The sequence below is a fragment of the Crotalus tigris genome, unplaced genomic scaffold, assembly GCF_016545835.1.
Source record: "Crotalus tigris isolate CLP2741 ecotype Arizona unplaced genomic scaffold, ASM1654583v1 scf7180000017551.9496454, whole genome shotgun sequence".
NCBI classification, from domain to species: domain Eukaryota; kingdom Metazoa; phylum Chordata; class Lepidosauria; order Squamata; family Viperidae; genus Crotalus; species Crotalus tigris.
Window position 1 is genome coordinate 2,882,615 of NW_024096469.1, and position 144,179 is coordinate 3,026,793.

Genomic DNA, 144,179 nt, shown 5'->3' on the forward strand with positions numbered 1-144,179 from the left:
ATGGTTCTTTCTTTAGTTGAAGCAATTAGAGAGAATATATTGGCTCAACTCTGGAGGAGAGGTTGGGTGGGATGATCTGAAAGCAGAATGCTAGGGAACTGGAGCACATGGTTCATCAAGAAACAACCTGGAATTTGACTCTCTGCTTTGAAAGACAGGGGATTGAGCAGTTATTAGAATTTCGTAGATGGACTATTCCTGGTGTGGATGATGCCTGAGAAACTGGCTGATATATATCTGGCTACCTGGATCTAAAAAAAAAATAATCACTATTTCCAGTTTATTTCAAGTGTGTTGTTTTGTATCTTAATTACAGTTTCAAAGAAATGTATGGGATGGGTAGGTTCATTGGAAAATAAAGATTTGATTTGTTGAGGTTTGGATATACATGCACTCTGTGTGTTCCTGATTATTATTGCCACTGAGTAAATGATTAACTTATATGAGAACAGAGGCCCTTGTGTTTTCTTGTGGATTACTAATGTATTTATATTTTGTAAAGACTGGTATTGTTGGCAGAGTCTAGAAATTAGTAACTGTGAATGGTAGTAATGTTTTCTGTGTTTTATTGATACATATTAATAAATGTTATTCATAGAGTGAACATTATCAGCCCTTTTCTTTTGCAGCCAGCACAGCTATCCAATGCAACATCTGGAAATATTTGAATAAATTCAGTGCTGGTGGGAATGCAAATATGCTTCTCTGGTTGGAATGAAATGTTCAGGATGTTCATATATCCCAGATTATCTAACAAGATTGATTATTTCTATTAGCCCTTTTCTTTTCTTGTTTGCAGAAAAGGAAGTAGCATGATTTAAGGGATATCACGGATTTTCCAGCTCACTAGGCTAAAACATGTATGTCTTTCCATCTCAAGTTGCCCTCTTATATCAGTGGTGGCCACTCAATTTCTTTCTAGTGGAAAAATTCAAATGGTATTTGCTTTGATCCTGAACCAGGAAAAAACGTTACCATCTGCCTTTGCAATGCCTTAAAAACAACAACAAAAAAAACCCACAGATATTTGAGGGAGTATTGTTCCAGCAAGGTATAAATAAACAAATTATTGAGGCATTTTCAACTCTTGTGGAACTGAATTTGTTTCAAAAACCTCTCCCTTTGTTAGGGTTAATTGCATTTGCCCAAACTGGCAGTTTTCCAAGCTAAAATCTCAGTCAGATAAAGAGTGATGTTTCTAATCACTTAAGAAAGGAATAACTTCCCTTCATAGATGTTATGATACCTTCATTCATTCTCTCTTTTTACATTGTTGATAGATAAAAGGCCTACTAACAGCATACTGGGATTGGTTTCAGAACGCTACAGTTTGTTATTCCAGGTCAACATTCTTGATGAAGTTTTATTTATCCTTCTCACAAACCTGAATAAACCTGGTAAATTAATCCACTTGTGTGAAGTGCCCTTTACCTCACTTTCACACCTCACCAGGCACATTTTCATTTAACATTGTTGTTTGCTCTTGCTTCTTCTGATGTGCTATAAATGAGCACTGTACTATGCATACTAAGCAGCAATATAAATACTCTTTCTAAGGATTAAGTGGATGAAATGTTTTTTTGCCATCATTAGAAATTTAAAAATACCGTGTCCACTTACTAGCCTGCATTTGTGGTATCTTCAACCCATCAACAACTGACAAAAGTCAATTTGCCAAAATCAGAGAAAGGACTGAATGAAATTCAAAATATTGCACAAAGGGAATGCATAAGTAACATTATTTATCACTCTGATTTTATGCTATTGCTGTAATAGGGCACTGTTTGGTTAAACCAGGGGTGTCAAACTGCCAGGTTGTGGGCCAGATTCCTGAAACTGCACCCACCCCAGCTCCGGTAATGGGGAAAAAGTTGTCATATATCACGACACATAGCATGACGTTGCAAGTTTGACACCCCTGGGTTAAACAGTCAAAAACATATATGTGCAAAATGTAAGTATAAAAATTCAATGTTTCTTTTAGAAATTTAGTAGCCTGAATTATTATCTATGAACTAAATAGCATTATAATGACATAACCATGTCACTACTACTATATATAAGAAATTATAGCTTTTTATAAAAGAAATCTAGCTTTTTATATAAAAAGAAGCTATTTGATAATAAGAAAACAGTTAAAAAAACCACAAACAAACAAAATTAAACTCAAACTGTACTAAAGTACCTAGGGAGATTAAAAAGAAAATGAAAAAAACAAAACAAATGAAAATCACACTTCAATTAAACAAAACCTAGAAAATACAGTAAAGGGGGAAAAGAAAGCAAAATGCAACTAAAAAAACCCTTTAAAACTCTGTATTGTATCATAAATCATTATGCATTTATAAGTGTACATTTATTTACACTTTGTACACATATGAATAATGTGTGTACATTATAAGTGTACATTTATTTACACTTTGTACACATATGAATAATGTGTGAGTATATTGCACACACACATTTCACATATGTATAAAAAAGTGTGCATATATGTGCAAAATGTAAGTATAAAAATTCAATTTTTAAACAATGAATTAAAGCAAATCCATATAGACTCATATACCCTCCTTTGGTACAAAACTAATTCAGCAATAGAAAACTGACAAATTTTGTTTAGGCAACTTCTAGAATATGAAAGACAAGCATTCTTCCATAAGCACAGTATTACCTTTTTAATCACCTTTATATCAAGCATGATATAAGCAATGTTCCTCAGACACTGAAGGATACCATTTGGAAGATACAATTTAACAAAACATTAACAGCTTTAACCAGTGGTGGGATTCAGCCAGTTCGGCAGAACCGGTGGCTAATTTTTTGTTGCCCAGGCCCAGAATGGACTTCCAGAAGCGACATCCACACAGAGAACTGGTTGTTCACATATTTGAATCCCACCACTGGCTTTAATCCTTAATGGCCTTCTCAGAAGAACCTAGTTCACTATAATACCAATGGCTAATCACTATAATGATTAATTATAATCATCCTGAGGCCTCAGCCCACTAATTGGCTTTGAGCTGCTTGGAATGGCCAAAGAAGCAGTGGGTGAGCACCCGCAAGCGTGTTCTCATCCCCATTTGCATGAGCAGCGGGCAAGCTCTTGTGTGCAAGATCCATTTGTGCGAGAATGTGCATACCGACCACAGTGCATACCGACTTTCTGGCTTGGCAGCTCGGTGGGAAAGAGGGAATGGTTCCATATGAGTGCTAGGTGTTTGCTTGTGCATCTGCCAATTGCGCAAATAGAGCACCTGCTGTTCATACAAGTGGAGTATGCAGGCATGTGCTCACCTGCCAGTTGCATAAATGGAGCATGCAAGCATGGTCTAGTTGTGCAAGTGGGGCTGCATGTGCGTGCTTGCCCAATGCTAGCGCAGTCTGCTTCTGAACAGGCTGCAGCCAGGCAGAGGTCCATGGCCCGGTAGTAGGTTGGGGACCCATGGTCTAAGCTGCATAGTATCTATAGAGCTTAATCCAAGTAATTTTGCATTTTTGTTCTTCTTAAATCTTGGATTAAAGGCTGACTTTCTAGGATAACACTGAGACAGCTTTTTATTTCCCTCCTTTTATGCTTTATTTAACTGAAAGCTTTTATATTGTTTGAAACATTTTGGCTTCCAATTTTATTCCCTTAAGAGTTAACAGATGTTTTAATTTCAAGACAATCTATAGAATAATTCACACGTGAGCAGAAAAACAACAAAATCCACCCAAAGTATGCCTCTGGGTGTTTGAATGAAGCAAAGGGAGGAATCAAAATCCTTATACCTATGGAGCAGAATACTTTAAGAAATTAAAAAAAAATCCACAATACATAGTCCACAACTCAATATTTTTTTAAAAAGCCACTTAAACAATATGTGAGAATGGAAAGATTTGAAGGCTTAGTCAATCAATCACAAAGATATAAATTTCTGGATCAAACAAGTTAAACAATGATAGTTCTCTTTTTCACTGTAATCCAGTTTTCATTTCAAAACCATTGAGAAAGATCCCTTTGTAATTTGGCTGGCTTTAGAGAAATGATTTCTAAGACCCATCTGAGAGGCTGTAACTTGACCACATTGAAGGATTTTGAAACTAGTCTCCTTTAAATCATTTTCAAACTAGTAGGCACAAGGATTTGAAATAAAAAAAAAATGCAGGGGGAATCTATATAGTTTGGGCAGAAAGAGAGTTATGATAGCCATTATATTGTCTGGCGGTAGCGTTTGTAAAAACTTTATAAAATATACATTTTATACAAACTTCTTTATTTTATTTTTTTAAAAGCAAGGATATATGATTAAATTTAAATCCTTTAAATTTAAATAATTTAAAAAAAGCAAGAATGTGTAACTTTTTTGGCAGAACTTTATATTTATAGGCAAAGAACAGGACTCAGCATTTCCAGCCCTTTTCCCCCACCAAAGACTCCAATCACACTTCCCTTTGAGTTACATCTTTGATTTTAGTCATCGTAACATGGACACATTCACACAAGAGTGTCATCGCTGCTTTTCCCCATGATGTTATTTTCAGTTTAACCTTTAGTCCAGCTACTTCCTGGGAAACTGTCACCCAAGTACTTTCCAGTTCCAACTCTGCTTAGTTTTCAAGTTGAGGCAAGGTCAGCTAGTTCACTGACCCCCGACCCTAGGCTGAGAACCAATACCAGTCTGTGGCCTGTTAGGAACTAGGCTGCCTTGTTGTCATAAGTCTTGCCTATCTTTCAGTTTTCTGTCCTTGTCCAAAATATCTTACGACAACAAGGTATTGACTTAGCATGGTGGCCTTATTAGCAAATTCAAACAAGATATGAAAAAGATGTATAGACAATGGGATTCTATAAACAACAATAGAATATGATTAAATATTTTTAAAAACAGATGAAAACTTGATTAAGAAACTTTACAGATTTCTTCTAAATTTGAAGATGGAAGAAGAACAAGTAAAAGAAACGATGATAATATGGGCAAAAAACTTTGGATATTCTATAGATTTAGAAGACTGGCAAAGGTTATGGGATAGAAAAATTAAACTGACTAAAGCAGGTTTATATAAAGAAAATTTGTATAAAATGTTTTATACATAAAATGTTTTATAGATGGCACATGACACCAGTAAGACTAGCGAAAATGTTTAAAAATGTTTCGAACTGTTGGAAATGCAAACAAAAGCCAAGTACCTACTATCATTTCCAGTGGATATGCCCTAATGCGAAAAATTTTTGGCTTAAGATTCATACATGGTTGGAAAAGATGACTAAAATACAGATAGAATTTAAGCCAGAATTGTTTCTGTTAGGAATACTAGGACCCAAGTATGAGAAGGAGAATGAGTATTTAATATTGCATATATTGACAGCAGCGAGAATAGCATTTGCCCAATACTGGAAAAATGAAAATTTACCATCTGAAGAGATCATAATTAAGAAAATTTTAGAATGTGCAGAAATGGACAGATTAACCTTAAAGATTAAAGAGAAAGAAGACTCAGTTTTCTTTAAAACATGGGATAACTTTTACCAATGGTTAGCAAAACGAACTAGTGAGAAATGATTGTGATATTAAATGGCAAATATATTTTAATAAGATGAAGGATATCTATTGATTAACTGACACTGTTTATGATTATATTATATTAATTACTGCTATTGAACATATGTACCCAGAAGATAGTCTGTTTGCTAAAGCCTGAAAATGTTATTGGAGGGCAACCCCAATGTTGTTCCCAATCCTGTCCCCAGCCTAATCCTATCCCCTCCCAACTTATAAAACTCAATAAAAACTTTATTAAAAAAGCAGTGGGCAAGCAAGACTTCATCTGCACATGCGCAGGATCTAGGTTGCATGTGAAACCATCCACCTCCCCAGCCCATAGAAAAATGTCTTCCACAAGACCAGTCCCTGGTGCCAGAAAGGCTAGGGACTGCTGAACTAGATGTTGAAAATGAATGATAAACACAAGGGGTGTATCTGTTTGCTTAGGCTGCTTCTCTCCTATGTGTAAAGTGGCTGGAAATTATGTCAGCTTAAGACATCTCTTTCCAGATTTCAATCTCTTTCTCCACTTTCGTCATAGTGATGCCCTGATGTTCTGTTCAGACCAAGTTTATGATTGATGGATTCCTTTGCTTCTTTATTCCAAAGAAAGGAGAAGAAGGGAAGGGAAGCGAAGCGAAGCGAAGCGAAGCGAAGCGAAGCAAAGCAAAGCAAAGCAAAGCAAAGCAAAGCAGCCACTGGTTAACCATTGTTCCTGTCACTTAGCGTGGAAGAGGAATGTAGCAACTTCCAATGTCAATTTCATTTTTCCTTTAAAAAAAAAAGAAAGATTGATCCAACCTCTCACAGTTCCTCAGTGAATCTGGAAGGAAGGAAAGAAATAATTCATTTTTTCACTGTTTCACTTGTGAATCTGTAAAAAAGAATGGTGCTGGAGGATAGCAATAGGACCCAGAGTAGAATAGACATTCTTACCACAGGACATAGTAGCCAACTGGAATGGAGACTTTGCTTACAGTGAACAAAAACAAGTGATAACACTGCACAAGTCAAACAGGGCAGGAAATTACAAGCATACAGTAGATGCCATTTCCAGTGGGCAGAGCTTGGATCAAGGATGATGTCATGTATTTCTGCCCCAAGGAAATATATGGGTCGGGGTCAGCTGCCTGAAGCAAGCCCTAAATCAGGCCTAGGTCTTCCAGAGAGAAGCAAGAGTTTGCAGTCCTAACATTACCATTCTGATCTGGAGCTTTGTTTGTGTAAGCCTGATCTATGCTATCTGGGGTGATGATGATGACTTTAATATGCAAAAGGTTGTTTCCTGAATTAAATATAATTTCCTGCTTACTTTCTCAGCAAGGTTCCTATCTAATTACCTGTTTGTGCTGATTCCATTTCCAAAGTACTTATCTAAACATAAGAATATCTCTCTTGTACACACACACACACACACAGAGAGAGAGAGAGAGAGAGAGAGAGAGAGAGAGAGATCATTATTCAGTTTCCCCAGTTACAGTTTAAATTTATAAATGTCTATGCTGGCAAAACCTTCTAAATGCATAACCAGTTTCAGAAATTTTAGGACTGCTGTGCACACTTCAAAAACAATTTAGAAACACTCCAGATCTTGTGTGAACATAGTTTGTTTTTGCTGTTCATTAAAAAAACACTTTTTTTTTTTTAGCTTTCCACGCCAGTCTTGGAAAAACAATATTAGACTTGATATACTGTCCTCTGAAAGAACTCAGGACTCTTCCTTCCAAGCATAGCTGTAGTAGTGTTCTCCGTAACACTGAAAACAGAGAGTGTTGTGTCCTGAGCCTGCAAAAGCAGGCTCGGGACGTTACATTGGTCCCAGGCATTCCAAAAGCTTCCCAGGAGCAGACAGAGCAGCGCCAGCCTTGTGCACATGCGCAAGGCACGAAAACGCTCTGTTCCTATTGGTTGACACTGTCCGGGTTTCTGGCCATATAAAAAGGCCTGCATGCCTTTTTTATTTTGCCTGGTTGTTGGAGAAGGAGAATAAAGAGTAGTTAACAGTTACCATGTGTCTTCATCATTCGCATGCGAACGAATGATTTAACACTGGCAACGAAGGTGGGATCCTTTGCAAGCTGAAACAAAAGATTTAAGGACTCACCCAGGAAGTCCGATGAAGGGAAAAACGGCGTCTGAATCAGCGTCTCAGCCTGCTAGTACAGCATCACTGGAGGGTGAGCTCAGCTAAAGGACCCATTCCCAAACAACAGCTTGCAGAGGAAGCGATTGGTGAAGATCGTAAAGTTTACGATGTTGAAGATTGGCCACTTGTCTGATTTCGATGTCTCCCACCCAGAGAGATGGAATTCCTACATAGCACGGGTGGAGAACTACTTCAGAGTAAATCAGATAAGAGAAGATGGTCTGAAGGCAGCAACTCTTTTGTGTGCCTGTGGACAAGAAGCTTTTGACATCGCAGAAAATCTGGTGGCCCCTGCACCTCTAGAGTCAGTAACATACACTGACTTGAAAAAGACGTTGAAGGAGCACTTCCAGCCGAAGTTATCCATCATTGCTTGGAGGCACGCGTTTGAGCAGAGAGACCAGAGGCCGGGTGAATATACTGTGGACTTTATTGCTGCCTTAAGGCAAGCGGCCAGGCCTTGTGAGTTCAAGGATCTGGAAGAGAGGCTGCGAGATCACTTCATATGCAGTTTGAGGAGCAGAGACTTGCAACAGAAGATTTTTGCAAAAAAAAAGAGGCGCTACGAGAGGTGGCAGCTGAGGAAGCAGCAGGCGGGGCTGTGAAGGCCTTATGGATTGCCAGAAACCCTCCAGACACAGCTACCATCCATCAAGAGGATGCTCAGGAAGGATCAGAAGTGGACCCTGAAGAGGAGGTGGACAGACTTCACCAGCCAGCTGAAAGGAGGCAGAAGGGACGTCCGGACAAAGCCCCAGCATCTCTTCAATGCTTTGGGTGCGGAGGACGCCACAAGCGAGCTTATCTGCACTGATTTAAAGAATGCCTGATTACAGACAATTCTGAGCATGTACACACACATGCACACACACACACAAAAACACAGATAGAGTAGGTTCACTTCAATTCACTGAAAGATTTAAAAAATATATTAAGGCATTGAAAAGGCTTTTCTATATAAATTATCATAACATGAATGTATGCATGTTATAGGAACAGGAAAATACAAGGAATAATGATAAAACAATAAAGACAAATTTTTAAAAAAGAAGAAATTGGAAAATGGTAGGGAAATGATATATTCATGAATTCCACACTTTCCATTATACATTTTAAATATCCTTATACCACGTTATAACTCAAGATTGAGTAAGCAAAGTTTTATGGCCTTGCCAGCAGTTCTTTTGTGCCTCCCATAGACCATGAAAGTGACTGGGGTAAAATATTTCACCACATTTGCATTTATCCCATTTGTTTTGAAGAAGCTGAAGGCATCTATTTAAATGCACATCTAAAATAAATCAGGGCTGGAAATTACAGGCATACAGTAGGTACTCTGCATTAAGCAATAATGCATTAAGCAATAATACTTTTGAGGTGTCGCTGTTTCGCTGTCATTTTTGTCAACAGTTAGAAGGAAAACTACCTAAACTATCTCATAACAATTACTGTAGTTTGTTTAGAATTCTAAGAGATGCATTTGCATCTTTTGACAAGGGCTTGGCAATAAATCACAGATCTCTGGGCATTACACAGCTTAACTTGGCTTCTAGGCTAGGATTTAGCAGAAGTCTAATTGGCACAGCTGAACAAGAATTAAGCCAAATGAAACTGTTGATTGCACATTTGCATGGATGAAGAGTAAATTTCTTTACAACCATGGTGACCCATGGTTTTACATTCCCACCTTTTGCCCAGATTAATGGACTCTTTGCTCAGGGTTTATTAATTTATAAAATAGCAAGTGCTAAATGTTTATGTAATTGCCATCTCTGGTTAGCAAATTCCTGTCTTTCATCTTAACTCTCACAGAAACGAAGAAGGATTCTCTTCAAAATAAGTTGAATAAAATTTGGAGTTTGCTTATTGTTGGGATATCTTACAAATCATTGAGGAGTTGCTCTAACCTCAGAAATCTAGAGGGTTTATTTTATTTATTTATTTTTAATTTATTTAAGGGACCTTTCCTTAGCCTGGGGGTGAACAGAACAATGATTCAGAATTCCTAGGTTTTGGCTGTGGAGGTCTAATTTAAGGCATATAAATGAGTTGTAGAAATTGGATTAGTAAATAGTGCTAGCTTGAATTGTAAATCGTATTGATTTATATTTTTAACATTATTGATTTGTGCTAATTAATGCTATTCAAATCTTATTTTGGTTTAATGCCAATTTCTATAGAATACAATTTATACAATGAGTGAAATCCTAGGGCTATTTTCTATATTAGAAGCACGGATGTAAAAGGACAATGGATAACTTCAATGCCTGTTCCATTGTGTAAAGTTTGGATAGAAGAGTGATGGATTTAAACCCATCATCCATTAACTCAAATTAAAATGAAATGTTTTCCACACAGGGCACTGAACTTAAATGTCTGCTTTTTTCTTAAAAAAATATATTGTAAGATGTATCAAACCACCACTATTACAACAAAATATACTGGTGTGTGTACAAACCCATATATACATTACAGGGGCTGAAGTAAATTACACATCAAAGAAAAAAAGAAGAAACAGGCTGAGATTGTGTTTAATGTAGTGGCTAAAATGCTATGCTAGAACCTGTGAAATTCTGAGATCATTCTTCCTTAGGATAAAAGATGACTGGGTGACTTTGGGCTAGTCACTGTCTTTCAGCCCAACTCACACACAAACTTGCTGCAAGGAAAATAGGAAATAGGACATTAGATATGCAGGCTATCTTGAGTTGGTCAAAATAAAAATGAATAATAAATAACATAAAAGCAAAACCATATATCAATTTAAATCAATATAAAATGAATTAATTTCTACTCTGAATTGAACCTTGTGCATAATCCAAGCTCCAAATTCTAAATCCAATCTAGTTAGGAATAAGCTCTATTCACCTTAGTTGAGTTGAATTGTAAATATGTAGAATTTGCAGTAGTCCAATCTGCAGGGTTCAATTTTGAGCAAAAAAAAAAAAAAATGTTACTCTCATTGAATAATTCAATTAAATCTTTGTTTGATGATTGGTCACATTTACCTTTTAGGAAAAGGAAACCTGTACTGATACCATCCTGCTATGGATTAACAAATTTATCAAAGAACTCTAATATGGCAGTATTCCCATTGGGCAAACATCAACTATGGCAACGTACAACAAAACTGAACTGACCATTTTAATAATTTTTATTATTATTTAAAATAGGGGATGTAAAGAATATCCAGAACAAGTTCCTGAATATGTGAAGTATTCTTTCAATGTTTTATTCATTTTTTAATCTTCATGGAATGAGATGGAGTGAGGGATGCAGCATTTCTATTTCGGTGAAATATAATTTCCAGTATTGCTTCTATTGAATGCGAGGATCAAATAGATTTAGAGTATTCATTTGAACTATCTTAGGGTAGAGACATTGCATGTTTGTAGAGTGGGTGAGCAAACATTCAACATTATTTAATAATAGTTTGTCCATTATAGAAGCTTTGTTTACAGGAAAATGTCCTCCATGTTCAAACTTGTTCTGAATAATGCAGCAGAAGCTGCTTATACATATTGCTGCTTGGCTGGCATCTGTACATTTGTGGATTTGCCATATCAATAGATACTTCATTTAACTAAATAAAAACAAAATCAGTGTGCATTTGTGTAGATACGGTAAAGTCCTCTTGAGGTTAAGACACACTGTTACTGTTTTTTAACCTTCTGGTATTATGGCTGTCACTTATAACATAAAAATCAGAAGAAGGCTAAACCAACTCTTGGCAGAAAAGTCATCTGTCATAGGTCCTGCTGTTTAATGTTTAGCTAATACATATAGTCTTCATTTGTCTCCTAGAAGTTTATATAACAAATGCCAAATCTAGTTTCCACTAGCAAAGCAAAAATAGTGCAGCAGGATAAGCTTTCTCCTCATTAAGCATAAATTAGAGTAGTTATGTACAGTGTATGTCTCTCTGTGTGTATCTCCAGCTGTCCTGAAGAGAGAACACGCATGGCATCTGTCTGACCTACAAACAAACAAGAAACCACATCAAAAAGATGTTATGTCAAAGACAGAGCGGAAAAGACAAGTAGAAATGAGAAATCCCTTAAGGGTCTTATGCCCAGTCTTCAAAGAAAATCATCCTATCCATAAAATAACCAGAGAAAAAAACAACAGCAAACTCAAGAGAAAGGTCGATTTTTCAAAGAGCGGAGACAAGTGAACATTGGCTAAAAAGTACATGCCTTTGGTGTTTCTCTTTCTAAGTTATACAGTTGTCACCAAAGGTGGAATTATGAGGTCATAACAAACCCCGGATTTTTTTACATTTGTCTAAAGGCAAAACTAAATGTCCTATTTAAAAAGTGAAAAAAAATGTGATTAGTTACAAACTCAGTAATAAGGAAATGGGAAAAATGAAGGATAGTTATTTGGTTATTTAAGGCTATTGGTGCATGGCTGTGCTTTTCTGTAATCCAGTTACTGTAGTAATAGGTAAGGCAGTTTTAGGGGATGTCAGCAACCAAGTGGGCTTTTGGAGAGGGCTTCATGGGAGGTATCAGGTTTGCGAGTAGCGTAAGCATGGATTCCTGAGATGTGACCTATATCTTTAAGAACCCATCTGTTCAGAGACTCCTGAGATGTTGGGTTTCATTTCCCAACTTTCTTCTTCGTTGGCCATATCAATAAGTATGATGTCAATTGGAATTCAGCAATATATGGAGGGTCACGGATTGTTTTCCCCATATGGAATGCATAACTTTTGTTTTCTGAATGCTGGAAAATAATAATTGAACCATTTAAACCAAGATGACTGTCTTTAACTGAGGAGTTCAATTTGTGAGATTACATTTATAACCCAGAATATTTCTAGCCCAGAAAATGTTGCTATTATCTTGTAATACTATATATTTCAAAATGACAGAATGGAAATTGAAACTACTTCTCTAAAATATATGTAGAACATAGAAGAGCTGAGCTAGTGTACTGCAGAGTTCAGGAATCGATAAACTTATATTGGCTCGTGCTTAAGAAAAGAGACTATGTCTGATCAATTGTAGCAGTCACTTGGTGATAACACAAAAATTATAAAATATAGTAATACCTCCAAACAGCTGCCAATTGCAACGTTATGTTTGCATTTCAGTTGCATTAAGCTGAAGTGCTTCTGCAAAGGTTCTTTGTTTTCCTTTTAATGTTCTCAAACAACAATATTCATTTTCTTTTGCTACTCAGCATGCAGCTTGAAGTAGTACAGGGACAATTATGCACTTTTTCATTTTCTTTCATATGAATACGCATTTGTGTTAACTATAAAATAGTTTGGGAATTACCCCTAAACAGAAGATCATTTGGATGGCTCATTTTATATACTTAAGACTGGATATTATTTTTTTTTATATTAATGGGCACTCTTATTTCAAATGTTCTAGATGGGAAAACATGTTTTGGATTTTGCATGAGGATTGTTTCATTGTTTATTAAATCAGACTTTCTTGTTTCAAGCTTCTGTGAGCTTGAAAATACAGGGCAGCTGCCACAGGAATCATGCTAAGTTTAATTAATTGATTGCTGAAAGCATCTACTCCTTTCTTCAAGGTTGCCTAACTCATTGTTATTCTTTTTTGCTGTTCTATGGACTTGCTTTTTTAAAAAAATATATTCCAAAGGTAATAAAATGTTAAATGTTTATGATGACATATTTGTATGGTATTATTAGAATTCAAGTTCATCCATTTCTCCCCTCTCATTAATCAGCTAAACTTTCTTGGTTGGGATTATTACTTTTTCAAGGCTGACAATTAAGACCATAAACTTTCTTTCTTGAATATTGCCTGCAGCAAAAACATTACCCAGTTGTTGAACAGAAATCTTTGCAGATTGTAAATACTGCACAGTGCATAGGGTGGAGGTTCTCTACTGGTCTATTTAGTGAAAGATAGGGATCCAAATCAATCCTGATCTTTTTTTTTTCAAGGTATTACTGACTTATATTTAAAAGTATTTGATCTGACTTGCTATTTTGTACTTCCTCCATTTCTTTTTGCACATCCATATCAGAATTCTTCTTTGGTTTCTCCAAAGTATCAAATCCATGTCAAAAATAGTATGTGCGTACATCTACCCACACAAGCATACAGATATATACATACATTGTATATATGTGTGCATAAATCTCCTTGTCATCCCTTAGGAATCTTTGGGAAGTGAGCTTTTTGTTTTCATTAGGAATGTTCTTGACAGCAGCTGGCAGCATGCAAGGTCTAGCCCGGGTACATAGATTTATTTTCTGGACAAGATAATGATCACCTATGACAGCTTCTTCAATTTCAGCAGGTGAGGCAAAATGGGGTTTACAATGCTTAATAGTCGATGGGTCAACCTCATTCTCTTTTTGCATGCTTGCACAATCATATCCACCCATGATTTAGAATCATTCCAACTCAAATGTGCCACAACATAGAACAATTGCAATTTCTCCATGAAGCAGAATGAGGATTCTGCGTAAGAAGATGTGCATAAAACCTTATATTCAGTATAAGGTCAGATTAAAATGTACACTTCCTTGACTGTTCTTTGCAGCCTTCTCTCTCTCTCTGAGTGTGTATGTGCATGCATGTTTCTCTGTTTTTTTTAGAGCTGTCTGTACTTCTCAACTTTTCTCCTTTTCTTTTTGGGCTCTAACATTTTGTTGATGCTGTTTCCTCCTCCACATTTCACACTGTATGAAGTCTCCAACTGCAATACAAACATAACTTGGCAGATAGCTTTGGGATATAGTGATGCCCAAAACATATTGGAAAAATAGACAAAAGGAAAGTCCTAATAGGTGAAGACTTCACATGACTTCCTGGAAAAAATATATTTGATCTGGATAAAATGAAACAAAGCTTCTGTTTGATACATATTTGTATGCTTGCTTGCTTAATTTTGACTGGATATGGACATTAATCCAGAGAAAAATAATGTATATATTAAATGTTCTGTAAATAAAATCCTTTCATACGGTCCCAAATTCTATCTGCAATATCTGATGTGATAATTGCATGCATTTATTTATCATAGGGTGTAATGTACACGATACTTATAACAGGATCAGAAAATTCAGCATTAAAAGATTTAATGTTAGGAGAAAAGAGGAAACAATTCCTCTTCATGTTTCCATCCTCTTCAAGTCCCACTCCTGCCCACACTTGCTTAAAACTAGGGTGGGGATTATTTTTACTTTTGAGTAAACATATGTAAAATTACAGCAGTTGATTAAATTTTGCCATAGAAATGGATGAAGTTTATTTATTTATTTATTTATGAGACTTATATACCGCTTTAAGTGCAAGCACTCTCTACGCAGTGTACACCAGTAAGCAATGTATATATATATTTACATTGCCCCCAACAATCTGGGTCCTCATTTTACCTACCCCGGAAGGATGGAACCTTGAGCCGGTGAGATTTGAACCGTTGACCTGCTGAACACAGTCAGCTAAAGTGGCCTGCAGTACTGCACTCTAACTGCTGCGCCACCTCAGCTCAACTTAAAACATTCAGTTCAGAGGTTTTTATGTGCTATTTTAACAAATAAGGTTTTTTTTGTTAGTAATTTGCATCCATTCCTGATTATTAAATAGCTACAGGTTGCAAAAATCACTGCAGCTCTGGATCCTTAGTGTTAGACTTGGTTTAAATATAGTACACATCTGTGTTAAGGAATGGCACACCGTGGCCTAGATCAGCCTACACAACATTGGCCCATGGGCACATGTGACCCACCAAGCAGCCTTGTGTGCCTCCTCAGCATTTTTTTAAAATAATCAATTCACTGCCGAACGTTGCCACCACCAGCAGGAAGCCACTGTCACCTTGGTTTTACCAGCCACTTCTATTCCCAAAGACACATTGCTCAGAGTTTCCAATGTCTACAGGCCCCAAGGACACTGCCAGTTCCATTGCTGTCATCGTGCCACAAGCTGTGAAACAGCTGATTTCTTTGAGCTTGAGATAATTTTAAAGTCTTTAAGGTCTGGCCTTTTCCACCATACAAGATGTTTAGACCTGCTCTATATGGATGGCACTAATCTCCCTGATGCCCTGCAATCTGAAAAAAAAAAAAAAGCAGATGTGCTTTTGTTTTGTAGATTAACACAGAACCTGAATTTCTGAAGTCTGAAAATACGTTTGGACATTGCTCAACAAGACTTTCAGCTAATTGGTTGCTGGACTGAGATTGCTCTGTCTGCAGGAGTATAAATCTCTCCATTGCCCACCACCCAGTCAGAGCTGAAGAAGCTTCTTGGATGAGAAGCAAAATGTCTTCAAAGAAAAACAAGAAAGTCCAGTTGCTTTGTGGAAAAGTATCTTTGGGATCTGAAAGTGATGATGACAGAAGACATCCTGGCTGCCATAGGTAAGTTCCCAGTGAAAGGTCCACTAGCAACAGCTCCTTCTCAAATGATATTGAATATATGTGTACTCTGGACTAGCTAATCATTCAAGAGTCCTCCAAAGCTATGTAAGCAAGAAACTGCTTCTTCTTTACAATGAGCTTCTTTACTTTAGTGCATTATTTTTTTATGTAGCTAGAAAATATCTCATCAAAGTAAGAGAGCATCAAGGAGGGAATAATGCTAAGTGGGCCTTTATATATAAGAATAGCTAACAAGTGTTGAACAGCTGCAGAAGCTTTAACTTTTAGTGTCATGAGTTTTAGCCTCAACAAAGCTGAGGTATCAACATGAACACATATGCGAGTATAACTAAACATTTTCTTTCTTTCATTTTTCCAGCTTTCTCAGACTGCTGCAGAAAGACTATTTTTCTTTCTGTGAGCAACTTGCTTTTCTGCTGGAAAATTCCATTAGGTAAAGGGAGAAAATGTGGCAAAGCAGTATTCCTGCTTTTGAGAAGTAATCAGTTGAAGTACAGAGTTGTGAGAGATTGTGGGGAAACTATGAGGAATGTTTGACATAAACAACCAAGAGAGCCCAAAAATGGCAGCTCAGTCCAGCCTGTAAAAAGCCTTGAAAGAAGTATAAAAAGCTAGATCATATCAAGTGGTGGGATTCAGCTGGTTTGCACTGGTTCAGCAGAACTGGTAGGTAATATTTTGTTGACTTTGGCATACTGGCTGAAAACTTAGCCCTTTTTCACAAGGCCCAGAATAGACTACCGGAAGTGCATGGACATCACTTCTGGAAATCCATTCTGAGCCTCCTAAGCCTGGGGAAGGCCTCCCAGGCCCAGAATGGCCCACCAGAAATCCGTGGACGCCCCTTCCAGAAGTCTGTTCTGAGCCTTGGAGGCCTGGGGAATTCCTCCTAGACCCAGAATGGCCCACCGGAAGTGCATGGATGCCATTTCTGGAAATCCATTCTGGGCCCCAGAGGCTTCCCCCAGGATGGACTTCCGGAAGTGGCGTCCATGCAGAGAACTGGTTGTTCAAGTATTACAATCCCACCACTGATCATATCTATCAGTAACAACAAGCAAGGGCATCCTAATGCCTCTTTAGGACATTCAGAATCACTAGTGACTTTGTTTTAAAAGAAAACATCCTCCATTAAAAAGAAACAACTGGAAGCCACAAGGAAAGAAACAGGTGAATTTTACCTGATGCAAAACAGTTACTCTCCAAGTTGTAGTTCAATAAGAGGCTAGTTGTAAATTATATCCAAGTAAATTAGGGCTAGATCTCCATGAATTCAGAGATCAAAATGGACATTGCCAAGGATTTGTACATCATTAGTATGGTAAGGAGGGTGCTCACTTTTCAAGCTTTCCTTAACTCTGTTTCCTGGCAAAATACATGGGAAAGTCCCATTGCAGGAGAAACCCACTAAGGGTTAGATTAGGTTTCCATTAATTCAGAGATCAAAACTGACATTGCCAAGGGATTCATATGGCATTGGAATGCTTAGGAGGGCCACCATTCCCATTCCATCACTGCTCCTATAGAAGCCTGACAGGTAATTTCTAGATATTGTGCCTTGTTGTTTTCTATGGAAAAAAAGTCTTTTTTTTAAAAAAAAAAAGTTCCTGCTGGGTTTCAAACAAAAACATTCTTCATGATAACACCTGTGTTATAATCATTCTGATAGTGAGAAAAAAATCTCCTTGAGCAGTTTGAGAAAGCTGGGAAAATGTAAGAAAGAAAATACTTAGTTGTACTCACGTATGTGTTCAAGTTGATACTTCAACTTTGTTGATACTTCTGCTTTGTTGAGGGTAAAGTTCATAACCACTGCCAGGAGTTCAGTCCTGACTAGGGGCAATATGCTGACTTTGTAAACTGCTTAGAGAGTGCTGTAAAGAACTATGAAGTGGTAAATAAGTCTAAATGCTATTGCTATGTCGTTATTCCATGTAGGACTCCCTTCTCTCATAGACGTACAGGATAGAAAACTCTACCTGGTCCTTTTCAGAAATGCTAAGACCACCTTCATGTAAAATGTATATATTTATATAACCATTACCTTTTGCTTTACTCCTGTAAGAGTTTAATATAAAAATGTGGAGCACAAGCAGTTCTGGTTTTGAACTCAATAATTCATTCTCTAACGATGGTTGATGCAACAGAGATATTGTATGGAATAGAATACATGGAGCAGTTCTTCCAGTATAAACGGTACACAATCTTTATAAAAAAATAGAAATTGATATATAATTTAAAATAACAACCAATATGACATAGTTCACTTCTCCAGACCACCAATCTCAAAAAGGCAAATTTAGAGAATATGAATCATGAAAACCAAATTCATCGCAAAACAGCAGAGCTAGAATTTAGTAGAAGATTTAATAGTATCTTTTAGAATAGATTAAACAAAGACCATGTTTTCTTGTAAATTAACTCTAGGTAATACCTAATCTTTTCTCCAGCAACTTCTGAGTAATTCTCACTTTTTTTCACCTCATTATTTTACCGCTTTCTTTCCTTCCTCTTTTTATCTCAACAACAGCTATGTGTCCATGCATTATTTATAATATTTCTCTTTCAGAAGTTTGATTCATACATCTGAAGAAAGAAACTGTAAGCCAAGAAGGCTTATAGAGTAATACTTTAGTCAATCTTTTAGGTGCCTTAAGACTTTTTATACAGAACTGAAGGAAAGAGAAACGAGATTGAAAACATGGGTCAGGAAAAAGCATGTATCAATTACCTGATTCTACATGTTTCTTAATCCTTGCCGTGCTTCTCCTGGTGTGACAAGAAGGCTGTCTTTACACATAGCTATTCTACAAACAGAAATCTTAATCTGCCTCACTCTTTCTTGCAGCCTCTGATTATTACAAAGCTTGGTCCTGCCCACTCTTTCCAAGAATATCCTTCTCTGCCTCCTAGCCTACAATAGCTGGCTCCCTGCTGCTTTGACTGAAGGAATGATTGGCACACCAGCCAGCTGTGATAAGTTATGGTGGCACTTTTCTGGGATTTTTTAATAGGAACTCCCTCTCATCTTAAGTTTCTTAATTGAAAGAGGCACAGCAAGGATCATAGAACATCTGGGAGGGAAGAGAAGCAGCTGAATGACTGGGCAGGGGTCTGTAAGAGTCTGCTGCCATACATTTCTGGTTGACAAACTTACTTACTTTTGAAAAGTAAAGAGAGAGGAAGAAGGATTGGTGCACACCCTCACAGTGGCATCAAGACTATTTTTCATCAGCTTAGAATCAATACTATGATAAGTTGAACCAAGGTGAGCAACAATTATATTATAAAACTTTGGCATGGTCACATGCTCATTAAAAACTTTGGAGTGATCACATGCTCCTTGGGAGTAACATATTTATCTTCTCTGGTAAAATCCAAACCTTCCACAGTTTCAGGACATTAAGTACCTTACTATTAATGCTAAAATTGTTTGAACCCATAAGAAGTACAGCTTCCAGTTAACTCAGTGGTTCTCAACCTTTTTAATGCCGCGACCCCCAACCGGTCATAAGTCGAGGACTACTCAACCGGTCGTAAGTCGAGGACTACTCAACTGGCGCAGCACCATTTGCAGAATGGGACTTTTGGCGGGCTCAGCAGGGCAGAGACAGCCTGGACAATTCCTATTGGCTTTTGAAAGCCAATAGAATTAGACTCTATTCAAGGGAGTAGTACAGCTAAGGAAAAGGGGGAAAAAATGGCGGACTGCGTTGTTTGGCGACTCCCGTGAAATGATCGTTCGACTCCAAATGGGGTCCCGACCCACAGGTTGAGAATCACTGAGTTAACTAGAGTTAAGGCTAATATTTTGAAGTTGTTTCTTTAAATTTATCCCATGTATTAAACTAATGACTATAATATTATAGTTTATTGTATCCTATGCAGATGTCATGTCACATACTTCTGAATATCTATATCACTACTCACAAATTTGGGATCTGGAGCATGAATTAGAAGAGCTAGCTTCCAGCAAATTGATATTGTAGCCTTTAGTATGGTACTGAAAGAGAGAATGGGTAAACAATGACTTATTGAGGTACCTATGTATGCAATATGGTTCTTTCTTTCTCCATCAAATCTATTATATGGAGGATCTCCCAGAGTTAAGTTCATAAGAACTTCAGACCAGGATCATCTTAGTTGCAGGTGTTTGTTTCTTACAATGACCATTCACTGGCTCTGGGGTGCTCACAGTGAAAAGATGAAAGTATAACTCTCTGCTATTATTGTTTTTTTGCAAATGATACTTGGAGATATCTTCGTATAAACACAGAAATAACAATGAGTCTTGAAGACTGAAGATCTTCATAGGGCTTTTTAAAACTATTGAGGTAGATGATCATTGCCATACCTTCAAGTCTGCCCTCTGGGTAAGGCTACTTTCATAGCAGGTTAAATCTTCTGGCTATTTTTCTTTGAGTTTTCAAACATTATTATAATATGTATTGATTCAACTAGAGGAAATCCTTTCGTTCTGCAGAATATTGATTTTAACTTCTTGATTTGAAAAACAAATCACTATTTCAATATTCTCTTCAGCAAAAAACAGTTCTTTACCAGCAACCTTTTTCAGCTACAAGAAGTTCTGATGTACTCCCTCTTTCATGTATATATTTGATAAGAGGAACTGATATTGTACCAAGTAATTATCATTAGGTTCCACTGCAATCCCCTCCAACTTGTAATTTTCTGCTTCCCTAGATAGTCATTTTGTCCACTAGTATTGAAAAAAGAACTCTGGGTATATGTCTCACATTTGACGAGTCATTTTGAACAACTTTCTGAATGGGCTGCATCAGTACAAACAATGCACTTTGCATGGTTAAGGAAAGAGAAAGCTCCCCTTACCCAACAGATTTGATTGCATATTGGCCATACATAGCTCAACATTTGTTTCCTGGAATCCCTGAAAGAAAAAGTCAGATTGAGTAGTCATTTGCCACAACGTCCAACCCTTCCCTTCCTTAATTGCTGAATCAGAAGAGGGTTGACTGCCAATGCTTTCGGGATTAGAAGACATTAGTCACAAATAAAGCATGAGCATCCTGAATTTCAAAGGTCCCTATGTGCTTTAATTTACTTTGTGAAAAATTATTTTTTCACTTGCAAATTGTTTATAATCTTTAGCTTTATTCTGGATCAAAGGCTAAGCTTCCACTGCCCTTCTCCATAATTTTCCTCACCAATGCGGACATGATAGCAGTATTCCAATATCTCAGGGGCTGCCACAAAGAAGAGGGAGTCAAGCTATTTTCCAAGGCTGCTGAAGGCAGGACAAGAAGCAACGGATGGAAACTAACCAAAGAGAGAAGCAACCTAGAACTAAGGAGAAACTTCCTGACAGTTAGAACAATTAACCAGTGGAACAACCTATCTCCAGAAGTGGTGAATGCTCCAACACTGGAAGTTTTTAAGAAGAGACTGGACAGCCATTTGTCTGAAATGGTATAAGGTTTCCTGCCTGAGCAGGGGGTTGGACTAGATGACCTCCAAGGTCCCTTCTATTATTATTATTATTATTATTATTATTATTATTATTATTATTATTATTATCTCATCCACACATGAAACTCCTCAGGTGAGTGACATTCACTGGTCATCTCTTACTTTGAGGATGACTTTTGTTGTTGTTCGTTGTCACTAGCTGTGTACATCTTTTGCCTTATGACCATGATAGTGAGTAGTATAGTCAGGTTTACTTTCTTTGCTTTTCATTAGGCTTATATATGTCATAAGATTTCTTAAACAAGTGTACCTTGTTCAGGTTAGCAATGCCATCCATTGTAATGTTCTACTTTTCTCAGCTGAAGATTACCAAGGCATCTGTTGTTATTGAAGGTGGTCAGTCTAAAAGGGCTCTTTACTAGTAAAGATGCTTTTTTTTTGTCCAAAAATATTTCATGGACTTTGGGGGATGGTTTTCAAAGATCTGTAGTCATTCTTTTCTTTTTAACTTGAACATTCTGATTCCTTCATTTGTAAAAGTGATAGCAGAGCTATAAGACCCTTGGTGATGCATAAACAGGATATACATTTTCTCATAATAACAACTGATAAAGATTAAGCTGATTCTATTTCTAGAATTATACATCATATACTAAGGGTAAAACAAATCCCTACTTTCTATTGCATTTATAATTCTTAATTATTCTGGGCAACAATATTTTTCCTGTCAATTTTCAGAATTACCAGTATCAAACAAAATGTAACCAATGCTGATACTACTGCTGATCAGTTTCATGGGTGGAAGTGAAATGATTCACTTGGAATACTATGGAAAGAGTTAATCTCTAATCTCATGTTGTTAGTCTGGTTAATATGCTGTAGTTGTCATTTAAATATATATTGTATATGGAGGGAGAAAGAGAAAGAAATAATATATATTTTCTATGTAATTTGTAGCCTGTTTCATTTCTTTCTACAAATGACTGGTAGACATTAGTCTTTTCATGAATACTGAGGAGAAAATACAGCAAAAATATGAGAAACAAGGTTAACTTTCAAAATTTTTAAATAAGGCTGTTTCAAAACCAAACCAAACCAAAAACCCTCAAAATATTTTTAAATATAACCTGCATAAACCAGGATTTTCTGTTGGAAATTAAGGGCCTGGCAAGTGATTTGCTCATGGCAAAGAAAGAGCCTCTGAATGATTTGTCTCATCCTATAATATATCACAGCTAGTTAAAGTGAAAGCAAAAGGGGAAAAAAACTATCTAGAGAATCTAACCATTAATTGCAGTTAAGCAAGGTAGATTATTGAATAGCAGAAACATTAAGGTCCAATTGGGGAAAATAGTTTGTCAAGCACAGTCTTTTTCCAACTAAACTATATAGAAAATGTGCTTACCAGAAAAACACATGGATGCTTGTGGAGCTGACAAATTCTTTTTCAAGGGACATTAATCAGATGAAATTTAAAAGGCATTTGCTTCTGGCCTTAAATTCTTCAGTGTGGAACAAATTGCATTGGAAATCACTCAGATCACTCAGAAAGAAGCCTTGAATTGATAGCGAGTGTGTGTGAATACACATCTCCTTTACTGTTGGAATTGGTTTCAGTGTTTATGATTCAAAGCATCTAGATTAATCTAACTCCTCTTGGTTTTTCTTGTGAAAACTTATCAACCATTATAGGTTTTTACAAAACAACAAGAGATCAAAAATAGATTGTTATTGGTGTTTTCCCCCAAAATGGTTCTAACTCTTAAGGATCTTAAACGGCAAACTTTGTATCATAACTTTGCACAGCGCCATACATTTGCACCACACACCATCTTTGCCATACAAGTTTGTAAAACACTACACATTCAATGTATATGTGACCAAAACAGAACTGATCCACACAGTGAGGTATAGTTTCATAAATTAAAAGAATCCCCCTCTAAAAATAATATACCGTACTATAATGTGTCTACCAAATACTATAATTTTATTTATTGTTAGAATTATGATTATCCTGGGGAATGAAGAGCCAGTTCACTTATTTGATGATAAGGAGGAGAAGGAGGTGCTGATTTTCTTCTTTGTAAGAGATCCCAATTTTAGGCATCAAGGTAGTTAATGGTCAGACAATGGATTAAATGGGATATAATGTATAGAATCTTAGTCATAACCCATTGCTCTTTTAAATATGCTAGCTGAGATAGATAGACAGACAGACAGACAGACAGATGACATGAACTGCCCTGTCCTTTCCTATAGTATGAATGAGACATTCAATAAACCTATTCCCAGATTAATACGCATCATTGTCTCTGCTTTAAATTAGGTAGGCAATGCTTCTTCATGAAAAAAATGTCTCTTTTATGGATAAATGCAGGTAAGTGTGAGTCTCTCTGTGTGAGTGAAAGATGTTCAACAGTCAATGTTGGAAACTGATCATTACATGCCTGACATCATATATTAGAAAGAGAGAAAGGAGAGTTCTCAAGGCAACTCTACCATTTTATAACCTCTAGTGATTCAGTCTCATTTTCTTTTTTCCAGAGCCATACAGAAATAGGGGGAAAGGAACAAAAATATTAGCAGAGCATCAATTTCTATAATAAAAGAACACCCCTTTGTTTGAATGCTGGCTCCAAAATATGCAGAACATTTCCTCAATTGTTGCCTAGCAACTATTGTAATGATTCACTAAAATAATAAGTAGGTGGACACAGTGACCAGGAAGAAGGCACACAGTCAAGTATAATGCTATCAGAATAGATACAATTTAAAGGGTGATTTGGGTACAGTATATTTTGGATTCAAGTTCAGAACAATAACAACAACAACAACAAGAAGAAGAAGAACAGCTTCCAGATAATGTCTGTAATACCATCAATTCAAACATTCAGATCTGCCCATTCCAGGTTCTTGGTAAGGACTCGATAGGTAGACAAAAATGCCAAATCCAGTCTGAACATCTGGCTGATTGTGTGATGATTAGTAATAGTAATAATAATAATAATAATAATAATAATAATAATAATAATAATAATAATAATAGAGTTGGAAGGGACCTTGGAGGTCTTCTAGTCCAACCCCCAGTGTTGGAGCATTCACAACTTCTGGAGGCATGTTGTCCCACTGATTAATTGTTCTAACTAGCCAGAAATTTCTCCTTAGTTCTAGGTTGCTTCTCTCTTTGATTAGTTTCCATCCATTTCTTCTTGTCCTGCCTTCAGGTGCTTTGGAGAATAGTTTGACTCCCTCTTCTTTGTGACAACCCCTGAGATATTGGAACACTGCTATCATGTCACCCCTCGTTCTTCTCTTCATTAAACTAGACATACCCAATTCCAGCAACCATTCTTTATATGTTTTAGCCCTAATAATCTTTGTTGCTCTTTTCTGTATTCTTTCTAGAATCTCAATGTCTTTTTTACATTGTGATGACCAAAACTGGATACAGCTTTCCAACTGTGGCCTTACCAAGGTATTGTAAAGTGTTATTAACACTTCACATCATCTTGATTCTATCCATCTGTTAATGCAGCCTAGTACTCTGTTGGCTTTTTGGGCAGCTGCAGCACACTGCTGGCTCTTATTTAAGTGATTGTCCACTAGGACTCCAAGATCCTTCTCACAGTTACTACTGCTGAGCAAGCTACCCCCTATACTGTACCTGTGCATTTGGTTTTTCTTGCCTAAATGTAGAACCTTGCTTTTTTCACCATTGAATTTCATTTTGTTAGATAGCGCCCAATGTTCAAATCTGTCAAGATCCTCCTGTATTTTAAGCTTATCTTCTGGAGTGTTGGCTATTCCTGCCAGTTTGGTGTTATCTGCAAATTTATTCCCCATCTATCCCCTCGTCCAAATCATTGTTGAAGATGTTAAAGAGCACTGGACCCAGAACAGAGCCCTGGGGCACCCCACTACACACTTCCCTTCAAGTAGATGCAGTTCCATTAAGGATCACACACTGAGTATGGCCAGTCAGTCAGTTGTACTGCTAAAACACATGGTCAAAATGTAATCTTCTTACAATTAATAGAAATTTTGAATGATTATGGAAAAGTTAACAGAACACAATTTTAGAACATTAAATGTTTGTTGTGATCCTGATTGATACCAGGAAAAATTGATTAGATCATAGTTATTTGTAAAGAAATAAAGAATATTTCTTTACAAATATTGATTCTTCTTGGCTTCTGCTTTTCTAGTGTATCTTCTTAATCTGTTAGTCAGTGCTGTGAGCTTTTGTTTAATAGTCTTTGAGGTTCAAGCCCTTGAATTTTTTTAATAGTTGAGTCTTAGCCCTAATCTTCACACTCTTCTGTAATTCTACCAGTTGGCTAATCTCTCTCTGGGTGGCCTTAATCCTAGCCTCTAATCTCATTTTCCAGATGGTTGGAATATTCAGTGCTGTTCTTGTTGATCTGGTAGTTAAGTATCTCCAAGAGTACAGTGGCTGTAACATATAACAGTTCACTGTTTTGAGTAGGGATTGTTGGGAAGATGCTATTGGCATCTTCTACAATACTGTGTGATAGTACTTCTCCACTGAGCCTTGGTAAGTTTATCCATGATCTTATGCCTCATATCAACTGCTGTGACCTACAATGGAGAGGGTGGTAGTGACATTCCAGCTTGGCTGCTAATCAAATTGGTCTTCCAGGATGTAATTAACAGCTTCCTCTTCATCATGTTAAAGTGTGGGGTGTGTATATATTCCTGCTGTTATTATTTTATAAGTAACTCAAGGCAGAGAACATACCTAATACTTCTTCCTTCTATTTTCCCACAACAACAACTCTGTGCAGTGGGTTTGGCTGAGAAACTGTGACTGGCCCAATATACCATATTTTTCTGTCTATAAGATGCACCCTTGTATAAATTGCTCTGGCATACGGGTTTCTCTGCGCCAATCAGCTGTTCGTCAGAGCACTGAACAGCTGACCCGGCAAATCCAGAAGTTTGGGCAGCCGACGATCTTTCCACCTCTGGCCTCCTGTTAGTGGCAAGCCCACAGGGGCTTGACACCTGCACCAGGCAGCATTGCAACCCACACAGGCATGCCCTGGGCTGCAGAGGTTACCATTATTTTTCCATGTATAAGACGCTGATTTTTGAACAGGATGTTTGCAGAAAAAATAGCATCTTATACATGGAAAAATACGGTATATTCCTTTTAGGCACATGCAGTTTCTGCTCCACCATTGAACTGTGGTCATTCCAAATAATTGGACACAAACTGAGGTATAACAATTATTAGACTAAATTATGCATAAGAATTAGTCATGATTACTACACTCTTTGCCAGGGTATCAAAACATATTACATTTATTTCACTACATTATACTCACTACTGAAATCTTGCGAATGTCCCTATAAACCTGTGCATTACTGACAGAGAAAAGTTATTAGCTGAGGAAGCTTGATAAAATCTTACAGTATGGATCCACTTGCCATAAGCGGATACTTGAGTTCAGTGGTAATTGCTAATAGCTGTGTCATTTATTGAATATTTCTTTAGAAACATATATTTAGGGCTCATAACATTACTGACTGGAAATAAAGAGCAAAATGTGAATTACATTTTTTAAGGAATAGGGGTTTTTTAATTGCTTTCCCCCTCATGATTTTTTTTCAGTGTATTTTTAACTTGTTGTGAACTGTGTGTTTTATATTCTTAAGATAATGAATAGGAAATCAAAAGAAGATGAAGTTTCACCAAAGCATAATAAAATTGTATCATCCAAGAAAGCACCTTTTCAAGATACTTTGTCTATCTAAGAGATGTAGGGAGTAATTTGGCTCTCCTATGATACTAAGAAACAAAGAAAACTAAATTGTTTTAATTTTAGAGACTTAGCTATCTCTCCTCTCTATCTTTTTTATCAGACAAAACATATTTTTGGTCAATTTGATTGTCCCACCCCAACACTTTTATTTGAGCACTAGATAAAACACTTCTCACGAAATTAGGAAATTCAAAGCAATCATCCAAATGCACAGCCATCCAAAATGCTTGATTTTGTATTAGGAAGGGATAAATGCGATTTTCTTATTAAAAAGAAAAAGAAAAGTTATAACACCCAATTAAATGTTGAACAATTTTCTCTTGTCCCCATATTTGCATTCAAAATTTCATAGATCTAAGAAATGACTTGCTCTCTTGTCTCTTTGCAAACCTGAATGGTTTCATATGATAAAGGAGCTAAAGAATAAAAATAAGGCTATTCTTTGCATGAAGATTTCAAAATACTTCCTGAAAATATTACTTGACTCAATTAAAGAAGGCATGCTAATCAATATTTTATAGCACTGCAAAAAACATATGCCTTGTATTTATTTATATTCACAATATAGCCTTCCTATATTTGATGTAATTAAAACACGAACAACTACAATGGGCTTGATTTTGTTTGAATTTGGGATGGATTACCTCTTGAAATTCCCAATGGTTTATCAGACACCATATGGATTTTTGAGCAAAGAAAACTATATGTCCAAATTGACCCCCCAAAAAAACTACCATCTTCATTTAATTATTAAATAATATGTGTTATATATTTGATTAGAATGAAATCTGCATACATATCCTGATTGTGTGGAACAGTCAAAACAGAAATTTGATCAAACTCCCCCCTCCATTTACCAGATAAATTTCAGTTTTTACTTTATGCCTTCATGTATTGAACAACTTACTCATTAAAAGAAAGCCAATCAATAAAGTCAGAATATAATGCTTAGAAAAACTAGACTTAAATGACTGATATATCAATTATTTCAGTCATTCTTTATTCTTTTAAGGGTATATTGCAAACAGGACAAAAAGCTGGAGCATTTATCTGAGGATAAATACCACTAGTTTATTTCTTACACTGCTCAGAAAATAAAATTTTAAGTTGAACTTTAGAAGTTATAGGGCTGGTTTGCCAGTAAGTTTACTTTACAAAGGAAGCTGGTTTTCTTTTGCTTTTCCTATTAAAGAAAAACAATTTTCTTTGTATACTGCAAAGTTTCCCACTTATGGCTTAAGTTTAAAAATCAATAGAATGTGGCACAAGGACAATAAAATGTGTACTTAAAAATATCTTCTAAACCACTGCCATCAGAAAAGTCTGGATTTCTATGGTATGTTCTTAAAACAGCCTTTTAACTTTGCTGGTTAATTACATCCTTCATTAGATTAAGGAAACAATTCAAGCTCCATTCACATTCACAGTATTCATATTGAGTGGTATGGTAGCCTAGAGGTAAAGATGTTTGCCTCCCACTCAGAAGGTTAAGAGTTCAATCCTAGGTAGCGACAGATGAAAATTACTGCCAACTCCATGTAGGCGTTAGGAAGGTCATCTAGCCAGTAAATGCTCAGCTCCATTCAATTACCCTAACTCTACTTTGAATAAAGGTATGCAGGCTTATAAAAAGAGAAAAAAATACAGTATTTATATTGAGAATTCCTGAATCTCAAGGAGTCACTTTCTTATTTGCAACCACATTTAAAACAGGTTGGATGGACACACTTGATTTAATATCTAAGTGAGGGGGAACAAAGAAATCCAATCTGTATCACTAAGCTGTAACAGTATGTTTGATGTAATGTTTGAAAACAGGTCAAACATTTTATAGGTTAAAAATTGATTTTATTCTCATTTACTGCAAAATGGCAGATAAAGCAATAATAATAATAATAATAATAATAATAATAATAATAATAATAATAATAATAATAGCAGAAAGGAAACCGCCCCAATAGCAGAGGAACAAAAGATCAACTCCTAATAGACAAAATGATCTTGGAAAACTGCAAGAGAAGGAAGACCAACCTGAATGTGGCATGGATTGACTACAAAAAGGCATTTGACTCTCTGCCACATGACTGGATAATCAAGTGCCTAGAAATAACAGGAGTAAGTAGAAACATCAGAAAATTTGTGCAAAAATCGATGGCACAATGGAAGACACAGTTGCAGATCAATGGTGAAAAGCTGGGAGAGGTTAATATCAAGAGAGGAATATTTCAAGGAGATTCATTATCACCATTACTATTTGTTATTGCACTGTTTCCTCTGTCAACAATACTGAATAACTCAGGACATGGTTATCAAACATCAAAAACATCTGCTAGACTATCCCACCTCCTTTACATGGATGATCTGAAGCTGTATGGAAAAACATCATCTGAAATAGAATCGCTGCTCAACACTGTCCGTATATATAGCCAAGATATTGTAATGGAGTTTGGCTTGGACAAATGTGCCACACTTACTATCAAACAAGGAAAAATAGTGAAAACTGAAGGAATCAAGATGCCCCACGAAAATAACATTAAGAGTCTGGATGAGGAAGAGTACTACAAATACTTGGGTATCCTTCAAGCTGACAACATCAAGCACACTGAAGTCAAGAAAAAGATTAGAGGTGAATACATCAAGAGAGTGAAGAAGATCTTAAAATCCAAACTCAATGGAGGAAATACCATAAAGGCAATCAACACCTGGGCAATCCCAGTCATTAGGTACACAGCTGGAATAGTGGACTGGACTCAAGCAGAACTAAAAGCAATGGATAGGCAGACCAGAAAAATAATGACAATGAATCATGCCCTTCATCCACGCAGTGACATTGATAGACTTTATCTACCAAGGCAAATAGGTGGGCGTGGAATGCTACAAGTACATCAGATGGTTGAAGAAGAAAAAATGGCTTTGGAAGAATATCTGAAGAACAATGATGAAGATGCACTGAAATTAGTATATCAGGAAGGCTTACTAACTACTGGAGAGACCAAACTGGCCTACAAGAAAGACCAAATGAAGAACAGAATAGAGGCATGGGAAGACAAAGCACTACATGGCCAATACGTTAAAAAAATAGCTGGGAAAGCAGATAATAATAAAACCTGGCAATGGCTAAGAGCAGGAAAATTGAAGAAAGAGACCGAGGGACTAATTCTGGCTGCACAAGACCAAGCCTTAAGGACAAATGCATACAAAGTCAAAATTGAGAAGACAGCAACAGACAGTAAGTGCCGCCTATGCAAAGAAGCTGAAGAAACAGTGGACCACTTGGTAAGCTGTTGCAAGAAGATTGCACAGACTGATTACAAGCAGCGGCATGACAAAGTAGCAACAATGGTGCATTGGAAGATCTGCAAAAAATATCATTTGCCTGTAAGCAAAAACTGGTGGGATCATAAAATAGAGAAAGTCATAGAAAATGATAAAATTAAACTGCTCTGGGACTTCAGAATTCAAACAGACAAGCACCTGCAACATAACACCCCAGACTTAACAATTGTCGATAAGAAAGACAAAAAAGTCTGGATAGTGGACGTGGCAGTGCCTGGAGACAGCAGAATAGAAGAGAAAGAACTGGAGAAGATAACAAAATACAAAGACCTACAAATAGAAATAGAAAGACTGTGGCAAAAGCAAGCAAGGGTAGTACCAATAGTCATAGGCTCCTTGGGTGCAATCCCAAAACAACTGGAGCACCACTTGAACACCATTGGCATTGACAAATTCGCTATTAGTCAATTGCAAAAGGCGGCCTTACTAGGAACTGCTTCCATCCTGCGACGATACCTGTAATACCATCAAACATCCACATCTGCCTATCCCAGGTCCTGGGTAAGGACTCGATAGGTAGACAAAATGCCAAATCCAGTCTGAACATCTGGCTGACTGTGCGATGATTGACAATAATATCAAACAAGGAAAAGTAGTGAAAACTGAAGGAATCAAGATGTCCCACGAAAATAACATTAAGAGTCTGGATGAGGAAGATTACTACAAATACTTGGGTATCCTTCAAGCTGACAACATCAAGCACACTGAAGTCAACAAAAAAATTAGAGGTGAATACTTCAAGAGAGTGAAGAAGATTTTAAAGTCCAAACTCAATGGAGGAAATACCATAAAGGCAATCAACACCTGGGCAATTCCAGTTATTAGGTACACAGCTGGAATAGTGGACTGGACTCAAGCAGAACTAAAAGCAATGGATAGGAAGACCAGAAAAATAATGACAATGAATCATGCCCTTCATCCACGCAGTGACATTGACAGACTTTATCTACCAAGGCAAATAGGTGGGCGTGGAATGCTACAAGTACATCAGATGGTTGAAGAAGAAAAAATGGCTTTGGAAGAATATCTGAAGAACAATGATGAAGATGCACTGAAATTAGTATATCAGGAAGGCTTACTAACTACTGGAGAGACCAAACTGGCCTACAAGAAAGACCAAATGAAGAACAGAATAGAGGCATGGGAAGACAAAGCACTACATGGCCAATACATGAAAAAAATAGCTGGGAAAGCAGATAATAATAAAACCTGGCAATGGCTAAGAGCAGGAAAATTGAAGAAAGAGACCGAGGACTAATTCTGGCTGCACAAGACCAAGCCTTAAGGACAAATGCATACAAAGTCAAAATTGAGAAGACAGCAACAGACAGTAAGTGCCGCCTATGCAAAGAAGCTGAAGAAACAGTGGACCACTGGTAAGCTGTTGCAAGAAGATTGCACAGACTGACTACAAGCAGCGGCATGACAAAGTAGCAACAATGGTGCATTGGAAGATCTGCAAAAAATATCATTTGCCTGTAAGCAAAAACTGGTGGGATCATAAAATAGAGAAAGTCATAGAAAATGATAAAATTAAACTGCTCTGGGACTTCAGAATTCAAACAGACAAGCACCTGCAACATAACACCCCAGACTTAACAATTGTCGATAAGAAAGACAAAAAAGTCTGGATAGTGGATGTGGCAGTGCCTGGAGATAGCAGAATAGAAGAGAAAGAACTGGAGAAGATAACAAAATACAAAGACCTACAAATAGAAATAGAAAGACTGTGGCAAAAGCAAGCAAGGGTAGTACCAATAGTATAGGCTCCTTGGGTGCAATCCCAAAACAACTGGAGCACCACTTGAACACCATTGGCATTGACAAATTCGCTATTAGTCAATTGCAAAAGGCGGCCTTACTAGGAACTGCTTCCATCCTGCGACGATATCTGTAATACCATCAAACATCCACATCTGCCTATCCCAGGTCCTGGGTAAGGACTCGATAGGTAGACAAAATGCCAAATCCAGTCTGAACATCTGGCTGACTGTGCGATGATCGATAATAATAATAATTGGAAGGGACTTTGGAGGTCCAATATGGCTGAACCCCTAGTTCCCTTCTCTACTTTTTGGGAGACAAAGTTGTCTGCTAGGTTTATCAGGAATCTGTTTGATCTTCCACTTGGTGCAGAGTTTGTCTCCCAGTTGATGTCAGGGTAATTAAAGTCCCCCATTACTATTGTGATGTGCTTCCTACATACCTTAGTTAACTGATGAGCAAAAAGTTCATGTATTTCGTCTGTTTGATTGGGTGGCCTATAGTATACACCTATGGTAATGTCATTTCCCCCCCTTTTATATTGACCCAAATGCATTCAAGACAGTTTTCATCATTGTTGTGCTCTATTTCTGTAGAGATGTAGTTATTTCTTTTTTTATATATAATATTTTATTAGTTTTCTAATTTTACAATTAAACATTTAAAAAGCAATGTGGTGACTGGATAGTCAATAATTCAATAACATACATAAATCTTTAGCACAAATCTCAAGTTACAACATCAGATATTCCCTCTCTTTTCCCCTTAATATCTACTATTTCATATTGGATTAATATAGTTTTTATTGTTATCAACTAATCAAAACCATCTTTATTACATTTATCAATAATTTTTAGCTTATACATATCTTAATTGTGTTTGCATTCAGTCCTTATATACAATCAATGTCCTGTTATTGCTTTTTTCCCAGGCTTTAATTTCCCCTCAATATTCAATTTAACATTTGGTATATTATAATTTCCAAGCTTTAGGTGACCAGAGTTTCCCTTATCTCAACTTCTACATTTTTCCCTTTTTATAACAAAATCTAATATTCTAAATACACATATTATCTATTTGCATATAATCTTATTCTATTTCTAAAAGTTATCTATTTTCCACCATATTAAACCAAAAGTCTATTAATCTTATTACACGTCTTACCTATTCAATTATAATGTTACTTTATTTTCTAAAAATTATCTATTTTCCATCATATTCAACCCTCTAATCAGTAGTATAAAATCCTCTCTAATAAATCAAAACACTAGTTTCTTTTAGCCTTAGTTTGGCTTTTTTCCTTTGCCAACTAATCTTCCATGTCAGTACTTTTGAATTCTCAAATAGTTCTCTCTATATTTATATATGTATTATTTGAAATAAGAAAGACCATTTAATTATAGTTTTTTGGAAGAACTAGCCCATTAATTTAATCGCCTCCCTATTACTCCAATTTCCCACAATTGTCTTGATAAGTTTATCTTCCATTCAATCTGTTCTTCTTCCTTTTCCTCCAATTTCTTCTGATTTGTGTAAAAAGTCTTTTCCATTTTCAATGTTGTTACTCTCTTTTCTAATGTTCCTGTTGGCTAAATCTGTTGGTTAGTTGGCTCCTCTGTCTTAATATTTAGTTTTGCACTTCTCCTGTTACTTTCTGCATTGTTAGTTCTTTGGTTGTAGTCAAGATCTGCCATCTTGCTCCTTTTTGTTGCCTCTTATTTTGTTACACATTGAAAGAATGGTTTCATGTATTGATTTCAACATAAAAAGGATTTTTTTCCTGATCTTCATCCATATTCCCTTGATAATGTATTAAGTTAAAGACTTTAAAATCAAACGTTAAAAATAGTTTTTTTTTTAATAGCTAGGTATGGGACATCTATTTCATGTGTTGTAGGTAGTCTTTATAGTGGAAATTGTTTGCCAAGTAAGAATTTATAGTCCAAAGTATTCCATCATCTCATGTAATAACCGATACGTCTCATGTAAAGAAATAGGAAAACAATTTCCCACATTAACTCTGAAAATCAGTAAAGGTTTATCTTCTTAGTTCAAACAGGCCAGAATGTGCTACTCTGCAGTTCCTTCTTTACAGCTGAGTTTTTCACAGGTGGTATCTGTCAAAGTCAAGAGATTTTTTTCTAGATTCTGGGCTTCAAGCCAAGTCTTTTTTAGTCAATAAGAAGTTGTAATATCATACTTCACAACAAGATGTCACCAATGCCATTTAAAACTTTTTATTTTTTTCCAGTTTCAAGTTTTTTATTGATTTTACAATATTACATTTACATATTTGAAAAGTAGCATGGCGGCTGAGCACAGTAATTCCGTTACATTTGAATATCATCAGTACAAATCTCAAATTATTACAACAAACTAATTCCCTCTCTTTCCCCATGATATCTACTGTCATGTTCAAACCAGTACAGTTCTTATTCTATTAATCAAACAAAAAATATCTTTCTAATATTCATCAATAATCTTCAGTCTATACATATCTTAATTAATTTGACATTCCACCTTTTAGACAATAACCTAGTAAGTTTTTTTTAACTTTAATTTGCCACTGATATTTAAGTTTAATGTTTAATGTTTATCATTTCCAGGTTTTAAATGATCCCAATTTCTAAGTCTCCTATCTCACATTTAGAGCTAATATTTTTTTTTCTTCCTTCTACTTCCTTCCTTTCTTCCTTTCCAGAAAGAGAAAAAAATTAAAAATAAACCACCAACATTTATATCACAAATGCATATACAAATTTAATTATTAGTACTTATACTTTTAAGTTTTACTTAACCTTTGTCTCGACTCATAATAATATCTTAAATCCAAATCTTAATTATTTGTAGAATTCAGATTACATTTAATATTTAATTTTTCCAAATTTTTAATTAAACACAATTCCTTTATCCTGATTGCTCATACAATCTAATATTTTAAATACACACCTTATATATAAATTCTATCATCTACCTTACCCTTCTAATGACAATATAAAATTCTTATTTCAACATATTTCTAGATTTTATATGACCAAAATTTTCTTTATCTCAAATCGTTACAATGTCTTGTGTTCAGAATACATATTCTATCTATTCTAGCTTTTTTCCTCTGCCAGGTCATTTTTCATATTTTTGCCTTTAAATCATCAAAAAAAAATCTCCTTGTATTGTTGTGGCTATTGTTTGATGTTGATAAGAACATCCAGTTGATGTTTTTTTAACAGGACTTGTTGATTTAGCTGGTAGTCTCTTTATTTTTCCAGTTCGATGCAGTTGTCCCGAAGTATTTATCTTCTCTTTCATCTTTGTTTCTTGTTTATCTTCAAATTCCTTCTGGTTTATAAGAAACATCCTTTCCTTGTCCTCTATTATCAATTTCTTTTTTGTGTTTTCTATTGTCTGTATTTGTTGAGTATCTAAGTCTTCTGTCATAACATTTGGTTGTTTCACTTTCTCTATAGAATTCTGTATAGATAATTATTTGATTGAAGTTATAGTTTGAGTTTGTATATCCAGGGCTTGCATACATAGAGTTTGGATCATCACTTTTAACATACAAAGAATTTGTTCCTGTACTTCCTCTGTAGAAGAAACCCTTTCCTGTTCTCCTTCCATTGTAATATATTAAACTCAAGAAAAAGAAACTGACAGTCAGAAAGTCCACCAAATGGGGAGCTGAGCTGAATTTTGCAGATGGTGTTTCAAGGTTATTTTATATCTTATCTATTTTCAAAGCTGTCAACAAGTATTTTAGAGAATAGCAGGTTATGTCTTAGAGTTAGTTGGATCATTTTAAGGTTTTTTTCTGCTGTATTTTAAGGGGGAAAAACCCATATCTTCAATAGTAATTAGAATAAAAATCAAGGAAGAAATATATAGAGAGCAGAAAGTTGCAAATCTTATAATCCACCAATTTTAGGAAATAGGATTCCAATTAAGATCTCTGTATTTTCCAATGTTTTAAACTCCCAAGTGGTTGATAGCTGCTGTTTCTGGAGGAAGGGCTAGAATCCCCCTTCCCTCACCACAGGGGGGGAAAGTACTTTAGCAGCTTATGCAGGTAATTAAGTAGTTAGGATGTAAGAGAGGCAAACCTCACCCAGTCCTGTCCATGCTGCTTTGAAGTTGCCAGATGATGGCAACTTTGGTTGTTTGCAGCCTAGGGATGAGCCATATTTTTATGGCCAGTCCTTTTGTCCGCCAGTTTGGAGGAATCACCTGGTCTGACGAAAGAGTTGCTGCTCTCCTGGGATCCAGTGAAAGCCCCTCCTTGCTGGTCGCCTCTTCGGGGTGACTTTTGGCTCTTTTCAGGGGCCCCCCAGTGATGCAAAACTGAATGGAGGAGAGAGAGAGCAAGTCTCCCAACTGTCCATGGCAGCTGTGTGACAAACCGGAAATCGCCATTTAAAACTTTTTAAGTCCCGAGTTTTTATAATAGTTTTTCAAGGTTTATTTCTTTTCTTTTTAGATAAAAACCAATGTCTCCAATAAGAATAGGAAAACTTTTAGTCCCCAAATTTCAAAAGTATATGCATCCATTTAGATTAAAGTTGTTCTTATAATTGCTCTATTTCCTCTGGGTAGTCAGTTGCTGCTGTTCTTAGAGGGTGCGGTAAGAATTCCCTATCTCTTCACAAGTGAAAAAATACTTTGGGCAGTTTTTGCAGGAAAGATATTTAAAATCTTAAAGAGAAGAGCAGATTTCACCCAGTTTCATCTGTGTTGCTTTAAAGGTGTTTGGTAGTAATTTTGACTTCGACTGTCAGCAGCTTAATGACAAGCCATATTGCTATGGCTGGTCTTTCCCCTGCCGGTTTGGAGAGCTGCCACAGATCAAGCAGAAGGGCTGCAGCCCTCCCACAATCAAGCAGAGGTCCTCTCCTTGCTTGTTGCCCCTACAGGGCGATTTTCAACCCTTTCCAGGGTTCCCCAGCAGGATGAAATCAAACACAGAAGATAGAGCTCACCTTCATGCGTCCGCAGGTGCTGCAATAGCAAACTGGAAGTCAAGATGTAGTTATTTCTTATATAAAGAGCAACTCCATCTCCTCTATTTGGTCTGTTTCTTTTAAATAATTTAAATCCCTCTAACTGTGTGTTCCATTTATGGGTTTCATCCCACCAAGTTTCTGTAATGGCAACAATATCATATCTGCCCTTATTTACCTGAATTTCTAGTTCACCCTGTTTATTGCTCATAATCTGTACCTTGGTGTATAGACATTTGAATCCTTTATGACTGACCATGTGTTTACTTTCTACATAACCTGTGTGGTACCTGAGTTCCCTTATTTTCTTACCACCTGTTTGATTAGTGCACTTGGTGTGGCACTCACCAATAAAAGCTTGATTTTGCTTGACAGCCAGGTTAATATTCTTATCCATACACATATCTATGTTGCATGCATTGATAACCCTATAATTTTTAGATTGCTGGGGACAGGAATGTTCTTTATCAATTAACTCACTGAACTCGATGTTCAGTTTAAATATTTCTTCAGAAAATCTGTGAATTTATTGCCAAGTAACTCAGTCCCTTTCTTTGATAGATGCAAACCATCTCTTTTGTACACTTTTTCATTGGACCAGCTGCAGACATATAACCTTTACACCATTCCTTTAGCTACATATTGAATTCTGCTACATGCTGGCCTTTTCCATTTTGTTCCTTATATACTGGTAAAACCTCTGAAAAAGTAACCCTACAGCCTACCCTGCTAGGTTCCTGCCCCAAGCTCTGGAAATCATTCTGCACAGAGAGTACATCTTTTTGGGACAGATGTACAATAGCATCTACATTACAGTCCTTGCTGGCATTCTTGACTATCTTAAAAATACACTTCTTGTCCCTACTGGTAGTAGCACCTGGAAGACACCTGACCTCCTTTGAAACCTCTATATTCTTTCCTAAATGTACATCCCTTATAATGGAATCACCAACCAGAAGGTGGCTTCTCTTTTTGGATGCCTTGCTCTTCTTGCATGACTGATGTGTAATACTTGATTCACATTTTCCCCTGTCCAAAACAAGTTCTTCATCTCAGACCCCTGCTTGTTTGAGTTATCATCATCACAACTACCTTGATATGTCTCCTTAGGTCTCTATTAAGGTCAGCAAGGGCACTGTATCTGTTATGCAGGGACACAGTGAAAGCTTTGTGTTTATGGTTAATAGCTCTCACCCTGCCAGATCCCAAGATTGTCCAAACTGCCCTTCTCCTACAGGATCTTTGTAGTAGAAGGGGCTGATAATATGGTAGTTCAATGGAGCAGAAGGAACTGGACACCTCATTTCTGCCTGAAGAGCACAGATTACAGACCCTAAATAAGATCTGTCCTTGTAGAACTAGTGATTTGTTTACAGATAGGACAGTATCCAAGTTTGAAAAGAGTACTATGAAAGACAGTTGGAAAACAAGTGTTGCACTGAACTAAGCCAGACATTATGAAATAAAATGAAATCACAATCTCCGACGCACTTGCTTGAATGTACTACTGCTGTTTTAGATTGGGAGTGTACTGGGAATGTACACATGAATGGAAGAATGGAAAAGTAATTTATTACATAAATAAATAAATAACATAACATAACGAGTACAATACAGCTTTAGAATGTAAAAATAGAATAAATATAATTCTGACCACTTCAAGGATGATCATCAGCAATTTGTTTAAAATTTTCAGGCCCACATTTCTTCTCCCTAGCAAAACTATCCAAAAAGTTTTGATTTCAGTGGACATAAAATTGGAAGTATTTGATCATCCTATTTAATATGCCCAAACCTTAAAATTACATTTAATTTTGTGTCAATCTTCAATTTCAGAGATTTATAATAACCAGTCCAAGTGCCAGATGAAACTAGCAAACATAGACTGATACAAAATACTTGGGTTAGAATTAAATTCTGCACTAATGTATCAAAGATTTTGATGAAAAGAATCATGTTAGTATTACTCTAAGCCAATAATTTTTGGAATGGGGGATTCAGTAAGGCTAATTACAGTCTACACAGACTGTGTATAAAATGTAAGCATAAAGGAAAATGAATACCTTTCTTTTACATAAAACTTCTAATTTATGTAAAATATTTAGCATATACTTTGGCTGCTGTGTTAATAAAATTATTTACACCTTGTGTAAATGACCACTTAGATTAATAAGACTGAACAGTTTGTCCAAAATAAGTATCCAGTGTTTTGTGTTAAATTTGAATAGCACTGGTGGTTCATACTCTTCTCCAGAAACTTCTTTCATCAGTAAACAGCTAAAATTTATATTTCTTTAAGACAGAAATGGGGCCATGATTTGCAGCTTCATGAAGGGAGAAGTCAAATGGGTGTCTGGCCAATTAGTTGAACCAGAAAGTGGAAAGCTGAAGTTCTCAAATCTTTTCATAATTTCTGTCTCTTCATAACTTTGCTTTCAAATCTCTGGTTTAAGAAAGTGGCTTGGTAGTTCCTGCTGCCACTGATCTTTGAGAAGGTACCTTTCCTAATTTTGCAAAGTGATAAAGATGGAGTTTTCATACCCTGCACTGCCTTTCTGGTGGTTAAAAGGTAAAAATACAAAAAAGAAAAGAAAAAAGAAAAAAAAGAAAAAAATTTTTAGTCATGCTACACTTATTATTATTTCTTCTTTTATTTTAAGAATTATTTTATATAATCGTGTTTTTAAAGTGTTTTTTGGTGTTTTGTCTTTATTCTGTATTTTTAAAAATAGCAATATTTAAAAAAGGATACTATCATTTTTAAAAAAAGAAATAATTTCATTTGTACAATTGTTTGTTTTAAACCATAGATGCACAGTATCTAAAAGATTCAGCCATTCCTTCCCTCCTTAGCAAATAGAGCAATCTCATCAGAGATAAGAAAATCAAAATTCATTTAAAAACAACAACATGAAAACATTGAAATATTAAAGGAAATAATTATCAGCAGGTCAGCGGTTCAAATCTCACCGGCTCAAGGTTGACTCAGCCTTCCATCCTTCTGGGGTAGGTAAAATGAGGACCCAGATTGTTGGGGGCAATGTAAATATATATATATACATTGCTTACTGGTGTACACCGCTTAGAGAGTGCTTGCACTTAAAGCGGTATATAAGTCTCATAAATAAATAAATAAAGCAAGAACTAAGCATTTTTGTAAGTTATCTTTAATGCTAACCTAATATATTGTAAATACAGAAACTTGGAAAATGATATCAATACAGAATTTTGATCAAATGTTGTATCTGTTTCTATAAAAAGGGAAGATATCTGAATTAGATTGTCCTCTGCTTTATTGATATTTGAATGTCTATTTTTCCAGGAGTCCAAACATCCAAATCTTAAACAAAAACTTTGGGAAACTACGGTAATTCTGTCTAAATTCAAGTCATAGTCTATTGACCAACAGAGTTCTGTTTCTAGAGAACTGAGGATAGAACTTGGCATATCTGATTTTTAGATAAATGCAGCCATCTCTCCCTCATGGGATGTGACTGAGAGTCTGACATAAGAGGAGCAGTAGGCAGGGTGGTATTTTTATAGCAGTGTCAGTAAAATGCTTTACTCAATAGGTCAGTAAAGCTGTTTTGCCATTTATGTAAGCTATTCTTTTCTGGAATACTTAATTATCATTTTACAGCACTTTCTAGACCACAACAAAATTATCTTTGGAAACGTCATTCAAAAATTACTCAGCTGTTTAACTTTTATAAATAAGCTCAAACATGCCATCATCTCATGTGCCTTAATCAGTTTTAGAGAAGGATAGAGATGAGATAGAGACAGAGATAGGGATAAAGACAGATAGAGATAGAGATATTTATACTGGATGGATTCTGGAATGTGGAAATCATTAAGATGATATAAATTAAGTTTTAAAGTAAATACATGCAATAAAATACAAATTCCTCTCTACCACTGTCTGGCAAACCCAAGCTTTAAAGGCATCTGGAAACAGAAATGTCAATCTTCTAAAATACTGGACAGAATTCAGACTTTCATTCATTGGATTCTTCCACTTTGTTCAGGTGCAAGTGCTAGAGGTAAAGTCCTCAGGGACTGGGAAATGGATTTTGGCATAATCCCTCCTAGATAGGTTTGTTTCTACCTGGTACAATGATGTAATGCGAGGGTCTTCAAACTTGGCTCTTTTATGACTTGTGGACTTCAACTCCCAGAATTCCTCAGATAGTGTGCCTGGCTGAGGAATTCTGGGAGTTGAAATTCACAAATCATAAAAGGGCCAAGTTTGAAGACCCCTGATGTAATGTCTCAGTGCATGGTCCAGAAATTGCAATAAGATTGGTTCATGAGCAATATTTTTGCAACCACAATAGTAATTAAAATGTTCAGATAGCAGAATAAAGTTAAAACATCTCATTTATTAAAGAAATTATAACCTGAAGGACAAAAATTTGGTTCCATTTATTATAGACATTTCTACACATTTAAAAGCTATGATCTTTTCCCCGAGCTGGCCGCTTGTCACTTTAAAGATAAACTCTAACAATCCACAAAATGACACTTAGAAAGTATGTATCATTCAAAGGGCATTATCCATTCTATACCTTCAAAGGGTTTCAAATGTCTTGGTTTCATTGTGGTGTGCATTTTAGCACAGATATTGGAAACATTAGGAATAAGTGATGTCAAGTGAACTGAGAAGCCTTCTCTGTTGAAAAAGCATTAAAAGATCATTAACAGGACATTAAATAAATCCCACAGGTAACAACTCTGATCACCTTTTGGATGCATCCAATCTATGCACCGTGCAAAACAAGTTTGGCTTCACCTGGTCCTAACAACACATTATGGTTTAGATTCAATAACTTGCACATTAATATATTTATGTTAGCATGAGAGGCCATGCTTCTGCCTAATGGCCATCTGAAGACTGAAAGTACTTTCAATTTTCTGATTTTAAAATCTACCACTACAAATGTATATTTCATATCTATAGTTTTGAAATCAGACATAGGGACAAAATGCTAAATATATAACAAAAAGAGAAGCTTAAATAAATATGTCATAAATGTTCATTTGTACTGGTGGTTTTAAAATTACACAGGCACAGCATCAGTTCACCACTTTAAAAAGAATTCTGCTGTTTTTGCCTTGTAATGATGCTATGTTAAAAAAGTAAATAACATATCTATAAATGAACTTGTAGTTATCTACTTTCTCCTCCTCTCAAATACAATTCTATACAAATGCAATAATTCTATTTTACCAAATATTCCCTGAATTAACTTGCAGATTATTTTCAGAGATCTTAGATCAAAAAGCACCCTCCCTTTTCTTAACTTGAGTGGCCTCAAGAAGTGAAACAGGCAGTGGTGGCGAACCTATGGCACGCATGCCAGAGGTGGCACTCAGAGCCCTCTCTGTTGGCACACGTGCCACCGCTGCCAGCAGCAGGTCCATCAGGCCGCCACTGCTGCCCAGAGCAGGAGCCCCACCCAGCACAAAGTAGGTGAAGCAGCCGACTAGCAATCTCCAGTAACGGTGGTAGAGCAGAGGTCACCCACAATTGTCGATTGGTGGACTGGAAGAAAAGGGAGGGGGAAGCATTTTACATGTGTGCATGTGTGCATGGGACTGCAAGCACACATGTGCTGCAAATGGGGTGGGGCTAGTGCCTGCATGATACTCACTAGCCCTGCCCTGTTCTTGCATGTTGCAGCCTTGTATCTGCACCTGCAGTGCAGTGGTGGCCGTTTTTGCACCTTGCAGCATGGTGGCCCATTTTTGTGCACCTGGTTTTTGTGTGCCAGAGGGGGCACTCAGAGGCGCCTCCCTATCCCCCCTGAGGGCACCACAATGTTGATGTGGCCCTGGCACTTTGCGATAAATAAGTGGGTTTTGGGTTGCGGTTTGGGCACTCGGTCTCTAAAAGGTTCGTCATCACTGTCCTAGGGAATACCAGGACTATTGGAAAGCCTGAGAAATCAAAAAGGAAAAAAAAAAAGAAAGCTATCTCTATTATATTGAAGAAAATAATTGTAAACTTCTTGCATTACTGGACATATCCATGAAATTATTAAGAGTTAAACTTGTGAAAGTGACTTTCCTTTTTAATGTGGAGCAAATTGCTGATGACCTGAGAAGAAACCCTATTTATTTAATTAATTTAATTAATTTTCAGTGAATTTAAATCAAATTTAATTTATCCACCCATGTCTTTTTCCTGATTGAAGCAGTAGCATATAGAGAATACAGTGAAAAGAAACGGAGGGAAGGATCTTAAGAAACCTACAATTAGGCCTTGGCAGAGATATTTCACTTGCCTTCCCAACATTATTTTCATCTCAACAATTGAAATCTGCTGTTACCCACTGCCAACCTAATCTTATCATGTGACCAGCTCTTTTTGACTGCAATGGCAATGATGCTGCAATGAAAATAGCGAGATGCCCATTTAGTCCTTCTGCATTATTCAAAACCATTCAAGAATTCAGTGTTTTATGGATAAGCTACAGCCAGGCCTTCCTCAGTGGGAGCATCTGAGATAAAAAAAAGGATTTAGGACCATTTTAATCTCTTCTTATAACATCCCTGGGCTTAATTGTGGGGAAGTTTACTGCAACCGGATACTTTAGAAAATATTAATATTTCATGAAAAATGTTGCAGGGAAAAAACCCATAATGCTTAAAGTTAAATAAAGGAATAGACATTGACACCCTGTGGGTTAAATATTTACTTTTCCTTCTTTTAGTTAATAAACAGCTATTTGAAAACATGACAATTGCTACATTTTTAAGCATAAGTCAGAATATAAGTTATAGACTATATCTGTTATACATACATACATATACACACACACACACACACACACAAACACACACACATATATAAAATGAAGTCCTTCTTGATATTTTAGTAAAAGCAACAACCAGTTGACTTTCCTCTTAGTACATTAAGTACATATAAATTACCTTTTAACCTCTGTTTGTATGGTCCAAACTACTCTCTTTAAATTATTCTCATCTCTGGTTTCCCTACTCCAGTTCACTTATAAATATGTGATAAATTCATATTGCAAAAATGGCCTTTGTCCATATAAAACAAAAACTTCAGATATTTAGCTAGTCAATCTTAGGGACACTATATCCATGTTTGACTACTTTCAAGTGACTGGATGCTTATATCTGCTAAATGTTCAGGAAACTGTTAATCTTCTAGCTCCTTGTTAGAATCTAGGACTATATTGGGGATTCTATCCAGCACTACTAAAAACTATAACTTGGGGATGTAGCAGTGTGGAAATGCTGACATTGTCAAATTACTCACTGCTCAGATTAGCGTGCCTATCATGCAGTTAATATATTCAATAAATCATCCAAGTAATGACATTTTATGAAGGAAAAGCAATTAGAAATGTGTTTATGATCAGGTGGAACTTTTCTCCAAATATCTATCTATAATAGAAAATGAGAATGAAAGTTAATGAAAAAAAATTGGTGTCTTATGTCGGATGATTTACTGCTTTCATATTTATTTTGGAATGTTACATTATATAATATTCTCATTAAATTATCTCTATGTGTGGTAGAAAAGAATTTGAGATTATTTTATAATTTTCATCTCATACTTCCTTTCTGTATGTGTAGAGCAGCATTGTGTTTAAACACAGAGAACTGTTGACATAGCTAGTGAATAAATAAGCTCCAAAGATATTGCCAGTAAAACAATGATTAAGAGGAGATAGTGATTAAAATATATTGGAAAAATGGGAAGAGGAGTAAGATTGTACCAGAAATTGACAATGTGGTAGATGGATCAAAAGACCAGACCTTAAATCATATAGTGAGATAGATAAAATTATATTGCTTCAATTTTTGAAAACTATATGGCTTCTGTTCTTGCACACTTGGTGTTGTGGCTTAAAAACAGGAGCTTAGAAAGGCAATTTGGCCTTTTAAAATTAATGCAGAACAATATAAATAACAACATTTATTGTTTCAGACTATAAATCATCTCTCCAAAAGCTTATATCCTTCAATTACCCTAACATTCAAACACAGTCTCTCCTTTCTTTCAGAATGTTTCCTATGGTTTTAGCAGTAAACTCAATAAAATAATGTTTTACCTTTATCAGCTTTATGGAAAGCTGTCATTTCTTTTTTTTTCCTCATGAAAATTGTTACTTTCTGTATGGTAGGTTGTTTTCAACTAATTTACAGCCACTTTGCCTTGTGTAAAACACCAACGGATTTCACATGAAATTTCCTAATTTCACATCAATTCTACTTAACTTTCTTAACCTTTTTTTTGAGGTGCTAAATATGTGGCTAATTCAAGTTTTAAATGAAAAATTGACATCAATACTCCCCAAAAGAACATAGTAAAAAAGAGAAATGAAAGACTTCCATTTTACATTGTGATGACACTGTCACTTTGGGGAAAAAAAATTGAGGCGATGTAGTAGGCAAGTGATCAGAAATTGGCTGTATAAGATCAGATTCCATTTTTAAGCTGATTCTCTGGCATTTATATGTTTCTAACAAATAGATTGTTTTATAAAAACATGGAACATAGAAAATAGAAATATACTACTTTCCAGAGCTGAAATTTAAAACCTGATCTGAGATATTTTTTTTACTTCACTAATTATTTCTCTGATTCAATTTAGCTGGTCAACATTTTTTTAAGAGTTAACTGCTTAAGTAAAAATTACTTTCTAAATTGACAGTTTAAAGCAATACATAGAGATGCTAGATAAGTTATATAGAAATTAATTTATTCACCATTAGCCCAGGATAAAAAAAAATCAAAGATCAGCTATCATGCTAATGAATATCAAATTGTTTGATGAACACAGGTAGGTTTTGAAAAACAAACATGCTGCTTACAGGTTAATCACACTCCTACTTGGAAAATTACTTTCCAGCTCTTAACAATTTTCAAGTTAATTTAATAATGTGTTAACCAATGTTGTCAATTAAACTGAAATGCTCAAGGCCTCAGCAGAGCTGCCTTATGCCAGTAAATCATAATATTGCTCATATTTTACAGTTCCTTTTAATTGATCAATGGATATAAATATGAGTCAGTTGCCAAACATCTGAATTTTGGTCACTTGACCATGGGCATGTTGCAATGGTCGTAAATGTGAAAAATGGTCCTAAATCATTTTTTTCAGTGCCATTGCAACTTCAAATGTTCATTAAATAAACTATTGTAAATCAAGTCTACCTGTAAAAAAATTAAAGCATATGGAAAGCAAATAGGATTAAATCCCTCTATCTTTCTCCTATGGTACATTATCTAACAAAGTAGCCATCCAAAACCAGGCCTAAGGCCTAAACGAAATGCATAGAGGAAACTGGCCTAGATCACATTTCTTAAAATAGCAACTTGCCTTATGTCCTGCCTTTGTTTTCAGTCCCAAATTCCTAAAAAGAAATTCAATATTAATCTGCAGTCATATTTTCAACATCAAACTTACTGAGAACAAGAATCAAAGATTTTCACTGACTTGTGTCAGATCTTTGGAAAGAAATTTCATTCATTGCATTCCAGAAAAAGGGAAATAAAATAATATATCTGTTGAGTCCTTGGCGAAAAGCAGACACGAGAAGCAGTTGTAGTTCTCAGTTTTCTTTATTCTGTGTTCAGCTCACAGGTAGATGGCTTCAGCAGCTCCCAAAACCTCCCAGCTTCTTATATAGGCATTTCCCGGGTCAATGCGATACTTTTCCTGCGCCAGCACCCGCGCATGCGCACGGCGCTGGCGACAGCCTGTCTGGTCCCGGGCAGCTTTGCACCTGCCCGGGACTGCCTGCAAACGCCCGAGCCGTTTGCAAGGCTCGGGACATAACCCCCCTTTCCCCCGGGCTAAAACTACTACCAACATATAATCATTTATTTTATGCAGTGTTCTGCTTCTCAGTGCTCCTATCGTTACCTGGCTTTTGTTTAGCCAGCAATGTTATGTAATCCTCTAAGTATTTAGGAGACTTCCTTGCTTTCTGTGACCTTCTCAGCTCTGGGTTTCTGACAGGTGTTCCCTGATTGAGGGGTGACAAGAGCCTGTTCCCCTTATCATGCCTTGGTGCCTTCCAAGGACTTTGCCCCAATGCCTGGCCTGCTTGCTCGCCCACCGGGCTCGTCAGGCCAGGGCTTCTTTCACTTTGTGACCTGGTTGACCTGCCTAGCTGTAGGCCCTCAGGCCCCTTGAAGTGATAGCCATTGCTGGGCGTCTCTATAGAACCTCGTGCCCTTCCCTTTCCCCTATAGCAACTCGTGCCCTTCCCTTTGCTCCAAAGGGTCCCCCTCCCCCCTGGAAAAGACCCAGGAGTCTCAGCTGGAAGATGCCGCCTAGGGCGGAGTTGGTCGATGTGCCTGCGCAGGACACGACCGTTGTCCAGGGCTACCTCGTAGGATAGAGGACCCGTGACCCTGGAAACAGAAGCGGGGACCCATGTATGACCAGGCCCGTAATTGCGAGTCCAGACCGGGGCACCCTCAAGTAGTTGTCTAGGTGGCATGACGAATCATGTTAGCCTGTAAGAAAGCTTGGAATTCAGAGGAAGTGAATTGAGGGCCGTTGTCAGACACAATAACATCTGGAAGCCCGTGTGCAGCAAAAATCCCCCTCAGTACCTGAATAGTCTTTGCAGTGGTGGTGGATGAGACAGTTACAACCTCAAGCCATTTTGAATGGCTGTCAACGAGGACCAAGAAGAATTGGCCCTGAAAGGGCCCAGCGTAGTCAATGTGCACCCTAGACCATGGGGACTATGTTTCCTCCCATCTATGCACAGGAGCTTGGGGCATCTCTGGGCGAGATCGTTGGCACAGGTGGCATGCGTGTACCTTAGCCTCAATATCTTTATCTAAAGCAGGCCACCACAAGTGGCTGCGCGCAAGAGCCTTCATACGAACAATGCCAGGATGACCCTCGTGGAGGGATTCTAAGACCCTAGTCCTCATTGAGGTGGGAATGACAACTCTGTTTCCCCAAAACAGACAACCCTGAGAAAGGGACAGCTCGTTCATTTTGGACCAGAAACTCTGAAACTCAGGACTAGGGCAGTGCTCAGGCCAACCAGAAAAAACCTAGGAACGGACACATGAAAGTGTGTGATCTGTACCTGTTTCAGCGGCAACATCCCTGGCACTAAGAGGGAGCTCGGGCAAGGCTTGGATTGATAGAATGTTGACAGCTGGTGCAGGGTCAGCTTCTACTACTGGCAAAGGCAATCTACTGAGGCCATCAGCATGGCCCATTTCTTTCCCAGGCTTGTGGAGTAAAGAAAAATCATATGCGGACAAAAAAATAGACCACCTAAGCATTCTAGGGGAAATGATTTGGGGAGTCTGCTTACGTGTGGTAAACAGTCCCAGCAGAGGCTTATGGTCAGTGAAGACCATGAAATGCCTGCCATATAGAAAATCATGGAATTTTTTAATTCCAGCACCAACAGCCAGAGCCTCCCTGTCTATCTGAGCGTAGTTGCGCTCAGCAGAAGACAATGTTCTGGAGTAATATGCAACAGGAACCTGAGTTCCATCAGACCTGAGGTGGCTCAGGACAGCTCCTACCCCGTAAGGGGATGCATCACAAGCGATGCACACAGGAAGGGACTCGTTGAAATGTGCTTTATGTGGAAGGAAGGAATTGTAGAAATTCAGGAGGCCCAGGAAGGCCTGAAGTTCAGCCTTAGACTTTGGCCTAGGTGCTTCTAAAATAGCAGTTAGTTTGGATTCAGCAGGGTGAATCCCAGCAGCATCAATTTTGAACCCCAGAAATTCAGTAGAAGGCACCCCAATCTTGCATGTGTCTTTTTTGAGCTTGAGGCCTGTTTTCCTGAATCTTAACAGAACAGCCCTTAGCCTTTCAGCTAGAATGTGTGTGGAGTCTCCTGCAATCAAGACATCATCAAAGCAGGGGCAAACCCCTGGTATACCCCGTAGTGTGTTTTCCATTACGCTTTGGAAAATCCCAGGAGCGACATTCACTCCAAACTGTAGCCTTTTTACCTTGAAGGCCCCTCTGTGGGTCACAATAGTCTGAGCTATAGCAGCATCATCATCAACAGGCAGCTGTTGATATGCTTGAGCTAGGTCAAGCTTTGCAAAAACACGCCCCCCCTTGAGGGAGGCCAGGATATGACTGACCACAGGAATAGGATAGGCATGTTGCTGCAATGCCTTATTAAGAGTGCATTTGTAATCAGCACAAATGCGAATGTCCCCATTTGCCTTTAGAGGCGTGACAATGGGGGTCTCCCAAGGACTGGAATCAACAGGTTCTAGAATTCCCTGTTGGATCAGTTTGTCTAACTCAGTGTCAATTTTACTCTTTAAAGCAAAAGGGACCCTTCTTGCTTTAATTCTAATGTGAGTGACAGTGGGGTCTAGCTTTAAGGACACAGGGGGTCCTTTGAATGTGCCCAGCTGTGGGCTGAAAACATCTGCAAATTCTTTGCAGACTTCCTGTAGGTCGAGTGTTTGTAAGCTGTTGAGTCCTGTGACGTGTATCCCCAGGGCCTCAAACCAATCGAGTCCTATGAGACTCGTTCGTTCACCCCCTACTACTAATAAGTCTAGTGTACCTTCAAAACTCTTGTATTGCACGTTAAGGGTGGCCTCCCCCTTAACACACACTCTTGAATTTTGAAAATCTGTTAACACAATGTCAGAAGGCCTTAACTTGGCCTGAGTTCCACTACCGGAACAAATCTTCCTAAATGTATGCAAGGAGATGATTGAAAGGGCAGACCCTGTGTCTAGTTCCATATTTAATGGAACCCCTTGTAGCTTCACCTTGAGTGACAGCTTTTTCTTAATGGGCTTGTGTGTGCCTGTCCTGAGGATGCTTCTTCGCGAAGCGCAAAACCCTACCCTATTCTGGCTGGGGACCCGGGTACCTTTCAGGCACAGTTCTTCCTGAGGTTGTACCTTTCGTCGGCCCAGACACACAGCTGCAATGTGTCCTTGTTTGCCGCATGCCCGGCAGGTAGCGGAGCGGAACTTGCAGTCGGTTCTCCTGTGGCGACCTCCACAGCCGATGCACTTTAGTGGAGCTGAAGAGCTTCCCTTCTGATTTCCTTCCTTCGTGGGGTGGAGACGGTCGACTTCCTCGTCCGGATCCTCCTCGGAGTTTCCTTGGACGTCTTCCTGGTGCACGGATGCAACTTCTGGACTGTTTCTGATCGGCCGCACGTTTTTGACGGCGCCGCCTGCTGCTTCTTCTGCGGTGACCTCTCTTAAGGCATCTTGGAAGGATAGTTCTTCTGTGGCGAAAAGCCTCTGTTGTAGATCTCGATGTCTTAAGCCGCACACGAATCGGTCCCTCAGTCGTTCTTTGAGGTCCTTGAACTCGCAGTGCTTGGCGGCCTTCCTCAATGCGGCGATGTATTCTTTGGCCGACTCTCCAGATCGTTGATCCCTCTGCTCGAAGGTGTGGCGCCATGTGATGACGGACATCTTAGGCTGGAAGTGCTCCTTCAGTAGCTTCTTTAGATCTGCGTAGCTAACAGACTCTACTGGAACAGGTGCTGCAAGGTTTTCTGCGATTTCGAAGGCGTCTTGACCGCAAACACAAAGCAGGGTGGCAGCCTTCAAGCTCTCTTCCCTCACTTGGTTTGCCTTGAAGTAGTTCTCCACCGCTCTGAATGTGAGACGTTGAACTCCGAAAGCCTTCCAACCTTTGCCATCTTCAGGAGACGGGTCTATCAGCCAGCCTACCCCCGAATGCGCACTGGATTGGCGAGTAGCTGCCGAGTCAACGCCGTTCCGCCGCTCAGGACTCACTTGGGTAAGCTTACACCTCTTCCTTTCCAGGCGATGTAAGGCATCCCACCTTCGTCGCCAGTGTTGCGTCCTTGGCGAAAAGCAGACACGAGAAGCAGTTGTAGTTCTCAGTTTTCTTTATTCTGTGTTCAGCTCACAAGTAGATGGCTTCAGCAGCTCCCAAAACCTCCCAGCTTCTTATATAGACATTTCCCGGGTCAATGCGATACTTTTCCCGCGCCAGCCCCCGCGCATGCGCACGGCGCTGGCGACAGCCTGTCTGGTCCCGGGCAGCTTTGCACCTGCCCGGGACTGCCTGCAAACACCCCGAGCCGTTTGCAAGGCTCGGGACATAACAATATCCATCTACATTATGTCCTTGTTTCAAGTGATGTGAATTCAGAACCACTAAGATATCAGAGTTGCAATGCCATTAAGCTTTTTTTTTTCTAAATCTGAAATACATTCTAGGACAGCTGACTAAGAATAGATAATAGTGACCCAAATGGGAATTATTTCTGAGTAGAACTATACAAGTTTCATTTAAGCTTTCATTATATATTTTTATGAATGACATATAGCTAATAAATAAATATATGAAATAAGTCATTCATGCATATTAAATTTGTTTTTCTTGTATATATTTTACTGGATTCGGGTATTCTCATCTTATCTTTAGAGGAAACTCACATATTGGTGAGATGGGAGGATTATAAATTTAATGAATAAAACAAACAAACAAACAAACAAATAAATAAATAAATAAAAGCACTCTTGCATCCAACAAGACTATTTATGGTTAAATGAGAATTCGTACAACTTTCAAATTACATCACACCCAGTATTAAAAATATTTTGAAGATCAATTAACAGTTAATTAGTTAATCCATTTAATTATTTAACAGTATTTAAAGTTTAAAAACTACTATATTATAGCCATCTATTGCAGTGTACATCTAGAATAAATATACATATGTTATACACTTCTGAGGAGCAAAAGTGAAAGGATAATAGACTTGTCAAATGACTGAATATTATCAGATGTTCAAGGTTTGAAGGAAAAATTCATTTGTATTTATTTATTTGAAAAAGTAAACTACTTAGAACTTTTTCATTTCTTGTCTGATTACATTTCCTTTACATTTTTTACTTCTACTGGAACTGAAATCTATCAGAATTCAAATTAATCCATATGGGCAACCTCAGGAATATGCTGCTTTCGTTATGATACATATGTAAAAGGGGCAAGGTTGTGTTGTAAAGTCGTAACACTGCTTTTATCATTCTCTTTCCTTTTATTTTCCTGCAGATGGGGAGCAGCAGAAGTCCTGAAAGTCTGTGTATTTTTTTTAAAAAAAGGATTCAGTTATCCCTCTACATTTTCTGTAGAAAATTTTAATGAAAATGGCTTTAATTAGGAGTTCCTAATTAAGCAAAATTTATTACTAATTAAATTTAATTGGCAAAACTTCAAAAAATAGGTAGTTCAAAAAACGTGTTGGATTTTAAGTTTATTTTCTAAATTATGGTTTGGGAAATAATATTTGCAAAGTTTCAGAAGGATGGAGATACAATTTATGAGTGATAATTAATCAAATATAACTTTCTGAAGCTTTCAGGCCAGTTAACAGAATAACATTTTTAAATATTCATGTGTGGTTGAGTAGATCAAAGACACTTTAACAGCATTATATAATAGCGTAAAATGAAGATGATGTGCATACAGTTGAATGCAAAGGAAGATTTAAACTGCCCAGGAATACCAAACACAAGAAACATAGAGGCTATTTCAAATGCACAAATCCAGTTTATGAAACCTTTATACACAACTTAGATCTTTACCTAACTGACAAATTTAGAAAATTGAGGTTCCTCTCTACTAAGAAAAAAATAAGCCTGGGCAAACTTTTAGACAAATAATTTAAAAGTCAAACAGAAAGGGATCACTGGCTATCATTCAGTGATCTTCCTTTTTTCTTGGGTAGAGCTATTCACTAAGAATGTGCTCAACACAGTTTCAAGTATAAAAATGTGGATGCAGTATATTCGTTATTTTGTGCAAACCTACAAACTAGGCCAGTACATTTCAACTGGCCTATATTTAAAGCAACATAAGAGAAAACTACTTTAGTGTTATTTAAAGGCTCCTATTTGAAAAGTGCATAGTTTCTAAAAAGATTCTCTAACTTGAAACCCTGCAGCTGTAATTTCCATGCCACTCATTCTAAAACTATTGAAACCCAAAAAGCAGACAGATTCCTTTGCCAGCTGCCGCAGGTGTGGTAGCAAGAAAAATTGAGAAAGGCATCAATGGAAGATCAGAAATATTTTTTTTAAAAAAAAAAGAGGAAAAAAAAACTCATCATGTTTATAAATGGGATATTTGGGTTGTAATTATTGCACTAAGAAACAACTATCAGCCAGCAAAACAGATGGCAATCTCACTGCCCACTAGATTTAAAAATATCTCTGGGGATTTAAAACAACAAGCAGGCTTTCTGCAATTAATCTAACAACTAAGAATTGTATCTGGAGCACTAATTGAAAGCTTAGCTTTGAATAAATGTTTTCTCAAAGAGAAACCGAGGTTCCAAAACTTTTTCATTTTTTAATACTGAATCATATTAACAACTTCCCGGAGAAAGTGATGGATTTCTCTTTCTCTTTTCTTTTAAAACTAATCTTTCATGAATAATGCAACCATTTCCAAATTCCAACTCTTTAGGATTAAGCTAACAGCTCTAATCTTACTTATCAAACTTTTAAGCTTCCGCAACTCGGAGGTAGTGCATATGCCAGCCTTATAACCTATTGTTATTTCAACAAAAGTCACTGCAAGATAGCTAAGTGCTGCCACAATGACAATTCTGATTTGCCACTGTATTTAACATTTTATTTATTTATTTATTAGATCTACATGCCCCTTTAGATTCAAGAGCTCCCGTGGCAGGATATAAATACTACCCCTTATTTGTCTTGCCTCCTGTTTTTCCTCACAATGACCCTGTGAGGGTGCTTATCAGTTTGCTTCTTCTTGGGATTCCTCTGAACATTATACTGTATAAGCCTAACATGAATTAGAGACCACTAGGGAATCACACTGCTAGCAGCCAAAGTAGCCTAGAGGAGCTGGGTAAATTCCTGTCCTCACTGCATCAACCAATGAGACCTGGCAGATTTTAGCCATATGCTGAAAGAATAGAAGAACATTGTTTTAAAACTGGAATGGCTAAAGAAAACTTTAAGCTTCTTTTGGTACAGGATGGAGATGAGGCAAAGGCAAGACCAGGAGGTCACAGCAAGAGAAAAGTGGACAAATGGATGAAAGCAAGCATGGGAAGAAATGATGGGATTTGCTCAATGAAGCACTCAATGAAATCACTTTACCTGCTTTACCTCTCACTTACAAAAGGTATGGGAAATTTTGTGCATGTTCAGTGCATCTTTCTTCCTCTTGCAAGTCAAGATAGTGGGAGCAAGCAACACCAATCAATCTCTCTGCTTCATTCTTTAAAGTAAAGGGATCACATGGAGTTGTTTTGATTAAAGTATTTTTCTCAAGGACAGAGAAAAAGTGAGAGGACCATTTGTAGATCGTTGATTTTTTCTTGCTGTTGAAATACTTTCTTCAAGAACAGAGATCTGCATTTTGTGGAATGGAAATCAGTCTATTAAAGCAAAGACTTATACTGCTTATTACAAGCAACTGTTTTTACTGCTTTACAGCCCACTAGATATTTAAAAGTTAGGTAGTCTGTCATTATTATATTTTTTTCTTCCTATAAGATGATGCTACTATGATCTGGAAGAGGCAAACATTTGGTTCAATCAGGTTTTGGATTAGAACTACATTTTTTATAAAGAGACTTGAGATAATACATGAATAGAGATTTATGTTGAAAAAAAATGAAAGTGACAGATTTGCCCACCCAGGCATGCAATCAGTTTGATCACTTAGCTCTTAAAAATTGGGTTGTATTCCTATATATATTCAGCCAGGTTTCAGCACCATCTTCTTCTTTTCAAGCTGGCAGATCCATGTTATTTTGGGTCAGTATTCCTACTGAAATTAACCAGTAAAGGTACATAGAAATTCCAGTTTATTTTCAACCTATCAACATTTCACATAGTTTCAAAAGGTGAAAAGAATTTGAGTTTTTTCATATAAATGAAATGTAAAAAATGTGAAATAGTTTGTCCAATTTTATTTCATTTAGAACCAAGACAAAAAGATCTCAACTGGTAAGTGAAAAATGAGATTGGAATAAATCAAGTCTTCCAAGATATGATTTAATCTTTTCTAACAACTAATTATGTGTAGTTATTTGTTTGTGCCAATAATACACATTGTCATTGGACAATCATGCCTCAGAACTAAATAACCATCTTGAAGGTTTTTCAACCAGAAATGTGAGATATAAATTTGATAATAGAAATAAGAATAACAACAATGATAGTATGAATGGATGGATGGATGAGGAGGAGGGCGTTTATAGCCTGCCTTTCCTAATGCAGAAGTATATAATCAATATAAATATCATGGTGTCTTGTCTATCTATCCATGTTCTATTTATCTAAAATGCGATAATGTAAATCATGTTTACTAACTAGCATCCTTTTCATACTAATAATTGACTGTTTAATTAATTTAATAAATAACTCAGTAATGTTGATCTAATTGCTAAATTCTTTGCTTTGGCTGTTGAACTTTTCCCCTTGTGTTTTCCAAGAAAAATAGGCTGTCAGAATTCAGGACATGTACAAGATACATTGAATGGAATCACATAAATAACATTTTTTCAATAGCTACTCTAAATAATATTTTCTAGTAATGATCAGGAATTGTTTAATTTATAGCAGCATATGAAAATTAAGTAACATTCAATAGCTGTTGGAATCAATCATTAGAAAATACAAGGAATAATAATCACAACGTTGAGCTAGTGGACAGGAAGTAATTAACCACTGAGGTCTATGATTCAAATCAAATATTCAGATTGAATCAGAATTGTCAAACTGAATGCCTTTGAAATTTCTTTTCTGAATTGGGGCAGAAATCTTAATTTAACAGCAGTTTGAGTTGGATTTTCACATTCACTTTTCAGTCATAGATGACAGACTGAATCAGACTGCAAATCCAAATAAAACTGATTATTTAAATTAGATTTGGAGGAAAAATTTAACTTCTACATCCCATATCCACCCTGGATTTCTGTTTTGATAATAGTACTTCCTAGGGGACACAGATGAGAAAGTCTACATTGGCAAACCCCGATTCACATATACAATAAAGGTTAGGAAGTTTTAGTATGCATACTGAATACTGGTCACCACAATGTAAAAAAGGTGTTGAGATTCTAGAAAGAATGCAGAGAAGAGCAAGAAAGATAATTAGAGAACTGGAGGTTAAAACATATAAAGAATGGTTGATGGAATTGAGTATGTCTAGTTTAATGAAGAGGAGGACTATGGGTGACATGATAACAGTGTTTCAATATCTCAGGGGTGACCACAAAAAAGATGGAGTCAAGCTATTCTCCAAAGCATCTGAAGGCAGGACAAGAAGCAATGGATGGAAACTAATCAAAGAGAGAAGCAGCCTAGAATTGAGGAGAAATTTCCTGGTGGAAATTGTTAGAACAATTGTTAGAACAATTAGTCAGTGGAACAACTGATCCACAGAAGTTGTGAATGCTCCAACACTGGAAGTTTTTAAGAAGAGACTGGACAACGATTTGTCTGAAATGGTATAGGGCTTCCAGCCTGAGCAGGAAGGAACTAGAAGACCTTCAAGGTTCCTTCCAACTCTGTTATTCTGCATACTTGGGGTAGTGTATGGGGAATCTCTACATGAAGGGGAATCATAGCCAACATTGATTAACTACAATTTCTTAAAAGCAAACACATTTCTGTATATAAGGCCATCTCATAGTCACTAATCATGCCCTGATTGTTTCTGTGGGATATTAGGCACAAGCCCACATACCTGAGAAATTCCGCTGAATCCTCACATGGTAGTGATGTTACCAAAAATATTGGACATGTTTTGATTCTTTTTTAAAAGTTTTTTGTTTATAAAACAGTTAAAACGTGATGAAGTAGTGGACTATTATAAAAGAGGAGTGCTTCATTGTGGCTGAGGGGTTAGTTAGATGCAGTAGCTACAACAAACATGTCTCCTCTCTTTTTCACACACATCACCAAGATCACCAACATGTTACATTTGTAAGAACTTTGAAAGTGTCAAGAACTTTGGTTCTCTGATTTCACTAGCAGCTAATGGTGTCCTGCCACCATGAGGACAGATATGTATATCGCTTTCTCCCTATGTGTGTATTCTCATTTATTCCTGTCAAATGCCTGAAAATAGTCTTTGGCTTCCTGAATATATTTCAATTTAATTGCTATAATTGAACAGTTCTTCTTATATGTAGTTGGAAAAAGAAAGGGGAAAAGCAGGTGGGTGGAAAAATAAATAAATAAATAAATAGCACACTTTCTGTCACAAGAAACTTATTCTATAAAAATGTCAGTCTTAGTCACTGGTAGTCTGAAATAGCAAGTTTCATCAGGAAAGAAAGGCATCTATTTAAAGCAATGGTTCTCAACCTTTTTAATGCCGCGACCCCCAACCAGTTATAAGTTGAGGACTAAACCGGTCATAAGTTGAGGACTACCCAACCAGTTGTAAGTCGAGGACTTTCCCTGCCTGGGAGCGCCACGCATGCGTGGTGCCGCCCCCTGCACTGGCAGAGGCGTAGGTGGCAAGTGGCAGAGACAAAGCAGGCTGACCATCGGCTGGGCCACCAGCTGGCCCAGCCCTAAGGAGGTAAGGCACCCGCCGGAAAAGGGGAAAAAAATGGCAGACAGCCTTGCTTGGCGACCCCTATGAAATAGTCGATCGACCCCAAATGGGGTCGCGATCCATAAGTTGAGAACCGCTGATTTAAAGTCATTGGCTGAGAACATGTTTCCTATGTAGTGTGTTTTCTGATATAGAGATCATTACAACTGTGATAAGCAATTCAGGCCAACAACAGCAACAAAAAAGTTGGAACGTGACATTGGATAAATTGTCAAAAATGTATAAGGGAATTTCAAATATTTGTTGGAAATGTAAACATATTGAGAGAACATTTTTTTTCATTTCTATTGGACATCTAACTGGGCTAGAAAATATTGGGATTAAGGATCAGGTATATATTATAACGTTGGAGATTTAAAAGTGAATGTGCAATTTAAACCAGAGGCCTTTATTTTGGGCTTAATGGACAAATAAATAGGTACAAATGTTATTTCTACTTGGAAACCATTTTTGGACTTTTTGAAAGAAATGAAAAATTGATTCTGGTATTGGATGATTAGAATTATATGGGATTATGGAAATCATGTTGATAAATATTAATTTTAGAATAAGAATTTGATGGGTTTTTTTTTTTACTTATATTGATCGGAACAGGAGAGGGGGAGCTGTTTGAGTAATGTTTTCAGTAACCAGGAGTGTCTTTGATTAATGTTTCTAGTTTTTTGAAGTAACAAAGAAAGTTCTCAATCAGGAACATGGGATCTGATAAAACTGGTTCCAACCTGATAAATACCAGGATTGTACACAGATTTGAACTCTGGCCACTTGAGAATTCACTATGTATTATTACGGTATAATATAAAAACCACACCTACTAAAAATGAGGATGAGCATTAACAAGATCATACTAATAACAGGGATGCTATGAAATGTTATATGGTACACATAAAACTACTGAGCATGCATCTTTATCACAGATGTGCCAAATGATACAAACCAATGAAAGAACTCATTTCAAACTCAATATGTTTAAACTGGATATAAAGTCATTCTCTACATTTCTAAGGAACAACTCTCCTCTTTTCCATGAGATGCCTTTCTCCTTCTTTATGCATAAATAAAGATATATTGAACTATGTTTACGGATTGGATTCTATTTGGGCAAGACACACTGGGCTATCAAATCTTGCTGATATTTATGACTAACAATATCTATATCAGAGAAAGTTGGAAGGCAGTTATCCCCATTTTCCTCTTTCTTTCTTGCACTTTCACCTTTTTTCTTTCCTGAACTTCTTTGTTTTTCAATTTTATTTGTTTTATATAGTAACTTTGTATTTCTTTTGAAAATCAGTAAAGAGGATGAATATTTGAAAATTCTATGTGAATAACATAAAGAATAACTCGGTGTTATATAGACAACATACAGTATGTATGCAGGTTAATGTCTTGTTTCCTGTGCTCAGTTTCCACCAATGAAAGTTGCCAGCATTGATGCATTTAGCTGATAAAAGAAGCAGTCCTTGTACTAAGACAGGGCAGATTTTTTGACAAGGTGATTAAGTTTGATGAAGATTTGCTCAAATCAGCTCATGGAAGCTGATTCATGAATCAGAATGCAGCCTGCTTCAATTCAGCAAACCAATCAAGTGACTCTGAAAGGCTTCATAAAGTACTTCAGAGATCTAATAAATTTTGAAGAGTAGATTCTTCTTATGGACAATATAGAATAACAGATTTGGAAAGGTTCTAGTCCAACCCCCTGCTCAGCCAGAAAACTCTATATCATTTCAGATAAATGGTTGTCCAATCTCTTCTTAAAAACTTCCAGTGAATAGTATTAGAGTAAAAACAGTATATGCACTAAATAATATGAGAATATTTGTATGATCACCATGCTTAGATGGAATTCCGGTCGAGTCTTATAAAAATATGAGTGTTACTACAATGAATAATGTTGGATTCCTAGTAAGTAGTAGAATATGAAAGAAGGAAAATGTAAATAAGAAACAATGGGGCAATAAGGACAAATATTTCAAAGAAGAAAGAGGGGGGGGAAATGTAAAGAATAGAAGAGTACTGTTATAAACTGCTGTTAACAAAAAAGGATATATTATGTGTGTATGTGTGTAATGTTTGTTGTGTTTTGTTTTGTTGGTCTAAAACAATAATAATAATAAAAAACTTACAGTGTTGGAGCACCCACAACTTCTGGAGGGAAGTTGTTCCACTGATTAGTTGTTCTTGTTATGTCCTGGGCCTGCTGAATGACTCAGGAGGCTGTAGGAGGCCCAGGCAGATCATGTGGTTGCCTGGGACCAGACAGGCTGTCTCCAGCCTTGTGAGCATATGCAAGGTGAGAGATTAGCTTTGCATTGATAGACTGATGCTGTCCCTGCAAAAGGGAGTATAAAAGGGCCAGCGCCATTTTTTTTGCTGTTCTGTTCTGTTTGTGATCTCAATAAAGATGTTGTTTTTGTTACTCCTGCCTTGCTTCAATGTCTCTGATTCTAAAACAGAACATTGGCGATGAAGTTGGGATTGGCTGCAAGAAGAACAGGAGAAGCTAGGCTGACTTACCAGAGGATGCCTGAAGCGCTGGGAAGTTCGGCGTCCAGAGGAAGCGATTGCCTGCCAGTACGAGAATGCTGGAGGTGAGCTCGGCTTTGTGGGACCCCTTCTCATACCTTGCAGCAAGAGGCATTGAAGAGGCTTCAGGCTGTAACAATGTCAAAGCTAGGCTGTCTATCGGAATTTGATACTTCTCACCCTGAGCGCTGGAGCTCCTATGTGGCTTGAGTAGAGAATTACTTTTGAGTAAACAAGATCCAAGAAGATGGCCTTAAAGCTGCTACATTGCTGTGTGTCTGTGGGCAAGAGACTTTCGATATTGCAGAGAATCTTGTAGCCCCAGCACCACTGGAATCAATTGTGTATGCTGACTTAAAGAGGATGCTGCGAGAGCATTTCGAACCCAAGCTCTCAGTAATTGCATGGAGGCATGCCTTTGAGCAGAGGGATCAGAGGCATGGTGACTTTGTTGCTGCCTTAAAACAAGCAGCTAGGCCTTGTGCATTCAAGGATCTAGAAGAATTGTCTGAATCTCCCCTCAATGGTAGGGACGTGGCTGCAGAAATTGCCACGGACCACATGCTTACATGCATGCTGACATGGGTCAGGGTGGCCTGACATGTGTCCAGGATCAGAATTCCAGAGTTTCTGGCAGAGAAAACATGAGCTTTCCATTTTCAAGGGGTGTGTCCTGTGGGGAAGCAGGGTAGTCATCCCAGCCTCACTGAGGACTAGATTCTTGCAATCTTTACATGAAGGTCATCTTGGAATTGTCTGGATGAAGGTGCTTGTGCGTAGCCATCTATGGTGGCCTGGGCTCGATAAAGAGATCGAGACCCAGGTTCATGGGTGCCAGGTGTGCCAACAGTCAAGGCCTGAAATGCCTCAGGTCCCTGTACATAGGTGGGAGGAGACACATACTCCATGGTTGAGGGTACACATCGACTACGCTGGGCCCTTTAAGGGGCAATTCTTCCTTCTCCTCATGGACAGCCATTCCAAGTGGCTGGAGGTTGTTCCTGTCTCCTCCACTACTACTGCTAGGACCATCCAGGTGCTGAGAGAAATCTTCGCCTCACATGGTCTTCCAGATGTCCTTGTCTCCAACAATGGATCTGAATTCATGTCTTCTGAGCTTCAGGCTTTTCTTCAAGCCAACATGATCCAGCATGCCACATCTGTGCCATTCCATCCAGCTTCCAACAGCCAGGCTGAGCATATGGTGCATACTACCAAAGATGCTCTAAAAAGAATCACTCACGGCAACTGGCATCACAGGTTAGCTGACTTTCTTCTTTGCCATTGCACCACACCTTGTATTGCCATTGGGAAGAGCCCAGCTGAACTCCGCTGGGGTTGCAGACTCATTACCAAACTGAAGAGGTTGCACCCAAACCGGGTGGCTTCACAGGTGTCACAGTCGTGGGCACCTAGAAGACTACAGGTGGGCGATCCGATCTGGGCAAGGAACTATGGACCTGGACATCTCTGGGTGACCGCAGTGGTATGCAAGTTCTCTGGGCCACTGTCATATGAAGTGGCCTTGGACAATGGTCATGTGTTAAGGTGGCACATCAATCAACTTTGCTGGAGGCTTCCCAGCAATACTTCCACTCCTGGCTCTGCTCTCAGGGGGGAGGAAGACCATGATTATGATTGTGGACCACAGTCTCTGTGAAAGTGGGGGTACACTGGCTCCAGAAGGGGGTTCTGCTTATGAGGCGGCTCCTAACTCGGGCACTGGGTCTATGGATTTGGCCAGTCAACTGGCACTACAGGCTTCTCCATCTGCTGGACTTGGGCTCACAGGACAGTGCTCCCAAGAGGGGTCCATTGTGGACTTGGGGAATTCCACCTCACCAAGGAACTCTGGTCTGGGGTTACAGGCTCCGGCCAGTCAGTATGATGGAAGGTCGCCTGATTCAAGGGGGCATCTACTGTGCGTCCTGGTCTGCCAATCCTGGCAGGCAAGCTCACAGGCCAGGTGCCCACAACAGCTCTAAGAAGATCAGAGAGAGCAAGGGTTCCTCCCAAGCATTTACAAGACTATGTAAGGTTCTTGTCAATTCCAGGACAAGCCTAATAGTCTTGTGAAAAAATAGAATGTATGTAAGGGAGGCTTAATAGTTCTCTTGAACTAAGGCCACACTCAGAGTTGGGGTGTTTTGTTTGATAGTATTAAACAATATGTGGTATTTTTGTAAATATGAGAAATGTCATGACTGGGTCTGCCTGCTTGCAGGCATCACTGTATTAGAAATAACAACATGTTAATTGAACACATGTATATGTATGCTGCTATAAAAACAGTAAGTATTCACTTATTGTTTTATCCAAGGGGGAAGGGGTGTTATGTCCTGAGCCTGCTGAATGACTCAGCAGGCTCAGGAGGCTTTAGGAGGCCCGGGCAGACCATGTGGTTGCCTGGGACCAGACAGGCTGTCTCCAGCCTTGTGAACATGTGCAAGGTAGGAGACTAGCCTTGCATTGATAGGCTGATGCTGTCCCTGCAAAGGGGAGTATAAAAGGGCCAGTGCCATTTTGTTTGCTGTTCTGTTCTGTTTGTGATCTCAATAAAGAGGTTGTGTTTGTTACTCCTGCCTTGCTTCGATGTCTCTAATTCTAAAACATAACAGTTCTAACAGTCAGGATATTTCTCCTTAGTTCTCAGTTGCTTCTCTCCTTGATATAGAAAGTTGCAACTTAGTTTCCAAATGAACAGAGTGATATGATGGCATTGAAATAAATAACCAGCCAATGAATTTTATCACCTCCTTAAGCCTGTCTATAAGAGCACTTTGGGGATGAAAAAACTATAATTGCCTGGGGCTTCATTCACTTCCTCAGCTTCCTTAATGTGGCCAGCCAACATCCTTAACTTTGCTTTCTCTTGTGTTAGTGGGATTTTACACTTTAAGCACTGATCCTGTCAACACATCTGGCAGTTCAGATCATCTCTCAACACTTTAATATACACTCACACTGGCTAATCATGGTAGCATTCATAGGTCAGAATTGATTCTGCATGATGGGAGTGGGTTTAAATTTCCTGACAATGAGTGAATTGTTATTAGGCTAACCCTAATAGGTATGGACCAGGCATTTTCTTACTTTTAAAGAAGAGCGGAAGGTAAGGTTCTGAATTTATTTTTGTGTTATTATTTCTATGACATTGTGTCTAGCTTGTGGTACTGGTTCTACTTCCTAAATGATGACTAAGATAGCACATTTCCAGAAGCCACAAATGTAACACAATCTACAATCAGTGATACATGATTCTTCCGAAAGAAACCATCTTTCTTTTTAAACTGTTAATATAAACAGTTTATTGCTAAATATATTCTAGCAATAGTATTAAAATGTCTTTGGGTTAAGTAATTATGTGTGCAATATTATCAGCAAAAAATTCACTTTATACAAAGAAGGATTTTTGAATAGGAACTGTTAGTCAAAGGGTTGATTATATCAATCATAGCAACTGTATGATCAGTGCTTCAGAAATTATTTTTATTAGTAGATTAACAAAAATATAGTGGATTAACTGATGGCTATATTTAAATAATAATCCTAGCTAATATCATCGCTATATTTGAGAATTAGGTGTGTGTATTCAGAAGTAATACTTACACACACATTAAATGTCAGTATTTTTTTCATTATTTGAACCAAATCAATCTATTAGGTGAGAAGGCCTGATTGGTATCAAAATCTTGCATCTCATGAGACCTTTTGGGAAAACTAAGAATATTCTTCAACAGCGTCTGTAAGGTGGAACTCTGAAAATCAGTAATCTATAAGCTGACTATAGAGAAACTGACTGTAGAGAAACACATTTAAATTTGAATTCTCTACAAAAGGAAGAACCTCTCTTCCCAGATAGACTTTAAATAAAATGAAGATGTTGATTAAGAGTCTCGGATAGTCCTTTTTTATTCTTGGATCAGTAAAGCTCAGATCTAACCACCTACTACATATTTTGCAATCCAATTTCTCCTCTTCCACCAAATTACCTAGAAAGAGAATTGCAGTCCCAGGCACACACCCTGAGTTCTGTTTTTATCAGTCATGAAGTTAAAATGGCCTTCCCAATACAGTCCATATTATCCATCCAAAGCTTTCTTCAAGGACAGGGCAAAAAAAAAATATACCTTCAGAAGCTCTAACTGTCCAGAATGCAGCAACACATGCAGTTTTGGCTTACCAGAATCTGCCAATATAATACTATTGTTTTGCAATATGCATTGGCTTGCAGCAGGCTTCTAGTAGCAATTTAAGGTACTGGTTATCATTTATAAAACTCAACATTGTGCGGGGCCAGGTTATTTGTTGGACTGCCCGACTCCAATGGTTTCTGCTCATCCCACAAGATCAGCAGGGAAGAGATATTTTGGACCCATTCTGTGAAAAAAATATTGTCAAGTGGTGATCAGGAGATGAGCCATCCGTATTGCAATGCAGTGAAGGCCATATTGAACTACATGTTCCACAGTTTCAGGTGAACTTTGTTAATTTCCCCTCTCTGACCTTGATCGGAGATGTCAATTGAGCTGAGTGTGTAAAGTTGGATTGGGTTGAAGGGAGGTTTCAGATGGTGTATTAGGAGTATAGATTCCACTGTTTTGTTCATGTGTGTTGTATTATATTATTGACATGTTTGTATATATAACTAGTAACCCATGATCCCTTGGTCATTTCAGAGATCTTACTTTACCTAGACAGAGAAACAGAATGATCATGGGTAGGCAAAAAAGCAGTGGGAGTTGGAGCAACTTTTGACCTCCTGCCAGCTTTATTACTGAGTTTTGTAGAAACTGTCATAGAGCATCTGAAACCTACCAACCTGCCTGCAGCATATGGCAGCACTAAACACCAGCAATGCAGTGGCATTAAAGTAGCAACACCTTTCCCATATTTCATTTCCACAGGAGTCATTGGTTCTGGCAAATAGACTTGAGAGTTTTAGTAATATATAGATTTGTTGTCTAAAATCACTATGTCGAGATAAGATTTCCCTCTTGTGAATTTGAAGGTCTTTGTGTTCAGAGAAGAGTCTGCATGGAAACACATTTTAACTATTATATTTTCTGTCACCAGCTGCAATAAACAAGTCCTTTATACATAAATGCAAGAAGCAAACAGATGTTTTAGCTCTGAAAATTAGGCAGCAGGAAGCTCTGATCAGAATGCAGTGAAAGAGAGCAGAGCAAACAAAAAAATAGAGAGGAAAGGACAATCAATTTTACTGTGATAGGAGCCAGTCAAATGAGATGGCTAAACAGAGGGCAGTAGAAAAAAAATATAAATTGCACCAAAAGCTTACTTAAAAGATGTTCTGCTAATTGTAGAGCAATAATATAGCACTAATATCTGATAGCAGTGTTCTAATATCTCAGAGGTTGCCACAAAAAAAGAGGGAGCTGAAGGCAAGACAAGAAGAAACGGATGGAAACTAACCAGGGAGAGAAGCAACCTAGAACTAAGGAGAAATTTCCTGACAGTTAGAACAATTAATCAGTGGAACAGCCTGCCTCCAGAAGCTGTAAATGCTCCAACACTGGAAGTTTTTAAGAAGAGACTGGATAGCCATTTGTCTGAAATGGTATAGGGTTTCCTGCCTGAGCAGGGGGTTGGACTAGATGACCTCCAAGGTACCTTCCAACTATAACAACAACAACAACAACAACAATAATGAATAGTGGAGTCGGGATAGTGAACATGGCAGTGCCTGGAGGCAGCAGAATAGAAGAGAAAGAGCTGGAGAAGATAACAAAATAGAAATAGAAATAGAAAGACTGTGGCAAAAACAAGCAAGACTAGTACCAATAGTAATAGGCGCCTTGGGTGCAATCCTAAAACAACTGGAACACCACTTGAACACCATTGGCATTGACAAATTCGCCATTAGTCAATTGCAAAATGTGACTTTACTAGGAACCTCCATCCTGTGACGATATCTGTAATAACATCAAACATCCACATCTGCCTATCCCAGGTCCTTGGTAAGGACTCAATAGGTAGACAAAATGCGAAATCCAGTCTGAACATCTGGCTGAATGTGCAATGATCCATAATAATAATAATAATAATAATAATAATAATAATAATAATAATAATAATAATAATAATATTAATAATACCTGCAACATAACACTCCAGACTTAACTATTGTCGATAAGAAAGACAAAAAAGTCTGGATAGTGGATGTGGCAGTGCCTGGAGACAGCAGAATAGAAGAGAAAGAACTGGAGAAGATAACAAAATACAAAGACCTACTAATAGAAATAGAAAGACTGTGGCAAAAGCAAGCAAGGGTAGTACCAATAGTCATAGGCTCCTTGGGTGCAATCCCAAAACAACTGGAGCATCACTTGAACACCATTGGAATTGACAAATTCGCTATTAGTCAATTGCAAAAGGTGGCCTTACGAGGAACTGCTTCCATCCTGCAACGATATCTGTAATACCATCAAACATCCACATCTGCCTATCCCAGGTCCTGGGTAAGGACTCGATAGGTAGACAAAATGTCAAATCCAGTTGTCTGCTAGGTTTGTCAGGAATCTGTTTGATCTTCCACTTGGTGCAGAGTTTGTCTCCCAGTTGATGTCAGGGTAGTTAAAGTCCCCCATTATTATTGTGATGTCCTTCCTACATACCTTAGTTAGCTGACTAGCAAAAAGTTCATGTATTTCGTGTGTTTGATTGGGTGGCCTATAGTATACACCTATGGTAATGTCATTTCCCCCCCCCCTTTTATATTGACCCATATGCATTCAGGACAGTTTTCATCATTGATGTGCTCTATTTCTGTAGAAATGTAGTTATTTCTTATATAGAGAGCAACTCTACCTCCTCTTTTATTTAATCTGTTTCTTTTAAATAATTTAAATTCCTCTAGCTGTGTGTTCCATTTGTGGGTTTCATCCCACCATGTTTCCGTTATGGCAATAATATCATATCTGCCCTCATTAACCTGAATTTCTAGTTCACCCTGTTTGCTGTTCATACTCTGTGCATTTGTGTATAGACATTTGAGTCCTTTATGATTGACCCTGTGTTTACTTCCTACATAACCTATGTGGTGCCTGAGTTCCTCTAATGTCTTAGCACCTATCTGGTTAGTGCACTTTGTGTGGCACTCGATATATATATATATATATATATATATATATATATATATATATTTGTTTTCTGAGGTTTTCGCGGGTATGTGTATATAGGTCTTTGGTTGTTCGGGTTTTCTCCCGCGTAAAATTGGAAGTGTCTTGGCAACGTTTCGACGAAGTCACATTCGTCATCTTCAGGCTGGTGTTTTTAGCTTCTTGCTTTGAGCAGCAATGTGTGGTTTTAGCTGTTTCTTCCTTTTAACTGCCAGTGAGGGTATGAACTGATTGGATGGGAGCTTGGCTGTGTTCTGATTGGGTGGAGGTGTGTTCTGAATGGTTAGGGGCTTGGCTGTGCTCTGATTGGCTGGGGGAGTGTTCTGTTTGGTTGTGCTCAGGTTAGTCTGAGTTGCAGAGGGGTTTAAGATTTTGGGGTTAGGGAGTCGTTTGTCAATAAGGGCAGGTTTCCAAATGGCTGGTAGGCGGGAGGTATCATCTCGCTTGTTCATGCTGTGTGGGCGTTTTTCTATCTCGATGGCTTCTCTGATTATTCTGTTATTAAAATGTTCACTTTTGGCAATGGTTCTGGTATTTTTAAAGTCAATTTCGTGTCCTGTGGCTTTAAGGTGTTGGACCAGGGAAGATGTTGGTTCCTCTTTTTTGACTGAGTTCTTATGTTCTTCAATGCGTGCACTTATTCTTCTGTTGGTTTGTCCGATAGATATTCTCTTGGTGATCATTATTATTTGGACAATATGAATATTCCCAAGAGTCGCATTTTTGTTTTTATTTCTAATATATATATATATATATATATATATATATATATATATATATATATATATATAGGTCTTTTGGTTGTTCGGGTTTTCTCCCGCGTAAAATTGGAAGTGTCTTGGCGACGTTTCGACGAAGTCCCATTCGTCATCTTCAGGCTGGTGTTTTCAGCTTCGTGCTTTGAGCAGCAATGTGTGGTCTTAGCTGTTTCTTCCTTTTAACTGCCAGTGGGGGTATGAACTGATTGGGTGGGAGCTTGGCTGTGTTCTGATTGGGTGGAGGTGTGTTCTGAATGGTTAGGGGCTTGGCTGTGCTCTGATTGGCTGGGGGAGTGTTCTGTTTGGTTGTGCTCAGGTTAGTCTGAGTTGCAGAGGGGTTTAAGATTTTGGGGTTAGGGAGTCGTTTGTCAATAAGGGCGGGTTTCCAAATGGCTGGTAGGCGGGAGGTATCATCTCGCTTGTTCATGCTGTGTGGGCATTTTTCTATCTCGATGGCTTCTCTGATTATTCTGTTATTAAAATGTTCACTTTTGGCAATGGTTCTGGTATTTTTAATTTTAATAAATTTTAAGCAAGAAGCTAAAAACACCAGCCTGAAGATGACGAATGTGACTTCGTCGAAACGTTGCCAAGACCCTTCCAATTTTACGCGGGAGAAAACCCGAACAACCAAAGACCTATATATATATATATATATATATATATATATATATATATATATATATATATCCAAATTTCTTTTTCTGACAAAGAATTAAAAAATTAAATTGGGAGACTAAGATGGCCATTTCGAGCTCATTCTGCTCTCGTCAGTTAGCCACACCGTTTATGGGATTCGAACCTGGGCAGTTTACATACTAGGCAGTGATCTAACCACCAAGCCACAGGCTATCCTCCCTCTTTGCCAGCTGAGTCGAGGGAGTATATGCAGGAAGTTTTTTCAGACAGATGTCTAATTGAAATTTGGATTTGTAATGTTTCGCAGTTGCGACTTGAGCCTGCTTAACGCCCCTAGCTGGGGGCTGCAAGGCAAAAGAGATTGTAAAAAGTAAAACTGCAGTATAGCAGTTAAAAAAATGTCAAGGTGTAATCAATTAGACATCTGTCTGAAAAAAATTCCTGCATATATATATATATATATATATATATATATATATATGTAGTCAATCAGATAAAAATAAAGAGCTCTGGGATGTAAGATAAAAGGCTTTTTTATTAATCGTTGAGCTTTTGTTAACAACCTGTTAACATCATCAGAGCAAAGGGCTAAATGAGAAGGGGGAGCATGTGCATAAATTTACATAACAATTAAAAAAAAACAAAATGGTTGAAGTGAGGCATGTGCACCCAATGTGCCCAAGAAGCTCTTAAAGGCATAGAGCAGTCAGTCTCAAGACCATTTTAAAAGTCCCGCTTGTCAGCTGTTTGGCGCGTAGGTCCAGCATGCCTTTTAGCCAGCCTCTTGGATTGTATAGTTTGTTTGGTGTAGGGTTGTTGTGTGTGTGTGTTTTGTTGGGTACGGTTATTTGGAATGTTTGTGTTTGTGTATTAGGCATTAATATATTTGTTTTATCAGAAAAAGTTATATTGTTCTAAGCTTAACTCTGTTATACAGCATGTTACAAACATAATCACAGTATTTCATGAACTAAGTGGAGCACAGACTCATTTCTTAAGTTCAGTATACAAGATATAATTGCTATAATTGGTAACATCATTTAATTCAACTGTCCCAATGTAATTTCTTCCCAATGTCTTCAGCCTTCATACTGTTTGAAATTATGGTAATTAAAATTATGAGAAGCCAAACCAATCCATAAACTATTAAGCATGGGCATATGTAATTAATTTCTTCCAAATAATTTCCTCTTTGTGTGGGAACATACACTAGTTATAAGGACTCTGAGAGCAATGCTGATAGATGCTGATGACTTCTTGGTAGAATCATCCCTGCAGGTAATATTGAAATAGAGAAGCCGAGGATAGTCCATAGGGAGAGCAGGTAGCCAATCAGCTTAAGAAAATTAGGTATTTTAATTTATATAGATAGGTAGATGATAAATGATAATCATATATTGAAGAAATACAAGAACCTGGAAATACAGAATATGATTCAAAGGTAATGGCAAACCATTTTCAACAATCTTGCAATATTGCCAAGAAAATTGCAGCAACTAGTTTAAGCAGTTGCCAAGTATCAACACTGTCTTGAATACACCAGAAAAAAGTCATGAGGAGGGATGGCTGGATTAGCCAAAGGTAAAGGAAGTTGAAGGGAAAGACAATGGATGTAGGTGAATTGTATTGGGGTTTACCCTAGAAGAGCTTTGATTGTCCTTTGAACAGGTTGACATAGAAGACATTTGTGCCTACAATTCATGAATCAAGTCCAAATTGACAGCACATAACAAATTCACAGTTAATGGTCTGATATACCAAGAGCAGTTTGTTTATTTTATATTAGCTATAATTAAGCATATCCAACATTGGATGTTTCCAAACATGATTGCAATTACCTACCAAAAACAATATCATGTTCTAGATATAATAAGAGAGAGAAAAGAAAATATTGCCTGGAGTTTGATTTCAGATGAACTTTTTGTCACTTATTTTGCAATCAAGGCATTATTAAGAGAACAATTACAACCTGCAAAAAAAGAGATAAAACATTCTTTTCTACTTGCCTTGTGAGATGTAAATCTCGTTCATTTCAGTGGGATTACTCTCTGTTAAATAGACTTTAAGAGTACAGTCTAATGTTGGAATGTACGTCAGCTCAAATGTATGGGTACATAAACTAGCATTTTGGCATTATTAAAGTCTTATGCTAAGCAAACATTTTGACAGACTGAACAAAACTGAGATAAAAACATCCTAATTCTTCCCCCCCATCCACAAATATTTTTCTAAATAATACACAGTTTATTCTTCACTACTGTAGAGCCAAAAAGTGCCTTGAAGCATCTAACTTCCAACTGTCAAATGGTGAAGCCAACCCTGACATCCCTGCCTGAAAAAAAAAAATAATAATCCTTAACTCTTGATATGGTAATAGACTTGGCAGCAGGAAGCTATTCCAGAATAAGCTCATCCACAATTTAGCAGAGACATGGTAATGAGGGAGAGCTACCCACTTTTCACCTCCGTTGTTCAGAAAGGTACATATCAGTGAGATGATTAAAGCAGTTTGAAACAACTCCAGAGCTTCAAAGTGGGTTTTATCATTCATTCTGGGGCCTGGATGAGGCAGTGCAGGAAACAGATAGCTGATAGAGTTCTGTTCATGCCATACTCTTTAAAACTACTTAAATATAGTTCATTTTATTTTTGTCCCCACATATTAGATCCTTAAATGTAGCCATATTAGCAGTATTCTTCTTCAAACATTAACCTCAAACTTTCATCCATCACTGCATCTGAATTTTCAATTGTGGCACCACAATTTTTGATATATTGGGACTTGTCTTCTGAGAATTTAAAGTTTAAGGTAAAGTTCCCACTGGCATTATATTGCTTGGTACTAAAGTGTAAGGTTTAGTGTGGCTAGAAAGAAATATTGAAATATAAACAAATGTACCAATTATATTTAGTGCACATTAAACTCAATTTATATTAACAATGCTACTACATTGAATCTATGTGTCCAATTCTGGGCACCATACTTTAAGAATAATTCAGGAAAAGGGGACCAGGTGTAAAAAAGGTCAACAAGACTGATCAGAAAACTTATAGTTAAGTTATCTAGGGAGATAAAAAGAAAAAGAAAAGAAAACCTGGGCACGTTTAGACCATTAAGATAGAATATGTTAATATGCTTCTACAAATACTGCCTGACTATAACATAGAAGATGATCAAGACGTATTTTCTATTATCAAAGTGGCTACTCTTAAGTTACATGAGGGCACTTTCACCTGCTTTATGCACTTTTCAAGTCCCAGCTTGCCATTCAAAGACCAAGAATCAGCATTGACCTGAAAACAAGTTTTGGGCCAAAGTGGATTATTTTCCCAAAGCTTTATTCCACCGCAACCCCAGGAAAATGTCTTTATCAGATCAACTGTAGTGTAGTGATCATAAGTCTGTTTCTAAAACATTGAATATTTGTTCTGAAACATTTCTCAGTCTGCATAATACACTATGCAGAGAAAGTTTGTATAACTAATAAGTGTAAGCTTCCTAATAAGTTTGCTTCTGAAAATGGAATTTTAGACAATGAGTGTTAGTTTCATTTAAAGGTAGCAGACATACTTGAAATATTATTGTGAGAACATTATGTTTCATTCTTGATCTCTTCCAAATGGCTTGTTAGATCTGCTGCTGAGGCCAAAAGCTTGTTTTTCACTCAGAACTAGTCTAAAGCTTTCCTGTCTCTGGTGTTAAATTAAGTCCTGTAGATGAACAATATCCTGAGAGGTGGAACGTCTCAGCTGGATGCTCATTAACACCCTATGATTAGAAAATGTACTTATCCATTTCACTTTCATTGTAGCTATAGCAAGAATTGAGTGATACAAACATTAACATAGCACAGAGAATATTTTTAGCCCCTTGTTCTCACACTGCACAAGAACCATTCTAATAAGTAGCACCTACATTGCCATTCTTATTAGGAAAACAGTTTCCATTAATTCTGTTACATTTATCAAGACATTGGTTCCAACAATAGTACTGAATATAAGAGAAAGAAGTTGGGCAAAAAGGCAAACATTTGTTTATAAATAAAATTTGAATTGTTCCTTATTCTAAAGTCATCAAACTACTGTGGATACTGTTGTATTCTTATAGCAATCCAAGAAGGAAGGCCAGAATAAGAGATATTTCAAAGCTCAGCACATCCTGAACCATATTTTGGATTTAAACCGAAATTTTTCCACCTATGTTATATCATGACTTTGCAGTATATACATCTTGTTAATGTCTCTTTTACCCCAAAGTGTGCATAGCTAAACTTCATATATTTTTGATGTCAGTGGAAGGTCAGAAAAGAATATGACTTATTCATGCTCACAAAAATGTAGTTGGCTATTAGGCAAGTGTTCAGATCAGGATAAGCCTAGGGGGAAAATGTATTTATTATAGTAGTTCATAGGTGGCTTATTTCATCTGGTCATTGTTCAGTTGATCTCCCTTGCTATTGCAACTAGATCCTGGTTGAAAACACAGAGGACTTCTCCTGATTCAGGTGCTATGAAAATACATAATGAGGCTCAATATCATGGGTACAGTGATGACATTTGGCCCTACACTCCTGAAGAATGCTTCCAGTAGATTCAGACAGATACAGTACTAAAAAAGCGATAGAGACAAACTAGTGCCACAAGACAGCTGCCAGAATATATGGGCACAGTTCCCCAAGATCATTTTCTGATACCTTCCTTGCAAGTAGAAATAGCACTGATGCCCTAGAAAACTTGTGTTTGGCAATATTATCAAAAGCCACTGAGAGATCAAACAGGATCAACACAGTCATACCACTTCTGCCTCTCTCCATCAAGAAGTCACTATAACAATGAACCTGGGTGATCCTTTTCCAAAAACCAGCAAGGGAGCAGACAAACAAGGGTCAAAAGAATCAGATTTTTCAAAAATGGTTGCATAGATGTTTGGTAATTACATTGCTTGGAAAATGACAGCAGTATTTGGCAAAATCCCCAGGGTAGGCTTCCTTCTAAAGATGGCAAAATGCACTGAATCCAGCAATAGAAAAACCACTGCCTCCTCCAAGGTCTATGTGACCATTTCATCATGGAAGAATATATTTATCATTCATATAATTGAATCAGGTATAAACCAAGATGAGTAGGCCAATTCAGCCTCAATGGAGTACAAACAGGACGGCAGTCAAAGATGTAGAGGTATAATATAAACTGCTTGTTAAATCATAAACTAAATTCCAGAAGAAGCTTTTTGAACTGAAAAAGCATCCTACAATTGACCTTGACCACATGAATGGGAATTACCTAGGAATATAAGAACTGCAATCTAGAGAGGGAAATAACAATGCCAACAAAAATTAGAAGGCAGTTGTTAATAATATCTATATTATTGTCAGAACAATTATAGTAATAGGTTTATGAAATCACAAGAGCCAAGTTCAAGTTGAAAGAGGAATTAACATTGTCATTTTCTTTATTTCTTTATTTTCTAGTTCAGGAAAGCATTACATTTCAACTTTTAACAAGCAGTATCACATGAGATCAATTTCTCTGCTAAAAATATTTTCATAATAGTACTTTGAGAGATAAACATTTGAAAGTCACAGATTTGCTTCATTGTAAATTTACAAAGAATAAAATAGTGCCTTTTAGAGAAATGTACGTGTCATTATACCTCCGAATATTTGGGAGCAAAGATATAATACTTCCCATGTTTATTATAGCTATGTATCCAGTTTAAAAATGCATTTGTCATATACACATAAAGAATTTTTAAAAAATTCTTCAACATTTTACCTCCCTCCCCAGTATTTTCTTAAATAATAAGACCTCTTTGAGGTGCCTGAAACAAAGTAGAAATGATATTATGATTTCCACAGCACTCTTTTACAAATATGTTTTTTCCACATATCTTTTTTTGGGGGGGGGTAAGATAGTTGCAATTAAAGGAGAAAAAATAGTTGCCTCAGCTGGCAACAAATAGCAAAAAGCAAACTTAGCTCAAAGAATACAGCTGGATTATTAAACTTGCATAGTAAACATCTCTATCGAACACCATCATCATTTTAACCATTGTCTATCCACTGAAGGATGAAGGCCTTTTCTGCTTGTTTCCAACCAAAACAGTCCTGAGGTTTCTTTTGCCAATTGGGCCCGCAATACTTGCTGATGTTGTCGACCCATCTTGTTTTAGGTTTCTTTCACGGATGTTTTTTATCAAGTGGAATTCATTGTGTGACTGCCTTGATACACCTGTAATCAGTTCTTTTTGCTATGTGGTCAGCCCATTTCCATTTCAATTCTTTTACTCTCTGGATGATATTGTATACATTAATTTGTTCTCTAATCCATATCCTTACCAATATGTGCCTGCAATATTCAACTATTTCAATCCTTTGGCTTGTCAACATGCCAATCCACATAAACATGACCATGTGAGGATTGCTTTCTCCAATTGGACAGACTTTTCACATATCCCACAATAATCAGCAAGATATATGAAGGCATGCCTTTGTTCATTAATGGCATTCTTCAGTTTAATTGATTTCAGTGAAATAATTCTAGCATCAAGGTCAAGTCTGTTTCTCTGGAGAAGCACTGAACAGCATACTGAAAATCAGCTATCTCAGAGACAGAGCATGCGGCTATGTTATGCCTGAATGAGGAGCTGAATATTTCTGTTTACTTTGTTATGTTTTCATATAGTTTGTTTGGTAAAGCTTGGCAAAGCTTGGCATGCATTTCTTGTTAGGAAATTATCTTCAATGACCATGAAGAAGCTTTCGATTTTCCTTTATTTAAAACTTTCAACAATTGGCATCCAACTTGGAAGCAAATTGTACAATCATTAGTGGAATTTATTTCTGAGTAATTATGAAGAGGAATTTAGTACAGTAGAAAAGAATATATTTAGTTGCAGATACAAATATTCAGCTACATAGTTTTTCCCCTAGAAATCATAACTGCTAAGTAATAACCTTGTACAATTTAGCCAAAATACATTAACTTTTATTGGCAAATTTTAAATTACTTATTTTAACTTTGCAAATTAATTTTTTTACAATATATCTCTTATTTTATTCTTTAAATATAATTGTTAATCATAAGAACAAGAGAAAATTACTATGGTGAAATCAATGTGCAATTGAATAAATATTGATATGTCAAGCAAACTTAAATGATGGTTTTAATTATTGGATGGGATTTTTACCTCAGATTCCATTTCACTTTTGTTTTCAATAGAATGAACCCATCAATTATTTCCTAACGAGACCTCAAAATAAAATGCTAAAATTGAAGTGATTGTGGTTCAGACAAGTCTCTCATTCTGTCTTGATTTGCACCACAGAAACTACCCAGACATAATATTTCCAAATGTCTAAGGGCAAAAAATTAGTGCATGTCTTGTAGTTTCATGAAAGAAGAAAAGTAGAAAGTAAATTCTATACTATAAGAATCTTATTCTGTTACTAGCATTGTTTTTTTGTTTTTACCCTTTTTCTATTACATCTATTATTCCTCAAACTAGTGCTTTCTAATGGTACAATGGTAAAAGTCTCCGAATATTCAAACAATATGCTAGCAAGGACTTTAGAGATTATAGTACCAACATCTATAGAGATTGTTGTGTTGGGGAAAAAAAGCTGCTTTTCAAAATTTACTATTCTGAGGCAGAACAGAAGCAAATGCAACTTCTGATATTTCCCAGTGAGATATGAATTCAAATTTTAGCTTTAATATAAAAACTGAGATTTAGACATTTAGCACCAGGGTAGAAGTTGCCACAGAGGCAGAAGTATGAGAAAGATTTTTAGGAAAACCTATATGGAGGCGAGGGCAAGGGCCTAGCTTTCCGTGGTTTCCTTTAAATGGGAAAACTGGCCATTGATCCTATGTAAGAGATGTCAATAACCTGACAATTTGAAGAAAGTGGAATTCAGTATCATATAGAAGATCCCACTTTTTTTCACAACTGGTTTGTGCCATGCAATGGGGTGATCTCCTGTTACTTGCCCCAGCTCCTGCCCACCTAGCAGTTCAAAAGGATGCAAATGTGAATAGATAAACAGGTACCACTTCGGTGGGAAGGTAACAGCGTTCTATGTCCCTTTGGCATACAGTCATGCTGGCCACATAAGCATGGAAGTGTCTTCGGACAATACTGGCTCCCTCGGCCAAGAAACAGAGATGAGCACTACCCTTAAAGTTAGACATAAATGGACAGGGGAAACCTTTACCTTTATTTTTCTATTTTACAGAATCTCATTATGTGGATGGACAGATCAATGCTGTCTGTGTTTCCCATAGAATCAGCTTTTCTTCTATCCGCCAAAGACAGAAGGGAAGCTGAGTTCCCAAGCAGCAATTTTTCCTTCTCTTTACATAATATTTTGAGTTCTAAACTTAATAGCTAAGTGCTACCAGTTCCCCATGCATATAAACACATATTCAAATCATGAGTTTCAAATTTGGCTGGTCACGATAATTTTTTGTTATTGCATATCAGTTCCTGACGGGATGCAAAGCTTATATAGAATAAGATAGTGAAGCAGTTTAAAGCTCTGGTCAAGTGGAGAAAGCTCCTGATTGAAATCTTTGCATTTGTTGTCTATTTGGCTTTTTTTTTTTTTCAATTTTTCATTACATTCATAAAAAGTACTTCAGATAAAGAATAAAGTAAATTTATACACACAACTTTCGGTATTGCTCACCCATTTTCCCCCAAACCACATCCACCCTCTAACCTCTTCTCTCACTTCCCTCTTTCCCTCTTCTTCCTCACTCTCCCCCTCTCCTCCTTCTCCTCAACCTTCCTACTTGCTTCTCCCCTTCCTCCTATCTTCTCACTCCAGATGCAGTCCAGGGGAAATGTATTTGGCTTTATAGACATTGCAAAGGGCAGGGGGAAAAACAGTGTGGGGCACAAAAGTATTCTGTCTTTATATACATGAGGCAGAACTGGCAAACTGATGTTGCCTGATGACCCTGACAGAAACGGAAACAGATATCAAATGGCAGATTATTTTCTATTCTGTATTGTGACAGGAATCAATATATGAATACAATAAAAGACATAGTTTATGTCAGAAGGCTCTACTATTGGTAGAAGGAGCAGGCCTGGAGTCTCTTTTGAAGAGCAGAATGTAGAAGTGCCAAGTTAGAACATAGTAAGGTTACCCCATATCCTGCGTAAAGGTCATGATATAATTTACACTGCTCTTGGAAGTCCAATATATATCATTTTCAGGGGATGTGTAGTTTGGAGCTTTTCTCATTCCTTTTTTCAATAAATACAGTGAAGTAGATACCAATAAAAGATACTTTATTGCATCTGTCTACAAAGTACTTAGTTCATAATTTTAGTAGGCATTTTTTCACTAGAACCTGATGTAGTCAGCAGAGTTGGAAACTCAACAGCTGGGGTAGTTGTTGTGCCCCTACCACTTTTGCCATAAGAAAGGGGAATAATAGCTTTTTGTTTCAAATGACATAGGAAACAGGCAGCTAACTTGACACTTCCCAAATCTTATCTAGATTTGTCTCAGATGTGAAGAGATTTTTTTCAAATTTTTTTTTTAACCATTACAGTATATTCAAGTCTTTTCTTCTTCAGTGCGTACTCACTTTTTTCAGCATTTTATTTAAAAAATAAAAAATAAAACAGGCAGCTAACTTGACACTTCCCAAATCTTATCTAGATTTGTCTCGGATGTGAAGACATTTTTTTCAAATTTATTTTTTTAATCAGGAATTTGAATTCTTGTACTATAATTCAGAGACTAGAAAAAGATCCTGAGGCAGAAGAATCTTTCCTGGACATTTAAGAAAAGCTGTCTGAAGCAAAAGTCTATATTAATAAAATGTAAATCCTGAACATTTTTACATGAAACTACAGATTCAATTAGACTGTATTGGTCCCTATGTAAATCCAGTAGCTGGACTTTGTGGTGTTCTCTAGGTGATTTTGACTATAAATCCTATAATTCCTAATCATCTTCCATATTGTATGAAGCTTAAAGATATGATCTGCAGACACAATTTTTTCTCCTTATGGAGGCTAATAAAAGATGCAGAGTGTGGAACAATAATGAAGAATGGAAGGTACAGCTACTTGACCTGAACTGAAAGGAAGATCACTTTGGTTTTACTTCAGTGAATACAACCTAGACTCTCTCAAATAGCAGCTTAAAGCTGATCAAACAAGAACAAAACTCTTCCCTGGCCCTGCTAATATTCTTCTTATAACAATCTATTTATCAAGCATGATTGCTTCTTATGAGGTTCTTAATAACTCCATTTTATCATCACCCCTCTTTATCCCATGCAGTTCTTTAGAACCCTCCAGCTGTGTTTCTTATTGTAAGGGGCCATTGATTTGAATGCTAAACCTTGCTCTCTGGTTGCCATTGAAGCCTCTGGATGATTTTCTTTTGTCACAAACAGTTCTAGAGGTAAGTTATATTTGAAAACCAAACCACATTTGGAAAGTCATAAATCAGTGTGAAATGGGGCAGAGTCTACCTTTTTTATGAAAGGTAATTTGAATGCTATACATAAAGGGCAAAGAAAGGATAATTTGTATTCCCTAGGCAGAAATGTGTATGGCACTAATTTTGAAGCCAAATGACCTCAAGTAGCTATCTCTAATTTATCTGTAGTGGCAATTAATACTGCAGGAATGAAATATCCTAAATTAATTTAAGTTGTGTTGATTACTCGGAAGACTGATGCTTAAGGATAAGGGAATATAAAACAGGTGGAGAAGATACTTTTTAGTATTCCTTTTTAGCAGCCTGCATACTTGAGGATTAAAAACATCGTTTCATTTTCACTTTGAAATAAAGCAAACTGAATAAAGCAAACAAACTCGTGCAAAAGATATTTTCTTGTCTCCATTTTTCTATGTATTTATTGAAATTCACTATCTTTCCAATCCATAATGAAGTGTTTAAGAAAGCTTATTACAATGCAGTTTAAAATAACAAATAACAGATAACAAATAACAGATAACAAATAACAGATAACAAATAACAAATAACAGATAACAAATAAAACCTACAAACCTGAATTGTAGATATTTTTTTTATATCAAGATGGGTACATTGTATTTACATGCAATGTAAATAATCAGTACTGAGGTTTACAAACAAGGTAATATATAAAACAAATTTTAGCCTGAGCATTGTTATCATAATGAATTAGTTAGTCTACATGAATCAATACATACTACAAATATGCAATCTTTACAATCACTAAAGTTTGCTTAACCATGACTTACTGGTTAAATATTATGACTGGTTTACGCAATGCTAAGCCATAAACTTTGGTTTTGAAGAGTTAGCATAGAACATACAAAAGGTGATGCACATGACAAGCTTGCTCCAGTGTAAGTAAATGCCACTGACAATTTCTAGACAGGAAGAACACACAATAGGTGATAGATTCTTGAGAATACATCTGTATAGAGTTCCATCCCATAAAAGGCAACCTTCACTCATCTTTTCCTGCTGTTCATTAAAAGCAGTGTTTTTTGTCTTGTATCAGTCTAATTTCTCCTGCTGTGCTTCATATCATTGTTGACAAATGTCTTTATTCCAATTTGATACTGTGCACTTTGGCAGGAATGTCAGATCTCTGCCTGCCACTGGTTGCTGTCCTCCACATCCCTTTCCTTTACTGATTCTTTTGCTGCTTGCCATATATCTATAGATACTCCATCAATTTCCTCTGTCTTGTAAAGACCAGATTACTAATCTAACTTAATATTCAAATACAACAGGCTCTTGTACATAGAATATCTTGAATGTTAAAAACTCTACTATAAGAATTACATTATATTTCTTCCTTCTATTCATTTTACTTTATGTTTGATTTTCCTGTTGTTTTTTAATTATCCATAAGCTTAATTTTTTTTAAAGTTGATCTGTTTCACTCTATCAGGCTTTAGAACTAACAAATATAGGAATTTAACATAATAGTATCTTGATTTAAAATGAAGCATAAGTTCAAACCTTCTCTTCCACCAAATATGTTAGAAGAGGTTCAAGCCTGAATACAATAGCAGAAGAGACAGCGCATCACCTTGGTATATGCTGCACTTGATGGCCACTTTTATGTGAACTATGTTGAGTTGACTTCCAGTATCCTCTTCCACAGTCCTATAGAGTTGTTGAGGAGGATCCTTATTATCCAGTTTTGTCTAATGCCAGATATTCACAGATCCATGTGTGGCATTGAGTCAAATCTGTCTCTCTGTCCCCCCTCTCTCTAATCTATCTATCTATCTATCTATCTATCTATCTATCTATCTATCTATCTATCTATCTATCTATCATTATCTGTCTGTCTATTCATCTATCATCTATTACCTATCTATCATCTATCATCTGTCTACTTGACTTTGTACTACAATGCTCAGAATAAATAAAGAAAATTTTGTAAGCAATATGTCACTTCTAATTTATGAATGTATTTATATCAGTCTGCTTTGTCAGTCCTTGCATTTGTTTTTCCAGATATTGTCATAAAAGACAAACTGTTATATCTCTCTTCTTTTAAACCTGTTTCCTCTTTGGACAAAGCAACTTCAAGAAGAGTAGTTATTTTTAAATTCTACACTTTTTATTGTCACAGAAGTAGTTATAATACCAGTTAGGTAAGCCTAGAAAATAAAATATAGTATCAACCATCCAGGTGGCAAATTCAATATTGAAGAAACTCTACAGTCTTGAAGTGATATAATCTTTATTGAATACACATGCCGGCACCAAAGAAGCAAAATCAACTCTAGGTTTGCTGTGCAAAAATCTGGTTAATTAACAATAACTTTTCATAATCCCACCAAGTGTTCACGTTGTCCAATCACATACCTTCGGTTTGCTATGGGAATCATGCACTTCTCCATCAGACACCTGCTTTTTGATGACCTTGGGTCTCATGATCCATGGACGGTTTCTTGAAACTCCTGTTTCTTTCTTTCTCAGGCTCTCCCTCCCCTGTTTCTATGGCAAGTTGAGTAGCGAGAGAAGTTACCAAACATTTTAGCAATTCAACCTTGACCTATTGATGATACAATAAAGTTATCCAATGAAATTATATTATTTATTAACCTTTGCTTTTGAGGGATTTCTCACTGTAGCTCCTTTTTCTTCATTTCCATCTTTTTCCTTAGTATAAAAACTGCAATAGCTGTATAAACTTCAACATTTTCTACAAAGACTAAAATGAGATGATGAAGATGGAATGAACGGCTTGATTTGAAAGACACCCCAAAAGCAAAGTGGGGTGAGAAGACATTGGGGTCTTCTCTTTAAGGGATATATTTGCCCTTTACTTTTTTGCTGTTTCTCACCTATAACATTTTATTCTTGTTTTCTTGGCATGACATAGCGAGCCACAAAGTAACCAACATCTCCACCTGCCATGTTTTATGAGGTCAACTCCTATGATCAATTTAATGTGAATCCAGAAGATGATTTGACAAAACAAGGTTCAGTGGATAATGGATAGGTGTGCCAACAGCTTCTGAAATCTATTCTACTTGGACTTTCCATTTACTTCAGAAAAAGCAAGATTGAGGAGAAGGAAAGAAAAAAAGACAGGGAAAAATGGGCATCTCTTTTATCTTTTTACTTTTATCCTGAACATATCTCTGTGTAAGAGGCAAGCATAAGACTGAAAATTACAGAACAGTAAATGACTTATTGCAGTTGAAATACAACAATCCTAGCAACAGAAGTTTGAACTGTGAATATATTGAACACTCTTAGCCAACATAGATTTTGCATTCAAATTATAAACCTTTTTAAACAAGAGCAACTTGAAGTCTAGAGAAGATACATGTCCTTATAATATGACATATAAGACCCAGGATGAAATTTTGAAACTTGGTCTTTGGATTTCTTGGAGAGATCATACATTGATAACATTGATGAAATGAATGGAAAAGTTGGTGAAGGTGATGAAACCCTTTCAAGTGGCTCAAATATCAGAAGCTAATGTATTTTTCCTTCCTTCCTTCCTTCCTTCCTTCCTTCCTTCCTTCCTTCCTTCCTTCCTTCCTTCCTTCCTTCCCTTCTTTCCTTCCTTCCTTCCTCCCTCCCTCCCCCCTCCCTCCCTTCTTTCTTTCTTTCTTTCCTCCCTCCCTCCCTCCCTCCCTCCCTCCCTCTCTGTGACGTATTCATCATCATCATCTAATGTTATTAATCTATCTCTTATTATTATTATTATTATTCTAGCGCTAATGGCCCTGAAAATGGGCCAAACTGAAAAGTTCAACATCACCCAGGAAGCATCATTGCCCAGCAGGTATCAGAATTCAAGTCTATTTAGTGGAAGCTTACTGCTGTAGCCATCACTATAGTAATTAATCAAGTTGTAATAGACAGTTTCTTTGAGTGTTTTTTTTAAACAAACTAACTTGATATGACTGATATGAAGATAGAAAGAAAAATATTAGAAAAAAATATTGATGCTTAATATTTGTATTTGAACATTTCATTTTTCAGACCTTCTTGAAACTCGAAGATGCATTTTAGGGATAAATAGTTGATAATGATGGTGATGATTTTGCCATTACTTATTGAGCCAAATCATTTTTAATTAGATTTGAATGTTAAAAAAATAATGGCTGTTCATGGATTTGGACAAAATACATTTGTCATTTGTTATTGGAAATTTCCTGCTGTGAAATTAGCATGTTTTTTTTTCAGTCTCCTGACATTCATGTGGATTCTGATGTGAGCACTTTACTTAAGTCCCTTGCCATATTGCTTTCAGATAATTTAAAATGATTATGGCAAAGGCTTCTCTTCTGCTTATTCTGAATTTCTGATCTCTTGAATCATGCAAGGAGAATTGGGTTAGGTTATTATTATGGCTGTTTCGGAACTGAAAACTAGAAAGACAACATGGGAGTTGTAAAAACTAAATTGACACACTGTTGGCCTCCTGGTAAGCCACTATGTGTTAGTTTAGTTTAATTTACCTTAATTTCTCCAACAGTAGGAACAATTAACCACTAGAATGTCTTGCCTTTAGAAGTTGTGGGTGCTCCATCACTGGAGACTTTTAAGAAGAGACTGGATAGCTACTTGCCTGGAATGGTATACTGTAGGGTCTCCTGTCTGAGCAGGGGGTTGGACTAGAAGACTTCCAAGGTCCCTTCCAACTCTCTTATTATGACTTCTGATTTCTGGTATGCCAGCTTTTTTTTAATTCAAAATGTTTGTTGTTGTTGCGGTTGTTGTTGCTGCTGCTGCTGAATGATGGCTATGAATCAAAGGAGTAAGATTTTGAAGTCTTTTATATGTAGGCAAATGCTAGATATGCAGCTTGATATGCTGATGGGATTCAAATACCTGAACAATCGGTTCTCTTATTGGATGCAGGCCTGGGCCTCCGAGGCCTAGAACAGACTTCCAGAAGTGGCATCTGTGCACTTTCAGTGGACCATTCTAGTAAGGTGACTAACTTTTTTACAATGAAAAGGAGGACACAAATAAATTGAAGAAAAAAATATCGTAAAAGCTGGCCCAGCCCATTGAAGATGAACCGCCCGCTGTGCCCCCGCCCATAGCCACCCTGCCAGCACTGCTGCCCCGTGTAGAGCAGGCCCCATGGCTCTCAAAACACCAGCCACGCTGGCTCCAGGGGGCAGGCCCGCTGTCGACACACCCCGCTTGCAGCCGCCCTGCCAGCACCACCACCCACCCTGCGCAGCGCCTTGTAGAGAGGGCCCTGCAGCTCCCACAGCACAGGGGCAGCCAGCTGCTGCTGCCCCTCACACCCCCACCTGTAGCACCCCCGCTGCCCCTGCCTCTTGTGCCAGCAGCCATTATTGCTCTAGCAGAGCCGAAGATCAAGAGAAACTTACCACTCCAGTCTCCTCCAGGTATCTTCGGAACTAACTAGGAGATGGTATAGTTGGGTAGCAGGGAGGGGTGCAAAGTTCCTGCCAGTTCACCTTTGCTGCAGACAACTTGCATGTGCAGTTTGCTGGCCAGGTGTTTTGGCGCACTCAGCAGCAATTCCTATTGGCTTTCAAAAGCCAATAAGGAAAGTAGCACCGCTCATGCAAAAGTTGAAAAAAAACCATCAAAGAAAGGTGCTGGAACACTGTTCTGAGTGTTCTATGAGGAAAAAAAGCCCTGCAGATTAGTCTTCAAATATCAAAAAGGAGTACATGTAAGAGGACACTTTTTGAGGGAGGACAGAACTTACAAAAGGAGGACTGTCCTCCCTAAAGGAGGATGGTTGGTCACCTTAATTCTAGGCTTGAGAGGCCTCCTGCAGGCCTCTGAGGCCTAGAAGTGGCATCCAGGCACTTCCGGTGGGCCATTCTAGGCCTGGGAGGCCTACTACAGGTCTCCCAGGCCTAGATTGGACTTCTGGAAGCAGTGCATTCAGCCGGTTCTCTGAACTTAGCAAAATTTAGTTACCGGTTCTGCTAAAATGGGTTTTTCAAGGAATGATCCCAACCCTTTTTCCATTTGGGGGAAAGACAAAAAAATCTTATTGTCTCTGAATCACTTGCTCCCACCATGAGATCTTGGTAAAGTCCCAATCCCCTAGCCAGGAGGTAGCTCTGTCAGTAGGATATCATTTTGACCATATTAGCAAGTAAGAACCAATGAGGATGTTGGTGGAATCCTTGCACTCAGAGGGAATTTAATTAGACTTTTCCATCAGTAAAAGAAAAATGTAGGTAGAATATGAATAATATAAGTAAAATGTCTTGTAAATATTGATATATAAATATAGATTATTAAAGAAAGAAAGAAAGAAAGAAAGAAAGAAAGAAAGAAAGAAAGAAAGAAAGAAAGAAAGAAAGAAAGAAAGAAAGAAAGAAAGACGAAATGAATAAAGAATTTTCTTTCCAAAGTTTCTGGGAAATATTTTTCAGTCAATTATTTTGAATTTTTCTCTTCCTGTATCAAATAAGGCTTATCATTTCAGTGTTCATTGCATAGCTGGTCCACAGAGAGAAAAGAACAAAATAATACTTTTGTAATCTACAGTATTGCCTATTTAAGAAAGAAAATTGTTTGCAAGATATCCATTGATTTCTGTCAGTGTTATGTTTTTAGTTCTATGTTATTGCTTTCTATTACAATTATGTTATCTTATCTTTTTCATAATTTTTTTACATTCCCTTTCTGAGGACAATACTTTGTTCATTACATCTTCCTCCTCTACCAATCTCTTTCTTCTATCTGGTTGCTATTAGCTACATAAAAGGATTGGTTAAGATTAGAATAAGCAAAGGCCATTCTCAGCCTCTCTTTGAGACTCTCTGTGCTACTTCTCACAGTATTCTTTCCAGTAACTCCAGAACATTCTGTGAGATACAAATGATTAGAGATGGAGATATACAATACATAGTTGATGTTTAGTTCTGTGCCAGTTTATCTCTTGCTTATTGTTCATATCTTTCCCTGCTTTTGCTTGCGTCTTATCTTGTTTTTATCAGTTAAATATTGATGTTTTTTAATACATAAAAACACCACATTATATTTTTAATAACTTAATTGAATGATCCAGCTAAATGCTGTGATCTGAATATAGGGATTGGCTGTAAACTGAACGGAACACTTCAGACATTAATAAATATGACTATGAGCAAAACATGAGCCTGTAGAAGTAAGATGTGAGAGCAATGCAGTCGATCTGTTCAGATTTGTTGCTTTGCCTTGGAGAAGCCTATCACTCTATCACAGACATGTCAAACTCATGATGTCATGTGACGTCGCGCAATGTATCGGAGTGGTTTTCCCATTGCCAGCAATGGGATGGGTGCGGCTTCTGGATGATGCGTCCAGCCTGCGGGCCGGCAGTTTGACAACCCTATTCTAACAAAATCTCTTTTAGAAACAGAAATAGCTATTTCTTTCTCTTCCTAGTGCTTTGGTGTTTTGCACAGTTGTTCCACATGGTCATTTTATTCCACTTTTGAGGCAATGAGGAGCCCTTTTGAACATTTTCACAACATATGTCATTTATGAAGATATTGAAGATTACTTGGCCTAAGACGGAACCTTGTGGTACCCCACTGCTTTTTCTCTCCATATGGATGTAGTGCCATTGAGGGCTACTTGTTGAGTATGTTTTGCCAGCCAGCTACAGATCCATCTGGTGGTGATGTTGTCTATTCCACCTTTTTCTAGCTTACGAAGGAGTAGGTTGTGGTCTACTTTATGAAATGCCTTACTGAAATCTAAGTATACTACGTCCACAGCTTTTTGCTGGTCTACTAGTTTAGTCACTTTATCAAAAAATGAAATAAAATTGGTTTGGCATAATCTGTTTTTAACAAACCCATGCTGGCTACTGGTTATCACTTAGTTTGCTTCTAGTTGTTTGCAGATCTGTTTTTTGATTATCTTTTCTAGGATCTTCCCAGATATTGATGTTAAACTGATTGGTCTATAGTTTCTTGGGTTCATTTTTCCCCCCTTTCTTGAAGATGGGAACCACATCAGTCCTTTTCCAATCGTCAGGTACTTCCCCAGTGCTCCAAGATTATTGAAAGATGTGGTGCAATGTTTTTTTTTTTTTTTTGTATGTTGGGCTATAGTTTCTTTTTGTGTGAAGACTGATGCAAAGTATAGGTTAAGCAGCTCTGCTTTCTCTCTGTTGCCTGTTATTTCCTTGTCATATTCTCTCTTTAGTGGGCCTACAGTTTCCTTGACCTTTTTCTTGTTGTTGATATGTTGGAAGAAACTTTTTTTATTATCCTTGATTTCTGTTGCAAGTCATTGTTCGTTCTTATCCTTTCCTTTCCTGACTTCATCTTTGCATGTTCTGGCTGTCTGCTGATAATCGGCCTTAGTTATGTGTCCCTCTTTCCATTTTTTGTATTTGTCTTTTTTGTCTTTCAGTTTGTCAGAGAGATCTTTGTGCAGCCATTCTTGAATTTCTTGTTTTTCTTTCTCAGTGGTATGTGGTGGTCTGGACTTTTATGATCACATTTTGTAGGGTTTCCCACGCTTTTGGGGTTGTTTTCGCCATGGGATTTTCATACATGGGATCTTTCCTAGGTTCTCTCTGAGTTTGTTAAAGTCAGCTCTATTGAAGTTTAAGACACTGGTTGGATTGTTTTCTATTGCTAGCATTTGCATTATATTAAATTCCAGTATGACGTGGTCACTTTCACCCAAGGTTCTGGAACTTCAACTCCCTCTATCACTTTTTCTCTGTTTGTAAGGATTAAGTCCAGTATAGCTTTACATCTAGTTCCTTCCTCCACATTTTGGGTGACAAAGTTGTCGGCTAGGTTTGTTAGGAATCTGTTTGATCTCCCTGCTCATTGCAGAGTTTGTTACCCAGTTGATATCTGGATAGTTGAAGTCTCCTATTACTAATGTGGCATGCTTCCTACATACGTTTGTTAGCTAGTTGGCAAAGAGTTGATCTATTTCTTCTGATTGGCTGGGTGGCCTGTAATATACACCTATGGAGAGATTTTATCTTTGATCATGTGCACTTCTGTAGCTATGTAGTGTTTTCTTACACATAGTGCAACTCCCCCTCCTCTTTTTGTAGACCTGTTTCTTTTGAACAAATTGTATCCATCCATCAGTCCATTCCATTCATGGGTTTCATCCCACCAGGTTTCTGTTGTGCCAATTATGTCATACCCTTCCTTGTGTACTATTGCTTCTAGTTCGCCCTATTTGTTCCCCAAGCTTTGAGCATTTGTATATAAACATTTAAGACTTTTATGCTTGTCTATGGGTATGTTTCCTGCATCTCCTGATTTTTGTTTGAGTTTTTCTTTTTTCTCATCACTGCCTGCCTCTTTGTTTAATTTGTTTTCTTGGGATTTGTGATTGGTTTGGGTTCTAGAGATTCTAGAGATTGGTCACCTTTCCCCCTCAGTTTTAGCTTAAATCTCTCAGAGCAGTATTGCTCAATGCAAGGAGGTGGGAGAAACTGGCACGACACATCTTCGTTAATTATTGCAAACTGACATTTCTACATGACTGCATTCGGGAAGACCTCCCTCCCAAGTCATTGAGAAAGAAACCAATCATTGACTCCATGGAGTGCCAACTGGCCATCCGCCAGTTCCAACACCGTACTATATGTGCTTTAATTAACGACCAGCACAGACGGATAGACGCCTTGAAGATATGGGCCCAGGACTACCATGAGCACTGCAACATGGAGTTAACACACCAGCATTTCTGGGCATTAGATTACCACATTCACCAAGCCACCAAGAGGGCAAGCTGATAAACGGCTACAATGCTCCAACGCAAAACGGACAATCTACGGAGGCAGCTATACTGATAGACTGGTTCACAACCTATCCTCCAAGGTATTGACTTGACCACAGCTTACCCTGTTACAACGAGACACAGGGTACAACCTGATGGATGCACGGATGTTAGATTTTGTAGCAGCACTGGAACCTGCCTTACATTGCATTGAAGTAGGAGATGAAGTTAAGAACTCCATGAGGCAATGGGTCACGGGGCTACTGATAAATCACAAACACTGCCAGATACAGTCCAGAGAGGAAAGGGAAGCCTCAGAACAGCTCAGAAAGGACAGCTCTATTGTCATACTACCGGCAGATAAGGGGAGGGTGATGGTAATTATGGACAGGGCACACTATACGGATAAAGCATTGGCGCTGCTCAGAGATGAGGCAGCATATAAAGCCATCAGTAAGGACCCCATGACTGCACTTAAAAACCACATTAACAAGCTGTTTAACAACTTCAAACGTGGCAAGAAGGTAGATGAGGACACCCTGAGGAAGATACGCCTGGGTGATTCAGCGATGGCTAGGTTTTATGGCCTACCAAATATCCATAAGAAAGGTGTTCCCCTCCACCCTGTTGTCTCATTCAGAGGCACACCGACCTCTGATGGCTGAGCAACTGGATCAGCCATCTTGTAGATGGTGGTTTCACAACCACCATAAGGTCAGCAAAAGAGTTCCTTGAGAGAATTAGACCCCTAAGAGTGGAGGATGATGAAGTGATGGTGTCATTTGATGTCACCTCACTCTTCACCTCCATCCCACAAGATCTGGCAGTCACAGTTCTAAGAGACCACCTGAATGAAGAGGGCAAAGAACAACACCAGGACTCCTTACAAACCGAGGACTTGGTGAAATTGATAGAGGCGTGTTTAAAAACGTACTTCACCTTCCAAGGAACCACGTATGAACAGGTTAAAGGGACACCAATGGGATCCCCTATCTCAAGCATAATAGCAGAGGCAGTCCTCTAACAGCTGGAGCTCATAGCGATGACCAAACACCAACCTAAATTTTGAGTCCATTACGTGGATGACACATTCGTCATTATCAAAAGACGCCAAAAAACAAGGTTTATGGACACACTGAATTCGGTATACCTGGATATCAAGTTTACAGCAGAGGATGTGAATCAGGGTTCCTTGGCCTTCCTGGATGTGCTAATCAGCTGTCAGCCAGATGGAACCCTACATACAAGGGTATACCAAAAACCAACACACACTAATAGAACCCTCCATTATAAGAGCAACTACCTGGTGGCCCATAAAGCAAGCTACGTCAGAACGCTGTTTAAACATATAGACTCACACTGTAGCACAGCCAAAGCAAAAGCAGAAGAAAAGAACCGTCTTTTCCGCGTCTGCAAATATAATGGCTATCCAGTAGGGTTCATTAAACATCACAACACACCACCCAAATCCCAGGAAAACTCATAGACCAGCAGGACATCAACACAGGTGGTACGTGTCCCCCTCCCATTCATCAATAATGTGTCTGAAGCAACATCTAGGTTACTAGCCCCCTATAACATAAAGGTAGCCCATAAACCAGACCAGACGCTGTGCTCCAGGATCATGCGCCCCAAAGATCCACTCCCCAATGTACAGGATTAACTGTAAGAACTGCTCCTGCAATTATGTTGGGGAGACCTCTAAAAGACTGAAGACCCGGGTGCACGAGCACAAGCTGGCCATTAAAAGGTGTGAACAGCACTCACAGGTATGGACACATATGACTAATTTTGGTCATCAGTTCGACCTTACCGATGTACGAACCCTATCCAGTGACACTACTAAAGGAGGCCACCTACTTAAAGAGGCTTGGCTCTCCGATAAAAACTCGATAAATCAGCACATAGAACTCTGCCTGGCACATCAGGCATTGAGAACATGGGATAAACAACATCATGAATCCCAACAAAGACAATCTACTTGCTTGCCACAAGACCAGAGAGATAGGACAACTAGGGAGAGTGAAAGGAACACAACAATCCATGGACAATCATGTCAGTGAACAACCGGCAGAAGACCTTTCCCTGGGGGTTTGCACACGTTCACAAAGAGCATGAGAGCTGTCAAGCAGGGGAACGGAATCCAACAGGCAATCCACTGATGCTTCAGTAACACGGAAGCAAGGATCAGGAGGAAGGGTGATCAGGTTGAACAACAAGCAGGAGGCCTCCCGGATCCTTTAGAGTACCCATAGGGTGTAATAATACCCCCCAATGAAAGAGTGAAGGAAAGAATACACCGGTCAAAAGCCCCCACACCAGATACCCAAATATGCTTGACGGACGACATCAAGATTGGCTGGGGGCCCACCATCTTAAACCCCCCTGCAACTCAGACTAACCTGAGCACAACAAAGCCCCCACCCAAACAGAACACTCCCCAGCCAATCAGAGCACAGCCAACCCCCCCCAGCCAATCAGAGCACAGCCAACCCCCCAGCCAATCAGAGCACAGCCAAGCCCCTAACCAATCAGAACACACCTCCACCCAATCAGAACACAGCCAAGCTCCCACCCAATCAGTTCATACCCCCACTGGCAGTTAAAAGGAAGAAACAGCTAAGACCACACATTGCTGCTCGAAGCACGAAGCTGAAAACACCAGCCTGAAGATGACGAATGGGACTTCATCGAAACGTCGCCAAGACACTTCCAATTTTACGCGGGAGAAAACCTGAATAACCAAAGACCTACATAAAAACACCCGCGAAAACCTCAGAATATATGTGTGTGTGTGTGTGTTTTCTGAGGTTTTTGCGGGTGTTTGTATGTAGGTCTTTGGACTCAATAGGTAGACAATAGGTAGACAAAATGCCAAATACAGTTTGAACATCTGGCTGACTGTGCAATGATACATAATAATAATAATAATAATAATAATAATAATAATAATAATAATAATAATAATAATAATAACCTACAAATAGAAATAGAAAGACTGTGGCAAAAGCAAGCAAGGGTAGTACCAATAGTCATAGGCGCCTTGGGTGCAATCCCAAAACAACTGGAGCACCACTTGAATACCATTGGCATTAACAAATTTGCCATTAGTCAATTGCAAAAGGCGGCCTTACTAGGAACTGCTTCCATCCTGCGACAATACCTGTAATACCATCAAACATCCACATCTGCCTATCCCAGGTCCTGGGTAAGGACTCGATAGGTAGACATAATGCCAAATCCAGTCTGAACATCTGGCTGAATGTGCGATGATCCATAATAATAGTAATAATAATAATAATAATAATAATAATAATAATAATAATAATAATAATAATAATATAAGCAGCGACATGACAAAGTAGCAACAATGGTGCATTGGAAGATCTGCAAAAAATATCATTTGCCTGTAAGCAAAAACTGGTGGGATCATAAAATAGAGAAAGTCATAGAAAATGATAAATTAAACTGCTCTGGGACTTCAGAATTCAAACAGACAAGCACCTGCAACATAACACCCCAGACTTAACAATTGTCGATAAGAAAGACAAAAAAGTCTGGATAGTGGACGTGGCAGTGCCTGGAGATAGCAGAATAAAAGAGAAAGAACTGGAGAAGATAACAAAATACAAAGACCTACAAATAAAAATAGAAAGACTGTGGCAAAAGCAAGCAAGGGTAGTACCAATAGTCATAGGCTCCTTGGGCGCAATCCCAAAACAACTGGAGCACCACTTGAACACCATTGGCATTGACAAATTTGCTATTAGTCAATTGCACAAGGCGGCCTTATTAGGAACTGCTTCCATCCTGCGACGATACCTATAATACCATCAAACATCTACTTCTGCCTATCCCAGGTCCTGGGTAAGGACTCGATAGGTAGACAAAATGCCAAATCCAGTCTGAACATCTGGCTGACTGTGCGATGATTGATAATAATAATAATAATAATAATAATAGAGGCATGGGAAGACAAAGCACTACATGGCCAATACATTAAAAAAATAGCTGGTAAAGCAGATAATAATAAAACCTGGCAATGGCTAAGAGCAGGAAAATTGAAGAAAGAGACCGAGGGACTAATTCTGGCTGCACAAGACCAAGCCTTAAGGACAAATGCATATAAAGTCAAAATTGAGAAGACCGCAACAGACAGTAAGTGCCGCCTATGCAAAGAAGCTGAAGAACCAGTGGACCACCTGGTAAGCTGTTGCAAGAAGATTGCACAGACTGACTACAAGCAGCGGCATGACAAAGTAGCAACAATGGTGCATTGGAAGATCTGCAAAAAATATCATTTGCCTGTAAGCAAAAACTGGTGGGATCATAAAATAGAGAAAGTCATAGAAAATGATAAAATTAAACTGCTCTGGGACTTCAGATTCAAACAGACAAGCACCTGCAACATAATACCCCAGACTTAACAATTGTCGATAAGAAAGACAAAAAAGTCTGGATAGTGGACTTGGCAGTGCCTGGAGACAGCAGAATAGACGAGAAAGAACTGGAGAAGATAACAAAATACAAAGACCTACAAATAGAAATAGAAAGATTGTGGCAAAAGCAAGCAAGGGTAGTACCAATAGTAATAGGCGCCTTGGGTGCAATCCCAAAACAACTGGAGCACCACTTGAACACCATTGGCATTGACAAATTTGCTATTAGTCAATTGCAAAAGGCGCCTTACTAGGAACTGCTTTCATCCTGCAACAGTATCTGTAATACCATCAAACATCCACATCTGCCTATCCCAGGTCCTGGGTAAGGACTCGATAGGTAGACAAAATGCCAAACGCAGTCTGAACATCTGGCTGACTGTGCAATGATCAATAATAATAATAATAACAATAACAATAATAATAATAATAATAATAGCACACTGAAGTCAAGAAAAAGATTAGAGATGAATACATCAAGAGAGTGAAGAAGATCTTAAAGTCCAAACTTAATGGAGGAAATACCATAAAGGCAATCAACACCTGGGCAATTCCAGTCATTAGGTACACAGTTGGAATAGTGGACTGCACTCAAGCAGAACTAAAAGCAATGGATAGGAAGACCAGAAAAATAATGACAATGAATCATGCCCTTCATCCACGCAGTGACATTGATAGACTTTATCTACCAAGGCAAATAGATGGGCGTGGAATGCTACGAGTACATCAGATGCTTGAAGAAGAAAAAATGGCTTTGGAAGAATATCTGAAGAACAATGATGAAGATGCACTGAAATTACTATATCAGGAAGGCTTAGTGACTACTGGAGAGACCAAACTGGCCTACAAGAAAGACCAAATGAAGAACAGAGTAGAGGCATGGGAAGACTAAGCACTACATAGCCAATACATTAAAAAAATAGCTGGGAAAGCAGATAATAAGACCTGGCAATAGCTAAGAGCAGGAAAATGGAAGAAAGAGACCGAGGGACTAATTCTGGCTGCACAAGACCAAGCCTTAAGGACAAATGCATACAAAGTCAAAATTGAGAAGACAGCAACAGACAGTAAGTGCCGCCTATGCAAAGAAGCTGAAGAAACAGTGGACCACTTGGTAAGCTGTTGCAAGAAGATTGCACAGACTGACTATAAGCAGCAGCATGACAAAGTAGCAAAAATGGTGCATTGGAAGATCTGCAACAAATATAATTTGCCTGTAAGCAAAAACTGGTGGGATCATAAAATAGAGAAAGTCATAGAAAATGATAAAATTAAACTGCTCTGGGACTTCAGAATTCAAACAGACAAGCACCTGCAACATAACACCCCAGACTTAACAATTGTCAATAAGAAAGACAAAAAAGTCTGTATAGTGGACTTGGCAGTGCCTGGAGACAGCAGAATAGACGAGAAAGAACTGGAGAAGATAACAAATTACAAAGACCTACAAATAGAAATAGAAAGATTGTGGCAAAAGCAAGCAAGGGTAGTACCAATAGTAATAGGCTCCTTGGGTGCAATCCGAAAACAACTGGAGCACCACTTGAACACCATTGACATTGACAAATTTGCTATTAGTCAATTGCAAAAGGTGGCCTTACTAGGAACTACTTCCATCCTGCAACGATATCTGTAATACCATCAAACATCCACATCTGCCTATCCCAGGTCCTGGGTAAGGACTCGATAGGTAGACAAAATGCCAAATCCAGTCTGAACATCTGGCTGACTGTGATCCATAATAATAATAATAATAATAATAATAATAATAATAATAATAATAATAATAATAATAATAATAGAGTTGGAAGGGACCTTGAAGGTCCTCTAGTCTAACCCCCTTCTCAGGCAGGAAATCCTATACCATTTCAGACCAATGGTTGTCCAACCTGTTCTTAAAAACTTCCAGTGTTGGAGCATTCACAACTTCTGGAGGTAGATTTGTCCACTGATTAATTGTTCTGTCAGGAAGTTTTTCTTTAGTTTTAGGTTGCTTGACTTTTAAGAAATTGTAGTTAATCAATGTTGGCTATGATTCCCCTTCATGTAGAGATTCCCCATACACTACCCCAAGTATGCAGAATAACAGAGTTGGAAGGAACCTTGAAGGTCTTCTAGTTCCTTCCTGCTCAGGCTGGAAGCCCTATACCATTTCAGACAAATCGTTGTCCAGTCTCTTCTTAAAAACTTCCAGTGTTGGAGCATTCACAACTTCTGTGGATCAGTTGTTCCACTGACTAATTGTTCTAACAATTGTTCTAACAATTTCCACCAGGAAATTTCTCCTCAATTCTAGGCTGCTTCTCTCTTTGATTAGTTTCCATCCATTGCTTCTTGTCCTGCCTTCAGGTGCTTTGAAGAATAGCTTGACTCCCTCTTCTTTGTGACAACCCCTGTTATCATATCATCCCTCGTCATTATCTTCATTAAACTAGACATAACCAATTCCAGCAACCATTGTTTATATGTTTTAGCCCCCAGTCTGCTGATCATCTTTGTTGCTCTTCTCTTTACTCTTTCTAGAGTGCTCAACAGCTTTTTTACATTGTGGTGAGAAAAACTAGATGCAGTATCCCAAGTGTGGCCTTACCAAGGCATTGTAAAGTGGTATTAACACTTCATATGATCTTGATCTTGATTCTATCCCTTGATTCTATATCTATGTTTTTACTTCTTAAGATCCAATATTCTTTTGAGGGTTTTTCATTTTTGATCTCTGGTTTATTTTTTTATTTTTTTCATTTTTGTCTTGATGTCTTCTTTCAGTAACTAATAAAAGGGTGAGATACTAGGAATAACACATTATGATAATTGTAGTCTGCTTTGATTATAGTAATACATGGATATGGTAATACATACCAGAAAATTATTATGCACTTTTGTTGTACTGTGTAGGTTACTTTTGTAATCATTTATCATATGAAATTTTCCCATGAAACAAGAAAATGTTGAGAGGTTTCATCTGCCTCTCTTCAACCCCAAAGTTGGAAATTAATCTCTTTACCAACAATCAATCTTTATGAGCATTAAAAATATAGCTTTCTTTCCTAGAGTGAAATAATGTTTTCTATTAATGGAACATAGTGCTAAAAAAAATCAATAACAAGCTAAACTGGTTGGAATGGTGTAATTTTTTTTTCTTAATTTCCTTAATTCTTGTTATTCAATATTCAGACATAATTCTGAAAATGATTTGCTTTTGTTCTTGTTTTCTCCCCATAGGGAAGATTTATTTGTTTTTTGCATCTTAGTCTTCCTTATATTTTCTTTTCAGAAAACCTGTCCTACATCCTCATTACTTTGATAAGTAAATGAATAAATAGGTAAAAGAAAGATAAGTTTCTTTCTTTGCCAGGAACAAGCCTTGAAAACAGTTTCCAGTAACTATAAGGTTTTATTAAGCTAGAAAACCTGTAAGTGAGAGAGATCTTTGTATAGTCAAATATTGATGAAGCTAAAGAAATATTTGACAAGAGTGCTTTTTTAATGTCACTAAATTTGGATGTACTGTAGCAAGTATGTACCATTTTGCTTATAAAAAATCTTTTAAAAAGCTTTCATTTATTCACCACCCAGAGCAGATGGACAACCATAAAAATATGTTAAATAAATAAATAAATCTTGTTTGAAAGCACCATGTTTTAAAATGAAACAAACTAAGTTCATCAAATTTTTAAAGGAAACTTTCCATTACACAGCTACATACAAGTTTGAAAGAATGTATTTCTATATGAAACCAGGACATTTTAACTTTAAAGTTATGATTCAGACTTGGAAATTGAAATAAATGACAATGGATATCCGGAATGCATTTTTGGTGCATTTGATGAAAATCGGAATGTATGTATCTCCTCAAGGATGAACAACAGTTGAATCATATTTGATTTATGCTTATATATTATATTTCCTCAATATCTCTGACATCATTAATTAGCATTTCATTAAGTACCCCAAATAACTACCAAAGCAGTGGACAACATCTGAATTTCTGAAATAACAATTTGGCTATTACAGCAATGTAACAAAAGCATTAATCTCTCATCTTTTTAAAAAACTTTCTACAAAGGTAATATACAAAAGGAATGATTTAGAAATTAAATTTATATTAAAAGCTTGGAATTCCATGATATAATTTTGAATAATTTTTGACAATAGAATTTATGTGACAATCTAGTGATAATCAAGCCTGAGCAACAGAGTAAACTGCAGACTAGTGTTGATCCACAGTGAGTATAATCATACTGCAAACAATTGAAGAAACATCAATATGAGCATTGCTCTTAATTTCAACATGTACAATTCTGTTGTGACTTCTAGAAGACAACCTTACTGAATATAATTAAATACAGAAACAGCAAAAGAAGCAGTTGGAGTTTTCCCTCAAAGGAGTAAGGTTAATGATTAAGGAATATAGTTTAGTAGAAGATTATTAAAGAAAAATATAATTGTATAGAATAAATTAACATAAAGATGATCCTTTGCCTTTTTAATATTTCCTTTCGTCTGACTTCTTTCCTCCCTCTCTTTTAGAATAGCAGACTCGAAGAAATGAATTGGTAGGCACTGCAGGACAAATGAAAGAAAATGCACCACTGAAATAATGGAAGATATTACCCAGGTATTATTTTATCCCTAGGTAACCTTTAAAAGAATTAAACATTTAAGGGTCATCCATAATTAAATGTAATCTCCATGCTCAGAAGAACTGCATCTTTGTGCAACAGTTGCAGGGATGAACAAAGAAAATATCTTCATCATCTCCATTATTCAGCATCTTCCTCTATTTGAGGGACTAGGCCACTTGAGGTCCTTCATTGTTACAGGTTTCCTTACTATTCTACATTTCTCCTCTGTTTATGATTCTTTAAACAAGGAAGTAACATTAATGTTGCACCAGGTATAAACTGAAAATTACCTCTCATTGGTTTTCTGTAACAGTTCTGTAGTAATTTACAGAAGTAACCATATAAATGTTTACTTTGCAGTTTGTTTGTTTTAAAAAAGGGAAGCACAGTATTGTATTAATTGTAAAACTCAGATAAGAAATTTGAGAGGATTCATACATAAGTATCATGAATATTTACATATATAGTGAGCATGTGTGAGTGATTTTCAGGAAAAATACAAAGATTTTAGACTTCCATATTTAATATTTCTACTCAGAACAACTTTTGTGTAGAGAAATGAAGTCTATTAAAAATACATTGTTAATAGAGGTAATAAATGACGGTGAATGGATTTGAATAAATGTATCCTTCATTGTAGGTTTTTCCCAAAGCATTTAATTATTTTTACATCTTTCACTGGATCAGTGGTATTTAATGGGAAATTGCTCTGTCTGAAAAGCACTATACCAGCATTCTGAAATTTCACCCATTCATATTCATTAATAAGACTTTCAAAGAAGACTCGTCTCTTCTAAGGATTTAATTTTCTGTTGAAAAGAAATGAATAATATATTTATAAAGTAGCTAGTCCAGACTTTAAAAGACAACAATGATTGCAATTAATCTCTTGACAGCTGCATAGTTAATTCCACATTTTAAGTGATAAAACTGTCTTGGCCATATGACACAACTTATTTCTGTATCACTGCCTCCCTGTTTCGTTGCATGGCTTCAGCACATAAAAATCACTGCCCCTGAAGCCTGTTATCTACAATACACACTCCCACAAAAATCTCATTGCATTCTCTTTCTGCTATTGCTGCGCTTATCACTGAGTCACTGATAAATTGTATCAAGTTAAATTGAGTTTTTATCATATTTAATTTGATTTGGGGATAATTCCTTTTATGACAAACTCCACTTTATCTTGATAGCACATTTCTTTATCAAGTGGAACAAAACAAATGTAGCCTTCAGTTAATCTAGCTACCCCAAATTTCAAAGGCCCTTGGGTAGTTAAAACTGTGATGGTGAAACTTTTACCCTGCCATAGCACTGACTTAGATTTTATTGGATATGCAGCTGCTGAAAACAATGTCGGAAAGATAAATGTAAAATGTTGGAGATTTGATGATTTTTAAAACTTATTCTTGCATGCCATAAATTATCACTACAATTTAACATTGTAAATATGGACATTGAGGGCCACTAAAAAGAACACAATATACAATCATTGCCCAGATGGCTTGTATTAATTTACATAAATAATATTTTAAAGAACAAGATTAAGGTATTAAATTAACAGCTTGTTTGCACGTTGTACATAGATACCATAGCAGTGCTCATCACAGGAACTTGAAAGACCACTGTTAAATTTTATATAAAAATATTTTAATTTTCTCTTTCTTCTTCTTCAGAATTGTTATCAGCGAAATACAGTTGTATGACTTTTTTATCGTGCAGTGACAATATTTACTATTGAATCCTGAAAATCTCCCCTGGATATTTTCCCCAATTCAAATTATGGAAAACAATATAACTTGCATCCCATTAAATGGGCTTTAGAAATTAAAAAAACTCAGAAAAATTGATAAATATTCTTTGGCTGCCTGTTGTACTTCAGAGGTTTCATATCTCAGATCTTCTGAATCCTTGGACTTGGTTCAAAATCTATTAAACACTAGCAAGTTTCAGTACCCTCTTTCTTTTGCCCAATAAAAGAGAGGAGGATTTGAAAGCAGCTCCCATAATTCTCATTTGTGTATGGGGGGGAGGGAGGATTGAAAAAGAATTCTGTGGCCTAAATGGTATGCATTAGGACCTATAAAAGCTGTGATAGCTTATGAATCTGCACTATTTTCCAATATTTTTCACAATTGCTACACCATACTTTTCTCTCTGTATCTTGCCATGCGTATCTGGCTTCTCCAAATCCTAAATTTCAACATGATGCCTGCCTCTGTTCCTTTCGGTCTCTTGTGTAGACACACTTAGATTTTGTCCCCAACCTGTTTTTTGATATACAGCTTGATCCTAGAATCTGATTCTGCTTACCGATAGTCAGAAATGCACAAAATGCTTCTCCAACAAATCTTAAGCCTGATCCCTAGCTCCCATCCCAATGCTGCTGTTAAATTATAATGAAGCAGAAGGAGGAGATTAAATAGCCACAATGGTATGTATTATATGAATGTTACATTTAAACAAATTAAGATTAAAAGTTTAATTTTTTTTTCTTTGCCCATTTCTTGGTTCTGGACAATATTTGGGATGCTGATCTCAGCATATTACTTCATGCCTAAGTATAACTAAATAAATATACAGGTATATAAAAGAGGTCGGGAGGTGTTGAATTAAGAAAAAGGACTTTTGGGATTATTTTTATTTATATTTCAGCCAATATTAAACTCCAGACAAATTTGTATGCCAAAGTAGGGTTATAAATTCTGGTATTGCTGATAAACTGATATATTTGTTGAGAGAAGCATTTTTTTTTTAACCCAGGGCTTGCATATTTTCATTTTTTGTGTTCTCAGAATTACAAAATCTCTATGTGAAAAACATTTAAACAAAAACAAATTTCTCCTTCCCTCCTTCCTTCCTTCCTTCCTTCCTTCCTTCCTTCCTTCCTTCCTTCCTTCCTTCCTTCCTTCCCTTTTTCCTTTCTTACTTCCTTTTCTTGAATTTGTATTTTATCTTTACTGGAGCAAGAGGAGGTGGAGGAGGTGGTGAAGGAGAAGGAGAAGGAGAAGGGGAAGAGGAGGAGGAGGAAGAAGAAAAGAAGAAGAAAAGAAGAAGAAGAAGAAGAAGAAGAAGAAGAAGAAGAAGAAGAAGAAGAAGAAGAAGAAGAAGAAGAAGAAGAAGAAGAAGAAGAAGAAGAGGAGGAGGAGGAGGAGGAGGTGGAGGAGAGGAAGAAAGCCCTTTGTTCAAAAAGAATAGTGAGGACTAGCAATTCTTCACCAGCAAACTGTCCTTCCATTCTCCTATAAGCTTTTTAAGTTATGATAAGAAAACTTTTCTTGAGGTAGATTATCTAGTTTTTCTCGAAAACATGGACTTCAAATCAAACAATGATCCTATAGGCATCTAGTTTCTTGCTGCCAAGCTGCTGAAGGAAAATATTTTCAGCCTGTAAAAAATTGCCCACAATCTTTGAAGAGTGATAAGAAGGGATGTATACAGCCAGTTTATTGATTCTAGTTCTCTCTCAGGGAATTTGCCATTTGTATTTAACCATGATGCAAACATTTTCTAGCAACTTTTTCTATGCTGTGTCCTATATTGTTCCCTTCATATCAGTTATCATGAAACAGCTTTAAATAGTATTTCCTTATACTAGTATTTAAGTTGTTTCCCCTCTTATTCAAATACGATCAAGAACTACCCCACAGTTATAAAATCTTTTAGACTTTGATGCTGATTACCTTGCATGGAGGTTAGCTGACTTCAAACAGAGCAATAAGAAATAGCACATTTCATCAAATGCATCATTCTGCTAATTCAAGGATACTTTGTACAAGGGCAGCAGTAAATGTGTAGAGACTAACTAAACTGAATTAAATATCCTTTTTCTGATATCACATATCAGAATTAATTATGAGAGAGTGACACTATTTTCTAACCCATGTAACTAAAAACCATATGCTATTTTGGTTTACTAGGAAAGCAAACATGCTATTTTAAGATGGCACTTTACTTTTGTTAATGATATAAATAAAATATTGATGTGATCATTTGCAGACTAAAAGGATGCCAAAAATTCCATTAATAATTGCCTTTAAGGTCTAATTTTCAGTTCAGTGTACCATGTCATTCATTAAGGAATAATCTAACAACAGAATGAGATTTGACAGATTGATTGAATTTTTAAGCACCAATCTTTACTGAATAATTTGCTAAGTGGATACTGAAAATTATTAACCATATGGCCATCCAAATTATGTATTACAATGCAAAAAAGAAATACTGGCAATAGTTTTGAGGAAATAAAAGGGAGAATTTATTAACATCATCCAGGAGTGAGGATAGGGTAGGATAGGATAGGACAGAGTAGGGAAGATAGAGTAGAACTGAATAGTATAATAAACTATATTATTACCATCAATCAATAAAAAAGAATCATGGAAAATGTTAAAATTTATCTATCACTTTTCTACTGTTTTTTTTTTATTATTCCAGAAATGCTTTTTTCTTGAAAATTTAAGGGTATGTGACGGAATTATTTTTAATTGCCTTCCAGTGCAACCATCATGGAGGACACTAACTGGATCCCTAATGGTAAACTATCCCAATGAATGCAAAAAACAGTGAAGAACATGGTTGCCTTCCTCCCTGCCTGAATTTCCTGTATCAGTACGTGTGTGTGTGTGTGTGTGTGTGTGTGTGTGTGTGTGTGTGTGTGTGTCTGTCTGTCTGTGTGTTTGCCTCAATATCCCAGTTAAGATGAATAAACTGAATGGAGCACTTTGATTTGAAAGAACAGTCTGAATAGCAAGTCTTAAAAAGATTTATAGATCAATTCAAAGCACTTTGAATTGCTCTCAGATGCCTCTCAGAAACTAATGCAGTGCCCATCATGCTTATATTATGCAATTATTATTATAGGAATATATCACATCACTTAGAAATCTTTTGGGAAAGGAAGAAACCATTCATTCATTTCTATCATAACAACAGCCACATTGACTAGGATTCTGGAATTTTTTATTGGTTCATTCACTGTGGTCATAAACTGTAACCATCTCTTTCAGAAGAGCTCAGTAATGAAAATGTACTACTATAATTTTAATTAGGCATGTATAAGTACATGTCTGAATGAACACATAACACACTAAATAGAGCCAACCACTAGTTATGGCTTCATATTAACATCATTTTCAGAGTAACATTTTTAAAACCCTGTAAAAATAAAGATAAAATATATCTGTGATAAAATCAACAATGGGAGTTCTTATTAGTGTGACAATAGATCAAGGAACTGTTCTGAGGTCTCTTTATGGATATGATATGCTTATTAGCAAGAAGGAAAGAAAACGAGAAAGCCACAAGGCTGCTATTGTTGGTTTAACAATTATGCATGGTTCATCATGCTAAACCAAAGCCAAACTTCATGCCAGCTTAGCATAAAGTGCAAACCATTTTATCCATGAGAGCCATTTGCTTTGCTTTATATTTCTGTTGGCATTCACCTTCCATGTAAAAGCATCTATTTTGCTTTGAAAATGTCAGCACAAATAGGAATGTGATGGTTTCCAAAATGAGCACATGTCCCAACTGATTGCATGGTAAGACTGCATGCTCATTATTGATTACATTTAAAGGAGTTGTCCTCTTGGAAGTTCCAGTTATTAAGGCTGTATGGTACTTGGAGAAATATTCAATGCACTCATGGAATGACTACTTTGTCTTGAGTTAAATAGCTATCTCTTATCTTATGAGTATTTTACTGTAATCAATCAACTTTTTTGTTTCAAGTATTGGCTGGCTGTATTTCTTATTTGATGTACAGAATTATGGGTTTGAAATCAATCAGCAGTTAATAATTTCAATCAGAAATTTGCCTTTTTTGTTTAAAGAAATGATGGAGCAATTTCCTTTTATTTTCAGTATCTTGATTTTTAGTTGAATTTGTCCATAAATGTAATATTTGTACTATTGCTATATCATATTATGCCCCATGAACACTGTGAATTCTTACAAATAGTTACCCCAGTAAGTACATCAATATAGTAGTGGGATTTGCACCACTTCAGCAGAACTGGTAGCTAATATTTTGTTGCCCAGATCCAGAATGGACTTCCAGGAAGCGGCATCTACACTGGTTGTTCACATATTTGAATCCCACCTCTGCATCAATATTAAAGTGTCTACCTTTCTAAAACCGATGTAAAAAGTTCTTGAAATCCCGTATTCCCTTAGAAATAGACAGGCTGTGAATTTAGTAGTTGCCTTTTAAAAAGTAAACAAGGAAAGAAATCTTGAAAATAAAGAAGGGGAACTACCTAATTCTTTTCCCCGTTTTCTCCCCTTTTGTCTACCCTGAAAGATAAACAAACTCACAGTTTTAGTAATATATAGAGTAGAACTATTAGCCCACATTTGCAGTCATTCTAGGCATAACAGAGAGTGGAACAGAGCCTAAACTATTATGATAAGCTGATGACATGTTATCAAAATACAAAATACATAATTGATAATTATGTATTTTCTATACTGAAACTTACTGCAATTATGCAGCAGTCATTAATAATTTCTCATATTCCTTGATTAAGTTCCATAGACGCTAATGTGACAAAGGAAATTTAGAGTAATTGGATTTTAATTGTTTATCGAATTATTTTAAATGTTTATAAATATTTAGATTATTATCAATAATTACCTCAAGAAATATTATGTAATGTTTTCAATTCAATGGCAAGAGTTAAGCTTTGTTTTTTACCATAGCTACGTGAAGTTTCCTATATTAGAGACTGCAAAGTACATTCTGAAGAAGTTTAAATAGGAGCATAATTTTGATTCTTGTTCATGTGATAAATTTATATCACATGATATATAAAGCCTTGATTAAAATATCAACTATTTTTTTACAATTTTTTATTTTATTCATAAAATTAAAATACAAAATACAAAAGAAAAAAAATCACAGAGACAAAACAAACCTAGACAAGAACATAAAAAAAAATTGTGAACTAAAAAGAACAAGACAAAAGACATATTATATTATGTTTTTTGGTCTTTTGAAAATATTAACTATTTTCCCCCCTTTGGGGAAGACATGGACAATTAAGATTATTTGTACTTTAGATCAATTGATTGTGAATAAAGTTTCCAAGCCATAGGATTTGTTGCAAGTGGAGGCTGGATCACCTAAGCAAAAGAATTAATTAATATACATTACATAAACCAAAACCCACAATAAGGAACAATTAAAGGACATCACTAAGACAAATATATCTTTATTTGCAGAAATTTTGAAATAAGTTGCTGGAATACTGATTATTAATGAATCAATGGCAAGGATTCTTAAAAATTATTGCATATTTCTTATGAAATTATTTTGCACTTTATTTCACTTGCTGGAGAATAGTTGAAAGTGACTAATTTCATTATAGTGGAAGTGTAAAATTGATGAGGGGGCATTTACTTATATGATAGGGGCTTGTTCTATTAAAGTTTCATTTTGATTTAATAGTTATATAATGGCTAATATGATGACACAAAGATCATTAGAGTATAAGTTTATGAATGTGTTGTTTAATTATATATGAAGTACATGAGAAATATAGATTTATTGAACTCAGGGCTAGGAAATAAAATCACTGAACAATGCTAGAAAGCTCAGTCTTAAAATCTTGAATTACAGATATGTGTTTACTATTCATTTATGAGTAGGCTTTTTATTGATTTAATGACAGGATGGATTAATAATATTTATTTTTGCAGACAAAGTATAATGACAAAATGTAAAATGGGCTGAAATGTATGCAATATAATTTTTATGTCTTGTTGTTTTTCAAATTTTTGTTTTTCTGTAGGTTAAGAATATAGTGCTGTTTCCATAATATACTCCAGTTTGAAGTTTGACTGAAATGGTCCCTCAAGGTCCAAATAACCCATTTCCTCTTAATCCTCTGACCATTTTTGACATAATCTTTCATGTGAAGGTAAGATTGGAAACTGGCTGATAAATTTTGCAGTATGGAGGGGTCTAATTATGGACTATTGAGGAGAAGATATAGCACCAGCTCCTTCAAGCTGGAGGGACAATCCTGTCCTTGAAAGGGAAGATATTGCTGCATGAGCATGTCCCTTAATCACTTCCTGGAGCGCCTTATCAACTCAGGGGAGCCAGTATCTACAGACAGGTATCTGAATTGGCAGATTAAAAAACTTGTCTTCTTCTTTGGTAGTGACAGAATCAAAAGTTCAGATAACCTCATAAGATTGTATCCCATATTACTCACTTTGAACTGTCCAGTCATTCCCAATACCAACTGAACCTAAATGATTTTAGCTGCCAAAGAACATAGATTCCAACTGATATTCAGTCAAATTTGTGGATGACACCAAGCTGGCAGGAATAGCCAACACTCCAGAAGACAGGCTTAAGATACAGGAGGACCTGGACAGAATTGAATACTGGGCACTATCTATCAAAATGAAATTCAGTGGTGAAAAAAGTAAGGTTCTACATTTAGGCAAGAAAAACCAAATGTAAACGTACCTTGCTCAATAGTAGTACCTTGCTCAATAGTAGTAACTGTTATGTCCCGAGCCTTGCAAACGGGCTCGGGGTGTTTGCAGGCAGTCCCGGGCAGGTGCAAGCTTCCCGGGACCAGACAGGCTGTCGCCAGTGCCTGTGCGCATGCGCGGGTGCTGGCGCGGGAAAAGTAACACATTGACCCGGGAATTGCCTATATAAGAAGCTGGGAGCTTTTGGGCATTGCTGAAGCCTTCACCTGTAAGCTGAACACAGAATAAAAGAAAACCTGAGAACTACAACTGCTTCTCGTGTCTGCTTTTCGCCAAGAACCCAACACTGGCGACGAAGGTGGGATGCCTTACATCTCCTGGAAAGGAAGAGGTGTAAGCTTACCCAAGTGAGTCCTGAGCGGCGGAACGACGGAACGGCGTTGACTCGGCAGCTACCCGCCAATCCAGTGCACATTCGGGGGTAGGCTGGCTGATAGACCCGTCTCCTGAAATGGCAAAGGTTGGAAGGCTTTCGGAGTTCGACGTCTCACATCCAGAGCGGTGGGAGTCCTACGTAGCCAGGGTGGAAAATTACCTCAAGGTGAACCAAGTGAGGGAAGATAGCTTGAAGGCTGCCACCCTGCTTTGTGTCTGCGGTCAAGATGCCTTCAAAATCGCAGAGAACCTTGCAGCACCTGTCCCGTTAGAGTCTGTCAGCTACACAGATCTAAAGAAGCTATTGAAGGAGCACTTCCAGCCCAAGATGTCCGTCATCGCATGGCGCCACACCTTCGAGCAGAGGGATCAACGATCCGGAGAGTCGGCCAAAGAATACATCGCCGCATTGAGGAAGGCCGCCAAGCACTGCGAGTTCAAGGACCTCGAAGAACGACTGAGGGACCGATTCATGTGCGGCTTAAGGCATCGAGATCTACAACAGAGGCTTTTCGCCAAAGAAGAATTGTCCTTCCAAGATGCCTTAAGAGAGGTCACCGCAGAAGAAGCAGCAGGCGGCGCTGTCAAAAACATGCGGCCGATCAGGAACAGTCCAGATGTTGCATCCGTGCACCAAGAGGACGTCCAAGGGAACTCCGAGGAGGATCCGGACGAGGAAGTCGACCGTCTACACCCCATGAAGGAAGGGAATCAGAAAGGAAGCTCTGCAGTTCCCCTCAAGTGCATCAGCTGTGGAGGTCGCCACAGGAGAACCGACTGCAAATTCCGCTCCGCTATCTGCCGGGCGTGCGGGAAACAAGGACATATTGCAGCTGTGTGTCTGGGCCGACGAAAGGTACAACCTCAGGAAGAACTGCGCCTGAAAGGTACCGGGGTCCCCAGCCAGAATAGGGTAGGTTTTTGCGCTTCGCGAAGAAGCATCTTCAGGACAGGCACACACAAGCCCATCAAGAAAAAGCTGTCACTCAAGGTGAAGCTACAAGGGGTTCCATTAACTATGGAACTAGACACGGGGTCTGCCCTTTCAATCATATCCTTACATACATTTAGGAAGATTTGTTCCGGCAGTGGAACTCAGGCTAAATTAAGGCCTTCTGACATTGTGTTAACAGACTTTCAAAATTCGAGAGTGTGTGTTAAGGGGGAGGCCACCCTTAACGTACAGTATAAGAATTTTGAAGGTCCACTAGACATATTAGTAGTAGGGGGTGAACGAACGAATCTCATAGGACTCGATTGGTTTGAAGCCTTGGGGATACACGTCACGGGGCTCAACAGCTTACAAACACTCGACCTACAGGAAGTCTGCAAAGAATTTGCAGATGTCTTCAGCCCCCAGCTGGGCACATTCAAGGGACCTCCTGTGTCCTTAAAACTAGACCCCACTGTCACACCCATTAGAATTAAAGCAAGAAGGGTCCCTTTTGCTTTAAAGAGTAAAATTGACACTGAGTTAGACAAACTGATCCAACAGGGAATCCTAGAACCTGTTGATTCCAGCCCTTGGGAGACCCCCATTGTCACGCCTCTAAAGGCAAATGGGGACATTCGCATTTGTGCTGACTACAAATGCACTCTTAATAAGGCATTGCAGCAACATGCCTATCCTGTTCCTGTGGTCAGTCATATTCTGGCCTCCCTCAAGGGGGGGCGCGTTTTTGCAAAGCTTGACCTAGCTCAAGCGTATCAACAGCTGCCTGTTGATGATGATGCTGCTATAGCTCAGACTATTGTGACCCACAGGGGAGCCTTTAAGGTAAAAAGGCTGCAGTTTGGAGTGAATGTCGCTCCTGGGATTTTCCAAAGCGTAATGGAAAACACACTACGGGGCATACCGGGGGTTTGCCCCTACTTTGATGATGTATTAATTGCAGGAGACTCCACACACATTCTAGCTGAAAGGCTAAGGGCTGTTCTGTTAAGATTCAGGAAAACAGGCCTCAGGCTCAAAAGAGACAAATGCAAAATTGGGGTGCCTTCTACTGAATTTCTGGAATTCAAAATTGATGCTGCTGGGATTCACCCTGCTGAATCCAAACTAACTGCCATTTTAGAAGCACCTAGGCCAAAGTCTAAGGCCGAACTTCAGGCCTTTCTGGGCCTCCTGAATTTCTACAATTCCTTTCTTCCACATAAAGCTAGTGTAGCTGAGCCTCTTCACAGGCTATTAGACAAACAAGCAGTGTGGCAGTGGTCACAAACACATGAGGCTAGCTTCAATGAGGTCAAGGCCTTACTCACTTCTAACAGTGTACTTGCACACTTCAATGAGTCCCTTCCTGTGTGCATCGCTTGTGATGCTTCCCCTTACGGGGTAGGAGCCGTCCTGAGCCACCTCAGGTCTGATGGAACTCAGGTTCCTGTTGCATATTACTCCAGAACACTGTCTTCTGCTGAGCGCAACTACGCTCAGATAGACAGGGAGGCTCTGGCTGTTGTTGCTGGAATTAAAAAATTCCATGATTTTTTGTATGGCAGGCATTTCACGGTCTTCACTGACCATAAGCCTCTGCTGGGACTGTTTACCACACGTAAACAAACTCCCCAAATCATTTCCCCTAGAATGCTTAGGTGGTCTATTTTTCTGTCTGCATATGATTTTTCCTTACTCCACAAGCCTGGGAAAGAAATGGGCCATGCTGATGGCCTCAGTAGATTGCCCCTGCCAGTAGTAGAAGCTGACCCTGCGCCAGCTGTCAACATTCTATCCATCCAAGCCTTGCCCAAGTCCCCTCTGAATGCCAGGGATGTTGCCGCTGAAACAGGCACAGATCACACACTTTCACGTGTCCTTTCTTGGGTTTTGTCTGGATGGCCTGAGCACTGCCCTAGTCCTGAGTTTCAGAGTTTCTGGTCCAAAAGGAACGAGTTGTCCACTTCTCAGGGTTGTCTGCTTTGGGGAAACAGAGTTGTCATTCCCACCTCAATGAGGACTAGGATCTTAGAGTCCCTCCACGAGGGTCATCCTGGCATTGTTCGCATGAAGGCCCTTGTGCGCAGCCACTTGTGGTGGCCTGGTTTAGATAAGGACATTGAGGCTAAGGTGCATGCATGCCACCTGTGCCAGCGCTCTCGCCCAGAGATGCCCCAAGCTCCTGTGCATAGATGGGAGGATACACAGTCCCCATGGTCTAGGGTGCACATTGACTACGCTGGGCCCTTTCAGGGCCAGTTCTTCTTGGTCCTCGTTGACAGTCATTCAAAATGGCTTGAGGTTGTACCTGTCTCATCCACCACCACTGCAAAGACTATCCAGGTACTGAGGGGGATTTTTGCTGCACACGGGCTCCCAGATGTCATCGTGTCTGACAACGGCCCTCAATTTACTTCCTCCGAATTCCAAGCTTTCTTACAGGCTAACATGATTCGTCATGCCACGTCTGCACCCTTCCACCCGTCCACCAACGGTATGGCTGAACGCATGGTCCGCATCACAAAGGACGCCTTGAAAAGACTCACCTATGGGGACTGGCATCACAGGTTGGCTGACTTTCTCCTTTCTTACCGCACCACACCGTCCACTTCTACAGGGAGAAGCCCAGCTGAACTTCGCTGGGGGCGCAAACTTACTACGAAGCTTGACCGGTTGCATCCGGACAGACTGCCTTCATCTACCTCACATCCTAGGGCACCTAGACAACTACTTGTGGGTGCCCCTGGTTTGGACTCGCAATTACGGGCCTGGTCATACATGGGTCCCCGCTTCTATTTCCAGGGTCACAGGTCCTCTATCCTACGAGGTAGCCCTGGACAACGGTCGTGTCCTGCGCCGGCACATCGACCAACTCCGCCCTAGGCGGGATCTTCCAGCTGAGACTCCTGGGTCTTTTCCAGGGGGGGAGGGGGACCCTTTGGAGCAAAGGGAAGGGCACGAGCTGCTGCCCACCTCCAATGATGGAGCCACAAACGGCCCATTCCAAGATTCCGCGAGTGCCCCAAACAGGAATTCATGGGGCTTACCCAATCATCAGGCATTCATGCCTACTCCAGCCAGGGAGTCACCCCGGGAGCACAATCACTATCCATCTGCACCACACAGCACTCCAGTCAGGGAGGATACCCGGGAGCGTCCCAATAAAGCATACCCCACAAGAGAGCTGGCACATAATCCCCAGAGTTGGCCTGACCTTACCCCAAGTCCTACAGGGGGTCAAACTTACAGGGAGGTGGTCGAGGAACCAAGTCCCGACCGCAACACCTCTAGCCCAAATCAGGGAGTAACTGAGTTTTGGGAAGGTACAGAGACCCACACGAGCCCGGACACAGAACGGGGCTTAGGGATTGGACAGCCTCCTGACAGGTCTTGGACGGACCTAGGAGGTTCTATAGAGACGCCCAGCAGTGGCTATCACTTCAAGGGGCCCGAGGGCCTACAGCTAGGCAGGTCAACCAGGTCACAAAGTGACAGAAGCCCTGGCCTGACGAGCCCGGTGGGCGAGCAAGCAGGCCAGGCATTGGGGCACAGTCCTTGGAAGGCACCAAGGCATGATAAGGAGAACAGGCTCACGTCTCCCCTCAGTCAGGGAAACACCTGTCAGAAACCCAGAGCTGAGAAGGTCACAGAGAGCAAGGAAATCTCCTAAATACTTAGAGGATTACATAACATTGCTGGCCAAACAAAAGCCAGTAAACAGTAGGAGCACTGGGGAGTAGAACACTGCATCAAGAAATAATTGTATGTTGGTAGTAGTTTTAGCCCGAGGGAAAGGGGTGTTATGTCCCGAGCCTTGCAAATGGGCTCGGGGCGTTTGCAGACAGTCCTGGGCAGGTGCAAGCTGCCCGGGACCAGACAGGCTGTCGCCAGCGCCTGTGCGCGTGCGCGGGTGCTGGCGCGGGAAAAGTAACACAATTACCCGGGAACTGCCTATATAAGAGGCTAGGAGCTTTTGGGCGTTGCTGAAGCCTTCACTTGTAAGCTGAACACAGAATAAAAGGAAACTTGAGAACTACAACTGCTTCTCGCATCTGCTTTTCGCCAAGGACTCAACAGTAACTGTGAGAGGGATCTCGGAATCTTAGTGGACAATCACTTAAATATGAGCCAGCAGTGTACTGCAGCTGCCAAAAAAGCCAACTCCGTGCTGGGCTGCATTAACAGAGGGATAGAATCAAGATCACGTGAAGAATTAATACCACTTTACAGTGCCTTGGTAAGGCCACACTTGGAATACTGCATCCAGTTTTGGTCACCATGATGTAAAAAAGATGTTGAGACTCTAGAAAGAGTACAGAGAAGAGCAACAAAGATGAATAGGGGACTGGAGGAAAAAGCATATAAGGAACGGTTGCTGGAATTGGGTATGTCTAGTTTAATGAAGAGAAGGATGAGGGGGGACATGATAGCAGTGTTCCAATATCTCAGGGGCTGCCACAAAGAAGAGGAAGTCAAGCTATTCTCCAAAGCACCTGAGAGCAGGACAAGAAGCAACGGATGGAAACTAATCAAGGAGAGAAGCAACCTAGAACTAAGGAGAAACTTTCTGACAGTTAGAACAATTAACTAATGGAACAACCTGCCTCCAGAAGCTGTGAATGCTCCAACACTGGAAGTTTTTAAGAAGAGACTGGACAGCCATCTGTCCGAAATGGTGTAGGGTTTCCTGCCTGAGCAGGGGGTTGGACTCAATGACCTCCAAGGTCGCGTCCAACTTTATTACTATTATTATTACTATTTATTATTATTATTATTATTATTATTATTATTATTATTATTATTATTATTATTATTATTATTATTATTAACATGTTCCTCACATTTCTTGCCTTTCTCTTATTTGATCTCTTATTTTCCCCAAAACAGAATCAGAATCTAAAGAGTTATTTTTAACTGTAGTCTAGTTATAACATATTTTTAAACATTATTGAAAACTTTTAGTGGGATTTGGTGTCCTAGTAATACTCAACTACCTCTTGTTTTCTATATTTAATCATCCTCCATCTTCTAAAATAAAAAGCTTAACTTCATTGATTTATTCTGTTCCACTTTTTTTATCTTGTTGAAATGGATGATTAAGTCATTATGGATCCATGATTAAAGACCAGAGGATAGCCTCTGTTTAGTATAAATTTCCAAATCCTTCTGGCTAAAAAAGGAAGTATGTCTTTTCCATTTATTTTGAAAAAAAAGCAGTATAAATGTACTTATATAGTATTAAACTTATTTACATACCGGTAGATGCCTTAACCACTAGACCAAACTGACTCTCTCCTTATTGAGTCTGCCTTTTCATGCTGATAAATTGTAAGAGAGATTTGTGTCTATATAGTTCAAAATGTTTTATTCACTAAGGTTGATTATCAACAAGGCCAACAATTTTGCCAGATTTCATATGTTTAATGGAATTTTAAAAATTACCACACAGTAAAAGGGCCAGTAAAATAATAATACTGCTGGAGTTCCTGCTATTTTCTTAAAGTTTAAGAACTATTAGTATACTACTTGATTGAATGCTACCTGAGGGCACCATTCCACTTTCTTTGTGTTACTGAAATAGAACACTTTGTGTTCTATTCATGTTTCAAGGTTTCAACATCATCATCAACAACAATAATAATGTTGGAAGGGACCTTGGACATCATCTGGTCCAACCCTATACCAAGAGCCGAGGTGGCGCAGCAGTTAGGGTGCAGTACTGCAGGCCACTTTAGCTGACTGTGTTCAGCAGGTCAGCGGTTCAAATCTCACCAGCTCAAGGTTGACTCATCCTTCCATCCTTCCGGGGTAGGTAAAATGAGGACCCAGATTGTTGGGGGCAATGTAAATATATATATACATTGCTTACTGGTGTACACCGCTTAGAGAGTGCTTGCACTTAAAGCGGTATATAAGTCTCATAAATAAATAAATAAATAAATAAATAAATTTCAGACAAATGGCTGTCCAGTCTCTTCTTGAAAACCTCCAGTGCTGGAGCATTCATAACTTCTGGAGGTAGGTTATTCCACTGATTAATTGTTCTAACTGTCAGGAAATTTCTCCTTAGTTCTAGGTTGCTTCTCTCTTTTGTTAGTTTCCATCCATTGCTTCTTGTCTGCCTTCAGGTGCTTTGGAGAACAGCTTGACTCCCTCTTCTTTGTGGCAGCCCCTGAGATATTGGAATACCGCTATCATGTCCCCCCTCGTCCTTCTCTTCATTAAACTAGACATACCTAATTCCAGCAAACGTTCCTTATAGGCTTTAGCCTCCAGTCCCCTAATCATCTTTGTTGCTCTTCTCTGTACTCTTTCTAGAGTCTCAGCATCTTTTTTACATCGTGGTGACCAAAACTGGATGCAGTATTCCAAGTGTGGCCTTACCGAGGCATTGTAAAGTGGCATTAACACTTCATGTGATTTTGATTCTATCCCCCTGTTAATGCAGCCTTGCACTGTGTTGGCTTTTTTGGCAGCTGCAGCACACTGCTGGCTCATATTTAGTAGTAGTAGTAGTAGTAGTAGTAGTAGTAGTAGTAGTAGTAGTAGTAGTAATAATAATAATAATAATAATAATAATAATAATAATAATAATAATAAAGTTAGAAGGGACCATGGAGGTCATCTAGTCCAACCCCCTGCTCAGGCAGGAAACCCTATACCATTTCAGACAAATGGCTGTTCAGTCTCTTCTTAAAAACTTCCAGTGTTGGAGCATTCACCACTTCTGGAGGCAGGTTGTTCCACTGGTGAATTATTCTAAATGTCAGGAAGTTTTAGGTTGCTTCTCTCCTTGATTAGTTTCCATCTGTTGCTTCTTGTCCTGCCTTCAGCTCCTTGGAAAATAGCTTTAAGTGATTGTCCACTAGGATTGCACGATCCCTCTCACAGTTGCTACTATTCAGCAAGGTACCACTTATACTATACCTGCATTTGGTTTTTCTTACCTAAATGTAGAACCTTACTTTATTTCCTGCCATGTGCTATATTGTTCTTTAACCAACATGACTACACATTTTTCTCCAATAGAAAACTGTCTTATTTTTTGTCATCTATCTCTCTACACATTTAACTATTCATATAACAGTTTATTTAATTTGCATGATATATAATCCATAATAGACTCTCTGTGGGGTTATATAAATCAACAATTAAAACATCCATGGTAAGCTATTTACTGAATATCCATAAATATAAAATAGCATACCTACTGTAGCCATATTAAGAATAAAACATAGTAAACAATACAAATAGAAATCCTAGATAATATTAGGTAAATGAATAGGCATTCATTAGCCATAGTCCCAGAGGAATACACAAATAATTTCCATTAGTATTACACATTACAGGAGCCAACCTTCATACAAGATGACCATCAGCCACCAAATGTCTTTGGGAATAACTGAAACTTTCCCATTTTCTAGAAGCCCTATGGGTTCGATGTAATGTCCAATTGAAGGCTATTGCATGTTCTTGGTGCCATTGCTAGAATCAATAGTTCCATTAAGAGTTCAGAAAATTTAAATTCCCAATAATTTAGTGGTAAATTAATGTGGTTGAAAATGTGGGGTCTTTGAACAGATGAGATAGTTTGTTAAGCAAAAACTGATACTATATTAAGACAGACATTATGTTTGAATCAAAGTGATAATATTGATTAGAAAAAATATTTTTAGAAATTGAGAAGCGGGAAGATTGTTCATTTCCTTCTAACTTTAGGTGTGAGTCGGTGATAACTGGTAAATCCAGTAAGCCATAATCAGAGATAATCACCTGGCTGCATATATAGTAAGTCACTGTAAATTTTTGATTAACTATGTCATCAGAATAGAGTTTTACCCTTTTGAGGTGAGAGGGTGTGGGCAACATAGAACAGAATTGTGCACCATTTGTTTCTGTTCTTTTTGAAGGAAAAGGTCTACATCTTGTATTTTAGCTTCAAGAGCATGAGAAAGATAATAAAGGAGTTAGTGCAGCAAAGTTCCATCAGTCAATCATTTTGATGTTAATGTACATTCTGCAATATCCAGTACAATATTTCAAGGAGTTTTTTTCACCACCCTTTCTAATGATAGCCATTAGTTTGGAAGACATTAAGGAGGTGGAAGAAGAGAAAGATATGTGAGGGGCATATGGCAAAAAATATTAAGGAAACAGTAACTTATATAAATCTATTGGAAGAAAAGAAACAACTAGGGAGATGGCTGCAACTTAGACAAAAAGGCAATTAAACCACCAAAAGGCTTCACACAGCAACTAATGCAAATCAAACATGTTGGTTGCTTTTCTAGATTTAAATTAAAAACAACAATAGCAACAACAAAAACCTAAGACAATAACAAGGCACTTAATCTCTGAGGGAAAAAAAGCAAGACTCAGTGAAATATTCAGGACTCCATCTGACAGAAAGTAATAAAGATATATTTCAAAACAATTGCAACAAATTAAGAAAAGAAATAAAACAAAATCCTGAAATACTCAAGACTCCATCTGACAGAAAATAATAAAGATATATTTCAAAACAATTGCAACAAATTAAGAAAAGAAATAAAACAAGATCCTGAAATGAGAAAAAGTCTGAAACTCTTCTGGTTAGGATGGATTGCAGTAATCACAATGAACTTTCTATTCCAAATGGCACCAGTTCTAACTTCAAACAAAAACTGGTAGGACTGGTAAAGAAAGCCTATAGATTTGTATGGGATGTGGAAAAAAAGCAAGAGTGTTTTGAAATTCTATAAAATTGAAAGGAAAGAGGTAAACTGGCATTATTCTCCAGTCTAAGATTGTATTGTAAAGCAAGCTGTATATCACAGATAAGAGAATGGATAAGATCTCCATACAGTAGAATATCATTAATAGAAGTAGAAGGTTTAACAAATGGACTTCATAGGTATCTATGCTACAAAGAAACAAAAGAAGGGAAAAAATTGAAAGGACATATAATAAGACAAAGCCTACTGAAAATCTGGCTAATTCAACAAAAAGAAAAGAAGAAGAATGAAAGCAATGCCATTTCTACCCTCAAATTCTTTTGACTCTACAGACAATTTACATATATATATATATATATATATATATATATATATATATATATATATATATATGTAGGTCTTTGGTTGTTCGGGTTTTCTCCCGCGTAAAATTGGAAGTGTCTTGGCGACGTTTCGACGAAGTCCCATTCGTCATCTTCAGGCTGGTGTTTTCAGCTTCGTGCTTCGAGCAGCAATTTGCTGCTCGAAGCACGAAGCTGAAAACACCAGCCTGAAGATGACGAATGGGACTTCGTCGAAACGTCGCCAAGACACTTCCAATTTTACGCGGGAGAAAACCCGAACAACCAAAGACCTACATACAAACACCCGCGAAAACCTCAGAAAACATATATATATATATATATATATATATATATATATATATGTAAATTGTCTGTAGAGTCAAAAGAATAATATATATATATATATATATATATATATATATATATATATATATATAATATATATATATATATATATGTATGTATGTGTAGTATGTATATATATATATATATATATATATAATATATATATATATATGTGTTTTCTGAGGTTTTCGCGGGTATTTGTATGTAGGTCTTTGGTTGTTCGGGTTTTCTCCCACGTAAAATTGGAAGTGTCTTGGCGACGTTTCGACGAAGTCCCATTCGTCATCTTCAGGCTGGTGCTTTCAGCTTCGTGCCTCGAGCAGCAATGTGTGGTCTTAGCTGTTTCTTCCTTTTAACTGCCAGTGGGGGTATGAACTGATTGGGTGGGAGCTTGGCTGTGTTCTGATTGGGTGGAGGTGTGTTCTGATTGGTTAGGGGCTTGGCTGTGCTCTGATTGGCTGGGGGGTTGGCTGTGCTCTGATTGGCTGGGGGAGTGTTCTGTTTGGTTGTGCTCAGGTTAGTCTGAGTTGCAGAGGGATTCAAGATTTTGGGCTGCCCTGCCATTCCTTGGCTTCGCGTTCGTGGTCGTGCTTCCTCTTCATGGAGGGTGTCAGTTTGCTTCATGTATGGATTGGGGGGGTTTAAAGTGGCTAATGATGCAGCTGTGGTCTGGCTTCTGGTTTGTGGTCGTGCCTCATAGTCAGTGTGGCTTTGGGTTTGTTTTTTGCATGGATGTTTGGTGGTGACATCCTGTGTGGTTTTTGTGAGTGTGGGTCTGGTATCATTTTTTGTGTTAGGGAGTCGTTTGTCAATGAGGGCGGGTTTCCAAATGGCTGGTAGGCGGGAGGTATCATCTCGCTTGTTCATGCTGTGTGGGCGTTTTTCTATCTCGATGGCTTCTCTGATTATTCTGTTATTAAAATGTTCACTTTTGGCAATGGTTCTGGTATTTTTAAAGTCAATTTCATGTCCTGTAGCTTTAAGGTGTTGGACCAGGGAAGATGTTGGTTCCTCTTTTTTGATTGAGTTCTTATGTTCTTCAATGCGTGCACTTATTCTTCTGTTGGTTTGTCCGATGTATGTGGTGGGACAAGTGGTGCATGGGATTTCGTATACTCCTTGATTTTCTAATTCAATTTTATCTTTGGGGTTTCTAAGGATGGTGGATATTTTTCTGTTTGTGCAGAATGCTGTTTTGATGTTGTGTTTATGGAGGATCTTACTGATTCTGTCTGTGATGCCTTTTATGTATGGGAGGATGGCTTTGCCGTTTTCTTGTTCTTTGTCTTGGATTTTAGTGGGGGTTTCTTTTTGGATTAGGTTTGTAATCTTATTTCTATGGAATCCATTTGATGTTAGTACATTGGTGAGAGTGTGTAGTTCGGGTTTTAGGTGTTGTTCGTCAGCTAAGCGTTTTGTTCTGGAGATGTATCTGTCTTGAGATACACACACCAACAAACTCCGAAGACTACAAGAACGCCAGAAACAAACCCCTCCTCCCTCACAGCCACACATGAAACAAACAGTGCATAACATCTCAGATAGGATCCTCACCAAAGCCGAAACCAATGTCCTTTCCAAAGGATTCAACTTTGCAGTCGCTCCCAAACACATCCCCACTGAAACCATTATATGTGGAGTTGAAACCAGCCTGACCAAAATCAACCCCGATGACGCTAACAAAATTAGACTCAAAATCACCAACATCCTCTGCACCAGCAAGCCACCCAAAAGCAACTTACCCAAAGAGGAACAGACAGCACTACGTAACCTGAAAGAAGACACCAGCATAATAATCCTACCAGCAGACAAGGGCAACGCCACGGTGGTTATGAACACATCTGACTACCAAACCAAATTAACCAACCTACTCCAAGACTCCACATACAAACCCCTAAATACAGATCCCACCACCTACCTGGAAAAAACCACCAGAACCAAGATAAAAGCCTCCCCCATTAGCGAAGAGATCCAGCAAAGAATCATTCCCAGAGAGAAATCATCCAGATGCCCTAAACTCTATGGTCTCCCCAAGATACACAAAGAAGGAACCCCACTCAGACCTATAGTCAGCTCCATAGGCTCACCTCTACAAAACCTAGCCAAATTTCTCGCCAAACAACTACAGCCCTATGCAGAATCCATCACCTCACACGTAAAAAACTCATTCCAGTTTATAGAGATCATAAAGAAACAAAACTTACAGCCCAGCGACCTACTAGTGAGCTTCGATGTCATATCCCTCTTCACCAAGTGCCTATCAAAGAAGCCTTGACAGCTATTCAAAACAAATATAACCCCCCCAAACACATCTTAGATCTGACCAACCACTGCCTATCCAACACATACTTCATCTATAACGGATAAAAATACAAACAAACAGAAGGAGCACCCATGGGATCACCCCTCTCACCTGTCATTGCCAACCTCTACATGGAACACTTTGAAACCCAAGCTCTAGAAAAATCGGATCACAAACCCAAACTCTGGCTCAGATACGTAGACGACACCTTCATAATCTGGCCACATGGGAAAGAAAAACTGGACAACTTCCTCACACACCTCAACAGCCTACACCCCAAAATACAGTTCACCATGGAAACAGAAGCTAACAACCAACTTCCCTTCCTGGATGTCTTAGTCTACAAGAAATCCAATGGCTCCCTAGGACACACCATCTACCAGAAGAAAACACACACAAACCGCTATCTGCACGCTCTCTCACACCACCACCCAGCACAGATCAACTCTGTAGCCAAGACACTCATCTCCAGAACAAAACGCTTAGCTGACGAACAACACCTAAAACCCGAACTACACACTCTCACCAATGTACTAACATCAAATGGATTCCATAGAAATAAGATTACAAACCTAATCCAAAAAGAAACCCCCACTAAAATCCAAGACAAAGAACAAGAAAACGGCAAAGCCCTCCTCCCATACATAAAAGGCACCACAGACAGAATCAGTAAGATCCTCCATAAACACAACATCAAAACAGCATTCTGCACAAACAGAAAAATATCCACCATCCTTAGAAACCCCAAAGATAAAATTGAATTAGAAAATCAAGGAGTATACGAAATCCCATGCACCACTTGTCCCACCACATACATCGGACAAACCAACAGAAGAATAAGTGCACGCATTGAAGAACATAAGAACTCAGTCAAAAAAGAGGAACCAACATCTTCCCTGGTCCAACACCTTAAAGCCACAGGACATGAAATTGACTTTAAAAATACCAGAACCATTGCCAAAAGTGAACATTTTAATAACAGAATAATCAGAGAAGCCATCGAGATAGAAAAACGCCCACACAGCATGAACAAGCGAGATGATACCTCCCGCCTACCAGCCATTTGGAACCCGCCCTTATTGACAAACGACTCCCTAACCCCAAAATCTTAAACCCCTCTGCAACTCAGACTAACCTGAGCACAACCAAACAGAACACTCCCCCAGCCAATCAGAGCACAGCCAAGCCCCTAACCATTCAGAACACACCTCCACCCAATCAGAACACAGCCAAGCTCCCATCCAATCAGTTCATACCCTCACTGGCAGTTAAAAGGAAGAAACAGCTAAAACCACACATTGCTGCTCAAAGCAAGAAGCTAAAAACACCAGCCTGAAGATGACGAATGTGACTTCGTCGAAACGTTGCCAAGACACTTCCAATTTTACGCGGGAGAAAACCCGAACAACCAAAGACCTATATACAAATACCCGCGAAAACCTCAGAAAACATATATATAGATATATATATATATATATATATATATATATATATATATATATATATATATATATTACTTCTCTACTTATGATTGGCCATTTAACAGTGATTTGAAGGTACAAGGGCCTCAGAAAGGGTGTTTTACAATTTATAAAATACTTCCAGCCATTCCAAAACATTGTGCTGGTCCCTGCAGTCATATAATCATGTCTGGGAGCCTGGAAATCTGTTTACACTTATGAATAGTTGCCAAGCAGCTCACGATCATGAAATTGCTGTTTGCAATCTTCTCTGTTGGCTTCCCCAGAAAGTCAGTGGGGAAGCCCATAGTAAGGTTGCAGACTGCTGCTGCCTGCTGAGAGGAGTCCCTCTTGCTCTAGGACCTGGTGAAAGTGCTGCTTGCTGAGGGGAGTTGAACTCCTTTGGTGGGACAGAGTAAAAGACCTCAGATCTTCAGGATTTGAGCTCTATTCCAGTACCCAGCAGAAGGCATTCTTTTCCATGCCAGAAAAGCACTGAAATCCTCCCATAGGTGCAGAATCATCAGTCCTGATGATTTAAGCTTTGTTTATGCACTCTGTGGAAGGAGATCCTTTCTAGAGAAGAGCTGATATCCTTTGGCAGGCAGATCTTCCAGCCAGCCCTTAGAGGAGAAAATCCAAGCAGAGAGTAGGGAGGCAGCATGGTAATATGAGGGCAATTCAGAAATAAACCTTTGTTTGGTTATCAATGACAGATACTTGCAGATACTTTTATTATACACAATAGAGAACTACAACATTACATTACTTTTTGATGTAATCACCATTCAAATTGAGGCACTTGTCATAACATCTTGCAAGGTTTGAAATTCCTTAGGAGTAGTAGTTGTTGTTGTTGTTGTTAATTGCGAAGTCATGTCCGACCCATCGCGACCCCATGAACAACGTTCCTCCAGGTCTTCCTGTCCTCTACCATCTTCTGGAGTCCATTTGAGTTCACACCTACTGCTTCAGTGACTCCATCCAGCCATCTCATTCTCTGTCATCCCCTTCTTCTATTGCCCTCAATCTTTCCCAGCATTAGGCCCTTCTCCAGTGAGTCCTTCCTTCTCATTAGGTGGCCAAAGAATTTGAGTTTCAACTTCAGGATCTGGCCTTCGAAAGAGCAGTGAGGGTTGATCTCTTTTTGGACTGACCGGTTTAAATGCCTTGCAGTCCAAGGGATTTGCAGGAGTGTTCTCCAGCACCATAATTCAAAGGCCTCAATTCTTTGGCGCTCAGCCTTTCTTATGGTCCAACTTTCACAGCCATACATTGCAACTGGGAAAACCATGGCCTGGACTATACGCACTTTTGTTGGCAGGGTGATGTCTCTGCTTTTTAGTATGCTGTCTAGATTTGCCATAGCTTTCCTTCCCAGGAGCAAGCGTCTTTTGATTTCTTGGCTGCAGTCCCCATCTGAGGTGATCTTGGAGCCCAGAAAAATAAAATCTGTTACTACCTCCATTTCTTCCCCATCTATTTGCCAGGAATTGAGAGGGCCGGATGCCATGATTTTGGTTTTCTTAATGTTGAGTTTCAAGCCTACTTTTACACTCTCCTTCTTCACCCGCATCAAGAGGCTCTTTAGTTCCTCTTCACTTTCTGCCATTAGAGTTGTATCATCTGCATATCTTAGGTTGTTGATATTTCTCCCGGCAATCTTAATTCCAACTTTTGATTCATCTAGCCCTGCCTTTCTCATGATGTGCTCTGCATATAAGTTAAATAGGCAGGGTGACAGTATACAGCCTTGCCGGACTCCTTTTCCAATTTTGAACCAATCAGTGGTTCCGTGTCCAGTTCTCACTGTTGCTTCTTGACCCGCATATAAGTTTCTCAAGAGACAAATAAGATCGTCTGGTACTCCCATCTCTTTAAGAACTTGCCACAATTTGTTGTGATCCACACAATCAAAGGCTTTTGCATAGTCAATGAAGCAGAAGTAGATGTTTTTCTGGAACTCCCTAGCTTTCTCCATGATCCAGCGTATGTTGGCAATTTGATCTCTAGTTCCTCTGCCTCTTCGAAATCCTGCCTGTACTTCTGGTAGTTCTCGATCCACATACTGCTGGAGTCTAGCTTGTAGGATTTTAAGCATAACTTTACTAGCATGTGAAATGAGTGCAATGGTGCGATAGTTTGAACATTCTTTGGCATTGCCTTTCTTTGGAATTGGAATGTAAACTGACCTTTTCCAATCCTGTGGCCACTGTTGAGTTTTCCAAATTTGCTGGCAAATTGAGTGTAGCACTTTTACTGCATCGTCTTTTAAGATTTTGAATAGCTCAGCTGGAATACTGTCACCTCCACTAGCTTTGTTGTTGCTCAGATTTTCTAAGGCCCATTTCACTTCACATTCTAGGATGTCTGGTTCGAGGTCAGTGACCATCTCATTGTGATTATCTGGGACATTAAGCTCATTCTTGTACAGTTCTTCTGTGTAGTTTTGCCATCTCTTCTTAATCTCTTCTGCCTCTGTTAGGTCCCTGCCGTTTTGGTCCTTTATCATGCCCATCTTTGCATGAAACTTTCCCTTCATATCTCCAATTTTCTTGAAGAGATCTCTGGTCCTCCCTATTCTGTTGTTTTCTTCTATTTCTTTGCACTGTTCATTTAAGAAGACATTCTTATCTCTTCTAGCTATTCTCTGGAATTCTGCATTCAATTGGGTGTATCTTTCTCTTTCTCCTTTGCCTTTCACTTCCCTTCTTTCCTCAGCTATTTGTAAAGCTTCCTCAGACAGCCATTTTGCTTTCTTGAATTTCTTTTTCTTTGGGATGGTTTTAGTTGCTACCTCTTGTACAATGTTGCGAACTTCCATCCATAGTTCTTCAGGCACTCTGTCTATCAGATCTAATTCCTTAAATCTATTTGTCACCTTTACTGTATATTCATCAGGAATATGATTTAGTTCATACCTGAGTGGCCTAGTGCTTTTCCCTACTTTTTTTCAATTTAAGCCTAAATTTTGCAATGAGAAGCTCATGATCTGAGCCACAGTCAGCTCCTGGTCTTGTTTTTACTGACTGTATAGAGCTTCTCCATCTTTGTCTGCAGAGCACATAGTCAATCTGATTTCTATGTTGACCGTCTGGTGATGTCCATGTGTAGAGCCGTCTCTTGGGTTGTTGGAAAAGAGTGTTTGTTATGACCATCGTATTCTCTTTACAAAATTCTATCAGCCTGTGCCCTGCTTCATTTTGTACTCCAAGGCCAAACTTGCCTGTTATTCCGGTTATCTTTTGGCTTCCTACCTTAGCATTCCAATCCCCCATGATGATAAGGACATCATTTTTTGGTGTTAATTCTATAAGGTGCTGTAGGGCTTCATAGAACCGGTCAATTTCATCCTCTTCAGCACCATTGGTTGGGGCATAGATTTGGACTACTGTGATATTGAATGGTTTGCCTTGGATTCGAATTGAGATCATTCTGTCATTTTGGGGATTGTATCCCAGTATTGCTTTTCCTATTCTTTTATTGACTATGAAGGCTACTCCATTTCTTCTGAGGATTCTTGCCCACAGTAGTATACCTGATGGTCCTCTGAGTTAAATTCACCCATTCCTGTCCATTTTAGTTCGCTGATTCCTAAGATGTCGATGTTCAGTCTTGTCATCTCTTTTTTGACTAGTCTAGCTTGCCTTGATTCATGGATCTTACATTCCAGGTTCCTATGGAGAAAAGATCTTTACAGCATCGGACTTTCCTTTCACCACCAGATATATCCACAGCTGAGCGTCCTTTCGGCTTTGGCCCAGTCGCTTCATTCTTTCTGGTGCTACAAGTACTAGCCCTCTGCTCTTCCCCAGTAGCATATTGGGCACCTTCCGACCTGAGGGGCTCATCTTCTAGCGTCATATCTTTTTGCCTTTTAGTACTGTCCATGGGGTTTTCATGGGAAAGATACTGGAGTGGTTTGCCATTTCCTTCTCCAGTGGATCACATTTTGTCAGAACTCTCTGCTATGACCTGTCCATCTTGGGTGGCCCTGAATGGCATAGCTTATAGCTTCATTGAGTTACACAAGCCCCTTCGCCACGACAAGGCAGTAATCCATAAAGGTAGTAGTAGTTGCTCAGCGCCAAATCTGAGTTATGGGAGCAGGGATGATCAAAAACATCCCAACGGAACTGCTTCAAAAGTTCTTGGGTGCTCCTAGCAGTGTGCAGGCAAGCATTATCGTGAACCAACACCACACCAGAAGTGGTACCATAGAAAATCTCACTATATGTGAAGATGCCAAAGGAGTACTGCTAGTGAAGTTCATAGGGTGTGGTTCAACCATCAATTCAGAAGTCTACTGTGAAACATTATGAAAACTCAGATGAGCCATCCATAACAAGCGTTGGGGCATGCTGACTTCTGGTGTGGTGTTGGTTCACGATAATGCTTGCTTGCACACTGCTAGATGCACCCAAGAACTTTTGAAGCAGTTCTGTTGGGATTTTTTGATCACCCCCCTATAGCCCAGATTTGGCGCCGAGCGACTACTACTATGGAATTTCAAACCTTGTAAGATGTTATGACAAGTGCCTCAATTTGAATGGCAATTATGTAAAAAAGTACTGTAATATTGTAATTTTCTAATGTGTGTAATAAAAGTTCTGTATCTGCAAGTGTCTGTCATTGATAACCAAAGGGAGGGTTATTTCTAAATTGCCCTCGTAGTAATAGCAATAGCACTTAGACTTATGTGCTTCTCCATAGTGCTCTACAGCAGTCTTTGACCAGTTTACAATGTCAGCATATTGCCCTCAACAATTTGGCTCCTGTTTTTACTAACCTCAGAAGGATGGAAGGCTGAGTCAACCTTCAGTCTGTCAGGATCAAACTCCTGGCTATGGGCAGAAATAGCATTCTAACCCCTGTGTCATCAAGGGTCCTAGCTGTAAAGTAAGGTAGCTGTATATTGATCTGTAGTTGTATATGTCAGCATGATATATTCAAATAACAGAAATCAGTTTAAAGTGCAGCAAGAACTGTACAATAAGGGAGGAATTTACCACAGTGAATTTATATACAAATAATTAGAAAAATAAAAAAAAAGTGATCTCCAAAAAGGAGGTGAGAAAGATGACAGAATTTGAAAGCTTATATAAAACCGAGATCATTCATGAGGATATGTTTCTAAACTGTTACTGGAATATGACTCAGATAGAATAAATTTTAAACTGTATGATAAAATGAATGCAAACTGTGAAAGGAGTAATCACAGCAATTCAATGAAAAGAATAACAGAATAACAGAGTTGGAAGAGACCTTGGAGGTCTTCTAGTCCAACCCCCTGCTAAGGCAGGAAACCTTATAGTATTTCAGACAAATGGTTGTCTAATCTCTTCTTAAAAATCTCCAGGGTTGGAGCATCCGCAATTTCTGAAGGCAACCCACTGATTAATTGTTCTAACTGTCAGGAAATTTCTCCTTAGTTCTAGGTTGGTTCTCTCCTTTATTAGTTTCCATCTGCTGCTTCCTGCCCTGTCTTCAGGTGCTTAGGAGAATAGGTTGACCCTCTTTTTTTTGTGGCAACCACTGAGATATTGGAACACTGCTATCATGTCACCCTTAGTCCTTTTTTCATTAAACTAGACGTACCCAATTCCAGCAACTGTTCTTCATATGTTTTAGCAATGGAAAAATCAATACAAATTAGTCCAAACTACAGTTTATTGGGAAATTGGTGTTAAAGATTCTCTAAGTGGTATATAACTCCATCCATAATTGCCAGGATATATAAAGCATATAACAACAAATGCTGGAAATGCCATAATAAAGAAGAAACAGTTGGCCATATGTAATGATTGTGCAAAAAAAAAAAAAACCCTAAAATATTGGAAAGAAATACATTAAAAATAAAATAAAATTTGAACAGACATTTCTATTAGACATGACTGTGGAAAACATATACAGTATGAAAAATGTTACAATTCAGAAATAAACATGTTGACTCCAGCAGAATAAACCTTGAACAGCATTATAAAATATGCTATGCCAACAATAACAAACTGAGAGACAAAAATAGAAAAGTATGTTGTGCTTTATACACAATGAAGTTTAACAAAAGTCAAGCATGAAGTTTAACAAAAGTCAAGCATGAATGGCTCTGTTACATACAACTCATCACAAAGCAAGGTGTCAACTCTGCAATGAACCTGGCTGAAGCCATCTTGCTCATTTTTGACAAGACTGGGGAGAGGAATGGGAAGTTTTAATCTAGCCTAAACAATTCTCTGTCCCATGGGAACCAAGGTCATTTCTATTCCTTTGTTTGGGGGGGGGTGTTGAGCTTAATGTTAGAAAGCCCACCAAACTATTCTATTGGGAAACACGGGGTGGGAAGTTTAACTTTGTAATACTATTACTTTTTGGTGGAAACTTTAGTCTTGGTTTCACTTTTGATGGTGCCAATACTTTGTAATCAATAAACATGTTCTTAGAGGAAAACTCAAGCCTTGGAATTCTGTTTAATTGGTCTCATCTATTGGAACCATGACACAAGGTAGACTTAGTTAAATATGTTTTTAGGACTCAGATTGAAACTAAGAACATGTACTAATAATTCAAAGTTCCAATATCTATATTGTATCTCATAGTTGGAGATATAAAAAGAAGAGAAGGGAAGGATATAATTTACTATGGTCTTTTTTTTCAATATATATTTTTAAATTCAAATGTAGCAGTATTTTACATTGTCATGCTTTTTTCTTTATAATTTTTTTTTTGCATTTCAATAGTTTAACAATAAATATATAGTAAAAAATAGAAAGGGTAATGTAGTGATTGCAAGGAAACTCCATGATTTTTTGTAACTATTTTTACTACAGAAGATATAGGGAAACACCTGAACATGTAATGACTCCTGAAGTGTGTATGTTGTAAGGCATGAACTTGAGCAATCAAATTAATAAGTAATAAGAGAAGATATTCAAGATTGCACTAAATCCCTGAAACCTAACAACATCCACCTAAGAGTTCTTAAAGAACTCAAATATGAAATTGCTGATTTTGGTTCAGTGCTAGAAAACTGAATGTTAGCCAAAGTGATGTCAAGTTTAAAAAAAAGAACCCTGGGAAGAGCCAGGAAATTATAGGCCAATCAGATAATGGCTCTTTTGAACAAATTGATTGAAATTGTATAAGCCCATGAAGCATATAAAGAGACAATCTTTCTGAAGGAAAATCAGTATGGATTCTGCAAAGGTAAATCCTGCTTCCTCCACCTGCTACAGGATGGGTGGATTTGACTTTCTTTAAAATGGATGACGACAACCATTTTGGCACTCTATACTTGATGAAGTTCCTCATCAAAGGTTCTTGAGTACATGGTCATAGAATAAGCGAAGTAAACACAAACAGAGTTAGAGGGGTTAAGAATTAGAGAAACATAATACCACATGAGGGAACAAAGGAACACCAAAAAAAAAAAAAAACCTCTGATGTTTGTGCAAATATTGGGTTGTATTTAGATGTTTATTATTCCTCAAAGGACTTTGTCTTCTCTGTAATTTTGTTAATTTTGTTTACTATTGTTAGTTGCTCTTTTGTTTTACTATTTTAATCTTCTAACTGAAAGAAAGGAATACAAGGTACTTAAAATCCCTTTGGACAGAATGTTATATAAACTCCAATAAACAAACGCTCTTTAATTGCCCAATTGGTTCCAATTCTCTCAAGACTTTTACGCAGGAGTTCCAGGCGCAATAAAGTAGCCTGCTCCTATATTTGAAATTTTCTTTTATTACGGTCACTGACCAGAACTGCAAACAAAAAACACATTACAAATAAAGGTAAAGTAAAAACAAAACAAGATATAAATTACAGTTAGCAGTGGGTTCATCAGTGGATAATCAAAATCTGCCTAATTTAACAGGTAGTATAAAGGAATTTAGTTAAGTTTAAGGAGAGTAAATAATACTGAGTTGTTAACAACAACTGTACATAAAAGAAATCAGAATCTCCTGAGTGTTTTGTCAGGTAAGGAGTATAAATGTAGCAGAACATTAGCATTAGTTTCAACAGACTCTTGGCCACAAAGTTTCAGATCTTAGAGGAATTTTTGGTCCTTCTAGAAGCACCAAAGGGAAGGACGAGAAACAATGGTTGCAAACTGATCAAAGAGAGAAGCAAGGAGAAACTTCCTGACAGTGAGGACAATCAACCAGTGGAACAGCTTACTCTCAGAAATTGTGGGCACTCCATCACTGGAGATTTTTAAGAAGAGACTAGACGTTCACCTGTCTGAGATGATATAGGTTCTCCTGCTGGACTAGAAGACCTTCAAGGTCCATTCCAGCTCTATTATGTTCTGTTCTGTTCTGTTCTGCTGTAGAGAGAGATAGTTAAAGCATGCTAAAATTACTTCTCTTTAGAATTTGGAAACAAGGGACTTGATTGCTCAGAAAAAATATTCTTACACAGAACTAACTGGTCCTGTTGGGCTTCCAGGACTTTGATACTTTGTTTAAATATATTGAGTGCAGGCTTATAAGCTATCAATGGCTACCTGGAAAAATTGAGATTTAAAGGAAGAGTAAGATCCTAGCTGGGCACCGAAAAATAGTTGTGCATGAGCCTTAGTTGACTATAACTTCAGTGCTATTGGGATCTTCCAAATGGGACAGAAATTGAAAGTCAATAGAACTCTCTTCTTCCCTGCTAGAAAATACTTCCCCCACCCAAATGGGAATGGGACAACTTGCTACAGCTAACTTGCCATGGCTAATGTGCCATGGGACAACTCACCACAGCCAACTCACCCACAGGTTAACTCGCTGTGGGACAATTTAACAATTCTATTATATTATTTAAAATATTTTTTTTTAAAAAAAATAATTTTTGCCATTGACATTTCATTCTTTTGCATCCTTTCTTTAACAATTCTATTCCGCTATTTCTTTGACATTAATGAAACTAATTTTCTGCAGCAAGTTGTCCTGCGGCAAGTTGGCCATGACAAGTTGTCCCACAGCGAGTTGTCCATGGCAAGTTGGCAGTGGTAAGTTGGCTGTGGCAAGTTGTCCTGTTCCAGTCTGGGGAGGGGGGAAAAACAGGGAAGAAGAGAGTTCTATAAACTGTTGACTTTCAATTTCAGATCCCAATAGTACTGAAGTGGAGAATTGTCATAGACAACCACCCCCCCAGATTGCTGCTGTTTGTTCAGTGGCTGCATTGCTTATGCAAGATGGGGATGATATGACTTAAGAAGGGAAAATGTAACAGACTTCATAACTAGGCAATACTGCTCACAGCACAAATACTGATCTTGATCTTCAAACTTTTGAGTCCAGTCAAAAACAAGGTTGGTCTACTAAAGGAGTCCTTTATAAAATATACTGAGAGTCATCCTAATAAAAAGCAGAAGTTGTACAGATACCTGCTGGTCACATCAACAAGCAATGAGCAGTTAAGATGGAATTTAGAGCTGACTCACTCCCAAATATGCTAGGAGTGAAAGAAATAACTGTGGTGGGTTTAACTCTCAAACAGAGTGAACAGAAGGCAATGGGAGTTCAAAAAGGATTATTCTGTCCTTGAGCAAGCAAAAACTGCAAAAACTATGTGATAAATGTACTGAGTGCACAATGGCTGCCATCTAGAAGAGGCAGAATGCAAATTCTACTAACATTTAAGTGGTTTACAATCCCTAGCATGTTTTTCAAAATGAAGCGCTTCCTGAGCACCGTCTCGATATTTTCAATACTTGTCTTCTGTACAGAGATGGATAGCCTGCTTTTGGATCAATTTTCCAAAGAAGGTATTACCATTTTAAAATCTAAATGTAACCATTTGAATCCAGATAACCTTGGGATGTTTCACTAGCAATGATCTTCAGAAAGAAGAATTCTAATCGAAATACTGCATTATTTAAAGCTAGAGAATCTGCTTTGAACTCACTGGAAGTAAAGTTGATTGAGTCATTTGGTGCATTACCTGATTCAGAGCAAGCAGATACCATAAAGAGATTAGATGGATTAAGGAAAACATTTGTGACCATATATTCCATAGCAAAACCATTAATTAATCCTGCCCTACCAGGCATTCAGGACTGTTGTAATACACTCAATCGGCATACCACCAATGGAGAACATTTCATGTCTAACTCAATCCCTGATGTACCTTAACCAAATGCTGCATCAATTAGAGAATCTAAAGTACACAGAACCTGAGAAAAAGGCTCGTTTATTGAGTACATCAGATCCAGGAATGCTTTTAACACCTATACCCTCTTATAGTATAACTCCCCAATTATATGCCCCACCCAATACTATCTTTGTGAAATTTAGACAGGGATGCTGAAGATCTAATTGACAATGGAGAAAAATTCTTAACCTACCAATTAACAACCATTCAGAGACTGTAATGGAAAGTGTGGATCACTTTGGTGAGATAAGGGAATAGATTCTGCCTAGGAAACAATTAGACAAGAGGGCAGGAGTCCCCAGTGGCCTAACTCTCAGAGAAAAAAAAACCTTAGTACAATTGGTTAAAAGTGATGAAAGGAAGTTTGTATAATCAGTCTTGCAAGGTTCTCTTAATGTAGCAGTCTAGAGCAGAGCAGAGATAAAAGTCTAGCTTTGGGCCTTATGTTTATTCCTAGTAATTGCCTCTTCTGATATTGATATTGTTTTCTCTGAAAGCCAAACTACACCATATTTTCCATCAGCTGATCTTAACTTCAACAATGTGCACCAACTTATGTCCCCACCATTCCTGAGAATCTGCCTCTTACAATGGCCACCACTGGGAACTCAAATTGATAGGATACCTCTAAAACTCTAACAATTGTTTCATGGAATAATGCAAGCTAGAATGGTAAAGCCAAAGACTCTACTTTCATGAATAATGTTGCTCAATTTGATATCTTCCTACTTCAAGAAATCTGGGTAGATAACAGCTTATTTGTAAGGGGTATAAATCTTTCCCATTTGTAGAAGCTCCTGGAGAAGGATGAGTTAGTGTGTATACAAACTACAAATTTCAACTAAGCTATATTCAAACATTATACAGTTAGACCCAACGGAACACTATGCAATGCTATGCTGCTAAAAGTTACTATTAATTACTAGTAGTAATAATTACTATCGGTCAATGTGTGCCTTCCACCTTCTAAAAACAAGTCCCAATTTAACAGCTCATGAACCCAATTCAAAACATATATAAGTACTCTTATATCTAATAGCAATAGCAATAGTAGTTAGATTTATATACTGCTTCACAGTGCTTTACAGCCTTCTCTAAGTGGTTTACATATTGCTCCCAACAAACTGAAATCTTATCATTTTTTGGTCTCTCATCAGAAGATTTGTTCTTGAAGTTATGAAAAGAGATACCAGTCAGCTTGCAGAATCCCAAATTCACTAAATGATTACAGAATGGAAAGCAAATAGAAAATGAAATAAAAAGTAAAATCCTTTCATAATCTGAGTTGGGACTAAGTTTCATCCTTTTTAGTTTATGAACTGGATTTAGGGGCAAATAGTTAGCTGGCCAAGTTTCCAAATGATAACAAATGAAAACTGAAAGTGATTGTGAAGAGCTACAGAGGAATCTCTTCAGATTGGATGAGTAACTAATCTGATAATAAATAAACTCAATCAAGCAATGTAAAATGAGACATACTGGGGCAAAGATTCTAATACATTTACTGACAGTCTGAGCTGTTTGCATTTAATTAGGAAAATAATGCATAATTTGGAGAAGATGTTGATTCAGTGTGCAACAGGTATGTAAAAGGAAATTTCCATGCTAGAATTAAATAAGGAACTAGAAACCAAACTATAAGCAAATTACTGTCCCAATACAAATCTATGATATAGATGTCTTATGCCATATCTTATGCCATATCTACAATGATTGCCATAATTGGAAAAAATAGACAATATTACTGGAAAAAGTGCAGAGGGCAACCAAACTGATTGGACACTCAAACACATTTCTTATAAGAAAATGGTATAATGTTTGGGAGTTTTTAGCTTAGAAAATTGCAACTGACATTATGAAAATGTATAAAATCATGTCTGGCAAGGAGAAAATGAACAGGGAAATATTTTCATTCTCTCTTGAGCTAGATAGAGATAGTGCTTGTTGTCCAATAAAGCTGACTGGAGATTCTTCTTCATACAGCCCATGATTAGTTTATGTAGTGACAATGTAGGCTATGCAGTGACTACTAAACTACCTTCAAATGGATCTTATGGATGACTATGACTGGACTATAGAGGTATTCAGTCTTAAGACTCAGCTGTTACTTCCCTATTGGAGAGACTATGCCTGTAATAGAGTTTTGAGGAAACTGTTCTTAACTCCTGCTTATAAGCAACTCAATGACGAGCGAGAGTAAAAAATGCCAAACTAAGATCAAAACCTTGGTGTGTTCCAACAATACTATTCTTACATTCTTATCTTCCATGTCTGGAATTTGACCTCAGAATAGGAAAGCATTTTTTTTTTAATGTCAGTACATTATACTTCTGAGTTCCTAGGATGTGGGGGCTTGAATGTTACTCTCTAAATTAGAATTTGCATATAACGTGAACATGTTTGTGGTAAAACAAGGCTTTGGTTACACTTAGAGAATACTGGCCAGAATTTAGGTAAAAATGTGCTAAAACTCATCAATATAATTAGCATCTTCTCTATATTAGTAAAAAAATCCTTATGTGAAAATCTTGATGGACCATGACAGGTGGTAGACGTCACCCTGTGCAAGCCACTTTTTAATGATCATGGCATATTAAAGATGGGATGTAAGTGCAGTAAATGATACAAACAGCATGCCTTAATGAATGAAATAATAGAAGATAGAAACTTTAAAAGGGATGAAGAAATAATAGGTTTAACTGATTGTGGTTTGACTTCTGGAGTACAGGTGGTTGCTACACACGGAAAAATGAAAGTAAATGCAAGTATTTAAATGTATACCAGAAATTATGATTTGACAACATTAGGATGCATATACAAATAGGAGTAAAAGTCCATAGATTGTTGATGGTCAAATGCCAGTTTTTGAATGAATGATAATAATGGAACTAGAGATGAGATGTGAAAAAAATGTGAAACATTCTGGATTAATGTAGTCCAGGAGGGGAAAAAGTGAAGTGATGGAATCATTTGAATATTCAGGAATATATTAGAATGGCGACTGGTGAGTGATTGCTTAGAAAAAGCATCCATACAGTTAGTTCTCATTTAGTGACTGCCTTGTTTAGTAACAATCTGCAGTTATGATGGTATTGAAAAAGTAACTTTATGATCAATCTTTACATTTACAGGTTCATAAAACAAAGGTTTAGACCAGGAGTCTTCAAACTTGGCCCTTTTATGACTTGTGGACTTCAACTCCCAGAATTCCTTAGCCAGCATGCCTGGATGAGGAATTCTGGGAGTTGAAGTCCACAAGTCATAAAAGGGTCAAGTTTGAAGACCCCTGGTTTAGACTTTCAGACATAATCTGAAGTAAGATTATAAGCACAGTCACAATTTTCCTTAAAAACCACTTTGCCAGTCCCAATTGTATTTGCTAAATGAGGACTATCTGTATATCTATACTTACACAAGGAAAAAGGATGGATATTAATTTTATTAATATTATTCATTTAAATGTTTACTTGATTTTTACTGCTATTAATGAAAGATTGAGAGCATCAATGAAAGATGATGAGAAGTTCTAAATGTGGGACAGAGCATTATTTTCTAGTGTCAAGAATAGATGTGGGAAAAAATGGACATACATAAAAAGAAAGAAGTGAAGGAAGCTAGAATAAAAAAAGAATGACTGCAGGATTATAAATATAAATCATGTACATATAAAAATAAACTAAATCTAATGTTCCCCATATTGAATGGAACGTAGATACAGGGTAAGAAAATGTAAACGTTTTTTAGGAGACCATAAGAAATATGTTAGAAAGAAGCACATAAGTGTGTGAAATTACAATATGAAAAACAAAGCTTGGTAGATTAAATGCATTAAAAGAGAAAGAGTAAGAAATTTGTAGCTGGATGGAATTGATAAAATATTCAGAAAAATGGAGGTCAGAAGATAAAAAACCAATAGGCAAGATGTTGAACATACAGTGTTAGGTATCATGAATGAAGTTGGTATGAACTTGATTTAGCTATATTTGCTTTTCTTCTCTTATAATATCATGCCTCTAATTTTCTATATATAAATGATAGCTGTAGCTGAGTCATAGCTTTGGTTACCAAACAATTTCTGCCTACTCTTTTTAACCCTAGTGATAAAGACACAACTCTGCCTCTGCCAACCAGCTGTCATCTATTGATATAAATGATTGCTTTTTGTATGATCAAACTCAAATGCTTAAGTTTATTCTCCATTTTATTTTTTGTTCCAGGAATAGAACTTCAACACTTGTGTTTGTTTGCCATGGTAACTATAATAGATCACTCTGTCTCTTTTAAAAAAAAATCCTACTGTTAGGCTACCATTGCATTCTTCTAATCATGTTATCATCTGGAAAATAGTTCTTAAAAACTGCTATAGTAAGTAGCCTAAGCCCTTGAGCTCTGATCATTTTTGAAAGGTCATTTTTCCTCATTAATAATGCTTCTAACCATTGACCAGTTTACTCAATATCGATTCATTTGCATTTAAAACACTTTATCTGTGAATTAAAGGGATAGCATTTACATTGCCTCCGTATGTCATGTTCAGATGTATGAGGGGGACTAATAAGTCATCAATAGGATATCAAAAAGTATGGTTATTAGGAATACATGAAACACTCCAGTTCAAATTTATATTTCCACTGCCATCTATGCATTTGAATGATTAAATTAATTAAATTAGTTTAAATTAATTCAAATTGTAAATCATTGAATTTCACTGGAAAATTTGAGGAGACAAAACTATATGTGTGTGTGTGTGTGCACACATGTGAATACACAAAAGGCTATTAAATCACTATACTGATTTGAATCCATCTGATACATAGGCATGTGTCAGATCAACTGAGTGGTTTAAGTTAGGTTCAGTTCAAAGAGATGGAGCCATGGTGGCACAGTGCACTGCCGACTGCCAGGAGTTTGATTCTGACCAGCTAAAGGTTGACTCAGCCTTCCATCCTTCCCAAGGTTGGTAATATGAGGACCCAGATTGTTGGGGGCAATATGCTGATTCTGTTAACCACTTAGAGAGGACTGAAAAGCACTATAGAGCAGTATATAAGTCTAAGTGCTATCATATTGCTATGAATGAAAGATTATCAGAGTCATAGCAATAACACATTTTAAGTATTTCAGTTTTCTGACTAGTACAGAATTGTTCATTCTTTGATATATGAATTACCAAAGAGAGCATATCCTCCATGTCTTTCTACTCAAGACAAAAAAAAAAAAAAAAAAAAAACCTACTTGCTTCCCTTAACTGATAGAATCAGCTACTTTTATTCTTGTTCAAGTTTTATTAAAATATGCACAGACCGGATCAAACCAAACCAAACCAAACCAAAATGGTGGCATACACATACATAATACTTTGATCTAAATATTTCTTACCCTTCACTAAGTTATGACGTCATGGATAGGCTCAGCAAGGCAGACTTATACATATAGTATACCCTTACTGCAAGAACAAGCACTTCATAATAGAAGCAATTCCATGCAATGGATTTGCACCAATCTCCAAACTAAAGAGCAAATTATTAGTTTATAGTTCCTATTATAAATGGACAACAGTTGGAACAAGCTTATGTGTGGCAACAGCTCCACTCAGGGGCTGCAAATCTGATAAGACATCAGAGATTTCTATGTTAGTACCAGACACCAGCAGGGATGCACAGCCTTGGCATAGGGTTTTCTCTAATAATGCATCGATGACCAGAAGAAATGCTTTCCAAAATGCTAAGGGCTTCTTGTAACAACAGAATAATACCTTTCACATTGGGCTATCTTACATTAATCTGTAGTATTTTACAGGCATTTTTAAAAAAATTATCATTATTCATTTCTAAGGAAAGGACTACAAATAGTCCTCATTTAATAATCATCTTTGGACCAGTGACTCAGTTGTTAAGTGAAGCAGCTGCTAAGTGAAACCATGACAGTGCTGAAGATTATACTTTAGCTTTCCTTGCTTTATAGACCTGCAAAGCTGTAAATGTGAAGATTGGTCAAAAAGTTACTTTTCATCACCATCGTAACTGTGAGTCATTGTTAAATGAAGCAGTCCCTAAACAAGGACTACCTGTATATCCTTGCTTATTTTCAGAAAAGATCATATGATTCACAAAGCAGTCTGTGTAGCAGACCTATGAAAAACAGGAGATGCTAGAGGATAAGATAATTTGTCTGTCAACTGTATAATGTTTTGGAAAGAACACTTCAAATGAATGATCACAATATAAAAATACAAGAGTTTAATATGCTTTTATGCTTATTTGCCAAAAGGTTTCCCTTCATTTGTGCAGATGATTTTCAAGAAAAAGTGTAATATATTTTATAATATATCCTCTTTTGGTTGTATTTAGGACTACTGTACCTGGGTTGTGGACAACCCAGGAGATCACCAGTTGGCAGAAAAGACTCTTTAGTGCCATCTAGTAGATAGTTGGGTTTTTGCAACTCATTTGACGAAGTCATAGGCATATTGCTAATTCTCTGATGTTGCACACTTTAAGTAAATACGATAAAGCTATAAGGAGGAAAATTGTACTGTATGTTTGTTTATTCCAGGAAAGAATTGCAGGCAGAAAGAAAGGCTGGAGATAATGAAGTAGTAAATAGTAAAATATGCTAGTAACACTCAAATCACAAATGATTAATTTAAGAGCTACTGTATTTTCCGGCGTATAAGATGACTTTCTAAAGCATGCAAATCGGCTCCGAAGTTGGGGGTCGTCTTATATGCCGAGTCGTCTAATACGCCAGAAAATATGGTAATATGAATTAGAATCTTAATACAAAATGCATACAAAAATGCATTTACACAAATCTGATGAATTTCTTCAGGTTTTTTTTTTAATTGTTATTTCAACCTCTGTGCTTTTTCTTAACCATTTGTTAGAAATATGTGATTTCTCTAGAATCCATCAACAAAATAATTGTTTCTGTAATCTAAGGTGAAGAAAATATAAAAGCAGATAATACAAATATGCCACTATGAATCCACTCTTCTCTTATAGAACAATGGAATAAGTAGATCTATACAGTCTATGAAGGATAAAGCTGATCAAATCTCTACAAGGAGGATGTTTCAAATCGTGGAAAGTAGTTCCTAAAAATGCTCACTTCCAAGGCTCTATCAGGCAATAATTTTATAGAGATGAGATCAGGAGAGAGTTATGCCTACAGGTAGTCCTCAACTTACAGAAAGTCAAAGTTACAGCAGCACTGAAAAAAAGTGACTTATGACCATTTTTCACACTTGCAACCATTGCAGCATCCCCATGGTCATGTGATTAAAATTCAGTTGCTTGGCAACTGGTTCATATTTAGGAGGGTTGGAGTGTCCTGGGATCTTTTAATCAACCTTTGCAATCTCCTGACAAGCAAAATCAACGGGAAAGCCAGATTCACTTAACAACCAGGTTACTAACTTAAATAACTGCAATGATTCACTCAACAAATATGGCAAAAAAGGTTGTAAAATGGGGCAAAACTCATTTAACAAACATCTTACTTTGCAACATACATTTGGGGCTCATTTGTGGTTGTAGATCAAGGACTACATACAGGTACAGATACAAGATACAGGTACAAGGACTACCTGTATTTGATTTGGATGAATGGGCACATGAATACAGGAGAAGCAGTTCCCTCAGTTAACTATACAGGGGTTCAAGAGTGGCAATCAACTTTTTGAATTGCACCTGGGAGTTGACTGGCAACCAGTGGAGCTCCTGACACAGTGAGTGCCTGTGCTGCCATATTCTGCCAGCTGTAGCTTCTAAGTGGTCTTCAAGGCAAGCATATGTAGAGTGCATTAAAGTCAGTAGTGGGATTCAGCCATTTCGCACCAGTTTGGCAGAACAAGTAGCTAATTTTTTGTTGCCCAGGCCCAGAATGGACTTCTGGAAGCAGCATCCACACAGTGAACCAGTTGTTCACATATTTGAATCCCACCACTGATTAAAGTAATCCCAATAGTAGGTGACTAGATCATATGCAACTGTGTACAGGACCTTTTGATCTAGGAGTGGCATGCAGGATCTAACTGTGCAAAATGCTTCCTCACCATGGCTGCCACCTGCTCCTCAAGCAGGAGTGGAGAGTCAAAAAGATCTCACAAATTAGGGATCACCTTTAAGCAGTTGACTGAAAACCAGGTCAAAATCAAAACTTGTATTGCACTAGAATTCTTAAGGTCATAGGCTCAAAGCCACTCCTTCCTGGAGGGATTCAGCTGATATGTGGAGCTCCCCACCCAGACCCTGACAACCTCCAGGCTCTGGATTAGCATTTCTATCACATTGCCTGTTTGACCCAGGGATAAATGGTGGGGTATCACCAGCTTATGATGTGATTGAAACTTGTGTTGACAGATGATTCTCCCAGAGGTTTCACATAGTTGTTGAAAAGAAGTAGAGAAAGGAGACCCCAGAAACTCTCTAGAAAGAAGACTCAAGGAAGATATCTCTTCTGTCAGCATCACTGATTGAAGCCACAAAGGATCTTTGCAAACATTGACTCCCCCCATACCAATCACTTGGAATCAGTTCAGAAGAATGTGAATTGATAGTGATTTATACACATAACCAGTTTTCAGATTTGGGGGGGGGGACTATTCCTATCTGCAGCAGCTTCATTCTCACTCAAAGATGACTGTTGGATAAAAAGCTGGTCCAGATTTGAAAAAAGCAACAATGATGATGTGAAAGGCCTCATAAATAATATATCTAAATATTAGGAAAAAGGATGATTCAGTCATGGTTTTCCATAGTCCAGTCCTCTCTTGGTCCCTCACTAGCTCCTTTCCATTTGAAACAAGAAACTGAGAATTCCAATTGCTCATTAAGTAATTGGATTGCAGAAGAAATAATCAAATCCCATGCATCTCTTCTCAGATATAAATCTCCTTCAAGATTTATTTATTTATTTATTAAATTTATTGGCTGCCTGTCTTACCAGAGTAACTCTGGGTGGCTTACAGTATTAAAAAATTAAAACTATACAACACCTAGAAACAATACAAATAAAATACAAATATTCAACCCTAACTGAAAGACGGGAGACGGGAGGGAGTAGGATGAGCAGTGGGAAGATGGGATCTGTCATTAATCTATCAACCATCCCCAATGTGAAACCCTTCCATTGGAGCCACAAGCCAACTGACAGAACCAGGTTTTTAATTTCTTGCAGAAAGTCAGGAGGGTTGACCTCACTCCAAGAGGTAAGATGTTCCAAAGGGCAGGTGCAAAGGCAGAGAAGACTCTTCTTCTGGACCCTGCCAACAGGTATATCATGGCCAATGGGGCCTGCAACATGCCTTATCTGCTGGCATGGATGGGGTGGACCATTCCCAGTGGGAAGAAACAGTCCCTCAAATAGCCTGGATGAATACATTTATTCCCATTGCATATACTGTGTTTCCCTCAAAATAAGACCTGATATTATTATTATTGTTGTTGTTGTTACCTCTAAAACAGGCACCAGGTCTTACTTTCAGGGGAGGTGTCTTTTCTACTCACTTCACAACAGCGTAACTGGCAGCCCCACCCAGCTGCCCCACTTCTGTGGCCAAAGGAGCAGCTTCATGCTGCAGTGGCGAATGGAGTTCTGGCCTGCATTTTGCAGTCAGAGACCTTTCTGGAAAGCATCTGCAGCCAAGAATCAAACTATGGATTCAATCCATAGCTCGGTTCTCAGCAACACAAGCCTTCTGGAAAGACCTCTGACTGCAAAATGCTGGCCAAGTTCTGTTCTCAGCTGCAGAATGAAGCTGCTCCTTCCGGAGAGGTAAGTGTCGATCCATGGGAGGCCCGGCTATAATGGTACGCTCCACCCCCCACCTCTACCCTAGCTTGATTTTTAGGCATGTGCCTTGCCTCAAAATTAGGGCTTATTTTTGGGGTAGGGCTTATAGTAGGCCCACCCCCCAAAATCAAGCTAAGCTTATTTTCAGGGTAGGGCTTACTTTCGGGAAAAACATGGTATGTAGGGTTACAGCTTATGAAAGCTACATCCAGTAAAGTTGGGGGTGTTGAAACAATGAAGACAGAATTTGTAAAGGTTGAGTTTGATTTTCTGACTTCATAAATATACCTGTGCAAATTTCTTGGCAACAGTAAAAAATTGGTTTCCCATTGGCTTTCTCCAGGATGTTTTTCAACTTTGCAGTCTAGCCTAGCCATAATTATTAGAATATGTTACAAGCAATAACACCCAAACCTGCTGGCTTCTGAGTCCAGAGAAGTCATGCACATCTTTTTTCTTTTTCATTAAAACAAGTGATTTCTTGGGCATAATGAATCTAACAAAACCAGATGTTTCAAAAAAGGTTATTTAGTCCCTGATGTTTCTAAGTTGGGTACTAATTTATAGATAAAAAGAGAAATAATGTGAGCTGTTCTAAATGCTGGCGTAATGCAAATGATAGCAATACCCTAACTGTAATCCTGGAGGTGAGCAGAAAACAGAGATGCAGCACATGCTGAATATCACAATTGCCTGTCTTAGAAATTAAAATATTCTCAAGAGATTGCAGCATAAATCGGCTCTTGCAGGCAAACCCTTTCCAACAGAAATGACCTAACAGAACGCCTACTTCTTTCCATGCTAATTGCTTTTGGGCTTCAATGATAAAGTTCTATTAACTGTTTTGCTCACACAGCACTTAATTGGCACATCTGACAGTCATACAGAGCTATAAAGAAAATGGCAAATTACATTTAAAAAAAATCTCAGGAAGTTGAGGAATATCTTACAACTCATAGGTGTGGAAATCATTGACACCCAAAGTATTTGATAAAGAAAAGGGAAAATCACGTATTTTTCTTCAAGTTCCTGAAGGAGGAGGGAGACTCACTTCCAATTCATATGTGCCAAAATTAATATCCCTGGAATAATCCTTACAAAATGAGTGTTTTTTGAGCATGTGTGTGCTTTTTTTAAAGTGTACTGCTTCATCTGTATAATGTGGATATTGTGAACCCAGAAAACACCAAACAGGTCCTGCTACCTGCAAAGGACAAAAGTGTGTGTCCATGACTGACATTTTCAAATTAACACCTGAGAAGCTTTTTTTGACAAGCTAGCTTTTCCTATTTACTTTCATGAGCTATGAGACAACAAATTTCTTATTTTAACCTCAATTAGACAATTATGTACCACATTTGCTTTTGTAGGTACCCAATACTGGTTAGAATCTTTATCATTATTAATATGTAATCTTCCCTGTCTAATGCCTTAAACAAGCATTTGTAAGAGTGTGGATTGGCAGTCAGGGACAGAGGGGTTGACAGGCTATAAAAGGTATGCCACAAAAGCAACCCCTTTACGAGTGGTTTTCATTGGAGACCATCCCAACTGATGTGGCTCATCATGGCCCATCTGAGGATGGAGTTCTCTAGCACCATAAGTAAGGCAACCTTTTCAATAAATCTTTCTTAATTCTAAGCAACATAGCATTTTCCTTGGTGTTCATCATTTTTGGTATCCAACATGCTTTAGAACTAGTTGGAGGCTATGTAAAGTAATCATATTCTATCTGAATACTTGAGGAAAAAAATAGGGATAATGTAGGCTGAATTTTTTTTTAAAAAAAAAGGTTGATTTGATATACCAGTGGTGGCAAATCTTTGGCACGTGTGCCAGAGGCACCACTCAAAGCCCTCTCTGTAGGCACACGTGCCATTGCCCCAGTCTCGCCTCCCCCTGAGATCCCCTCCTCACCAGCAGCCCCCTGGAGGAGAGTGGCTCCCGAGCATGGCCCACACAGAGCAGCGCAGCCAAGGACATGGCAGCCAGGCAGCATAGACAAGACTCTGCCTTCACACCCCATTGCACACAGTTGATGCTGTGGGGAATGGGCAGATCATGTGGCCGCCATGGTGCTGCTGGGCGATCTGTGGTGGGCCCTGGAGGCAGTGAGTAGCCCTATAGGCAGGCAGGAGGATGGGGTGGGGGCGGAGCAGGGGGTGAACTGGGGGTGAGGTCAGTTTTTGGGCACTCATGTCTCTAAAACAGTGGTTCTCAACCTTTTTAATGCCGTGACCCCCAACCGGTCATAAGTTGAGGACTACTCAACCGGTCGTAAGTCGAGGACTACTCAACTGGTGCAGCACTGTTTGCAGAATGGGACTTTTGGCGGGCTCAGCAGGGCAGAGACAGCCTGGACAATTCCTATTGGCTTTTGAAAGCCAATAGTATTAGACTCTATTCAAGAGACTGGAGGCTAAAACATATAAGGAACGGTTGCTAGAATTGGGTATGTCTAGTTTAACGAAGAGAAGGACAAGGGGGGACATGATAGCAGTATTCCAATATCTCAGGGGCTGCCATAAAGAAGAGGGAATTAAGCTATTTTCCAAAGCACCTGAAGGCAGGACAAGAAGCAACGGGTGGAAACTAATCAAGGAGAGAAGCAACCTAGAACTAAGGAGAAACTTCCTGACAGTGAAACAATTAATCAGTGGAACAGCTTGCCTCCAGAAGCAGTAAATGCTCCAACACTGGAAGTTTTTAAGAAGAGACTGGACAGCCACTTGTCCGAAATGGTGTAGGGTTTCCTGCTCGAGCAGGGGGTTGGACTAGATGACCTCCAAGGTCCCTTCCAACTTTACTATTATTATTATTATTATTATTATTATTATTATTATTATTATTATTATTATTATTATTATTATTGGCTTTCAAAAGCCAATAGAATAAAAGGGAGTAGCCTAGCTAAGGAAAAGGGGGGGGGAAATGGCAGACTGCA